Raw genomic sequence first — 144179 nt, forward strand, 5'->3', positions numbered from 1 at the left:
CCCACGCACACAAAGCACTCCACAACAAGGTACTGGAATACCTCAACCGACGCCTCAGCTTCTACGCCCCCACCTGCCTCCTCCGTTCCTCTGGCCTCGCGCTCGCTGCCGTCCCTCGCATCCACCGCTCTACGGCGGGTGGGAGGTCTTAATCCTTCCTGGCAGCCAAGACCTGGAACTCCCTCCCCACCAGCCTCAGGACCACCCAGGACCACTCCGCATTCCGGAGACTCCTAAAAACCTGGCTTTTCGAGCTGCAGTAACCCCCCCCTTTCCCCTAACGCCTTGAGACCCGCACGGGTGAGTAGCGCGCTTTATAAATGTTAATGATTTGATTTGATTTGATTTGGAAACAGGGACAATGGCTGCCATCAGGGAAGAAGGCCAGAGCCTGGATTGATCTATGTTGGGCCGCCAAGCCACTGTGAATGCCCTCCAGGAATGCATTTGTCTGTTACATTTGGGGTGCCAGCCCCTGGATGAGATTCACAATGGTTGACTGCCCAACAGAGGTGCATCACAGGAGGTCAATAGCCTCCTCACTCAGGGCAGGAAGGCTAAATGGGGCCGGGCCTGAGGTGCCTGGGGCAAAGGAGATGCCCACCCTCCTGTGTGAGCGGGCACGGAAAAGTCACTGAGGGGCTGCTGGGAGGGTGGTGCTGGTACTGGGGTGGTGGTTGTACCTGTAGCTGGGGTGGGCACAGAAGTGTCCACCACCACCAGGGAGCTCCCATCGGAGGAGGAATTTGTATCCGAAATGTCCCCTCCTGTCTCCGCCGTGGTGCTCCCCTCGCCCTCCGTCCCATTGGTGGCCTCACCGTTGGTGGAGTCGGCTTCCTGGTTCCTGTAGGATGCAGCTCCCTCCGTCGCCGGTGCCTCTGCTCCTCAGCCAGATGATGTTAATGCACATAAGGACAGGGTGACAAAACAAAAAGGTGGGGGGGGGGAGAGAGACAAAGGATACACTTGGTCAATGGCGCCAACAACACCACCATTGGCGTACACAACACACTCGCACACAGGGAACAGCCCTACGCACTAAGCAATGCACTACTAGTCACCAGGCCATGATAGGGACACCAGATGGTAATTGCGGCATACCTGAGACCCACAGACCCCTGCCCAGTAGAGGATGCCTACTAGCTTGGTTGGAGTACTTTAACATCAGAATCCTGCCCAACATGGGACCAACCCTGCAATACCAGTCCTGGCCTAGGGGCACCACAGGGCCCACACCCCCTACCCGAATCCCACCCCACCAGGCGCAAGTATATTGGGGCAATGTACTCACCCCCTTGTGGATGCTGTGATGCCCCCAATCGCCCATCCAGCTCCAGATAGGCCATCACCAGTATGTGGGCCATCGGGGGGTCAGGGTTCAACGGGCACCCCTTCCTTGTTGGGAGGCCATCCCCAGCTGGGCCTCCGTGGTCTTCCCTGCCCAGCGTTTCAGGTCCTCCCACCGTTTCCGACAGTGGGTGCTCCGCCTGCCTTAGACACCCAGGTTCTGCACGTCCTTGGCGATGGCACACCATATACCCTTCTTTGATGGGTGCTGACCTGCAGGGAAGTGGACACAGGGAAAGATATTAGTCCGACCATCCTTCCTATTACACCCATGGCCCATCATGCCCCTTCCCATCCCCATTAGCACAGACATGGCCCACCATACATGTTGCACGCTGCCCAGGGCCCATCCACCACCCACCACCGACATGAGGCCTTCACACACAGCACTCCATACATTCACGCACCATGCATCGTACTCACGGTGTACTCACCTGTTGGTTTGGAGGCCCATACAGCATTCGGTATTGGGGTAGGACCCCATCCACCAGTCGCTCCAACTCCGCTGAGGAGAAGGCAGGGGCCCTTTCCCCAGTCACACGAGCCATGGTCAGTTCCAGACAAAGGTCACAGCAGCACATGCAGTGTAGGTCCTCTCCTGTTGAAGGTCAGGTAGCTAGTGATTCAACAGATAGAAAATGGCGGCGATGTCCGCAGCGGTGCATACCGTCACCGCCAGTGTACATCACCATTGGCCACTGTACCCAATAGGGCACAATGTTAACCAATGAGGAGTTGCACAGTGGTTTTCAACCGCTTTCCGCAGCGGTGCACGTCAGAGGAATTACCTCATTTCCACCTGTACCTCCATACAGGACAGGCAGACACCATTTCGGAGGGGCAGGCCATGGATCCTAACTGCGTCACAGTACACAAATGTACCATTTGGACATCGTCAACAAAATACTGTTACAATCACAACATGTAGTGGTTGGAATTAAGAGAGAATGACCAGCTGCTCATGATTTTACCCCATAGTTTCCAACCGCTGTGGATGAATAGGAGATGGAGACATCCCCCATGTACAGACCCCTGGTGGACTTGGCAACAATGGAGGACAGGCACATTATCCTCACCTATAGACTTGACAGGGCCACAATCACGGAGCTGTGTGCCCACTTGGAGCCTGACCTAATCTCTGCTATCCGTCACCCCCCCCGGATCCCCCTCTTGTGCAAGTGCTATCAGTGCTCCATTTCCTGGCAACTGGCTCCTTCCAAGTGACTGTGGGCTTGGCAGCAGGAATGTCTCAGCCCATGTTCTCAATAATGCTGACCAGAGTGTTGTCTGCCCTGATTAAACACATGTGCAGCTACATCGTTTTCCCCCAAGTGGAGGATTTGGCCACAGTGAAAGCTGATTTCTATGCAATGGGACATATACCCAACATTATTGGGGCTATTGATGGAACAGATATTGCATTTGTCCCCCACCTCTGGCGAAATGAACAGAAACTGAAAGAGCTTTCATTCCATGAATGTGCAGATGGTGTGCCTGGAGGACCAGTACATCTCCCACATCAATGCAAAGTATCCTGGGTATTTGCATGATGCCTTTATCCTGAGAAATAGCAGCATCCCAAATGTGATGGTTCAACTCCAGAGGCACAGGGTGTGGCTAATCGGTGAGCCCTGGTTCCCAACCTGTATATGTTTGTGGATGGGTACGGTGTGGGCCCTAAGGGTTAGCGTGTGGCCAACAGTTGTCCCTCGATATTTGCAGGTGACTCTGGTTACCCCAACCTCTCATGGCTACTGACCCCTGTGAGGAATCCCAGGACAAGGGCAGAGGAACGTTATAATGAGGCACATGGGTGAACAAGAGGAATTATAGAGAGGACCTTTGGCCTCCTGAAGGCCAGGTTTCATTGCCTCCATCTAACTGGTGGATCCCTGTACTACTCACCCAAGAAGGTCTACCAGACCATCGTGGCATGCTGTATGTTGCACAACCTTGACGTATGTCGCCAGGTGCCTTTTCTGCAGGAGGATGAGACTGGAGATGGCCGTGTGGCAGCAGTGGACCCTCTGGACAGTGAAGATGAGGAGTCAGAGGATGAGGATGAGGATGAGGACAACAGAAGTGCAATAATTCGACAATACTTCCAATGACACACAGGTAAGACAGTGTAACTTCACATTTAAATGACTATTTTGTGTTTGACATTGTCACTGGCAGGCTGATTTTCCCACTTCTATGGCCATTGACTGCGCCATTTGGCATCTGCACCACTATCACTCCTGGTGTGTTGACTGCAGCAAACTACAGGTCATTCCTATGTATACATTACTGTACAGATGATTTTCAATGTTTAAATCTTGTTAAACAAATACATACTTAAGTCATTTGATATACTCCATACTTGTATTTTTTCAAAGGGTCTTATTTAAGTGCTAAGAAGTAGAGGGTAGTGGAATGGGCTCGGTTGATGATGGAGGAAAGTCCAGGACAGAGTCCAGTCTATTTGTATCACATGTTTAATTTAGTTTAGTTTATAGATTTGTAGAGCGCATGGCTACCCGGGGGCATCCCAGCGCTAAAGTACACCATGAATGTCGGAAGAGCCAGTACACCATGAATGTCGGAAGAGACATGTGCATTGTCCAATGGGGCATAGGAAGGGGAGCAATGGCAGTTCAAGATGGACAGGGTGACAAAGTGGGGCACAAGGGTGACAATCAGGAGAGTCTTATTTCCTGGTGGGGGTCTTGCAATAGTCTCTGGCTTCTGCCTGGATCGCAGGGAACATTTGCAGGGTGGTTCTCCTTCTGCAGGGGGAGGGGTGCTGGTGGCCTATTGGTCTTGTAGCGGGCCTCCTGTCCACTAATGGCAGCGGAGGTGGAGGGCTGTTCATTGGTTTGGCTAGTGTCTGGGGCCCTATGGTGTGCCACTGCCTCCCTCATAGTGTTGGCCATGTCTGCCAGCACCCTTGCAGTGGAGACCAGGGTGGTGTTGATGTCCTTCAAGTCCTCCTTGATCCCTAGGTACTGTCCCTCCTGCAGCCACATGTTTTCCTACAACTTGCCCAGTATCTGGCCCAGCCTATCCTGGGAATGTTGGTATGCACCCAGGATTACGGTGAGTGCCTCCTGGAGAGTCGGTTTCCTGGCCCTGTCCTCCCCCTGTTGCAGATTTGCCTTTGTGTGAGTTACTATTTTGTGTTGCCTGCGAGTGAGGGTAAGGGTGGGGGTATGTGATGGCTAGCAGGTGGGGGGGGTGATAGTTATAGAGATTTGACTTACCAGAGTCCAGTCCTCCTCCTACTCCTGCCAGGCCCTCAGGATGTATGATTGCCAAGACTTGTTCCTCCTATGTTGTTAGTTGTGGGGGAGGAGGTGAGGGTCCACCGCCAGTCCTCTGTACAGCTGGTTGGTGTCTTGCTGCCACCGAACGCACCTTCTCCCATAGATCGTTCCAACTCTTCCTGATGTCATCCCTTGTTCTGGGGTGCTGTCCCACAGCATTGACCCTGTCCACAATTCTCCACCATAGCTCCATCTTTCTAGCAATGGATGTCTGCTTCCACTGTGATCCAAATAGCTGTGGTTCTACCTGTATGATTTCCTCCACCATTACCCTTAGCTCCTCCTCTGAGAACCTGGGGTGTCATTGTGGTGCCATGGGTGTAGTGTGAGTGATGTGGGTGAGGGTGTGTGGGGAGATGTGTTGTGGTGTGTGATGTAAGGTGCGTGGATGGTGTATAGATGATGATGGTTTGTGGCTCTGGTTGTGTGGGTGCTCTTGCTGTATCTCTATCTTGTGGCAATGGTTTGTAGTAGTAAAGGGTTGTGGGTAATGTGGGTGGGTGTTTTATATTGGTTTAGGTATGTGGGTGTGTGGGTTTGGTGTGTTAATGTGTGTCAGGTGTGTGTAGTTTGAATTGTCCAATTTGGTGTCGTTTTGTATGTGTGTGTGTGTATTTTGAGCGTGGCGGTATGTACCGCCAATGGTTTACCACCTTTGAATATCCGCCACGGTGATTCGCGGGTCATAATGTTGTGGGCATTGTTCTGTTGGCGTAACGGTGTGGGTTTTGCTACCTCTAGTTTATCACTGACCTTTGGGCTGGCGGACTTGTATGTGTGGCTGTATAGTGGCGGATTGGTATGTGTGTGTCATAATATGGTTGGTGGTTATCTGCCGCGGTGGCGTTATATTGGCGTCAGTCGGCATGGCGATAAGTGGGATTTACCGCCAATGTCATAATGAGGGCCTAAATCTGCTCCCTTTATCTCAGGCTAGCCTGAGTGACACCAAGGGTCATTTGGCTGACCTCCTGTTATGAGCTACAGGGACACAACAAGCTCTAGAGGCATTCTTGCAACCGTCTAGTTGGCCTGCTGTAACTGGACTTGCCTGTCCCTGCAACTGGACCTGCCTAAACCCTGCTGGCCTCTGCTGGAGTGAGTCCCTAATCCCCAAGAAGTGCCTCCCCAGGTCCTAGACCCTTGCCTGGCATCAGAGTGAGCATAGCAATGACCATTAGCAAAGCTCTATATGCTCTTTGCAACCTCTTCCACCTCAAAGTGGACTCTTCACACCGGACTTTGAAAGGTAACCTTTTCAGCTTGACTAACCTGATCCCTGTATCTGTCCCACGCTCCATCGAGGTCACCCTAAACTTGTACCTTTCCCCCACAGTCTAGCATGACCAGGCGATGAAAAGCCACGCTTTGCGCTTTTATGTGCTATATCTACTTAAAATGTCTAAATTTAATTTCTCCAGTTCTACTGATTGGATGTCTCACTTATTCTTGTATCATTTTAATTTGGTAAGATTTATTATATTTTTATAAATTGGTTTGGGATTTTCTTGTGTTATGTCTTCACTTTTTTGCTGTTTGTTTGCTGCATAAGTACTTTGAGCATTATCTCCAAGTTAAGCCTGACTGCTTTGTGGTAAGCGACCAGCGGATTAAACAAAGGTTAATTTAGTGACCTTTTGTGTTTCACCCTGACAAGGATTGTGGTTTTTCCATTCCTGAAGAACACCACCCAGGGCTGGTTTGTTCCTGATTGGTTCCTGCGTGCAGTGGAACAGTGAACAAAAATAAATAATGGCTGGATGCTTTCCTGAGTAATTAACAGTGGCAGAGAGTAATTCAAGTATTCCACCTGTCACTTTTTTGTCTTTCTTAGTGGTTACAATTGTGGTCACTGCTGTTGTCCCTGCTTTGCTTTTGGTAAAAGTTATTATTATCACCCCTGATGTGGTAGCAGCTGTTGTCACAGCTGTCGTTCATGCTATTATGGTAGCATTGTTGATATTGTTATCCCTGCTGTTGTTGCATACAATACGACTTTGGGGTAGTTCTTCAAGGTTTACTTTCCTGCCCATGAGTGACACAAGTGAACTCATTTCAATGCACCAGCGCTGGTTGTTAAAGACAGGTTACTTTAGTCCTGCGAAACCCTCTTCAATAAGTTGCTGAAACAGAGCTATTGCTTTTGGGTTACTAACAATCCCTCTAAAGGGATCAGGGGCACAGTGGTAACGGAAACTAACCTATTTTATTACTCACAGTTCTAAAAAGAATAAACACTTTAAATAAAAGGCATTTATTATGAATATTAAGAATGAAGCCTTATCATTACACAGAACAACTCTCTCTTTTGCTATTAGTATGTCTATGGACAAGTAGCCAATACCAGAAGAAGCAACACACTGGCTGTAAGAGAAGAACTTCTAAAATTGACTGCCTCTTGGTAAAAATAACACAGTGGCAGTGCTTGAAAGCTCCCCGAGCAAGGAAAGAAAGTCCTTTGAATTATCTGGGACTTGGAATAATAACTCTCTTATTTTCTTCATTCTAGCTCAGTGTTAGTCCCACAATCTGCTAGTCTCTGAGTTGTGAATATTGTAGATATTTTGATTTTCTCATTGTACATGTGCTCTGTGGTTTACAGTTTCTTGAGATATGTGGTCTAACAATAATACCGATATTCATCTGTTCATAAAATTATGAGTGGTTGTGTGCATAGTAGCCACAGTGCTGTAGCTAGGTTGCCATGGGCCGTCCTACAAGGAAACTATCTGGGCCCCCTCACTAAGGTGACATTTCAGTCTGTAGCTGTGCCGACCCTCCTCAACCTCCGTCGACTTAATCTGCATCTGCCATGTCAAAACTCAGTACGATTCTCATTCACATAATATTATTCCCACTCCCTGCACTGCATTTCTTTAAGTCAAAACCATAACCCTAAAAAGCAGTACCAAAGCTAATAGGTTTGTCCCTTGTAAAGCGCACACACAGAAAAAGATAACATGCAGGGATACCAAACTGACACTGCTTCCCAAATATAAGCACATCCCTTATACTGCAATTAGACAGGCATATGCCTCACTCTGCACTCACACAGGCACAACTTTTAACCTGTGGGACACTTACCTTGCACTCACAAAAGAAAATGTTAACACGGCATTCACACATGGTGACTACCCTGCACTCACACTAGCACGCTGATCACACATAGTTAAACTTAACACTAGGAGGGAGCACATGTTGGAAAGATGGTGGCATAGAATATACAGGTTAAGAATCTGGTGCATCAGTTTTGGACTTTAGTGTAAAAGAGTTTAATCGTCAAAAAAGGTCCCACTTGCCTTCTAAATAACACACAAGGCTATGGTTTTCTTAAGGAGAAAAGAAGGAAAGAAAGAAAGAAAGAAAGAAAGAAAGAAAGAAAGAAAGAAAGAAAGAAAGAAAGAAAGAAAGAAAGAAAGAAAGGAAGAAAGAAAGAGAGAAATATGCCAATGCGGGGAGCACCTGCTTGAATAAAAAAATGACAAAGTAAAGCTTTGCAATGATGCCATCTTTGAACAATAAAAATTATAAGAGTATGCAGAATACCATTTCAATATGGTGGCATGGTTTTGAAGCTTACAGCAGTGATGCCTGAGAACCTGTATAAGAAAGTTGTGCCCAGTAACAATGGCGATAAACCTATTGGTACTCTCATTAATCAATTAGCACTAGTCTGAATTTGCAGGTAAGCTGCTGGCAGACAAATTAAAGGAATTATCTCATGAGGTTAGACTTCTCTGGATGCAGAATAACACAGAGTAAGCAGGCAAATACTGTTACTGACATCCTAAAGACTATTAGTTGTACATTTGCTGTTCTGAAGGACTGAACTAATATATGACTGGCATTCAGATGAATAATTGAATTGAGTTTACCAAAAGCCCATTTTTGCTAGAGTGAGGGTCCTTGCTTGAACAGGGGGTAACCTGACTGTCAACCAAAGTCCCCATTTTTAACATTGGTGATCAGCGGTTGGGATTTGGACTTGTATTTGTACTTGACATACAATAATTAAGTGTACACTACTGTTTTGAGTGCAGACCACTACGTGACCACATACTACTTGTTTGGTGATCTTTTGATTTTTCTCCTTGGGACTGTTTTTGTTCTACTCCATTTTTTCCCCGCTGATTCCTTGTTTGACTTTCTTTGGAACTTGATTTGGAAACTTGTTTTTCTGCCTTTGGAACTTTGCACTTGTATTTGAATCTTCATCATGTCCCAAGCTGGAGATGCATCAGTTGGAGCTGACTTTGACCTTGAGAAATTGGAGTGTTATACCAAAGCTCAGTTGAAGCAGTTCTGTAAAGGTTTTGGCTATCATATTAAGAGCTCATCCAGGAAGGAGGAGCTGCAAAAGGCGCTGAGGGCCTGGGTGACAGACAAGAGCACTGAAGGGCACACAGACGATGAGGGAGATGAGGAGGAGGAGGAAGAGTGTTCAGTACACATTGGTATTGTGGGTGGGCCTGTTATGTCCAGGGAGAAGGTCTCCAGGGTAGGTAGCAGTGTCTCATCTAAGGGTCTGACATCTGAAGAGTTACAGGACCGACAGGCAGAAAGGGAGTACCAATTGGAGCAGAGAAGGCTAGCCCTTGAGGAGAGGAAGTTAGCGATGGCTCATGAGCTTAGCTTAAAAGAGATGGATCATAGAAGCCAGTCCAGTAGAGATGGTGGCAGCAACCTTACAGTGCAGCCTGAGAGGAGGGTGCACATTCCTAAAGACCTTGTGAAAGATTACAAGAGGGAGGATGACATATACTTGTGGTTCAAAGGGTATGAGTCGGCTCTTCACATGAATCTGGTCCCTGAAGCTCATTGGGGGGCGGGTCTGTGGAAGCACTTTGAAGTAGAGGGGAGGGATACACTGACAGCCTTAGGGGATGCTCAGAATCTCACCTACTCTAACATGAAGGATGCCTTGCTTACAAGGTATGGTCTTACCCCTGAGCAGTACAAGGATAAGTTTAGGTCCTACAAGAAGAAGGAATCCCAAACATGGTTAGAATGTGTTGATTCTTATTGCAGGTCACTGGATGGTTGGGTGAAGGGCAGTAAGGTAACTATGTATGAGAGGCTTTACAATCTGATTGCTTGGGAGCACTTGTACAGTTTATGTTTTCCAGGGCTGCGCCAACACCTGATTGACAGCAAGCTGACTGACCCCAGGAAGCTTGCGCAGGAAGCGGACCGCTGGGAGAGCACCAGGGTCCAAAAGAGGTATTGGGGAGACCACGCCAAGGGCAGGCAGGTTCCCTCTCGGAAGAAAGGGAGGAGTAAAGGCAAACAGGGGGAGTTCTCTAAAGGGCCCCAAACTGATTCCCAGGGTAAGGATTCCCAATCCCCCAGTGAAAAGAAGCCATGGTTCTCCAAAGGGAAGCCAGTGGCAGGTGGTCCCCCACGTAAGTGCTATGCATGTGATCAGGTGGGTCATGTGAGGGGGGACCACAAATGCCCCAAAAGTACACCGGCACCCTCTGGTGTGCCGTCCCAGGGTATGGCCAGTGTAGCGCTTGGGGAGGAGTTGGTTTCAGGTGGGTGGGAACCAGCTGAGATGACCCTTGTCTCACTAGGGGACAGTGACATGGTCCAGAGAATCCTAGTGCCTGAAAACACTAAGAAGTACAGGCAGTGGGTGACCACTAATGGACAGAGGGTGGAGGCTCTGAGAGACACAGGAGCCAGTGTGACTACAGTGAGGAGTCAGCTAGTGTCTGAAGAGCAGATTGATCCCCGGGTACTTCACCAGGTAGTTTCAGTGGACAACTCAGAGCACCTGTGCAGAGTGGCGCAGGTTCCCTTTGAATGGGGGGGGGGGGGTCTCAGGTTCCTTGAAGGTAGCTGTGAGTCCAACCATGCCTGTTGATTGTTTGCTAGGCAATGACCTGGAGGATTCCCCTTGGAAGGAGGTGGAACACAGGTCTCACTTGGACATGTTGGGTCTGCCTGGGTAGGTATGCGTATCCACCCAGTCAATGGCAGCCCGTCAGGGTAATCAAGAGCTCCTGGAGCCTGAAACAGTGGCCCAGGGGGAACCGCCAAGAAGAGGAAGGGCAGGGGGCGCGGAAACTGACCCCAGACGTTTCCACGGTCCGGGAGGAGGCGGAGCCTGAGGGTGACGCCCCAGAGCCTACAGGAGAACAGGTGGCTGAACTGGGGGAGGTCCCTGAGCTGTCGCAGGGGCAGCAAGAAGGGGGGCCCACCTGTGCAGCACAGAAGACATGCCCTACTTTGGAAGGTTTGCGGCAGCAGGCTGCAGACCAGGCGGCTGGCAAGTAGCCACAATCACACCTGATTTATTGGGAGGATGACCTCCTGTATAGCGAGCCTAAGGTTCCTGAGCCTGGGTCAGCCCGTGTGCTGGCGTTACCCCAGTGCTTCAGGGCCTTCCTACTGGGGTTGGTTCATGATGTGCCATTAGCTGGACATTTGGGGCAAGACAAGACCTTTGAGAGGCTTGACACCCACTTTTACTGGCCCCTAATGCGCAGGCACTCAGATGCACAATGCAGGTCTTGTCAGACTTGTCAGGCAAGTGGCAAGAGTGGGAGGAAATGTAAAGTTCCCCTCCAGCCTTTGCCTGTTGTCAGTACTCCCTTTGGGAGGGTAGGCATTGACATTGTGGGGTCTCTGGATCCCAAGACAGCCATGGGCAACAGGTTTCTACTGGTCTTGGTGAACCACGCCACCCGGTACCCAGAAGCCATTCCTTTGAGATGAATCACTTCCCCTGTGGTGGGTCGTGCATTGATGGGGTCTTTTACCCGCATGGGGTTCCCCAAGGAAGTGGTATCTGATAGGGGTACCAACTTCATATCCACGTATATGAAGTCTCTGTGGAAGGAGTGTGGGGTAACCTACAAGTTCACCACCCCTTACCACCCCCAAAGTAATGGTCTGGTTGAGAGATTCAACCGCACCTTAAAAGGCATGATCATGGGCCTGTGAGAGCCCTTGAGGTGGAAGTGGGACGTCCTCTTGCCATGCCTCCTGTTCACCTACAGGGAGGTGCCTCAAAAGGGACTTGGGTTTAGTCCCTTTGAGCTGATTTATGGCCACCCTGTAAGGGGACCTTTGAGCCTGGTTAAGGGAGCTTTGGAGAAAGCTCCTAGTAAACCCCCCCAGGATGTATTCAGTTACAGGCTGGCTTTGAGAAACCAGACTGCCCGCTTTAGGAGTCTCGCTCAGGAGAACCTGGAAGCAAGCCAGGAGGATATGAAACAGTGGTATGACCAGAATGCCACTCTGGTCGAGTTTCAACCTGGTCACAAAGTGTGGGTGATGGCGCCAGTGGAGCCTAGGGCGTTCCAGGATAAGTGGACTGGGCCATTTGAGGTGGTGGAGTGCAAGAGCGAAGTCACCTACCTGGTGGACTTGCGGTCTCCAAGGAACCCTTTAAGGGTCCTGCATGTCAACCTCCTCAAACCTCACTTTGAGCGGACTGAACTGCTCTATGCTCCTTGCGACAGATGATGGGGTAGAGGAGGAGAGTGAGCCTCTTCCTGACCTCCTGTCTGCAGGAGAGAAAGATGGGTCAGTGGAGAGAGTGATCCTCTCCCCCTCCCTGACTGAGGAGCAGCAAGGTGACTGTTGCCATGTGTTGGGACAGTTTTCCTCACTGTTGTCCCTGATCCCAGGAGTCACACACTAGGGACAGTACACCTATTAAATGGAAGGTTTACAGAGTGACTGACAGGGTCAGGGCATGCATTAGGGATGAGGTATCCAAAATGCTTACCCTAGGGGTTATTGAGCACTCCAGCAGTCCTTGGGCCAGCCCAGTGGTATTGGTCCCAAAGGCTGCTGCACCGGGTGCCACTCCAGAACTCAGGTTCTGTGTGGACTACCGGGGACTCTATGAGATCAGCAAGACTGCCGCACACCCCATCCCCTGAGCTGATGAGCTCATTGACCAGTTGGGAGCTGCCAAGTACCTCAGTACGTTTGATTTAACATCTGGGTACTGGCAGATTGCCTTAAATGAGGGGGCCAAGGAGAGGTCCGCATTCTCTACACCAGATGGACACTTTCAATTCAAAGTGATGCCATTTGGGATGAAGAATGCTCCTGCCACCTTTCAGAGGTTGGTCAACCAGGTGTTGGCTGGGCTGGATGAGGTCAGTGCCGCCTACCTGGATGACATTGCTGTGTTTAGTTCCATATGGGAGGAACACCTGCAACACCTCTGGAGAGTGTCAGAGGCCCTGCAGAAGGCAGGCCTCACTATTAAGGCAAGCAAGTGCCAAATAGGACAGGGTTCTGTGGTGTACTTAGGACACCAGGTGGGGAGTGGCCAGGTGGCACCCCTACAGCCTAAGATTGACACGATTCTGGCTTGGGAGCCTCCCAAGACCCAGACTGAAGTGAGAGCCTTTTTAGGTCTCACAGGATATTACAGGACGTTTGTTAAGGGATATGGTACCATTGTTACCCCCATAACTGAGTTGACTTCTAAGAAGCAACCCAGGAAAGTGATCTGGACAGAGGCTTGCCAGAACGCTTTAGATGCCCTGAAGGCTGCCATGTGCACAGCACCTGTGCTGAAGGCACCTGACTGCTCGAAGGAGTTTGTTGTGCAAACATACGCTTCAGAGCATGGTATTGGAGCAGTACTCTCACAGCTTAATGAAGAGGGCCTAGATCAACCTGTAGCCTTCATTAGCAGGAGGTTACTACCCCATAGAACGTGAAGCATTTGCTGTGGTCTGGGCACTGAAGAAGCTAAGACCCTACTTGTTTGTGACTCACTTCCGAGTTCAGACCGACCACAGGGCCCTCAGATGGTAAATGCAGATGAGGGGTGAGAATCCAAAACTGTTGAGGTGGTCCATTTCCCTACAGGAGATGGACTTTACGGTGGAACACCGTACTGGTACAGAACACGCCAGTGCTGATGGTCTGTCCAGGTTCTTCCGCCTTAGTGATGAGAACTCCCATGAGGGTGGGTAGTTGCTCCCCACTTTCAGCTGTGGGGGACACGTGTTAGACTTTTCATCCTTGGCGTGGTCTCCCTTAACTTTTTGCCTCTGTTCCCCAGGTTGTTGATGTGTGCTGGACTCTGATTTTGCTGTTTTTGTTACTCTGGGCACTTTACCACTGCTAACCAGTGCTAAAGTGCAAATACTCCTTTACAAAATGTGTATGTGATTAGTTTATCCATGTTTGGCATATTTGATTTACTAGTAGGGCCCTAGTAAAGTTCACTAGAGGTGCCAGGGCCTGTAAATCAAATGCTACGAGTGGGCCTGCAGCACTGGTTGTGCCACCCACATAAATAGCTCTGTAATCATGACTCAGACCTGCCATTGCAGTGTCTGCAGTTTTACCTGTGAATTCGACTTAGCAAGTGTACCCACTTGCCAGGCCTAAACCTTCCCTTTTCTTACATGTGAGACACCCCTAAGGTAGGCCCTAGGTAGCCCCAAGGGCAGGTTGCAGTCTATGGTTAAGGTAGTGCATATAGTAATGTGTTTTATATGTCCTGACAGTGAAATATTGCTAAATTCGTTTTTCACTGTTGCAAGGCCTGTCCCTCTCATAGGTTAACATGGGGTCTACCTTTAAATCTGATTAAAGTGTAGATTCCCTTTGGGAGCAGATGGACATGTGGAGTTTGAGGTCTCTGAGCTCACAATTTAAAAATACATCTTGTAGTAATGTTGATTTTAAGATTGTGCATTTGAAAATGCCACTTTTTGAAAGTGAGCATTTTCTTACTTATACCATTTCTGTGACTCTCCCTGTTTGTCGATTCCCTGTCTGGGTCAGTTTGACAGTTGGGCTAGTTGCACCTCACATTAGACAGTGACACAAAGGGAGCTGGGGTGTAGCCTGCATATCCTGATGAGCCATCTGTGCTAGGAGGGAGGGGAGGAGTGGTCACTTGCACCTGAAAGGGCTGTGCCTGCCCTCACACAATTCAGTCTCCAACCCCCTGATGAGTGTCTGGGGCCTGGGCCAGGCAGGATTTCACATTCCAAAGAGACTTTACTTTGAAGTAGGCCTACTTCAAAAGAGAAACTGGGTATAAGAAGTGGCACCCAAAACCACAGATTTAGAACACTTCTGGAAACAAGAGGAACCTCTGCCTGGAGAAGAGCTGAAGAGCTGAGGAGAAGTGCTGCCCTGCCTGTGATTGTGCTTTGTGGAGCTATCCTGCAGTTGCTGCTTCTGCCAGAGTAAGAGGACAAAGACTGGACTTTGTGTACCTTCCATCTTGTGAAGAAATCTACAAGGGCTTGATTTAGAGCTTGCCACCTGTTGTTTGAAGTCTCAGGGACAGCAAAGACTTCTCTCTGCCAGCACCTGGAGTCTCTGGAGAGACTCCTGCTGACAAGTGGTGCCCCTGGGCCCTTGAAAGGAAAGCTGGTGTAAATCCAAGGAAATCGATTTCGGACGACTCCGGACCAACGCAGCTGCTGAATCAGGTGACTCCACCTGCACCCGACGCCCTGACCTTCGCTGGAATGCGACGCTCTTTGCAGGCCCGACGCACTGCAGCCGCGCTGAAGTCCGCGTTTCCGTGGAAGTCGCCGCACCACATCGTGACCAACGCCGCTTGAAGTGTGCGGATTCAACGTTTCGCACTGACCCCGCGAACCCCGACTTCGCGCATCGCCTTGTTTTCACTCTTCACCAAAGGTACTGTACTTGGGGGTCTACGCGACTCCGTGTCCGGCGCCACTGGTGTCGGCTTGTTGGGAACGACTCCATCACGACGCCGTGTTAACACCTCATAGAAGCATTTTTGTTTCTAAGCGCTATTTTTTTGTTTAATCTTTGAAAAATCATAACTTGACTTGTGTATGTCGGATTTTTGTCGTTCTGGTCTTGTTTTGTTTAGATAAATATTTCCTATTTTTCTAAATTGGTGTTGTGTCATTTTGTAGTGTTTTCATTAAGTTACTGTGTGTGGTGGTACAAATACTTTACACCTAGCACTCTGAAGTTAAGCCTACTGGTCTGCCAAGCTACCAAGGGGGTAAGCAGGGGCTAGCTGAGGGTGATTCTCTTTTAGCCTGACTAGAGTGAGGGTACTTGCTTGAACAGGGGGTAACCTGACTGTCAACCAAAGACCCCATTTCTAACACTAAGCATTTCTAAGAAAACATGACACTGATGAGACTGCTAAAACAGTCTTTTGATCAGACCTAAAACACACAGAAATAGATGAAGCACAGGGAGCAGGAGCTCTAGGGATCCCTGGCTCACACTCATTAGACATAGAGCAATGTTCAAGACCATCACAATCTTCCCTAAAATACATGGAACAAGTGTGGTACTGCAGTGCCAGCGAGTGCAAGCTTCTTTCAAAGATATGGAGCAAGTAAGCTACTGCAGGGCTAGTCACTGCAAACTTCCTTCAAAAACATGGAAATAATGTGGTAATACAGAGCTAGTGCAAGATTCCTTAAAAGACATGGAGCAAGTGTGGTACTCAGGGCCAGTTCAAGATTGCATCAAGGTCATGGAAGAAGTGTGGCTCTGCATTTGCAACAGTAGTCCAAGCCTGTGGGTAAACACGCAGGCAATATGCAGCATTTGACAGCAATGCAAGTTCCCCTTATATGCAGCACAGGTACATCATAGTCATCAGCAGTGCAAACTAAAATATCATCTCATACAAAACAGGTTATCACATTGACAGCAGCACCCAAGCTTATTTCAGGCACATAATATACAGAGTCAAATATAGAGGTAGGTGAGCCACTGAAGGCTTGAGCCAGATACTAGGCAATGGTTCAGCTCAAGGTACTCTTGAGCGCTTGCGCCCAAAATGAGCTGCGCCTTCTCATGGCTTCTGCCTGCTACCCACACCCTAACTTTATGTACCAAGAATGAAAGACAAAGCATTAAAATTCGATATCAAACAGGAGTAAGAAAGTGATACCAATCTAGGGCTGTATTACAAAATGTGAGCCCAAACATCTTGCGATCATTCACAGCTTGGTCACTTGACAAATTGTGTGATCCTAGGCAATTATTTTATTTTACCATACCTCATACTTTTTCATTATTGTGTGAGAAAACTTTGAAATATGTGACAATGTGTGCTGTACAAAATCTCTCTTGTGCTTGACCTAATATGCTGTAATGTTGATCATATATACAAGAACATAGCATACATATAGGGTGCACATGACAGGCAGTGGTGCTGGAACAAATGTCAGACTTTGGGTGATTCTCTCAATGTTACATCACTGAACTCATGGGGATTCAGAAGAATCCAAGCATCACACAAAGAAAAAGGGTCATGTTTAAGTGCCCCTAGCGCCACCTTAACACCTCCACAGCGTCATTTTTTTATGCTAAGGCGGCGCTAAAGTAGCCTTTTCCCCACACCATATTTACAAAGAGGTACAATGCATGCATTGTGCCACTTTGTAAACCCTTGTGCCACATTATGCCTGTGCCAGGCTTAATGTATGCAAGGGGGCATACCCCCATTAGGGGGCTGAAAAAATGGCACAAGTAAATCTAAGAGATTTCCTTGCGCCATTTGTTTGTCACTTTTAACACCTTCTCAGCGCAGGCATTAAAAGAGGGCATACCATTATTTAAAATGGGCCCTTATGTATTCTGCAGGAGTAGCGCCAAAATGTGCTTCCTTTAATGTTACATCACTGAATTCATTGGGATTCTGAAAAATCCAAGCATCACACAAAGAACAAGGGTCTCAAATGACCCACACCCTTTCAGCAAGCAAGTGGTAAAGGTATAGTATGTAGCTGATGATACATTCAGGAGCACACTACAATACATATATTACTAAAGTACGGTGTGGTAGCCACTGTAATTTACTGATAGCACATTTTCCATTAGAATGACTAATACATTTGCAGAGACATACAATTGCTCTGCTAAAACTACATGGAGTATGAACAGTAATGTGTTTAAATTGGATTTTAAGAAATACTTGTCGTTGGTCCATTACCAAGTAAAGAGTCTTGATTTGCTTTCACTTTATTAAAATCTTTATTTGCTTCACACTTTAGAATTTGAAGAAAACTCTACATTTGTGCTCTCTTGTCTGTACATTTTGAAATATTTGTACAGTTCATTTATAGGTGCATAATTTGTGTTATGTGTTAAAGGAAACTACTTCCTAAAGCCTTTCCTTTCACGCCAGCAAGGTATTCACACAGTTGACTTTACAAAATCATCACCCTTTGCAGCAAGGGAAACAAAACACTAGTCTCCATGTTAAAAGAATAAGCATCAATTTGTCATTAAACTACAATGACATTTTACCTTATTTTTAATTTTCGTTCACCTTCAAAACTCCAAGATTGTTATTTAAGTGCCCTCTCCGGGCACAGGAGGCTGTTGTATTTGGGGCCCCTCCTGCCTCTGGGCCCCAGTGTATTGCTCCGGCTGCAATACTGGTAGCTAGACACCTAATTACCCAGTACTATATTAGAAGGAGTATGATAAGAAATTATTTTAATTTGGTAATTGAAGGAGGCTTAATTTTTATATTCTTCCTTAATGAGCTTATATTTTCATCAGAATATTTTATGTGTATTCCACATCCTTGTAGATCTCATTCATCTACCTAGAAATGAAGTTTGCTAAGAGAAGGACAAACGTGACAAGTATTAAGCAAGCGTCAATATGGAGATCATCAACCAGGGCTTAAATCAATGTATGAGAACCCACTACCAGATTATGGGCCAGGTTTAAGAAAAGTGGTGCTGCACCCCATGCAGCACCACTTTTCTTGAGCCCCTTAGCGCCCCCAAACCGCCATCAGATGTCCGCACTATTAAAAATACAGTGCACCATGGCACAGGGTAGGGTGTAATAGCATCAAATTTTTTTACGCTTTTGATGTAATGTTCAGGGTTAGCACCAACATTTTGGCGCTAACCCTGAACAGTACATAGAGACCCATTATATATAATGGTGTGTTCACTTTTAACGCCTGCTCTGAGCAGGCATTAAAACTAGGCAAAAAATGGCGCAAAGAAATCTTTTAGATTTCTTCGCGCCATTTTTTCAGCCCCCCTAACATGGGATCACCACCCTTGAATACGTTATGCCTGGTGAAGGCATAATGTGGCGCAAAGAGTTACAAAGTGGCTCAATACATGCATTGTGCCACCTTGTAAATCTGGTGTGGCGATTTTGGCCTGGCCACATTAGCATAAAAAAATTACACTAATGTGGCGCAAGCAAGCGCTAGGCCCTCTTAAATCTGGGACTATGTATTTTTAAGATGTTTTCTTAAAGGAAAAACCAAAAGACACAAGTCATATTTCAGACTTTATGATGTAGCAGTGTTTTCTAATGGTCTAATTGCAGCGGTGTCTCCTGATATTGTCAGTGAATTTGATGGATAGTTGTCACTAGAAAGAAGAACAGAGTGGTGGACTGTTGCACTAGCGGTGCCCAGGGTCTGTAAATCAAATGCTACTAGTGGGCCAGCAGCCCTGATTGTGCAACCCACATGAGTAGCCCTGTAAACGTGTCTCAGACCTGCCACTGCAGTGTCTGTGTGTTCAGTCTTGCACAGCCAATTTGACCTGGCAAGTGTACCCACTTGCCAAGTTAAACCTTCCCTTTTTATACATGTAAGGCACCCCTAATGTAGGCCTTAGGTAGCCCCATGGGCAGGGTGCATTGTATGTTAAAGGTAGGACATGGGTTGGTGTGTTTTTACGTGTCCTGACAGTGAAATACTGGCAAACCCGTTTTTCACTGTTGCAGGGCCTGTCTCTCTCATAGGATAACACGGGGCTGCCCTTAAATAACTTTTAAGTTGAGTTTCCCTTTGAGAGGAGATAGAGAGTGGAGTTCGGTGCCTCTGAACTCACAAGTTTAAAATACTTTTAGAAAGTGGCATTTTCTTGCTTAAACCATTCTGTGACTCTGCCTATTTGTGTTTTCCCTGTCTGGGTCAGACTGACAGGTGGACTGTTTTTGAATCTCTACTAGACAGTTACACAAAGGGAGTTGGGGTGTAGCCTGCATAGCCTGATGGGTCATCTAGGCTAGAGTGGAGGGAGGAGCTGACACTTACACCTGAATGGGCTGTGCCTGCCCTCACACAATGCATTCTCCGACCCCCTGGTGTATGTCTGGGGCCAGGACTGGACAAGGCAGGATCTTGTAAACAAAAGAGACTTTCCTTTGAAGTTTGTCTACTTCAAAGGCAGAAATGGGTATTATTAGTAGTGGGCCCAAAACCCTGGATATTTAGATCACTTCCAAGAGGAACCTCTACCAAGGAGAAGAGCTGAAGAGCTGGAGGAGGAGTACTGCTCCTTTTCCTGTGAATGTGCATTGCTGGGTTGGCCTGCAGTTGCTGCTTGTGCCTGAAAGGGGACAAGAACTGAACCTTGTGGTATATTCCTACTTGTAAAGTGTCTCCAAGAGCTTGAACTGAGTTTGCCTCCTGTTTTGAATTCCCTGGGCCATTAAAGGCTTCCTCTGCCAGCACCTGGACTCTCTGCTGAGTCTCCTACCCTGCCATGGGGTACCCATTCCAGTCCCTGGGCCCTTGAAACGTGAAGCTGGTGGAACCAAGGTGGAAATCCAAGCACAGGAGCCACACAGGCAAAATTTGATGCACCACCTGTTACGTGGGTGTAAAAATGACACACTACCTGCATTGCAGCAGGGAAATCTACGCATCACCTGCATTGTGGACAGAGAAATGACACAACACTTGCTTGCGGCTGCTAAAATTGATGCAAGTCCCATGCATCACGGTTCCTCATCAACCTGTGGCTGGATTTCGCATGCATCCTCGCTGGGTGTCAAAATCGATGTGAACCTGCCCGGACCCGAGGTGCCCATCTGGAAATCAAGGCATTGCTCTCTTGCAGGAGAGAAAAACTACGCATCACCTACCCGACCGGAAAAGAAACAACGCACAGACTCACTAGCGAGTAAGGAATCGATGCATCGCTAACTTTTCTGATGCACACTTGCCTGTGCAGCTTTATTTTTGATGCAAACCAGGTACTTTGTGTAATTTAAAAATTCATACCTTTTCTTGTACATGTTGGATTTTTGTTGTTCTGGTCTTGTTTGATTTAGATAAATAATGGCTATTTTTCTAAACTGGTGTGGTGTTTTTTTTTAGTGTTTTCACCTGTATTACTGTGTGTGTGTTGGTACAAGTTCTTTACACATTGCCTCTGAGATAAGCCTGACTGCTTGTGCCAAGCTACCAAGACAATGAGCAGGGGTTATCCTAGGTGTGTATCTCCCGTACCCCGACTAGAGTAAGGGTCCCTGCTTGGACAGAGTGCCAACAAACTGCCAACCATGTTATGTCTAATGTGAACTATTATATTCAGAATGTAGTGGCAAATTGATGAACCAGTCAAGAAAAATAAAGAAACAAAAAAGGAGCAAATTAACAATACAGGTCTGTGGTCTTAACTAGATTGGGACATTGTCCTACCAGCTCTGTGAGAGCAGTCCTATCAGGAAGCAGCTGCCTGTCACAAATATAGCTTGCTCCACTCCATTACATAGGTGGACACTGGGTCACCAGCAAAATGATGACCTTTGTGATTTTTTTCCCAACACCCTTCTGCAGATCTAAGTTTCTACCTGGCATGAGACTTGGACCCAATCCTCTAGTTTGCCAACAGCTTCCGCCTGGGCCCAGGAGCTGGTGGCTAAATTACCAGTCACATCCTCTGATTCTTTGCCTCTGCGCCTTGCAGGCTCATGGGAGGGCCTAGGATATATTCGCCAACCCCACTTGTAGGCATCAAATGTAAAGCATTGTAAGTGTAACTGGTGCCACAAGGCATAGGGCTGTGGTTGTCAGGATTTTTGGAGACTGGTTTTATTCTTGGCTACTGAGATTTCTCTGACTGATGGTTTGTTCCTCTCATTGTCGGCTGATAAACGAACAGACATTTTCTTATTTTGCAAAGTACAGCCCTGAAAAGTAGATCAAAGGGAGTAGGAAAGTGAGCAGCTACATTTTCTGATGCTGCATGGGTCACCAGAAAGTGATGAGATGCAAACAGAACTCGAGGCCAAGAGAACAGACTGTTAGGCAAAATTGGTTATCATATCAACACATCTTTTACATCTTAGAGGAAGTGCTGATAGATTAAGATATACTTAAATTGACGCATTGCTCTCAAGTCCTATTGACACCAGTTGTTGGCATGGATGAAACAATACTGACCCAAAAAACAAGCAGAAGACTTAGAGAATTCCAGCTGCACACCAAAGTAAACCAGATGCGTGTCTTATGTTGTGAGGAACAAAAACAATTTGCCTTACCTTTGACCTAGTGTTTTTATTTCCCATTCCTGTTTCTTGGGCAGATTCAAATCTATTATATCCAGCATGTTTCATCCTTCATGGCATTTTTAAGGATGCATAGCATAGAAATGCTGCCTCTCCTGTGACAAATTGTGATATTATCAATGAGAAATAATAGAATACAACAAAATAAAGACCCAGACTGATCATGGCTAATGTGATAATGCTTACTATGTGTGCTGCTACAAAACTACAAAACTAGAATATGTTTGTGTCATAGATTTATCATGAAGGTAGTCAATGTCTGATGTTGCGTTAGTGTTAAGATGAAAAATTAAACAAAACAGAGCATCGCCATGCCTTTGGACAGCAGAGAAACTTTGAGGCATGGGCAAAGTGGGCAATTAGCCAGGGCAACTATCTTTAAGAGGGTCCCCTAATAAAATGATTGGGATAGTCATAAGGCTCGCTGTTTTCTATGCCTTTCTCCGTGCTTTCCTAATTCTCTTGTGACTTTCTTTCTCTCCCTACTGCCTTTTACTCTATTTCCTCACTTCTTTGACTATAGCCAACTGTGCCTCTCCCTAACTCACCACTCCCTTTCTGCACCGTTCTCTATCTTTAACTTGTGTATCTCTTGTTCTACTGACTCTCTCTCACCTGATCTTGCTCACTGCTCTTATATAGTATGTCGACTTCTCTAGTTCCTTTTAATGTACTCATACCTTCTACTGTCTTCTTTTCCTCTCTTTCTGTAGCTCTCCCCATTTGAGCTCTCTTTTCTCTACATGCATATCTCGTGCTATTTCCTTTCAATGTTGTTTCTTCTCCTACTTTTACTACGTTCACTTAGAGCCACTTTCTTTATATTTGTAAAGTTTACCTGTTTTTGGCTTACTACATCTTCTCTTATGACAATCGATATTTATTCTTCACCAAGGTTCTAAGTTTGCATTGCCACTCACTAGAGAGGTCAATTGATGTGTTAAAATTACAGCCAGCTTAAAGGCATTGCCTTATGAGATTCCTCCTGCAAGCTTCCATTTTTTAGAGTGTGAATACATAAGTAATTTTCCAGAATGTGACAATCAAACTGAGATAGCCTTTACATTCTCCAGATTTTACGGCAACTGTAACTTCACTTCACTGTCTTGACATTATTCATCCTATGGAAATTGTCCCAGGTTACAGCAAACTACCCAATAAATGAAACAAACTATGCAAACCCCTGGATGATAAACGTAGCTGAACCTTAATATGACCCTGTGATTTATAGCATGTTCCAGTACCACACTAGTAACCACTTCTAAGCCATTATGTGATAAGCCATTCTTTGGAATCTCTTCATTAGCTTCTTGTATGTGGATGCCCCAAAATATGCTCTAAAAGTGAAATTGTGAGCTAGCATAAAAGCAGTGAGTTAGAAAGTAGATTTACTAAAACAGAAATTGCACCAGTGCCATCAACTCCTTACGCCATGAATATGCTGTTTTCTGTTTCCATTTCTAACTCATTAAATGCTTGAGCTAAATATATTTGGCAACTACGCTTAGACCTTGTGTTAGAACTGGCATCATTGGCCTGGTTTCCCCTGACTTTATGCCTTCTGACCTCCTTTTTTTTCTTTCTCCATTTTGATGGCTTTAGGATTATGGGCACAGTAACACTGCTGACCATGCATGTGCTCTTTCCCTAAAACATGCTAACATTTGCTTATCCACAATATGCACATTTCATTTACTCATAAGTGCCTAGTGAAGTGCACTACCTGAGCCCAGGGTCTGTAAATTAAATGCTACTGGTGGACCTGCAGCACTGATTGTGCCACCCACTAGAGTAGCCCTTTAAACATGGCTCAGGCCTACCATTGCAGAGCATGTGCATGCAGTTCTAACCTGCCATGCCAGCCTGTCAAGTTAACCCTCTTGACAGGCCCAAACCTATCTGTTTAAAGGGCATAAGTGACCCCTAATTTAGGCCTTGGACAGCCTCTTGGCAGGGTCCAGTGTTTTTCAAACATTGGGCATGTACTTTTATGTTTTTCATGTCCAGTTAGTGAAAAACTCTTCAATTTGTTTTTCACTACTGCAAGACCTATCTCTCCCATAGGTTAACATTGGGATTATCTTATTTCATATATGTGTAATTTCAAATTGGGACCAGATAGATAGTTCAAGTTTGGTGTTTCTGGACTCACACTTTAAAATCAAAACTCATAGTAAAATCATATTTTAAATTTCAGCTCTGAAAATGACACTTTTAGAAAGTTAGAATTTTCATATTTTAACAATTCTGCGCCTCTGTCTGTCTCTGAATACACACCTGGGTGGGTGACAGCTGGGGCGTTGTGCATTCCCTCTAGACCGCCACACACAAAGGGAGCATAGGTATTCCTGATGGGGAAGCCACATCCTGATGGGTCATTACCACCTTGACGGGTCATCCTGGGCAGGACAGGAGGGAGAAGTTGACACTTGCATCTGAATAGGCTAGGTCATGAAGCCTCACAAAGGGCATAGCCTCCTGTAGTGTGCCTGGAGCCCGGGAAGTAAGGAAGGACAGGGACTTTTTGCATTTCAGAGGCCTCTCTTTGAAGTCTCCCCACTTCAAAGACGCAACTGGCAATAAGTACTGAACCCCAAAGCCCACCAAATCAGTACACGTCTGAACCTGAGGACATTCTGCCAGGAAGAAGGGCTGCTGTGTTTCTGAAAGGACTGTCACTCTGCTGGATCCTGTTAAACCTTGCTGGATTCCTGCTTTTCTGTGCCTGCCATTCTGCTCTCCTTGCCTGGGAGAGAGCAGGACTGGATCTGCATCTCTACATCCCCTGAACCAAAGTGACTCCAGGCTGCTGGCTTGCTTCCTGTTCTGCAGTCTCAGGCTCATCAAAGACTGCCTGCATCTTCCCTACAGAACCTGAACTATGCCACCAATGAGTCTTTCCCTGAAAAGTGTTGCCAATTCAGTCCTGGGCCCTTGGAAGTGGGTTCTTCTGTGCTGCAACCCTTGATGTCAATGCATTGCTGCCACTGCACCAATCAGAACTGTTGCATCTCTCCATGACACCAATGCATCTCTACTGCCGCTGAAGATGACGACTTCGCATCAATTGATAGTGTGGGTCCTTAATGATGCATCTCTATCAGCCCTGACACATCACCCTTCGCAACCACGATGTATCACCTAAATAGTAAAGGGTTTAACACCGCACCTCAAGGAGATTGCATCAATGACTGCGCGGCTCAATGAGAACGCATCCCCTGACTGAGCAGATCAGAGCCGACACATAGCATTTGCATTGCCTCCCATGCTCCTTACATCAGATACTCACTGTCGAAACAACCCTCCATCCAAGGTACTATGACAGCGGGACAAGGTTGGTCTCTGAAGCCCGCCTGTGCTCCATAATGGTGGGCCTGAACTTTAGATTTACCATGGTCTAATGCAACCAGATTGCTCCGGATGGTGTTTTAAGCTTTTAAACACTACAGTTGCAGATATATATTTTTTTTTATTCATATCTCTGCTTCTACTGTTATGGTCATGTTTTGTGCATTAAATTAAGATCCATTTTTGTAATTTGCTGTGGATTTTTCTTTGTGGTGTTATCACTGTTTTGCTGTTTCAACTTTTGAAAAATACTTACACATTGCCTTCTAATTTAAGCCTATCTGCACAGAACACTGAACAGAGGTTAAGTTAAGGTGTGTACCTGACTTACCTTTACTAGGACTTTGGTCTATACTTCAACAGGGTGCATACCTCTACCACACAGGGACCCAATTTCTAACACTTTGATTACAGGGTTGCACATATTTGGTGGAGGTATACTAGAAGCTTTAATTCTTGATTCCGGTGAGTATTCCTGCACCAAAAAACTGTGATACCAGGTTTTTTCCCTGATTGCACAGTAAACAGATCAAGAAATACTGTGTCCTCTTTGTGTGGATTTCCCCAGTCCCAGTGAAAAATGTGAGACATTTGCCACCTACTCAGTGCTTTTGGAATCTTCCAATGTGTGGCCAAGTGGGGGATAAGGGTTCTGAAGTGGTAATTTGGATGGTCAGGTCAGAGTTGAGGCAGTGCAGGGTGAGTGTTAGCTGCTTCTCACCCAATGTTTGGTCTGTTTTGGCTGGTTGTGCACGTTTGGAGGAGCCTATGAGCAGCTCTCATCTCCTGGTTCTAGGTATTGTTTTGACTAGAATAAAACAAAATCTTTAAGCACACAATATAGGATCAAAAAATACCTCAGCTGATTTTCCAGCACTGTCAGATATCCAGGTCCCCTGTTTCTCAGGGTCTAAGAAGAACATTTCATGGAAAGGTCTTGGATTAGGTTTGCTTTGCATATTATGCTCATGCACAAATAAGTACACATTAGCAGACTTTCGAGACATGACTATGAAGAGAGGAGAGGATGCACCACTAGGGAGTGAGCATTTGTTTTCTAATAAACACTTACAGTGATTGTGTTATACATTTGAGTTCAGGAATTATTAGAGAATCGCAACAGTGAGTTCTGTTAGTGCGTCTGACCTTATTTCGCTAATTGGCATTAATTTATAAGGGGAGGCGTTTGTAGGTCGATGGACCTTTTGACTGCGCTTAGAGTAGTTCCCACCATGAGACCCTGTACCAATACCAATCAATACCAATAACAATCAATAGCATCGACAATCATAAGAGTCAGTAATTTTCACACACCATGACCTCTCGGCCATGAATAACCACACCTTTATGTAAAAGTTAGAATGTTAATAACACATAACTTAGTCTCAAAATCAAATTGTAAGCATACAGAAACAACACTGGCTGCCCAAATCTCCTTAAGAATCGCAATTTAATCAAGGCTTGGACCACTACACATTCTAAGGTTACAGTACAAAATCAATAGCAAGAATAACTGTGCAAAAGAAATGGCATACATTTAGATTCAGCAAAGAATAGACATCAACTGTTATTACATGTAGCGAGCATCATCAGTGAGTACCCTAACTTACCTTCAGATTAGAATCACATGTTTGGACTTCATGCAAAACACATTTAGTCAACACAAATTTGGAAAACATCTAACTATGACTCTATCAAAATTAGCTGTCTGTACCTAGGGACGGAAGCAAATAGACATAACAGTCAATAACATCGCCTTATACCTTGCCTCAGTATGGTTCAGCAGGCTGTGACAGTCTTCATCAATTGGACATCAGTTCGCTCAGCAAGGCATCGAAATTCAGCATTAAAGTTCAGGAAAGCAAAGTTTCTTCATGCAGTTCGGAAAGAATAATTACTAAATGCTCAGGATGGTTAAGTAGAATATAGTGGAATGGCCTCTCTCCTCTCTGTGCTGTCTGGCTAAGTTAGATTTTCTAAAACTACTTCCGACATTGCTATTGGTCAAAGAATCATACATTTATGTTTAGTCCTATGAAAGTAGAACCTCAGATCTAAGAATTTACTAGTCCACTGTTCACATGTTGATGATTGGCTCCTCTTCTTCTGTTCCAATCGTTGGGCTTGTCAGGTAATACATTTGTATCAGCTTATACACCAGTCAGTGCATCTGTTGTCTGCTCCTGGGAAGGTTGTCTTTACACACTAAGTTATACAATGTATCCCTAGCTAGTACAACATATTCTAGCAAGCATTTCTCATGGGAAAGAATTGTAGCTAGTATCATTCGGTCAATGCAATGGAAAATCACAATTTAATTCTCTAAGCAGCCATTTTATAATTTTCTTAAGCAATGCATCTTGACATGAGGACGTGCAACTAGGCCCAAGAACTCGCTAAATTAAGGCCTATTATTAATAAAGCAAATACGTAATACATAACCCATAATATGACATACTACTACATTAATCCAAACACAAGCTCAACATTTTACATCAATAAGCTGTTAATAAGTACACTTTGTGAATATTGTTGATCACTCGAGTTGACACAATTTCATATGCGCGTATTATTTCTCTACGTGAATTTTCTATGCAAATTCAACACTCAGAATACATGAATATTCATTAGTAAATTCAGCATTAACAATCCATCCTTTGGTGACTAAATATGTCATCACATTTACATCTTCCCACACAAATTTTCTGCTCCAGCTAAAATTTGTCATCTCTATCCCTCTTAATATTTGTTCCCTCTTCAAATGTTTCCCAAACACATTTTCCCTTTTCATTTCTTCCCTCCTCTGATCATTTTTAAATTTCCTTGATTCATTCACCTGCTACAATTTATATATTCCCCATGCTCTAACTAGGCAAATCTCAATAATCAATATCCCTTGTATTATTTTCAATATTATCCCTTTCCCAATGTTGCTGAGCCAATTTCCCACTCAAGCAAAACCTATGCCAACTTTCTTCCAAACTCCTGGTTCCTTTAATTCTTTTAAGTCAGCACTTTCAGTAGTCAGATTAGTAAATAAGCTTCGAATTTCTTTGCTAGTATCAGGAATGTACGAGGAGCAATACTTTGAATTAAGCATTTTGTAAACTCTGCTATCTTTTGCTAAAAGAATGTCTAACACAAAGCGGTTCTGAAGAATCATAGAGCTTACCACAGCCATTTCTGTATCCATTAGAGCATGACCCATGAATATTTGTCAACATGTTATCCACAATAGTAGGCAACTTTTGAATCTTTGTGGAATTCAGAACAACTCCTATTGAAGGAATCTTTGCTCCAAATACATCTCCCACTATGCCAGAAGGAGACTCTCTCTTTTGTTTGGTGTGATGTAACTCAGCCATTTCCGGTAATCTTTTCAAGTCTTCAAGAGAAATATCTTTTGGAAAACTATCCCCAAGTAACATGTGTCATATCATCCTCTTGGAAGATGGTACTAAGCATTTGGTCCACAAAGGTAATATATACACTGGATCCTGTCCATTCAACATGAATGTCCATTTACTCTGAAACAAAAACACATGTCTACATTCACTTGTTCCCACAAACAAAGTGTCAGTACTAGATTTAGGCCAATATATACACAAAGCTTTTCTACGTGTTGGGCATCTAAAGATAATTTCCTTTGTGTTTTATTTCACTATAAGCATCATCATTTCTAAAAGTCCTTTTCTCTAAACCCTTTTCTAACTTCTCCTTCAATGACGTTCTCCTGTCGTCTGCCTGGTTTAGGAAGCTCTATTCTAATGGTGTAAGCAAGCATATCAAGGTATTCTTGTGAGCATATGCTGTGCCAAAGGTTAATGTAGGCTCAAAGAATCCTCTCACAAATTCTATATTGTTTCGCTTAGCTACTCTACTCAGGTACTTAATTGTGGGGACAAACGAAAACACAACATTGTGGTTGGAATAGAAATACTTGATGTACTTCTGGTCATAGAATCTTGTTAGTAATAGACTACAACTTATCCCATAAGTGAGGGGTGAACTATGATAGGTAACTCCTTCTTTGACTGACTTAGGAATCTGCATGCATACATAGCAATTTCTCGCATCCATCGTCTCAACATACTCACTTAAAAAGCAATAGGAAACATTAGAAGAAAGTTCCCCTTGTGCATTGTCTACGTGCAGATACTTCTCATCTAACCTGAACTTCTCTATCTCTGTTGGTACAGTACTTGTCTCTAAAGCTGATGTATGGTTGGCTTCATTTTTGTCAAGAACAGTCATTACCACAATCAATATCAAACACAATATCACGCACACAATTGCTAAACCAATACTCATGTATTTATAGCACCTATTCTTCCTACCCTGCTGGCTAAGGTTACTCATGATCTGTAAAGAATCAGAAAGTAGAAGAGAAAAATAATAACTATGCAGCAAAAATGAAAAACAAAATCTTCAATCTTATTTCAGCAATTATTTACAGCTTTCAGTCTCACTTCCGGGACCCTTTGTCAAAATCGGTAAGATTGTCAAAAATCAATTTAGCAGCTTGTCAAATCAGGTTATCTTGTCAAATCAGGTTTTCAAAAGTATTTTTTGGTTACTTTCAACAGATTCTTTTCTTTGTACTTTCCCAAATTTGTTTTAACAGTTCAGTTCATTGATTTCCTTCAAGTGCCAAAATATTGACCTGGAATGTCTCGATCAAAACAAAAAGACAAAAATTCTCTTTGCATTCACTTGTTGTTGCATATGCCTATTCAGGACCAGCGTACCTTCGACTTGAGATTCTCTTTCTTTTCAACTTTCGATCTCCATTCAATTCTACTTCACTCAGGTCTTCTCTCCTCGTCGTATCTACTTCCTCCTCAATTTTTGTCACACCAATTGCTTCCTTTATCCTTGCAAGTGACTCCGGCCACTCTCCTTTCAGTGGTTGCTTGCTCAATGCACTTTTCAGTTTTGAACTTGAAACTTCTTCTTGCTCTGTAGGATTTTCTCCTGACGGACCTCCAACTGGTTCAGGAGGAGTCAGACCACATTGGCTTTGATTCGCCTCAACTTCTTCCCCCTCGGGGTCTGGCGTTTGCTCAGTTTGTCCCTCAAAATCATCTACTTCATCGAGAGCCCTCCTCTGACTAGACTCTCCTGCTTCCTCAACTGAGATTGGCTCACTTGAACTCTCCTGTAGACCTTCTCCTTCGTCTCTCACTTGAGTGGCTGAACCGTTCTCAATTTGCTCAGATCTAGTCTCAGTTCCTCTTTCTTCTCTTTCCGGCTCTGAGGTTGGTCTGGTCGTTGTTGGTACTCTCAACAACTCCTCTTCATTATCCAGAGGACATGGCACTTTTCTCGTATGGTTTGGGTGTATCCAGTTTGGAACTCTAGCACACTTCACAGCGGTGGTAGTGATCAGAACTACCTGGAAAGGGCCTTTCCACCGAGGTTCCACACACATCTTCATCACCAGCCACCACCAGCTCTCAGGTTGTGTCCTTGATCTTAGGACGGTTTCAGTGTGGTAGCTTCCACCTGATGACAGAAAGAGCGTACCACATCAGCCAGACCTTTGCAGTAGTCAAACACCATATCATCTGTTGTGTTCACAAGAGCATTTGCAGGAACCGCTGGCAACCTCATTGCTCTGCCCAGGAGGATCTCACGTGGTGACAATCCTGTCTTCCTGTCGGGTGTGTTTCTCATTGTCATCACAACTAACAGTAGTGCGTCTGGCCATTTCAAATTTGTGGACACACACATTTTCACCATTCTTGATTTCAAGGTACCATTCATCGGCCCCACAAGTCCTGATGCTTCAGGGCGGTAACAACAATGCAACTTCTGCTCAATGTTTCAGGCTGCACATAGTAATTTAATTATCTCATTGTTGAAGTGACTTCCTCTCTCTGATTCTAAAGAGATTGAAAACCTAAAACGTGGTATCAGTTCCCTAAGCAGTAGTTTTGCTACTGTCAGGCTGTCATTTCTTCGTTTATGGTAAGCTTTAGTCCAGTGACTAAAGATGTAAACAATCACCAACATATATCTCAATCCTCCACACACAGGTATCTCAATAAAATCCATCTGCATTCTTCTGAATGGACCTCCTGCTCTTCCAATGTGGCTCAAATTGACGACTGCCCCTTTTCCTGCATTCAATTGTTGACATACGAAGCAACAATGGCAAACTGCTTCAGCAACTTGTCTAAACTTCGGATTGAACCAATTCTGAATAGTCGAATCATGGCATGCCTTCCATCATGCGCTTGACCATGATAATACCTAGCCATTTGAGTCAACAAACTGTTTGGCAAAACCAATTGACCCTCTTCTGAAACCCACAGTTCATCCTGTCGCTGTACACATTTCATTTTGCTCCATGACCATTTTTCTTCCATGTCAGCGTTATTTTACAATGTTGTTGGTTCTTCCAGTGTATCTATAACATGTAATGCATTACTTGGGCATGTCTCATCTTCTTCAGGTAACAATTCCCACTTGCCCTTGAACGATATACAGTTCAATGTGCAAAACCTTGCAACTTGATCTGCATATCCATTTCCCATTTACACAAAATCTTGAGATTTCAGATGTACACTGCATTTCACCACAGCAATCTTCTCAGGCATTTGGATAGCTTGTAACAATTCTTGAATTCTCTCACCATTTCTCATTGGTGAACCACAAGAGATCAGGAAACCTCTCTGTGACTACAATTGGCCAAAATCATGCACTATTCCAAATCCATACTGACTATCCATATAGATGGTAACTTTAAGCTACGCAGAGACATAGCATGCTCTAGTAAGGACTACCTTACTGCCGCAACTGGGTCCAAAGTAGCTGAAAAAAATGCTACGGATGGTTTACACCTCCGTGGACCTGAGTCAAGACAGACAAAGAACATGCATCACGCTCATAACAAAACAACATGACTTAGGCCCTCATTCTGACCTTGGCGGTCTTTTCGCGAGACCGCCGAGTTACCGCCGCGGTGAAGACCGCCGACCGCGGCGGTATGCCGCTGTGCGCATTCTGACCGCTGGGAGCGTTCCGCCGGAAAACCGCCAGCAGCCACACTGGCGGTCGGCGGGAAAGTGGAGACTGGTCAACCTCCACCGCCACGCCAGCAGAACACCGCCCACAGAATTACGACCCACATTTCTGTGTGGCGGTCTTCTGTTGGCGGTCTTCTGTTGGCGGTCACCTCCCCATGGCTCCTGTCACCTCCCGGAGGACCAACGCACAAGGTAAGTTGATCGTCCGTGAGGGGAGTGGGTGTGGGGGTGTTGTGTGATGTGTGCGTGCATGGGGGTGTGCGTGTGAGTGTGTAGAGGGGGTGTGTGAGTGCGTGCATGCGGGCGGGGAGTGCTGCTGTGCCTATGGGCAATGTGTGTAGTTCGGCGGGTGCGCATGTCGGCATGTATGTGTGCGGGTATGTGTCCCCGTTGTGTATGTGTGTGTGTAGGGGGTGTGTATATGTGCATGTTGGGGGTGTGTGCATGTCGGGGTGCGTGTATGTGCATGTCGGGGTGGGGTGGGGAGGGGGTTCGTACCACCTCTGGGGGGTGGCAGGGGGGTGGAGGGTGTGGGGGGAGGACTCGGGGGGGCAGTGGGGGGTGGGGGAGACCCCTATCAGTGCCAGGGAAGGAATTCCCTGGCCCCGAGAGTGACTACTGCCATGGTTCGCATGGCGGTTCCCGAACGCCAGAAACCACGGCGGTAAGCAGGGTCATGATACCGTTGGCGGTCTTGGGTCGACTGCCGGACCGGAGTGCGCAGACTCCAGCCCCTCGGTCATGACCGCCGTGGCTGTCGGAGTGGGGAAGTGGCGGTCGGTCGCGGCGGTGACCGCTGCGGTCAGAATGCCATTTTTAATACCGCCGGTCTGTTCGCGGTCCGACCGCCGCCTCTCCGCCGACCGCCAAGGTCAGAATGAGGGCCTTAGTGTACTCATGCATTCCCAAAGTCGGAGCTTTGCACAAACTCTCTCTCAATTCAGAAAATGCTTTAATACAGGCCTGGGCTAACACTAGGGGATCAGTGACTTCTTTTTGAGTCAGCTTCTGCAATGGCTTTGAAATGACTGAAAAATTAGGAATCCATTGGCGACAGTAGCCTACCATCGCTAAAAATATACTGACATTTCTCTTTGTTGCTGAAGGATTCATCTGCAATATGTCTGTGACCTTTTCTGTGGATATTTTCCTAATTCCCTTCTCAGTCTGGTGACCCAAATACTTCAGTTCTTTCTGACAGTATTGCAATTTAAGCAGAGACACAATATGACCACTCTTTCCCAAATGGTTCAGTAAGCACTCTTCCTTCGTTTTGAATGCAATCAACGAATCATCAATGTACTGTAACAATTTCGATCGGAAAGGAATTTCCAATGACTCCAGGTTCTTTTTCAAGATCTGATTGACTATGGAGGGTGATTAAGAAAACCCTTGGGGGATTCTACACCAACAGTAAACTTGATCTAAAAATTTGAAACAGAAGAGAAATTGACTATCCACATGAAGAGGCACAGAAAAGAAGGCTTGTCACAAGTCTACAATGGTGAACCATTCAGCATCACATTGAATCTGAAACAAAATCACGGTTGGATTTGGCACTATGGGACAACACTTTATCACAATGTCATTTAGTTTTCTCAAATCCTGAACAATCCAAACTTTCCCACATGGCTTTTTCAATCCCATTATCGGAGAACTACATTGACTGCTCAGTACTTCTTGCAAGACCCCTTGTTTTACAAATTCTGCAATTATGTGAACAACCTTCTCAATGATATCCTGTTGCATGTGGTATTGAGGAATCTGGGAAAAAATTGCATTCAGCTTTACCAGAACTTTAACTGGCTCAACTCCCTTTATCAGGCTAATCGCTTTCACTGTCAAATCCCACACTCTCTCTTCAACAGTTTCTTGTAAGTCAAAAGGAAGATTCCCCTACTGTGAATAAAGGAAATAAACTACTCAGGGGGTACTCCTCATTTATTACTTCACACTCTGTCTCTGGAGCTAGGTCATCCTCGTCATCACTGTTCGTCTGTATTCCATCATTTGAGCCAGTAATCAAGCATCTTGTTTACACAGCAAGTCCCTTCCCAATAGGGATACTGGACTGGAATCACAGACTACAAATTTGTGTATTCCTTTAAAGTTGCCAATTTTAACCTGAAACGGTTCTGTGATTGCATTGGTCAAATACTGGTTTCCTACTCCTACAATCTGGACTGTTTTTCCTGCAAGGGGCAGGTTTGGAACTTCTGCAGTTTTCACTATAGAGTGTATAGCTCCTGTGTCAACCAAGAAGGAAACTTTATGACACTATTACTCTTCCCTTCACATATGGACCTTTCAGATTTACTTCCAAGGAAGCTGAAAGCACACATTCCTCTTCATCTGAACTCTCACTCACCCATTCATCAGTTATTCTATTCTCACTGTGTAACAGGAATTAGTTTACTGTGTTATTACTCTGGTTAAACTTCTGACCTGTGACCTGTTGAGGAAGAATCACATGCTGCTGTTCCATTGGGGCTTGAGATATTTGGATTTGCTGTCTAGGTACTGTAGGAAAGTAGCCTCTTTCTAGCTTGGTTGCCCCCAAGTTTGGCCAGTTTGTCAGTGTGTTTGACTGTGTCTACTGGGATCCTGATAACCAGGACCCCAGTAGTTATGGTCTCTCCCTTAAAATTGGTTGTTGACTACAGTAAACACAGTATTTTACCCACAATTGGCGTACTGGTGCCCCCTTATAAGTGCCTAGTATATGATACCTAGGTACTGAGCATTAGTGTTTCAGGGTATCCCTATGGGCTGCAGCATATATTTTGCAACCCATAGGGAGCCCATGCAAAGGCTTCTGCATGACTGCCATTGAAATCTGCTTAAAAGGTGCAAGCAGCCTTTCACTGCCCTTTACACTGCACCAGGTAACATATAAGGCACCCCTATAGCAGACCTTCCATCCCTGAGATCAGGGTGCAAAGTAACTTTGTGTGAGGGCACCCCTGCACTAGCAGAGTTGCCCCCTGAAGCTCCAGAACCATTTTCTGGATTTTGTGAGTGCTGGGATGCCATTTTACGTGTGTACTGGAAATATGTCACTACCTATGCCCACCTACATAATGGTAAATCCGAACATGGGCCTGTTTGGTATCAAACATGTAGGAATCATACCCCCATGCTTTTGCCAGCATTGATTGTATGATCCCATGGCGGCTCCTTAGAGGACCTTCAGTACTGCCATAACAGTCTTCTGAGGTTTTCCCAGCTGTTGCTACCTCACAGACAAGTTTCTGCCCTCCAGTTGCTAGAACATCTTGAGCCCAGGAAGGCAGAACAAAGGATTTCCTTTGGGAGAGGGGTGTTACACACTCTCCCTTTGGAAATAGGTGTTACAGGCTTGTGCCACTGGAAATGCTTTGAAGGGCACATTTTGTGCCCTCCTTGCATAATCCAGTCTTCACCAGTTCAGGGACCCCCAGTCCCTGCTCTGGTGCAAAACTGGACAAAGAAAGGTGAGTGATCACTCCCCTGTCCATCATCACCCCAGGGGTGGTGCTCAGAGCTCCTCCAAAGGGCCTCTGGGTTTGCTATCTTGGATTCCAAGTTGGAAGTGCACTCTGGGAGCATCTGAGTGGCCAGTGTCAGCAGGGGATGTCACAGACCTCCCCTGATAGGTGCTTACCTGGTTAACTGACCAATCCCTCTTTCAGGGCTATTTAGGATATCTCTTTTGGGTGGTTCCTCAGAAGCAAGACCCCTCCTGCAACATTGTATCTCCAGTTCCTGCCAGCAACTGCAACTGTTTCTCGGTCATGCATCCTCTGAAGACAGTCCGTCTTCAGCATGCATCAGAAGAATGAAGGACTCTCCCTTGGGATGAAGGAGTCACTCCCCTACTTCAGCAGGCACCTACTGCAATGATGATCGGATGTGTGGACCACCCTCCTGCTGAGCTGCATGGATCCTGCATCATGGGTGGTGGACTGAAGTGGTTCAGATGTTCCTCTCATCCAACTGTTCAACATTGGTGGATGTAAGCCTCCCACGCAAGACAGTACCCCCTTGCACTGCATGTTTTGACGTTGCCAAGGCTTGTTGGCATCCTTCCACGATGTTTTTCATGCATTTTGCAGCTTCGGCTCAGCACTCTATCATGTGACGCACAGCTTCCTAAGTGGTTCTCTTGCGACATGGGAGCCTTTGTCGTAGTGCTACATGGGCTTCTTTTGCACTTTCCCTGTCCCCGTGTTGTGGGACTCCTGTGCATGCTTCCTGGTATTCTGTGGGCTTTCTGAGTTGCTGAGAGCCCCCTTCAACTCCCCCTCCTGGGTAGAGTCCACCTGGTCCTTCCTGGTCCTGGGCAGCGCCACTTTTCGCCAACCACAAGCTTTTTGTGTGCCAAGGCTTGTTGGCGGACTTCAGCGACGCAAACCAGACTGCAATCTTCCATCCGGCGTGGGACATAATTTGCACCAACCAGGAACTCAACTCCATATTCTTGGGGGCAGAATCAAGTGTTGTTCTTCACCAGTGGTTCTCCTTTTGCACCTTCATCCCGGTTAGCAGGGGTTCCTGTTCTTACTGGACTCTTCTGTGCTTCTTGGACTTGGTCCCTTTCTTCCATAGGTCCTCAGGCCCAGGAATCCACTGTTGGTGTCTTGCAATTTCTCCTGGTTCTTGCATAATTCTCCTTTTAATTTCTGTGTGTGTCCTGGGAAAGTGACTGTGTTTTACTCTTGCTTTCCTGGTCACTGCGGTGGGTTCTAGTGCTTACCTTTGGGTTTTTCTAGTACTCCCTGCTCCCCTCTACACACTTCACTTGCGTAGGTGGGAAACCGACATTCGCATTCCACTTTCTCAGCATATGGTTTGTGTTACCCCTAGGCCAATTTCTAACTATTGTGATTTTCACTAATTGCACTGTTTTCTAAATGTTTTTATGCCTATTTCTGCATACTAGTGTATATAATTTGTGTATTACTTACCTCCTAAGCGAGTATAGTCTCTACGGTATTTTTGGTATTTGTGTCACTAAAATAAAGTACCTTTATTTTTGTAACATTGAGTATTTTCTTTCATGTGTGAGTACTGTGTGACTACAGTGGTAATGCATGAGCTTTGCATGTCTTCTAGATAAGCCTTGGCTGCTCATCCACAGCTACCCCTAGAGGGCCTGACTTCTAGACACTGCCTACATTTCACTAATTAGGGATAACTGGACCTGCCATATGTCTAAGCACTATAAGTACCCACTAAAAACCAGGCCAGCCTATACAGGTATCATTTGCACCTGCTGTTGCACTAGCTGCAACTGTGTCATCTGTACATGTGGCATTTGCACCCACTGCATGGGGTGAATATTTTGCATCTGATTCACATTGTTTTGAACATTTGGATTATGACCTCTCTTTCTGGGTCCTCTCATATTTTGGAACTAATTGATGTCACTTGTTCGCTGAACAACACCTTCCTGTACCATCACTGGACACTCCTGCTTCCAATGTCCGACTGTCCTACAAGCGTGACAAGGCAACAATCTCTTTATTTCCTGCACATCATTCTGAATGACTACAGTGCTCAAATCAGGACTACAGTTTCCATTTCCAATTCCTCTGTGACCTCTGCGTCTCGACCTATTGTTAAATACCACATTTCCCTGCTGTTGCTGCTGCTGTAGAAATTTTTCCTGCATCCCTGTTTGTGCCACTCTAATCTGCATCACCATCTCCTTTTCGTTCAACTTTCTCTGCTTCAGTTCAATCCCGTCACTACAGTACTTTGCATACTGCAATACCTCATCAATCGGCTTTGTTTGCTAGCAAATGAAATAACTCTTAATCATCTGGCTAATTTCAGGTCTCAGTTGTTCCACAAATCTGAACACAAAATGAATCATGTCTTTTGGCTCAGTTGTCTCTGTACCACTGTAATGCAACTCATAATACGCATGTATCGATTCTTTTGCTTCCTGAGCTGTCCTGTCTATTCTCTGCCAGTCAAAATTCTAGTATTCAAAAATTCAATCACTTTGTAGTAGTATTTCATTACCACAGGAGATGGTGTACCTGTAATTGGATCTCTCTCTGGTTCTTGTATCGGCCAATGTATACTACTCTTGCACTCCATCCACAAATCAGGTGGAACAACTATCTCTAATAGAGTGTTCAAATCCTCCAACAGGCATTTTGCAAGTTTCCACAAACCTGTCTGCTGGTACAACTCTACTGGTTTCTCGCTCAACCTGGGATAATTATTTGTAAAGGACAGAATGTCACTTCTGCTCCGGGGGACATGGACAAAATTTCCTCCCAGAATCTCTCACATTGGTAAAACTTTCACTGGATCCATACCCTGCTGCACATTTGCAGTAAGATCCCCAGAATCCCTTTTTCTTTTCTCTCTCTTCTTTACCCATCCGCCTTTCCACATGTCTAATGCTCCCCATGTCTCGACACTTTGGAGTAACTCCCTAAGGTGTGCCTTCATTCCTGCAGGTCTCCTGTGTTCAAAATCTTTTGTGTCAAAATCTAACCTGTAACTCCTCTTCAAATGTTTTGTTTTCTCTATTTCTATGCCGTATTTCTCTGCCAAATTTGCTAGCTTCTGATATACCTCACTTGCCTCTCTTGTAATTTTCTGCCGCAAGTATCTCAATTCTGCTTCGGTGTAAGATACAAGTCTGTTCACATCAATAGTTCCTTCAATAAGCTCACCCGCTTCCATCCCTAGTCTCGTATAGTTTAAGTATTCCACTCTCCTAGGAGCACTCTCCGGGGTATTCAGCTAGTCTAACCATTCAGTCAATTGTTGGGCAGTCAAACCTTGCAGTAAAATGTTGTTAGGCTGAGTATTATGCAATGGTTGCACAACTACATTTGGAGACTACAGTGTCAGTCATTACAGGCTATGACTGACGTTCGAACCTGTTACAGTATCAGGAGGAACTCCGAATGGACTAAGGTCTAGCAATGATCTTGTCCCGTCAAAGGTCGGTCCCACAGGAAAGACTATTCTAGCATTCTCATTGAGTCCTCCACTCATTGAATTCTGACTCAGGGCTCCCTGTCCACTTGCACTGTTATTCTTCTGTGCAAACAGAGGTATAATTGGGACAATGGTGACAGGTACAGACACAGCATCTGGGCTTGGTCTGACATTCAGGTTTGGTGGGTGCATAATTCCTGTATTCTGGCTGATCAGTACAGACATATCTGTCTGAGTCCCTGTTATCGCAGTGTACTTTGCATTGCTTGTGACTGCACTTGGGGCAGTAAGAGTGGAGTTGGCTCTGTCTGAACCAATGCCGGTTTCATGAAAACATGTCCTGTTGGCACTATTAAGTTTGTGGCAGTTTCTACAATAGGTACATCGGGATAGATTCTCTGGACATTTCGCTGTGGCATCTGGTTTTGTGCTACTGGTGTAGTAGGTACATTAAGACTGCTCTGCATTGGGCTCTGTGTCATGCTAGGATTAATCTGCACTAGGGTTGTCGTCATGTTAACCAGTATCAGTGCAGAAGGATTTACACTAGTGTTCAGACCCCTGTCCTGGGCTGCATGTGATGGAGAACAATTTCTCAGTAACTGTAAAATAAACTCATCATCATCTGACATTTTCTCAAGTGTAAAAGATCTCCTAGACTCCTTTGATTTCTGCTCCCTACTCTCAGATGGGCTTCTGTTTGTCTTTCTGGTAGCTTTCCTTCCTTCTCTCTCGCTGTCCTGTGTAATTGCAGGAAACAATTTAATCCCAGTAAAGTCTCAGTTCTCCAAAATTTCTGATCACTGTCCCATTTAGCCTCTGCTAGTGTCTTCTCTGCCTTTCTCATTCTCCTCTCAAACTTCTATTGCTGTTACTGTCTGGCTACTAACCCCCAGATTGCTAATGCCTTGAACTGTGCTGGTCTCTAAGGAAGTTTCAAGTCATATAGCACCCTCCTCAAATTCTCTAAGCTGCTCAAATTTTATGTTCTGGTGGCAGGAAACGCTTAGCTCCCATCTTTCTCTGTCACTTTGCACCATTGTTTCAGCCAAAGACATAGTGCAGCACCCTTTTCTTCAATTACAATGTGAGCTGTTGCACCTTCCAGGGGTGCAATATCCACTATGCTCGTTGTGATGTATGTATCCCCCTCAAAGCACAATTTTAGCTCTTGAAAACGTTCATTTTTGAGACCTTTATGTTATTCTAAATCAAATCAGGAAGTGACTTTTAATCCCAGAATCCTCTTCACCAAACTCCTCAACCAATTGCGCTTCACAGTTGTCCGCCAATTTGTGCGTGACCCTTCTCACTAAATAAACTATCCCAGTGCTGCTCAAATGACGTCACACTCACAAGTACTGCGGCTGACAAAGTCTTGTGGCATGTCCTCCTAACCTCAGATTCACACAAAACTTTTGCAAAATTATTGGATGCACTAAACAAAATGAAAACCCAATTTGTCAGTTTACTACAGGTAGGGCAACACAATTGCTTTGGAAACCTTACGGATTTTTCACTGACGGCTTTCGCTCTAGCAGCTACTCCTCCTTTCTCAGTTTCCATGATTTGCAAACAAAATTCAACCCTCAAATTTTACTCTCAACTGATCAGTGGTTCTGTCCTGGTGCACATAGGACTCGCCAGATCTCAGTCAAAAACGTATTTCGCTCACTTTGACTCACACTCTGACTTGTCGACCATGCCCGATCGACCTATTAAACCAGACAAATGACAACAAAAGCCAAGTGTCTCATACACTTTTCAATATACTCCAGAGTCTTAGACCACGCATGGTCTGTATACCAACAACCACATGCAGAATGTTTGAGCACAAAGTGCCACACACATGTGAAGTTCGACGACTTCCCTATTCTCATACTTCAGAGTACACACACTCCTTCTACAACTTCATTTGGAGTACACAAACTCCCTAAACCCTCACAAACATCACAATTCACCTGCGATTTGCATGAGCTGTGCAAGCGCAAAACCTACTTCATTCACACTGTTACTAGAATGCCAGAAACATCTAAAACAATCATTTGCAAGCTCCAAGGTTCTGGGAAAGTCATTCTAAGTACTCAGGGGAACATTTTCTCTCCACTTTGTATCATTGAATCTGAAAAAATCCAAACTTTCACCAGTTTCTCATTGCAAATCTGGGAATTATTTTGCTGTTTGTAGGGGACTAATCCTTACCCCACTACCATCTCTGGGAAAACCTGCTATTTCTCGCTTACCGTCTCTGGGGCCAAATCCTCTTCTACCTATGTCTGAACTGTATGATGGGCTCTTAAAGAGACAAACTATGTACCAGGCCTTTATGATGGGCTCTTAAGGAGACTAGCCATCATAATCTACCACCATCTCTGTTAGCGCATCTGACCTTATTTTGCTAATTGGCATTAATTTATAAGGGAACACGTTTGTAGGTTGATGGACCTTTTGACTGCGCTTAGAATAGTTTCCACCATGAGACCCTGTACAAATAGAAATCAATAGCAATAACAGTCAATAGCATTGACAATCATAAGAGTCAGTAATTTCTACACACCATGACCTCTAGGCCATGAATAACCCCACCTTTATGCAAACTTTAGAATGTTTATTCCCTATATTGGAAATGCTAATATCACGTAACATAGTCTCGTAACTTAGTCTCAAAATCAAAAGGTAAGCATACAGAAACAACACTGGTTGACCAAATCTCCAAAAGAATCACAATTTAATCAAGGCTTGGACCACTACACATTCTAAGGTTACAGTACAAATCAATAGCAAGAATAACTGTGCAAAAGAAATGGCATATATTTAGATTCAGCAAAGAAAAGACATCAACTGTTATTACATGTAACGAGCATCATCACTGAGTACCCTAACTAACCTTCAGATTAGAATAGCATGTTTGGACTTCATGCAAAACCAATTCAGCCAACACAAATTTGGAAAACATCTAACTATGGCTCTATCAAAGTTAGCGGTTGGTACCTATGGACAAAAGCAAATAGACATAACAGTCAATAACATTGTCTCACACCTTGCCTCAGCATGGTTCAGCAAGCTGTGACAGTCTTCGTCAACTGGACATCAGTTCAGTCAGCAAGGCATCAAAATTCAGAATTAAAGTTCAGGAAAGCAAAGCCTCTTCATGCAGTTTGGAAAGAGTAATATCTAAGCGCTCAGGACAGTTAAGAAGAATATATCAGAATGGCCTCTCTCCTCTCGGCGCAGTCTGGCCAAGTTAGTTTTCCTAAAACTACTTTCCACGTTGCTACTGGTCAAAGAATTGTACGTTTATGTTTAGTCCAATGAAAGTAGAACCCCAAATCTAAGAATTTACTAGTCCACTGTTCACATGTCGATGATTGGCCCCTCTTCTCCTGTTCCCATTGTTAGGCTTGTCAGGTAACACATTTGTATCAGCTTATACTCCAGTAAGTGCATCCAGTGTCTGCTCCTGGGAAGGTTGTCTTTAAACACTTGGTTATACAATGTATCCATAGCTAGTACAACATATTCTAGCAAGCAGTTCTCATGGGAAAGAATTCCAGCTAACATTCGCTCAATGCAATGGAAAATCACAATTTAATTCTCTAAGCAGCCATTTTATAATTTGCTTAAGCAATGCATCTTGACATGAGGCCATGCAACTAAGCCCAAGACCTCGCTAAATTAAGGCCTATTATTAATAAAGCAAATACATAATACATAGCCTATAATATGACATTCTACATTAATCCAAACACAAGCTCAACACTTTACATTAATGAGCTGTTAATAAGTACACTTCATGAATATTAGTGATCACTCAAGTAGGCACAATTTTAGATTATTTCTCTAAGTTAACTCATTTTCTATACAAATTCAACACTCAGAATATATGAATATTCATTAGTAAGTGCAGCATTTCCTGGTCTCTTGGTTCCCCCGAGGTCGATGGATTGATTCAAACTATGTTCCCCAACTCAAAATTTAACATGAAGTTCTTCAGGTTGGGAAGTTGATAGAGAAACTCAAATTCTACCTTTTTTCTCAGACCTTTAAGGCAGTACCAATTAACTTAAACTAGATCGAAAGATCTGCATAGCACATTCCCCTGAGGAAGATTGTCTTTCTTAACATTAGTTCCTTTACACATTCATTCAGGCATACCTTCATGGTCTAGTCCAACAGCATAGGAAGTGGCTCCCGCCACTCACAGGAGTAAACTAATTCCCAATTAATTGATCTTTTTCCACCCCTCTCCCTCTCTTTATGTGTTTGAAAAGTTTAGCAAAGGCACAAGTGTACAAGCGAGTAGTTATGAGCAGCACAATGCCTGACTGATAGGTTCATATCAGTTTCCTTCCTTCAATCGGAAATATGTTCTGTGAGCCTTTCTCACAGCCATTATTCTCTCTGCCCGAGTCTCCATTTAAAGTTACACTTCATAAAAGATGTAAAAAAGTCAACTCTAAAATATTCCTTTGCGAATTACCAACCTTACATGGTCACCCATAGGTTGGGAACGTTTCTGTTCGTAACTCTCTACAACACATTTGAGCAAACATACACAAAATGATTACTATGAGCATGAGGGAAGTTTTCTTTTAATGACCAGTACTGAAAGCATTGAAATGTAAGCACATTCACTTAGAATTACAGAGAGAACTGCCTTCGTCCAAAACATACACCTGAGCTCGTATTTTCACTTATTGTCTTTCCTCCCACATTCCATGGCCTTGGCATTTCAAATGGTTAGTCACTGAAAACAGAACAGGCGATAATTGCAGTCGTCCAATGTTTAAAGCGAGGTAAATATGCACTCCGTTTTAATATTATTTTTTCAAGTTAGGGATTTTAACAGCTCACTTTCCTTGATCGCAAATTTCACGTCACACTTTACTTCGATAATTAAACGTTCTGCGGTAACCCAACTACACTGATGATTGACTACCGTTATTTAATGCGCAGCAATGCTTTAGGGATTACTGTTAAGCAGTTGTAGAATATAAGTACAAAACGCGGAAAAAAATAAGTTCTTCTGTCTCTTTTCTTGCTATCCTTGATAATTAATAGCTCTAATAAATTCTGCTTCCCAGCAACATTTTGATATGAACTCTCACGAAATAAGCCTATTAATTCACTGATCACAAGTCACAAATATCAGTCTTTTTTTTAGAGAACATTAATAAATGAAGAGGAAGTTTGCTAAGAAGGACAACTTCTTGAAACCAGCCCTGTTCCCCATCCAACAAAACCACAATAGAAACAGCAACGCCCAAACTGTCAGTCCACCTACCCTTTCAATGGGAACACGAGCAACCCCAGAGGACATGGGGCCTCATTCACAAAGTTAAACCTACACTTTTGTATAAGTTTACACTTGTATTGGTATTTACAAACATATCCGCATTCGCATTCGGGAGGGAGAACTCTGTCCTTAAAAAGATAGGATTTCCTTTTATTCACAAATGTAACTTGTATGTGAATCAGGCCCATCCTGTTTTTTAAATTCGGGTTTGGGTTCAGCCAAAATGCAAGTCACATACATCATCTGCAGGGTATCCATTGATGAAGGCACAGTTGTTCTAATAGGATATTGTGTGGCTAAAGTAAGAACGGTAACAGTTATAGAGAGAAATTGGAAGATTGTTATCTGATTAAAAGAAAAATGAAGCATATGATTTAAAACAGATAGTGCAAATCTTGGGGACAAGCTGAAGAATTAGTGGAAAGATTGGCATAATTAAAAGGAACAGTAACCAATTGTGCGTCTTCACCCTACAGAGGCAAACTTTTTTTTTCTTCAAAAAAGCAAGTTTACCTTCGTTTGTTAGATAGTCAAACATATTAAATATTTGCACATTACAAGCTGAAATGGAATTCAGAAATAGCTACTGAGTTCATGGCAAATAGATATCTAAAAATATAGGGCAAAAATTGAAAGCAACCAGCTTGTCAAAAAGAAGCGGCATACCTCCCTCTTCCTCAGCGTAGTCATTGCTTATCAAGTGAGTCCCCACTCCAAGGCAATACCTCACGTGTAGCCATGCAAAAAACAAAAGTCCAGCTACCCAATATGGGACAGATGGAATTATGGGTGCATGGAGCCTTATAAAAGCTTTTGATAAAGGGTCATTTTGCAACAGTGAGACCAGGCCTGATTAAGATATGTTCCAGGGCATGTAACATAGGGTTGCTTCTGGTATCATTCTTATTCATTATAGGAAGAAGCACTTTCTGTATGTCTGTAAGCTGCTAACCAGGCCCCATTGACAGTGCTCTCTCCCTAAATTTGATATGTGTAAATTGGTATCCCAATTGGCAAGGACTTTAACCCCTTCTAATTCCCTAGAGTATAGTATCAGTAGTACAGAGGGCATGGGTGTTAAAGGGGTCACCAGGGCCTGAAGCACTGATTGTGCCACCGTGAGTGACCCAAGTACATAGCTGACAGCAGGCCTGCAATTTCAGACAGGAGGCACAGTCTAAACTGCCCGAATTTATCTTTTCCCTCACCATGTGTGGTAGGGTCAAGGCACTGCTTTTGTTATAGACCAGTCACCCCTAACGTAGGCCTCCTGAGCCCATGACACAGGGTGTATTATATTCAAAAGTGTGGACAAAAAAGTGCATACATGTGCCTATAGTAGCTTTTTTGATTAAAGACTGCTATGAGTGAACAGTAGGCAATAGAATAACATGGGAAGGTACCCGGGCACCTCCAAGAATGCCAAATACAATATAGTCCCACTGACAAATGTCATGTTTGGTATCAAGCAACTTGTCTCGTTAAACCTGACTCGAATCTGAAGTCACTCTTAAAGTGACATGCACCTAGGTGGATACCTTAGAGGTTGCCTTCCTGGTTGTCCCAGCATTTGCTGTGCCCCAGCTGACAACCTGCAGCTGCTGCCTCAAAGAAAGGATTCTGACTCCCAGAAAGGAAGCATGAACTCTCCCAGGAGTTAGCAAAAAAAGCCTGCCTGGGTGGGAGGTGTGATCTCCCTTCCTGGCAGGAAGGCTAGTGGAATACACATCAAATTGGTGAGCTTCAAAGGGCACACCATTTCTGATATGCAAGTAAACTGTACCCTGGAGAAGGACCAAGCAGTCCCCCAAGCACACTTGACCCTGATTGATATACAAGTAAGCTGACCACCAGAGGAGGACAAAGCTGTTTTCTGCCCCCAGGCACATTGCACCAGGGCAGGATAAAAAATTAGACATTCAGGAGGCATACACCCCCAGAAGGCTAACCCCTAAGGTGGTCTACCTGGTCTATACAGCTGAGGTTGGGTTGTGCCATTTTGAAAAGTGGAAAAATAGAGGATTCTGGGTAGGAAAGGGGGCACAGACCTTGTATGTGGTCACCTCAGGGGTGGAATAACCACTAGGACTAGTCTCTTACTGGCCACTTGTCCCCACACACACAACACCCCTAAATCTAGGATTTAAGGGTCACCCCTGACAGCAGAACCTCAGATCTGCTTTGAAGTGTGACCAAGGACGAAGAACAGACCCATGTCTGCATCTCTAGGACTCTATGAAGAAAAGGAGGTGAAACATTGCACCTGTGACAGCCACCCTGAACCTCCAAGACTATGACTTGTCTAGGGCCAGAGACCAGTTCCAAGAGGATGGAAAAACCCTCTTCAACTGAAAAGCATCACCAGAACTCCCTTGGGCTAGAGGTACTAGTCCTCTGCAGCCTTCAGGTAGAAAGTGCACTCCCGGAACCAAGACATTACTGGCCATCAGGCCCACCAAGGAATCTCCCAAAAGTGAATGGTCTAGTCACTTCCAGAAAATGTAGCCCTGACCTCCAGCAAGTTTCATTTGAAAATCACTTTCCCCCTCCACTCGAGGACATTGAAGTCTGCAAGAGCTGTGTTTGCCATTGCCAAGGATTGTTGTTGGCCAGTCCGGCTATTGGCACCTTTGTTCAATTCTGCACCTCGAGAGAATGCTACTGCAACTTCAAACAACCACCTCAGAAGCTCTATCATTGAGTTTTTAGATCTGTTTCTCCTTCAGTACAATCTCAGTGGTAAACCCAGCAGCTCCTGTTCAACAGCCAAAAACCAGCATCTCCTGGATAGTGTTAAAGAACAAGTTAATTAATAAAAAATTTAAGAATTAAAGTACTAAATAAAAGAGTTAAGAGTGTGTTAAAAGTCGTTTTGAAATTAATGTGTGTTTAAAAGTGCAACATGTAAATGGCAAAAGTGGTGGAAACCATAAAAAGTAGGTGTCAGATAAGAATTAATATTGACTAATGTAGAAATGTTTCATAGTTATTCAAATTAATTAATATGAACTCTAGTGTAATTGAATGAAATGATTAGTAGGTTTAAATGTGAATTAAATGTTGTATTAAATATAGGCCTACATGAAGGGGATAAAAGCTAAATCTATGTTTTAAAAGCTTGTGCAAAGTTGTTCTGTCTCAGCAGTTTCTAGAAGCTCAATGATCATTATTCACATATTGCTGACCTCAAATAATATTTCAAATGTTTAGTGAAGGACATTTTCAATATGCTGTGTGACTTGTACACTGTGGAAAAGTTATGTTCTTATGATATAACATTTGTCTGTCTTCCTGGGACAATAGTCTTCAGTGCTCAAGTTTAACCTGCAACAATTGTATTTTACTGTGGGAACTGGTGACTGCGGTGAGAGAAGATGAGCTAACCGTAAATGCAGAAAATGAAAAAAAGATACTTCTTAGAACGTGGAATAGATCTAATTGGTTCTGACCTAAGCCACCCTATAGACTGACCAATGGCATTCTAGCTAGCTGCTTTGTAGAGATTTAATATAGTAAAGTTTAGGTGATTTAAGTTCAGATTTCCTTTCATTAAGCTAGAAAAATCATGTGTTCCTGTTTTCTTAGCTCTTTGTCTATGAATCTGTCAGTTCAGATGCATAAAGGCCAAACATTACTGAACTGTTCCCTATTATTCAATTGCTCAATGAAGAAGATCAGAAGATGCTCTACTGATGAAGACATTGCTGCTTGCTCATCCATTTAGGAGAGGAAGAACCAAATGTGCATTTGTCTTTCTTCCAGATGTTTATGTTTTCTCGCTTTAGAAAATCCAACTTGCTATTTTTGGTTAGCGCCATAGTATGATGTTTTCCAAATAAATTTTTGTCTTCTTTACTTTTTGCATACAGCCCAAACATGCTACGGAATTAGAGTAATAGGTAAGGATGTCAAAATCTGAATTCAACTGTTAGAAATATTCTGCCTAGATTAAGATTCTTTCAAAGGTTTAGTCAGCCTGTGTTATTTTTGTACTTATATCATTTGGTCTTGTGTTTGGTTTACATGATCTTAGGGGCATATTTATACTCCGTTTGCGCTGGAATTGCGTTGTTTTTTTTGACGCAATTTAGACGCAAAACTAACTCCATATTTATACTTTGGCGTTAGACGCGTCTAGCGCCAAAGTCCATGGAGTTAGCGTCATTTTTTAGCGTGGACACCTACTTTGCGTTAATTATATGCAAGGTAGGCATTCCCATCTAAAAAATCGACTCCGAGGCATGTGCGTCGGATTTATACCCCAGGGCAAAAATCACGCCCGGGAGTGGGCGGGTCAAAAAAAATGACGTACGCCCGCTTTTGAGCCGTTTTTTAGCGCCTGCAAAAGGCAGGCGTTAAGGGACCTGTGGGCTCTGAAGGAGCCCAGAGGTGCCCTCCCATGCCCCCAGGGACACCGCCTGTCACCCTTGCCCACCCCAGGAGGACACCCAAGGCTGGAGGGACCCATCCCAGGGACATTTAGGTAAGTTCAGGTAAGTGTTTTTTTTTTTTTTTTTGTGGCATAGGGGGGCCTTCTTTGTGCCCCCCTACATGCCACTATGCCCAATGACCATGCCCAGGGGACAGAAGTCCCCTGGGCATGGCCATTGGGCAAGGGGGCATGACTACTGTCTTTGCTAAGACTGGAGTCATTTCTATGGGGGTTGGGAGTGAAAAAAAATGGCGCAAATCGGGTTGAGGCGAAAAAATTGCCTCAACCTGACTTGCCCCATTTCTTGACGCCCAAGCCCCATATCCCCCTACACCGGCGCTGCCTGGTGTACGTCTTTTTTTTAACGCACACCAGACGGCGCCGGCTGCTAACGCCGGCTAACGTCATTCAATAAATACGGTGCCCGCATGGCGCTTTAGAATGGCGTTAGCCGGCGCTAATTTTTTTGACGCAAAACTGCGTTGGCGCAGTTTTGCGTCAAAAAGTATAAATATGGGCCTTAGCATTCTTAATTTCAAGAGCAATAAATGTTTGAACTTTATTAAACTGGTGTGATGATTCATGGGCACATAGGGCATGGTGCATTTAAATTAAGGACTCTAAAATTGAAATTGATGTTTATTGATTTGATATTGTCAATGCTGTTTTTTAGGATGTTATCACACTCCTATCTGAGTCTAAAGATTTGTGTCAACCTCTAAGGGTAATTGATGGTTACACTATACATGGCACATTATAAATAAAATATCAAAAGAAATATAAGGCTGGACACACCCGCAATAGCCAATCACACCTCAGCACCTGAGCTACCTGAGCTAAGTAGAGTCGTTCTCTCTGGTAAATCCTGGTCCAAGGGCCCACACTAGCTTAACCCCCCGTGGGATTCTCCAAACTCAACCTGCAAGTTACTGAGTGTCATTAGTGTGATTTTTCAGTACCCGCGGCTCCCGCATTCAGCACCAAGGACAGCGAGGACACCTCTGCACCCAGCCCCCGCTAGCCTGGTAACATTGGTCCGAATGTCGAAGCTTGGTCTTGGGACCCACATCACATTAACTTCCAGTGGATTCCTCTGAAATCACTCTACAAGTGACTGATTGCCACTAGTGTTTTTTTTTATGGTGATGTTGGTGGGAGGTCTATAAAGGCTGAAGGCTGAAGAGACGACTGTATTATACCCAAACAAAAACATTAGCTCACCCCTAAAGAAGGTAAATGCTAGTTCCCTTTTGACCTTGTTGGCAGGGGAAACAGTATCTGTATGCCTTGAGTTTAAGGCACACTTCAAACATATAGAAAGTGAAAATGAATGCTCAACAATGCTCGGGGAGATGGAGTGCCAAGTAGATTCATTTTCTTACATCCTTTTGATTGACAGTGGGCAGTGGAACTGGTAAGAAGCTCTACCATTTCTACTCTTTTTAATAAACATGATAGACTTGCATTACTAGGTCTAACAAAAGGCATCTGCTCTGAGGGTGCCATTCATAGGGATTATAGTTGTTGCAGCAAGACAATGGGGCAAGCCTGATGACTCTTAGAAACTGGGCAATGTATGATGCAACAAAGAAATTGTTTATTTGGGGAAAGAAAATAGTTGACAGAGAAAATATTTATATTAATCAAAATAGGAGGGGACAAAAAATTGTACTCAATATATAATGATCAATATAAAAACCAAACAAAACACAGCATTGGCACCTTGCCATCTTGCATGCTATAATACCAGGTAGTACATATGAATCAAAATTACTTAGTTGCCCATAGTTGAAGCACAAATCCTGGGGTTGTGCATATGATTCATCTGTGTATGCTGCTCATTTGAGACTGCACCACCATAATGGGGCAATTACTGTGATACTTTCATGGTTCATGGTTGAATCTATGCCATTGGGCTGAGATTACATAGTTTTCTTTTTGGGTCTAGAGTGATTCTTGGTTTTCCTGGGGCTATCAATCATGATAGCACTCCTATGTGACAGCTAACTTTGAGGTAATTTTTGGTGAGTTACACAGACATGTTTGTCCTCATGAGACCTGACAAAATGTTGACAATCCACACCTGCTGGCAAAAATACTTTTTGACCATTCTGAGTGAAGGAGTGTGTGCAGAGTAAACTGAATGTTCACCGCAGTCAGAAAAGACAGGGCCCTTTTGTAGCCTGCAGGTGTGCTACCTTATGTTCTCTATAGAAATCTGCATAAGTGATAGCGCTCAGCACAGGTCACAAAGATAGCAGACCTCAAGAGTGACTAGATCACATTTAAAGACAGGCATCACTGCTTTATTTGTACCAGTGTTTGCAGGTGGTTAGCACCAGCACTCAGTTACAAACACCATCACTTTATAATGACAGTCTACCACAGGTGGTGCTGTCTGCCCTTTTTCAACATCAGCAAAGTGTTTTCACAGTGCCATATTACAACTCTTGATGGCTTGGAATAGTGCAAAATCAGTGAATCAGTGTGACGATTAGTAGTAAGCAGTTGTCATTTGGTGTGAGCTCCAGTAGCTTCCCAAGAAATAAGTTGTGCTCTAGAACCTAGGCACAAATTTATGAAAAGTCGTGCATCATGTCATGATGCGCCACTTTTCTTGCGCCCTATTGTGCCCCTCTACACCACCTTGCTTATGCCATATTTATAATACAATGCACCATGGTGCACGTTAGGGAACTAGTGTCATAAATGTTGATGCTACTTTGGCGCTTTGTAGGATTAGCACCAAAAATATTGATGCTAATCCTGCAAAGTGATAGGAGGCCCATTAAAAACAATGGGAGCCTCACTTTAACACCTGCCTTAGGCAAGTCTAAAAAATGATGCTAGAAATGGCTCATTTCATAGGTTCCACTGGGCCACTTTTCTGGGCCTCCTAACGCCGGAATGCCCCTCTTGCATACATTATGCTTGGCGCAGGCATAATGTCATGCAAGGTTTTACGAAGTGGCACAATATGTGCATTGCACCACTTTGTAAATACGGCACAGCATTTTTGTCAACCTAATGCCACATTAGCATAAAAAAAATGACGCTAATGTGGTGCAAGGTGGCACTAAGGGCTTCTTAAATATAACCCTTACTTTTTTACACATAACTACTCACCAGCACCATTAGTCAGTTGTTGACTCAACGGTGCACCTGACAGGGAAGAAGAGATGTGCCGATGTGACACCAAGTACAGTCAGGGAAGGCAAGTAAAAGAGATCGGCTGCATGAATCACCCAAGTCATCCCATGACAACCAAAACAAGAGTGGGCCAGCACTATTGTTGATGCACTCCTGGCTGTGGGCATCGGTCTTGGGCATCAATGAAAAAGGGGAAATCAACTACAACCTCACATACAACCTCAACAGCATCAAGAAGTATTATGAATATATCAAATTAATGTTGACATCCACACATATAGATTTCTTGAATTAAATTTAAAATTAAACCGTGGAAACAATTTTACACTAAGATATTGCCATGTGCACCTAGAAACTGCAGTTTATTGTACAAGCAATTGAAGTGTTCAATGGTATAAAATATGTGCTAAAGAAAAACACTGGAATACACTGATGTTTAAATTAGCCAAAAAATGCCAATTGATGTCCCTGAAGATATGGCATGTGATGGCTGCAAAGTGGATTGATCATGAGACAATGGCCCTCATTATGTCCCTTGCGGTCTGAAGACTGAGAGGGCCGCGGTGACGGTCTCACCGCCGACAGCTGTCAGTGAGGACTGCCACATTATGAGTGCTCCGCTGGTACCGCCAGGGCGGTAGGACAGCTGAGCCGGAGGACAGCACCTCTGGGCCAGCTGTCCACAGAAGACCGCTGGCAGTATATTGAGTCTACTTTCTGCTAGGATTTATGCAGCAGAAGCACCTCCACGAAAACCCTGGCACAAAGGCTGCAGGTGACAGGAAATTCCTTACATGTTGGAGGAAGACGACTCCACCAACCCCCCCTGCAATTGCAATACACCCCTTTCATGACAGCACACCCAACCACCCTTCATGACAGCACCCCCTCCTTGCCCTCCCCGCATACATGCACACACACCCCACATACACTCATTCACCAACACTTACATACAAGCATTCACCAACATGCATACATACACTCATGCATACATGCACACATTCACCAACACGCATACAGACACGCATCCACACAAACATTCCAACACTCACTCACTTCAACAATCACACATGCATTCACACATGCATTCAAACACAGATATACACATACATACACACATTCACACACATACACACTTACATTCACAAATGCAGACATACACCCATGCACACACGCACACACAACACCCCCCACCCTCCCACCCCCCTCCTCTGTCAGACAATTGACTTAACTTATCCGACGAGGAGGTCATCTGCCAAGGAACAGGACTCATGCTTCCACTACCAGCAGCGACGTGCCATCAGGACACCGGCACGCCATATTATTGCTCCTAAATAGTGTGGCGTTGAGGGTGGTGGAAGAGCCTCTGTGCTGACCGCCAGCATGACTGCTGAAGGATTGCTACCCAAATTGTGGAGGGAATCCTTCAGTACTCGTAATATGATGGTGTAGGAAAGTACCCTCTTTTTGCCATGGTTGCCCCCATTTTCTGCCTGGTGTCAGTGTGCTTGACTGTGTTCACTGGGATCCTGCTAACCAGGACCCCAGTGATTATGCTCTCTCTCCTCTAAATTTTGTCACTGCATAGTAGTAACCCAGTATTTCACCCAAAATTGGCATACTGGTGCCCCCTTACAAGTCCCTAGTATATGATACCAATGTAACCAGGGCATTGGGGTACCAGGGGATCCCTATGGGCTGCAGCATTTCTTTTTGCCCCCCATGGGAAACCCATGCAAAGGCTTCAGCGGGACTGCTATTGCAGCCTGCATTAAAAGGTGCATGCACCCTTTCACTGCCATTTACACTGCACCAGATCACTTATACGTCACCCCTGTAGCAGGCCCTTTAGCCCTGAAGGCAGGGTGCAGAGTACCTGTGTTTGAGGGCACCCCTGCACTAGCGGAGATGCCCCCACAACCTCCAGGTCCATTTCCCCAGACTTCATGAGTGCGGGATGCCATTTTACACATGTACTGAACATAGGTCCCTACCTATGTCCAGCTACATAATGGTAACTCTGAACATAGGCATGTTAGGTATCAAACATGTTAGAATCATACCCCAATCCTTTTTCAAGCATTGGTTTAATGATTCCATGCACCCTGGGGGCTCCTAAGAGGAACCCCTGTATTGCCATTCCAGCCTTCTGAGGGTTTCCAGGCAGCCCCAGCTGCTGCCACCTCTCAAACAGGTTTCTGCCCTCCTGTTGCTTAAGCAGCTTAAGCCCAGGAAGGCAGAACAAAGGATTTCCTTTGGAAGAGGGGTATTACACCCTCTCCCTTTGGAAATAGGTGTGCCAGGCTTTGGAGGGGCAGCTTCCCCAAGCCTCTGGAAATGCTTTGAAGGGCACAGATGGTGCCCTCCTTGCATAATCCAGTCTACACCGGTTCAGGGACCCCCATCCCCAGCTCTGGCGTGAAACTGGACAAAGGAAAGGCGAGTGACCACTCCCCTATCCATTACCACCCCAGGGGTGGTGCTCAGAGCTCTCCTAGAGTGTCCCTGGGTTTTGCCATCTTAAATTCCAAGTTGACAGGGAACTCTGGGAGCATCTGAGTTGCCAGTGCCAGCAAGTGACATAAGAGCCCTCCCCTGATAGGTGCTTAACTGTGTAGCTGACCAATCCCCCTTTCAGGGCTATTTAGGGTCACTCTCTTGGGTGGTTCTTCAGGTTCAGATTGCAAGACTCCAGCAGGAATCCTCTGCATCCTTTACTTTACCTTCTTACAGAAGAAACTGCATCTGGACCCTCCAGAAACTCTACAAACTCCAACAAAGAAGCAGAGATGACTTCTTCAACATGGTATCTTTGGCTCCTGCCACCAACTGCAACTGTATCCCGGTCGTGCATTCTCAGAGTACAGCCTGTCTTCATCCTGCACCGGAAGAATAAAGGAATCTCCCTTGGAGTGAAGGAGTCACTTCCCTGCAACAACAACTGTTTGTATGGGACCCCTCTCCTGATAAGCTATGTGGATCCTGCATCATGGGTGGTGGACTGAAGAGGTCCTGAAGGTCCTGACGTCCAACTGTCCAACTTTGGTAGACGTAAGAGCTTGCCTCCCCACACAAGACAGTACCCCCATACACTGTGTGTTTTGCAGTTGCCAAGGCTTGTTGGCATCCTCCCACAAACGTTCTTCATGCACTGTGCAGCTCCGGCCACCAACACTCCTTTCTGTGATGCACAGCTTCCTGTGTGGTTCTACAGCTGGGTGGGACCCTTTGTTGTAGTGCTGCATGGGCCTCCCTTTGCACCTTACTTGTCCCCATGCTGTGGGACACCTGTGTGCATTGCCTGGCCTTCTAAGGACTCTCTGAGTTGCTGAGAGCCCCCTTTGTCTCCCCCTTCTGGGTAGAGCCCACCAGGTCCCTCCTGGTACCGGGCAGCACCATTTTCCGCTAACCATGAGCTTTACGCAATGCAAACCAGACGGCAATCATCCATCCAGCATGGGACATCATCTGCACCAACCAGAAACCCACATCTGTCTTCTTCCATGCAGCACTGCCTGTTGTTCTTCACCAGTGGTTCTTCTTTTGCACCTTCATCTAGTTTAGCAGGGGCTCCTATTCTTCCTGGACTCTTCAGTGCTTCTTGGACTTTGTCCCCTTCTTCCACAGGTCTTCAGGTCAAGGAATCCATTGTTGATGTCTTGCAGTCTCTTCTGGTTCTTGCAAAATCTTCTTTCTCATGTCATGTTCTTGTGTGTTCTAGGAAAGTTACTGTGATTTACTCCTGCTTTCCTGGGCTCTGGGGTGGATTCTATTACTTACCTTTGTGTTTTCTAATACTCCCAGCGCCCCTCTACACACTACACTTGCCTAGGTGGGAAGCAGACTTTCGTGTTCCACTTTCTTAGTATATGATCTGTGTTCCCCAGGCCCATTTCTAACTATTGTGATTTTCAATATTTGCTCTGTGTAGCTATTTCTGCATACTAGAGAATATAATTTGTGTATTACTTACCTCCTAAGGGAGTGTAGCCTCTACGATATTTTTTTCATTTGTGTCACCAAAATAAAATACCTTTATTTTTGTAACACTGAGTATTTTCATGTGTGTGAGTACTGTGACTACAGTGGTATTGCATGAGCTTTGCTTGTCTCCTAGTTAGGCGTTGGCTGCTCCTTCACACTACCCATAGAGATCCTGGCTTCTAGAAAACATGCAATTCACTAATAAGGGATAACTGGACCTGGTATAAGGTGTAGGTACCTTAAGTACCCACTGCAAATCAGGCCAGCCTCCTACAGAGGGTCAGAAGACCACCAGCATTGGCGGTTTTCTGTCACCCGCGGCTTCGGCGGTCTGTGTAAAAGACCACCAAATTCATAAAGAGGGTCAATATCTTGTTCCCCGGGTAAATTTGCTTTATTGTTTATTGCTATGTAGTCTTTTCTATAGAATTTGAAACATGAAGGCTGGTGGATGGACCATATATAGCTAGCTATACTTAAGGTGGAAAATAATTCCTAATCATTTCATGTTTTAAACCTGAGTTAATTGTGAGTGATTTCATGTGGTCTTTCTTCCTCTTGCTTCTTCTCTCCAGCTGTAAATGCATTATAATTTGATATCTAACAACTAACTCCATATATAATAATTTAGCTTGAGCCAGATTAAAGATATTGCTCTATGTTTTCAAATGAAGAATGGAATTTGAGCAATATAATAAATATGCATGTTCAATAACTGCATAAGAAATGGTTCTGCTAAAACATTATTTGTAATTCAAAAACTGAGTTGAACCTTAAATGGCCCTGAAATGAAATTAAGTCTATCTCATCATACATTGCTCAGATGTTCTTTTTTCTTTCACACAACAGTTACTACAAGCAACCACACTATGCCCCTCTCTACTCAAATCTACCATGGTGGAACTTATCTTCTCCTGTGCAGAGTGCCTGTGCCTACCTTAATGGCCTAAGAAGGGAGCAACCCTTCCTTGGTGGTTACTCAAAGCTAGTTCATGAGGCAGCTCCTCTCCCAGTGGGATTGGTGTGACTGGTTAGAGGGAAAATGGAAGTGGCCAGGCCCTGCTGTTAGATTCATTTGCCTGTGACAGGGTAGGACTATTTGAAGTTAATTAAGTTAATGGGCTCAGCCCACATGGTCATTCTGTCAGAGGAACAGAACATCTTTCCATAACCAAAGCCTTTATCTCTGCTCTGGAGCTAGTGCGCACCTCATTAAAGAGCTATTCAGCTCCTGGGTGACAGTTAGGATGGAAACTCATGCAGCTGGGCTTGTAGAGGCTTTAGGCAGTACTTTTCTGTAAGATTTACATGACAAATCTGACTTTACCAATTAATTGGACTTGTAAAAATATTTTTAAAAGTTCAGGAATAAACTTTATAGCTGGTTCCTAGGCAGAGAGAGCATTGTTTGAACTTAATATCAACTCCCAATGCTTTCATATAGAACATCTAACTGTGAAAATAGCCTTTGGGGCCTTGTTACTGAATGGACATGTGTTATATAAAATGTTTATAAGTCCTACCTTTAAATACAGTTCTTACTGCGATAACGCCTACTTTGGGGTGACTTACTAATATTTAAAAGGAGGGGTTAGGCCTGTCAAAAGGAATTATCTTGACAGGTCAAATTTTCCGTTCAAACCTGAAGATTCAGGTTACTAATCACAGACCTGTAGTCATGTTTTGCATTGCCACCTGAGTGACTGCATAGTATTTGCTGCAGTCCCTTAGTAACATTTAACTTACAGGCCCTAAGTGCACTTTGTTCCACGTACTTATTACTTGTAGGTAACTTTATTATGGCAACTAGGAGTTTTCAAAATGTTGATGTATTTTGGGAGCTCAGATCACATGCACCGGTGCCTGGTTAGAAAGGTCCATGTGCACAGACTCAAAATTTCCAGCAGTATAAGTCTTAAAATAAAATGGGGATGATAATGCAAAAAAAGGCACTTTCCTACACCATTCTACATTTTTCCTTTCATTTTTGATATTTGTAGTTGCATCTTTACTCATTATAAATGCAGGTCTACAAGTACCAGAATGGTAAGGGAAAATCTTAAATGTATGAACTACTCATGCCCAATAAAACTCAATCCTAGAAGAATACAATATCACTTTGAGACTGTTTGGAATGAAATTTGGGTCAAGAAGGGGATATAGCTGGGTGACACATGCATAGTTTCTAAGTGGATCCATGTCCTTTGAGTACTTTGATACAATCCTGACTTTTTAGCTGACAACACTTTGCATACTTTGGTTTTTATAAAGCTGTATTTGTTTCACTAAAAGTAGAACTGCATTAATCAAAATGCAAAGTGATGTGGCCTATAAGTTATGGGACAGAGAGATATGCTACACATGGTGTGGGGCCACATAGCTGCTCCACATGGGAATTATTTATTACCCTTAAGGTGTCCGCCCCCTTCCAGGTCATTATGGACACTGTTTCCAGTCCTTAATATTTGTTTGATAACTAAATGCATTGTGGGTGAAGCAACTGTTTTGCTACCATTGAACTTCCCTACATTTTGAAAAAAAATCAGAAAAGCTTCAGATTTCACATAGATAGGCATGTACACTACTCTACCTCAAAAGCCTATTTTCTGTATGGGTATTATTTTATTTTTTCAATTTTGTATAGCAAGTCTTCATCCCATCGAACATCAGAGTGCTTCACATGTCAGGGCTGATGTAACAAGAGAAAGGCAGTATGAACAGAAGTAAACCCCAACAATGAAATATGTTTATATGTGTGTGTGTGTGTGTGTGAATGTATACACAGTACAGGATATAAGTAATTACAACAAAACAATGCAAAACAATTTTGTAAGGGGATAAATTTAATTACACTTTTATTAGGTCAACATGTAGCTTGCATATTTCTTTAATAAAAAACAAATCAAATATTACTGAGTATATAATATTAACCAAAGATATATGATGCAAGAGAGGACTAGATCTTCCTCCTGTTTACTTTCCATGGAGCTACAGTGCTGAACAATCTTAGGGAGTGGAAAAGAAAAAGGGCAAGTTGGAGATTGATAGTCATGATGGCTTAGTAGTAGTGGATCAAAATGCATGCTGGCACGAACACACAGAGACCTGTAGATGAGCAGGCAACATTGCAATCTTACAAAACTATACATACACAAAAACACAAACACATCCTCCTGCACTCATGCTCACATACTGAGGGAAATCCACATACATAAGCCACATACATTTACAGATAAAGCAACACATTCTCACCTCATTACACACACACACACACCAACATGCATACAGGCACTAATGCTAAGAGACCAAGAGACATAGGGCCTGATTACAACTTTGGAGGAGGTGTTAATCCGTCCCAAAAGTGACGGTAAAGTGACGGATATACCACCAGCCATATTACGAGTCCATTATATCCTATGGAAATTGTAATACGGCTGGTGGTATATCCGTCACACTTGGGACGGATTAACACCTCCTCCAAAGTTGCAATCAGGCCCATAGAGTCATACAAGCACTCACCCGGGACTGTCAAATCAAATCTGCAAGTACTCTTTCACATAGTAAGCAATATGTGTACTAATACCTAAGTACATAGAAATACCACAGATATTTCTGTATTTTTTTGATGAATTTTAATCATGCTTTTTAAAAAAGGGGTATAAATAACAACCAGAAGAATATAACCATGCGGAATAAGAGAAAGCCATTTAAAAATATTATACTCACATAGTTGAATCATGAAATAATGTATAGAAAAAATGATATCTCAGCTTCAAATTGAGGTGAGGTAGCAAACCAGATAGTGCACATATCAACGGGTCTGACTCTTCATGACTTGGGTCCTGTAGAATGCCAATTCCTCCATCCCAAAGTTCAGGTGTTAAGGATCATGATATCACGTAAGCAAACAACAATTACAAAAAATTGTGAGACAAAAACATTTTGATGGTTCTGGATAGACAAAACTTTCAATATACACATAATCCAGCCATTTGAAAGACATAAGAATTGAAGCCTTGTCATCACTCACAGGTACCTGAGTGATCGAGACCATGTGGCTTAGGCTGGGAGACAGACATATGGTGTGAATGAAACCCAGGAAGATTGCCTATTGGCTTGCCTGTTCAGCAAAACCAATGGCATCTTCTCCCCATGTGGAAGGCCAACTCCTGAATGTAGAGATCCCTGGCAGGCAAGTGGAGATCTTGTGCTTTCAGTGGAACCCCCACTGACATGGCTCTATAGAAGGCCATGGACTTTGCTGAGTGGGAGCAATGGTTTTTGCAACTGAAGAGTAAAGATTTCTTATTTGCAAGAAACAGACTTGCAAAGCAGGCGGCTTTTTTTTAGAGAACAACAAAAATGCAATGGAGATCATTTATTTTTCACCCTACCTTGAAAAGCATTGAAGAGCATGACGGTCCAGGGTAGGGAAAACAAGTGACAGTTTTCCTGCCTTAGATAGGGTTGCAAATATCACTTTTGCCTGGGAGTCCTGGGCCATCAGACCATCAGGTTATAGGCTTACAATGCCAGAGCTGGTGAGGACCTGCAGTGAAAACCCAGCACTCTTCCGACTCTAAAAAGTGTGGAGGAACCTATATGTGGTGGCAAAGAACACCATTGATATATGGTGGTGCTCCCTCCCAAGCTTCAACTTAACAGCCAGGTTTTAAATTCGAACAGGCTCTTCCCCAATCATTCCCTACAACAATGTACTCAAACATAGATCGAGAAAAACAATGTCAACACAGAGGTGTGGTTGTAATAACCACCCTGCAGTGTCCAGGACACCACAATTTCATAGGTCAATCCAAAAGGAAGCCCCAGCATTCTGATGAACATGCAAAAAGAAACAAATGCAAATGTTGTTGTTTGACTATGTGGCTATCATTTTGTGCATCCAGCCAGTGTGCTTTTGCCATAGTCTTGCATGTGTTTTTTGTTCCTCATGTTTCCTTGTTCGCTGTTGTTGTTTGACCTTGTGACTGCCAGCCATTTTGTGCATTCAGCCAGTGTGCTTTCGCCATAGGCTTGTACCTCCTTGCCTCACAATAGGTTCCATACACACATCAGCAATTCTTTATTGTTTTTTAATTTAAATATTTTAATTTTTTTAAGCAATTCATTATTGTTTTGTTTTAAATATTTTGTTGTTTTATTTTATTTGTAATTTTAATATTTATTTTTTAATTTTATTTATTTTAAATTGTGTATTTAATTTTTTATTTTATTTTAGTTTGTTAAAAAAATAATGAAACGTTTAACATATATATATTTTTTTTAATTTATTTGAATTTCTTATTTTATTTCATTTTTTGTGTTTTTCTATTCTTCTTGTTTTTGTATTTTGCCTCAATCCATACACTATAGGTGCAGGGCACACAACAGCATTCATTTTTTTAGGTATAGTTCCATTTCTTCCCAGACATCCTGCCTGCCCTACAGTAGGTGCACTGCAGACACATCCACAATCAGCCTCATTCATTTTTTTTAATGATTATTCCATTTCCCCCTGGACCACATTCATTGAAACACAGGCACACAATAACCTTAATTTTTTCAAGGATTATTCCATTTACAAATAAACATCCCTGACTTTCACAGGTGTCTCCTTTAGAATAGATGCACATAAAGCAAAGAGCTATATCTGTATGCTGTGTTACTGTTATCCTGGTAGGAAAATAAATGTTATGGTATGGTGGTGTGGTTTGACTTTAAAATGGTTGGATAAATTACCTAAGTAGCCAAGCACAATGAATTATATTGCTTTTATGTTTACTAATTCAAACTGTAACAATGCCACATTTCACTAAATATTTTTCATGGGTCACGTGGAGCTCCCGTCATGCTCCGTGACTGAGTCTGTGTTCGGGTTGGAGGCAAGATGGTGGACCTGTGAGTTGAAGCGCTGCACAGTCAGGTCAATACAGTGTTTGCCCAGCAACAGGTGAGGAGGCGATGGTGGAGGCAGTCAACTAAGAGAGCCAGAATAATGCCGGGGAGCGGCAGAACAAAGCTGAACACGCTGTAGCATGACGGCAGGAATGGATCTGGCTCTCCTTCCATTTTTAAAATGCTGTGGCTGCATAGTGGTTCAGCGGCAAGCCGGTTTCCAGCAGCAGATAACAGTCAGGTGGAGGGTGCGCCGCAAAGACGAAGGCTGAAGAAGAGGTCACCTTACCACATGTGGGGGGAAAGGAATAAATATCTCTAACTATCTCAAGAGAGGCGCATCTAATTTCGATTTACAAACCCCCAACTGCCATATCGGTGCTAAAGAGTCAAACATTTTTGAGCATCAAAGGGCATCAAAGGTCATTGGTGAAAAGAAAAAAAACACTGTAGCACCTTCAGTAAAATCAGCAACAGGTTGCAGCAAGCAAAAAAATAACTAGTATCACACGTTGGTATATATTTGTCAAAAAATTGATAGGATACTAGATGCTTGCGAACTTTCAAACTAACTGCATCATTGTTTCGCTTTCAAGGGCTAAGGGAGCAAAGGCAATCTCTAGAGGGGTGCAGCCAGCGTCAGATCACAAATGTGTAACTCTGGTATATTGTCACTAAGGCTCACACCGTTCATAGTATTTTCAATAAATCAGCAAGAAAACTCTAGAGAGGCGCATCTAATGGCCAGTTTTGCCTCCCCCTCCAGTGATAGATTGCACCTCTTGACTCCGGCATAGTGGCATTGAAACAACAAGTCAGCATGTAGCCGACGATACCAGAAGCTTCTTAACCCGTAGCAATATTGCCTCCCTCCAAGGGCCAAGGGCTAAGGATCAAGGACCATATAGGGGTATAGCAGCCTCCGGTCCTGCTGTAGGCAGTTCCCGAGGTGGAGTAACAACCCTGGTCATCAGCGGAAGTGGTCTTTGTAGCACAGATGCGACCTGTTGTACCCTGGCTTCCCTCTGGCTCCCCCTTTAATACTTACTCTGGGCAGTATGAAACACATTACCCGCAATGCTTCATCTAAACCTGTGCAGTCAGTAAATCTCTCACCAAACAGAATGAAAAGTCTGACTCCTCTACTGTCAGGAAAATCCCCAGGATAAGTCAAATGCCTCTATGATGCCTATGCCATCCCCTCTAGCAAACTACTACACTACTCAACAGGAGACAGGGACGGACTGGCTACCGTTAAGTCCGGGTCCACCATCACCCTCTTCAGCTCTAATGAGGGGGGATCTCCCTGTCTTTCTCTTGACAATGGGACAAGACATTAATTTACAAATATGGAGCTCTCTGCACCTCCCTCTCCGTCTCTTGTCGACGCATAGCTTATTAGAAAGCCCTCCTATCCCCTGTTTTCGGTATCTAGTAGCAAAGAGGGCAAAAGAGAGAAGAGTTGCTCTGTGGCTGAGAAAGCACTAAATAATCAAATCACCACCAGCATAACGGCTTCAATCGCGCCAGTCTCTCACGATCCTTCCCCCTGGCATCTGAATTATCATTTGATAAGGATGATGGGAATAACAACAGGGATTGTAGCTCTTCTCTGATTTTGAATCCCCTACACTTGGCACTATCGACCACTCCGTCTAGTCCGAGGGTCGAGACCATGCTGAATCAGATTTTAAGGGAGTTGAGTGACCTAAAGGTATTGCATGAAGAGGCCCATAAGAAAACTAACAATCAACTAGCCCAACTTATTTCTAACATATCTCATTTGATGACACAGATCTCCCAAGTGGAACTGAGGGTCTCTGACCTCGAAGAAACCCACTGTGGGCATGCAACGGTGGCAAGTCAGACCCAGGCCGAGCTTGAGGAACTCCAATTTCAACTGGATGACATAGAAAATCGATCTAGGCGTTCTAATTTGAGATTCATCAAAATCCCTGCAGAACTAGAAGCTGCATCCTCAAATGCAAAAGTGATAACAGACTTAATCCAAAAGTTCATTCTTCCTGACAAGACCACAGTTTTTCCAGACCTTACCATCATGAGGGCCCATAGGGTTCCATCAGTACGGTCCCAGAATTCCAAATATCCACACACTATCTTGGCCAGATTCAGTGACTACAGGATAAAGGAACCAATTCTATCTCAATCTATTAAAATGAGAACGTTCAAAGTAGAGAGTGACTTCTCCTTCCGGGTCTTCTCTGGCATGTCCATAACTACAGCACGTCAACGCCGTGAATTTGTTAGCCTTCTTGATGACTTTAGGAAATTGGGGGCACCTGCTAGCATAGTGCAACTTGCAAAACTGAGGGTTTTCATTAGGGCCAGGCCCATATTTTTCAAAGTGTTCAACAGCAAAAGACATCCTTGCCTCTCTCAAGAAGTAATATTGGTGCTAATGAAATTTTAAGAGCAAGGCAAGATGTTACTAGGTCATTAGACAAGAGGTAGCTCCTGATATGGTTAATATTCTCATTGCAGTATTTATTTTGTATGCATTCTCACCTGCCTACACTTGCTATCTTCTCCAGACACAGACCTAATGGGTGCCATGTCAGTGTACTCATATCGGGGGTATGAGGGGTATTACACTGGGGGATTTGGGGACACTGGGAGGGCGAGGCTATGACAGGTAAGACCTGTTTTCATGGGTCGGAGAACTTGGCGGCTGGGTCCCTGCAATGGGTCTGGTGAAAAGAGCTGGTCACAATCATAAGGAAACTAGTAACGTATGGTCTAGAATGATTGTGCTGAGAAAAAATTGCATGTTGAGGATAGAAATCATCAACAATATGCTTTGTAGTCTCAAAAATAGGTTGCAAGACCAGGTCCAGGGTCAACAGGCTCTTATAAACTCTTTTCTTCTTACCAAATGAGTGATAGTCAAACCAGTATATACTCCTGTGGGTTGTTCAAAATAGCTTCATGCAATGAGAAGGGGCTGAGTAAATCATATACAATGAGAGCAATACTGCTTGGTTAAGATCCTCCCAGGCCCAGCTGATCCTATTACAGGAAACTCATTTTAAACAACAGCCAAAATGTCCTAGCATCCCAAACATCATTTCTCATTCCTTATTTGTCTCTGCTAGTGTGGCTGTCCGTGGGGTGGTAGTTCTGTTCACTTGGGACTTCCAAGGAGAATTTCTTGAGGTCCATTGTGATCCTCCAGCAAGATGTATAGTACTTAGCATCAAGGTAGGAAGGCATCTAATGCATATTCAGCTGACTATAGAGAATGGAGGTCTAGCTTTACCCCATTAAAAAAAATATTATGAGGAGACCTACATAGATTGGATTGTAAGTGCTGCTTCTACATACCCTGTTGACCTGAACTTCTATTTGAAACAGATGCTTCTTGAAAACAACATTCATCTATCTAATTTTCTTAAAATGCCATGGTTCCCGAAATGTACCAGATATAAGATCCAAACCTTCTGTGGTCCAACAGTGCACAACTCCAACAAAGCTATCATTTTATTCGCCCCCTAAAGGCTAGAGAAAATTTGGACTATTTTATTAGGAAATTGAATTTTCAGGGGATTGCAAAAAGGAACTCCCATTGTGCAAGGTCAAAATCTTTTACCGCATTGAGCATTATTTCAGCTGCTTTGATTTTATTCATAGAATAATAGTCAATTGCCTGGAACATGAAGTTTGTGTTAGTGGAGTTAAATCTTCCCAGGATAAACCCACACTGGTCATGGTGAACTTTTCTTATTTCCAGATATTTCACTTCATCCAATCAATGGGTTCTGTAGGCCAGTATTCAGCGGAATCACTGTCTTTCAGAATTACACAAGCCATGTGGGTTCAGAAACAGACAGGGGTCGGTAACTGGTAAAGTATCCTTCTAGAAGAATTGGCAGCTAAAGCTTTCACTCCTGCACTAAGTAGAACAGCAGCTGCTACAGCTTGCGTGATTGATCCCCAGACATTGAAGCACTATAATAACTATTCCTCCAAAGCTTTAAAATGCTCAAATTTTAAAAGAATGTAATTTTTCACAAAGTGGATGCTCTACAATACTCCCATGCAACTTAATAAGATGGTTCCATCGATTTCAAGCAACTGCTTCCAATGCCATTGTGAGGTTGGGGATTGGCTTTATGTCTGTTATCTGTACCCTGCTGTTACAAATTTTTGGGTCCAAATTTTCCAAACGATTCGTTTGAAACTTCAGGTAGCGCTAACACCAGAACTAATGGAGCCACTTTTTGGCATATCTAATCATCCCAGGCTGTCCAAATGTGCAAAGCAATACTTCCTTATTGCAACATTGATTGCAAAATCCATGATCTTACAATGGAAGACCCCCCAACCTCCATCATACGATCTCTGGGAAAAGAAAATGGGATCAGTCAAAGCTAAAGAACTTCTGTATGCACAAAGAATCGGGGCCACACAAGAGTATCATTCTGTATTCATCCTCAGTTTGATCCAGAATTGAATCTGAATCCAATGTACAATGAATTAACACGACTTCACAAATTACAAAGTTATAATTACTATGTAAAAGAAGCGCATCAAAACTCAGCACAAAGTACTGCACTGTATTGATCTTCATGAATATTTCGTAATCTTGATTTGTAATTTCAATGCCTTAATGTCATACCTGCTCATATATGCTCAATAAAAATACATATATTTAAAAAAAATATATATATATTTTTCATGCTTGTTTGCTTTTAGTTGCACAGGAGAAGAGGAAACATTACCCGCAGTACTGACAAACAGAATGCCTGTACAAAAAACATGTGATGTCAGTCCTCCAATCTCTTCCGCTTGTGCAGCTTACTATTAATGCCAACTGAGAGCTTTAAGGTGGCCCCAAAATAACATGCTACTAAGGAAGTAGCCAGTGAGAAGAAGAACCTTCCTGCAACTGGCGAGCTGACTGCAACCTTCTTGTGGAGGCATGTGGCTGCCACACTGACCTCCAAGGAGGAACCTGGGAGCAGCTCTCCCGCATCAAAAGCACTACACCAACCTAAGCCCAAGGCTATGGGCCTCATTTACGAGGCCTTAGCGGCACACTGCACCACCAGAGCATCATTTTTTTAACGGTCCGGTCGCTCAGTGTGCCAGCCCTTATTTACAAGGCCTTGCAAAGCCACCTTGTGTGGCTATAAGTGGCCTTGTAAATATGGACCCCTTTCACGCATAACACTGCGTGAAAGGAGCGTTCCATTTTGGTGTTACAATGCAACACCAATGAAACCCGAAGGAATCTGATGCACTCCCAGATTTACAAGTCTGGGAATGCATCTGATTCCTATGCCACCTCAGGGGTGACATAAGCGTGATGCAATGGGGAGAAATATTCTTAGTTCTCCCCATTTGGAAAGAAGAAAACACCTCTTATGATTATTTTTGTGCAGTAAGATGTCCCTTCCTGCACAAAAACAATCATCACCACAATGCAGATGTATGGCAGCAATTTATGCACCACCGCAGGGGGAGAAGACAGAAATGCACAATACCTTGTAGATAAGAGTGCATTTCTGCCCTTTCCCAGTGGTGAAGGGTGGCGCCACATGCCTTGTAAATGAAGCCCTATGTCTGTCAGTCAGGCAGCCACTGCAATCCTGGTGATGTCGGTGAGAAGTGACATTGAATTGGATTTGTCTCTTTTGCAAAGTAGTACACATATTTTTCACGAAACAAAGTAAAGTGGACTTCAGTCAGCAATATTAGATCTTCCTGAAGTTGGAAAAGAACAGGAAGTTGAACTTCCTGCCAAGCAAGAACCTCCTCTTTTAGAACAAATGGCTCCCAGATCTCCAGCAAAAAAAAGGAAGGGTACTACTCCACCATTTTCGCCAAACACCTCTTCTGATGATGATGATAGGGACATGGACTGGCCCACAGCAGAGTTTGGGAGATGCCAGGAGAGGCAAGGGAAAAGTAAAGTTCCTGAAAGCCTTAGACTCATAATATGCTATGATGAGGAGGATGACAATGACGAGCCAGTCATTGTGGAAGTTGGCACAGAGGAGTCCAACATTACTATTCATCCTGCTCCCAGGGATGTGGCACAGGTAGCACCACCAACTCCCATATTTGTATAGCCTCAGCTGAGACCTGCACCAACCCTTACCTCAGTAGAGGTATGCACAGCAGAGAGGCAATCAATGCCACACCCACCTACCTCCAGTTCTTCTTCAAGCATTAGTACTGGCCCACTAAGAAAGTACTCCTCCCCAGTTTGGGAATTTTTTGCGCTTAGCAAACAGGAGGAGAACATTGCAATATGCTCTGTTTGCCATGCAAGTGTTCGTCGAGGTAAGCCTGGATCACATTATGGTACTGGAGGCAAAACAACCCACAGGAAAAAACATCACACATTCTGCTGGGAGGAGCACCTTAAAAAAATTGCTCAATACAGTCATGGTGAAGGTGAGGAGAGCCGGGAAACATCAGCTACAAGTACAATCAGGGTGAGAGGTCATGAGGAAGAAGAGGGTGACATCTTTATATAAAGAAGCTCTTTCTCCCAGCAGTGGTCCAAAATCACCCCGCTTTTCAACCTCAAAATGGCACAAGATTCAGAATCAGAAGGAGATACCACTGCTTACATTGACTGCCCCAAGTCACGCATTGAGACTATCACCACCTACTTCTCAAAAGTCACCTGCATCAGGGGCCCTAGACAAGAAGAGAATCCAGGCTACTATTACAGGCATGTTTAGTCAGGAGGGGTCCTATGACTGCAACCACCCGACGGCACGTTTTTACAGTAGGAAGCTGGCAAAAATGTTAGCTCTGGACCTCCTCCCATTTTCTTTTGTTGAAAAAGTGGAATTTTGAGAATTTTTGCCGGCCATCTACTTGAAATGGAATGTTCAAAGACTGACCTATGTTGTCAGAGTTGCTGTTCCAGCGCTGCATCACAATGTGCTGCAATTCGTTAGACAAGCTTTGAGGCAAAGTATCACCTGATGACAGACATGTGGATCAGTTGTCAGAAAACAGATTACATGTGTGTCACAAGACACTGGATCTCTTTTGTGGGGGTAAGGCAACAGCTATCTACATCTCTTAGCGCTGAAGAATATTTTAAGAGCATTCTGTGGCATCCAACAGGAGCCATTTTCATCATAGAGAACTCACATGCAGTTGTACACATCTTGGATAAATTTAATAGCAAGGTGTCTGAATTGCTGGGACCTAGATGTCTTCAAATTGGATCTGTTGCTATGGACAATGGCAGTAATATAGTCAAGGCCATGGTGGATGGTGGCTATTTCAGGGTCCAGTGTATGGTGCATTGCATCAACTTGGTTGTGTAGGAGTTTCTCAAAAAAGAAGACATAGGGCCTGATTTGGAGTTTAGAGGAGGGCGTTCCTCTGTCACAAATGTGACAGATCTCCCATCCACTGTATTATGATCCTAATGTAGCCTATGGAGATTGTAATATGGTGGATGGGACATCCATAACATTTGTGATGAAGTATCCCATCTGCCAAACTCTAAATCAGGCCCTTAGTCATGACATTTAGGCCCATATTTATACTTTTTGACGCTAAACTGCGCTAACGCAGTTTAGCGTCAAAAAATTTAGCGCCGTCTAACGCCATTCTGAAGCGCCATGCGGGCGCCGTATTTATGGAATGGCGTTAGCCGGCGCTAGCAGACCGGCGCTGCCTGGTGTGCGTGGAAAAAAACCACGTAGACCAGGCAGCGCCGGCGTAGGGGGAAAATGGCGTTAGGGCGTCTTAAAATGGGGCAAGTCAGGTTGAGGCAAAAAAATCGCCTCAACCCGATTTGCGCCATTTTTTTCGACACCCAGACGCCATTTAAATGACTCCTGTCTTAGTAAAGACAGGAGTCATGCCCCCTTGCCCAATGGCCATGCCCAGGGGACTTATGTCCCCTGGGCATGGTCATTGGGCATAGTGGCATGTAGGGGGGCACAAATAAGGCCCCCCTATGCCACCCAAAAAAATAAAAAAATATAAAAAATTATACTTACCTGAACTTACCTGAATGTCCCTGGGGTGGGTCTTACGAATAAGCATGGTACATCCTTGGGTGTCCTCCTGGGGTGGGCAGGGGTGGCAGGGGGGGTCCCTGGGGGCAGGGGAGGGCACCTGTGGGCTCATTTTGAGCCCACAGGCCCCTTAACGCCTACCCTGACCCAGGTGTTAAATAGTGGCGCAAATGCGGGTTTTTTTGACCCGCCAACTACCGGGCGTGATTTTTGCCCGGGAGTATAAATACGACGCATTTGCGTCGCCGTAATTTTTTTAGACGGGAACGCCTTCCTTGCATCTCATTAACGCAAGGAAGGCGTTCACGCAAAAAAATGACGCTATTTGCCCATACTTTGGCGCTAGACGCGTCTAACGCCAAAGTATAAATATGGCGTTAGTTTTGCACCGAATTTGCGTCGAAAAAAACGACGCTAATTCGGCGCAAACGGAGTATAAATACGGGCCTTAATACTTTTTGGCAGTTTGTTTACTCACCTAGTTTTATTTGTTTCTGTTGCGGCTATAGGCGTCTGTCAATTGTTTGTATTAGCGCTTTGCGTTAGGGGCTGTGAGGGGCCGCTCTACACCTAATTTTTACTTAATTATTTTAACCGGGGGTCCACCAAGGTTGGTGAACCTAGCAGGAAGTTTGGGCCTGTTAGAGCCCACTTCCTGTCTATCGGCAGGGCCGCTTCCTGCTGGGCAGCGGTCTAGTTGTTTTTCTGGGGGGATTTAATGGGAGCAGCAACACGGCCGCGCCGATTAAGGTGAGCGCGTGTCGTCTACTCTCTTTCTTAAAACATTTTACCTTTTTAAATACTCTCTTTTAAAATCGAAGTGATAAATTTTAAACGCACATTACATTTAATACTTTTTGGCAGTTTGTATACTCACCTAGTTTTATTCTTTTCTGTTGCAGCTATAGGTGCGCCAAAGGCAAGCCCGTCTGCGCCCGTCCGTGCCAGGACGGACCAGAGGGCCAGGAGCCTTTCATCCTCGCCTTAAATAACTATAAGGAGGCTTGCTTCAGAGCTAAAGCAGACTACTTTATGCTAAAAATTAAGAAAGCTACCAATTGTCCTAAAGAGCTATTCAGAGTTATTAATGCCCTTACTACCCCCCTCTGTACAACTAAGCTGGAGAACTCTCAAGATCTTTGCAACAAAATAGCAAAGTTCTTTGAAAGTAAAATTTTAAATATTCACTCTTTATCTTAGATACGACTCAGGGGCACCCTCTTCTCACTGACATGTCGGTACTGCTCTCCCCCACCCCACCTAGCACTATGCTGGACAATGGCAGTTTACTCTCTAAATTCAACATGTCATCCCAAGACACAATCTGGAAGCTGCTTCAGGAAGGTAAATCTGGTTCTCCGCTAGATCCCTGCCCTCCAGCTATTTTACAACTGGTTCCGGAGTTGGTGGCAACTGCGCCGGTCCCCATATTTCAGGAGGTCCTTAGATCCAGCATTTACCCTTCTGCCTGGAAAGAAACTATCATTATTTCCCTAAAGAAGAAGGAAACGGGGAAACAAGACGATTTGACCAATCTTCGCCCCATAGCCTTGCTCCCTTTCTTGGCCAAAATGTTTGAAAAACACATCAACAGAGAATTGGTCAGCTTTTTGTCAGACTCAGATGGGTTTGATCTTTCTCAACATGGATTCTGGAAATCTCATAGTATGGAATCTGCCCTCATCTCCTCCTCTGACACTATCCGTAGGTTGGTTGATGAGGGTCAGGGGGTTTTCTTGGTCCTTTTGGACCTATCTGCAGCATTTGACACCATTGCTCACCACATTATGCTTGAACGCCTACATCAGGCAGGCATTAGGGATCTAGCCCTGAAGCTTATTGAATCCTTTCTCTCTAACAGGTGGTCCACGGTAAGCTGTGGAGATTTTAGATCCCTGGCTTACCTTCTGCCTTGTGGGATTCCTCAGGGCTCGTCGCTCAGCCCCACTTTATTTAACGTCTATGTGGCTCCTCTGGCAGAACTTTTGGTTTCATCCCTATCTCATACGCGGATGATACGCAACTCATCATCTCAATTAACAAAGACGCGGAGGTAGTTGCAGCCCGTTTTAATGCTTGTATGTTGGCGGTAAGCAGCTGGATGAAGGCTAACTGGCTAAAGTTGAACTGCAATAAGACCGAGGTTCTTTGCTTTGGGATAAGTAGGGCACTGTGGTCCCCTAACTGGTGGCCTAAAGAATGTGGCACCCTGCCTCTACCTGGCTCCACGTCAAGGAATCTAGGGTTTCTTTTTGCTGATCATCTGTCTTTTCAAGCTCAGGTTAACCAGACCATAAAATCCTGCATGTGGATTTTAAGGAAATTGAAGAAAATGTTCCCCTACCTTTTAAAAGAATGGAGAATCACTGCCACCCTGGCCCTGGTCCTGTCCAGATTGGATTACGGCAATTCTCTCTTGCTCAATCTGGATAAAGGATCATTAAAAACACTGCAACTGATGCAGAACACAGCGGCCAGACTTATTTTGAATCTGCCACAATCAGCCTCTGCTACGGAGAGCCTTAGGAATCTGCATTGGCTCCCTATAGCCCAACGGATTTCTTTTAAGGCACTCTGCATTGTACATAAAGCCACGCATGGGATCGGTTCCAAGTACTTGACTACTAATTTACAGTGGCACCGTCCTACACGCCTGATGCGCTCTGTCAGCACCTTTCAAATTCGAGTCCCCGTACCAAGAAAGTGAAGTGGGGGGACAAAGCTTTTACTATCGCCGCGGCCAGGATCTGGAATTCTCTTCTGCTGAATCTCAGAAAAGAGCACAATTATCTTACCTTCAGGAAACTGGTCAAGACCTGGCTGTTTCCCCGATAGCCGGAGCATTTCTCTCTTTAGACAGTGCACTGCCTCACCTTAGTTAGCGCTTCGATGCCCCCGGGCTGGAATGCGCTTTATAAAAAACCCATACATACATACATATATACAAATCAGGCCCTTAGTCAGCAACATATTTACCACCTGCAGACAAATTCACACTAATTTCAGCCATTCTTTTAAAGCCCAGAAGCAGTTGTGGATTATTCAGCATGCTAATAGAGTACCAGCTAATGCCCTCATAGAGAAGGTGCCAACATGTTGGAACTCAGCTTATTACATGTGGCACCATCTATTTGAGCAGTACAGACATATCAATGACAATGTCAGTGATGCGGACAAATGGGGCTTGGTCAAATACCAGATTCAGATACTACTCTCTTTTGAGGTTTTCGCACAGGAAGTTACAAAGGAGGACAGTATGGCACGACCACATACCCCTGGTAAGCTCCTCTTTTCTCTAAATGCTAACTCACAATTTATTATTTAAAAATTCATATCTCAAGTTCTACTTGCTGGATTTTTTCGTTCTTGGCTTCTTTTTTTTTCAAGTTAAGCTCTATTTTACTAACCAGGTGTGTTATCTTTTTTATGTGGTGTTTTCACTGTTTTATTGTTTGAGATACTGCACACATACTTTACACATTGCCTATTAAACTAAGCCTGACCGTTCCATGACAAGCCACCAGGTGGTGAGCACAGGCTAATTTTGGGTGTGTTTGTGACTTATCCTGAATAGGATTAACATTCCTGTTTGTGCAGGGTGCACACCTCTGCCAACCAGAAACCCAGCTTCTAACACTGGCCATTACATAAAGTAACCATAAAATATAGGTATCCTTTACCCATCCTGTTGGATCCAGTTAAAAAAGCAACACGTTTTTGAAATATGGATCTTCTGGGGACATATCATCTTGTTTTGGTATGAGTGGGAGCTAGGTGAAAGATCACATTTCAAAATGAATTTGGATTATAGAAATACCTTGTCATGTATTTATGGCCTCTGCAATGCCACGCTGTATTCCAAAACTTAATAAATGAAGTATTTAGGGAATATATATGTATTTCTTTGTATATGAGAAGACATCTTAATTTAGTACGTTCATCAAATCCATGTGATTTTGCAATGTTGTTGATCTGGGCTACGTACCCCTTCTGCACTTGATCCTCAGTGGTAACTTTGGTCGAGCAGTCTGGGCTCCCTCGTGGGGATGTAGATACAAGTGAATATGAAAAATTACTCAAAGTGCAAACAGTCTGAACAATAAATCAATGTTCAGTCAAATACCTGCTTTTATTTTAAAAAAAAACAGTATTTTATTTGTAAGTTTACACAGGCAAAGGAATGTGTCTGTGCATTCAAATTCAACAACACATTCCACGTGAGGTTGGGGGCTCTAGTAGTTGTCAGGCGAATCCTTGTCCCACCCTCCTTCTTGTAACATGTTCAGGTTTATTCCCCATTCATTGGTGGCTGCAACAGGGAATGCAAACTATTAGGGCCTACTCAAGAGTTCTCCTTCCTGACTTTTCAGTATCCTAGTCAAATGTATCTCTGTTTCTGCAGCACCATTTACAGTAAGGGCATTTACAGTGAGTGCCCCCAGAGCCCAACTGCAGTTCTCCTCTTACCCTCTTTTGCAGCACTGAAGAGTTCAGTCAAGCAGCAGGTGCCTTCAAATGTGCAACTGCAAGTCCTGCTCTGCTGGGAGAGGTTGTGATGGTTGTGGCCCACGTGGCAGCATCCAGCAGCATAGGCTCTTTCTCTTGAGCAGTGCTCAAGATGTCTCTCAGATGTAAGAGTAGTTCCTTGCTTGCCAAGAAGCAGTCATTCGACTTTGTTCTATGGGGGTACGGAATCCTTCCTTCAGCTCACGACTGGAGCCTCCGAACATGCAACTTCATCCATGACATATCCAACAGTCCTCCGCAGTGAGTCAAGGGCAGTTCTCTCACAGTGTGGGTCCAACCCACAAGTTGTAGCCTCAGTCACTCCTTTAGGTGGCATCCTTTAAGAAAGTTAGTACCCCCAGCCCCTTCTGGTTCTAGCAAATGTGGTGATACAGATGCAGGCTCTTCCAGCCACAGCCTCCCGGCCCAGAGAATCACAAGTCTTCACAATCCTTAAAATGGTACTTTACTGGTGGCCTTCTCTGGCATACAAGGTCACCTTAGTGTAGGGATACAGGTATAGCAAGACATGCAGAGCAATCAACACACAGATCAGTCACCAGCAACCCTCTCTTGGCCAACGGGGGTACTTGAAAACTACCCTGCACACATGTGATGGCCCGGTTGGTGCTCAGCAGAATCCTCATACCTTCCACATGGGAGTCCTTAGGTCAGTCTTTGCATTGGACTTGTTTCTGTTCAATGCTCTTCTCTTCCTCAGAGGACACACTGGTCTTCGCAAGCTGGCAGGTGCTGGTGCTCCATGCTCCAGGGCAGGTGGTCTTGGTTTCTTGGTTTCCCAGGCTACTGTCCCCTCATTCAACATAGAGACTATCAGGCCTTGCCCCCCTGTCCTGGTCAAAGGCAAAATTCTTGAAGAACTTCCCCTTCTCACACATCCCATCTGGCTGTTTGCCATCTGACACATTTATGAGGACTGAAACTCCCCTTCTTATTGTATTTTTAAAAGACATCAAGTGTAGTTTAGGGGCTGGGTCTTTGAAGTTTTAAATAGGGATCCTGCTTGATTTAAAGTTCACCTTCCTTCATCAAAGAGGTCTGCCACAGCAGGTAGAACTCCTAAGCTGATTGTCCACAGCATAATTCATGGGAGTGACCAGAATTTACACCTAGATATCAGCCACAGTAATATATGAATCAAATGGTTGATTCCAGACCTCCAGCCCTTCTCTTTATGATTCTCTTATCAGCCCCATCCCCCATCCTGAGATGTGTCCAGACCACTTTCTTTAGATATATCACTGGAACAAAGAGCAGTTCTTTGAGATGTAAAGAGATTCTCTTCCTTCCCTCCAGTGTGTCCCAACACTGCTGACAGGAATACAGCAAAACACTCTGGGGGTCATTACGACCCTGGCGGCCGGTGGTAAGATGGTGGTAACACCCCCAACAGGCCGGCGGTGTTCCGCCAGCTATTATGACCGTGGCGCAATAGCCACGGCCATACCGCCGTCCCCTCCAACATACTGCAAGGCTTCCGCCTGGCGGTCATAATCCCCAGGGCAGCGGTGCAAGCACCGCTGCCCTGGGGATTATGAGTCCCCGACCGCCAGCCTGTCCGTGGCGGTAAACACCGCCATGGAAAGGCTGGCGGTAAGGGGACTTGGGGTGCCCCTGGGGGCCCCTGCACTGCCCATGCAGTTGGCATGGGCAGTGCAGGGGCCCCCAGGCATAGCCCCGTCGCGCATTTCGCTGCCCGAATTTCGGGCAGTGAAATGCGCGACGGGTGCTACTGCACCCGCTGCACATCAGCATTGCCGCCGGCTCTATTACGAGCCGGCAGCAATGTTGATGTGACATTTCCACCGGGTCAGCGGACGGTAACACTGTTACTGTCTACTGGCCCAGCGGAAATGTCATAATAGGGAGCCAGCAATACCGCCGGCAATGGCGGGATTCTGTCTCCCACAGCCTCGGCGGTCTGTCTGGGGGGATTCCTCTTCTACTCATGCCTTTAACAGTCAAGACTGTGCTTCCCAAAATGGAATCTAGGTCCTCCATACAAAATGCTATTGCAGACACACTCACTCAGTGCACTTTCACAGCACGCTTACAGTTCAGCACTAATACCTCTATGCATAGTACCCTTACATGTATACATGCATTCACTACACACACAATATCTGAGTGTACTAGTCTGCAGTGAAGCTTGTCTATAACACAGGTTCTGCCAGCACACACACTTAATATGTCTGTGCTGCACAACTCTTCACCCTTCATGTATTAATGCAAGCACACATACACCCTGCACATATTGTCTCTGAACACAAACTGCACAGTATTATATCTCTGATGGAATGTATTCCTCTTAGACATACATACGCCCAGTGTATGTACTAACCACATGTACACTGCACTGTACAGCTGTCCCCTTCCCACACATGCATAACTAACACAGAATCACTATGACCGCACTATAAAGCATTCCACATATACCTGGTGTAGGCCAAGTGTGAGTTAAGCAACAGCAGCAGAACTTTTAGAAAGTTGAGTGAAGCTGTAGGCCTCACCTTGGTGACACAGTGTAAGAAGGTCCTGTTAACCTCAAGGTATGCTACCACCACTGAGCTCGTGCTCTTAACACCTGGTGAAGGTGATAGCATTCCACCACTAGGAGAGTAGCACACTGGGGTTGTCACTATGTGGTGGTTCCCACCTCTGGGGCCCCAGCGGAGTGGCCTACCATATTATGAGCATGGGGATGGAACCAATAGAACACAGCCAAGTCGCAGGCCAAAGCCCCACTGCGGATGGACCACCATGGCCAGCGGCAGGCATATCCAGGCCAGAGGTGAGGCTGCTTCCCACGACCCTATTACGAGGCTGCACACCGCAAAGATTTCGGGGGCGGTCACACCGCCACAAAAATCAAATCAAATCATCAAATCATAAACATTTATAAAGCGCGCTACTCACCCGTGCGGGTCTCAAGGCGCTAGGGGGAGGGGGTTACTGCTGTTTGGAGAGCCAGGTCTTGAGTAGTCTCCTGAAAGCGGAGTGGTCCTGGGTGGTCCTGAGGATGGTGGGGAGGGAGTTCCATGTCTTGGCCGCCATGTAGGAGAAGGACCTCCCACCCGCCGTGGTGCGGCGGATGCGATGGACGGCGGCGAGAGCGAGGTTGGTGGAGCGAAGAGGACAGGTGGGTGTGTAGAAGCTGAGGCGGCGGTTGAGGTATTCGGGTCCCTTGTTGTGGAGGGCTTTGTGTGCGTGGGTGAGGAGTCGGAAGGTGGTCATTTTGTTGACGGGAAGCCAGTGCAGGTGTCTCAGGTGGGCGGAGATGTGGCTGTTGCGGGGTATGTTGAGGATGAGGCGGGCGGAGGCGTTTTGAATTTGTTGCAGACGTTTCTGGAGTTTAGCGGTGGTTCCTGCGTATAGGGTGTTGCCGTAGTCCAGGCGGCTCGTGACGAGGGCGTGGGTCACGGTCTTTCTGGTGTCGGCGGGGATCAAACGGAAGATCTTTCGGAGCATGCGGAGGGTGAGGAAGCAGGAGGATGATACGGCGTTGACTTGTTTGGTCATGGTGAGAAGTGGGTCCAGGATGAAACCGAGGTTGCGTGCGTGGTCTGAGGGGGTCGGTGCGGTGCCAAGGGCCGTGGGCCACCAGGAGACATCCCAGGCGGTCGGGGTGTTTCCGAGGATGAGGACTTACGTTTTGTCTGAGTTCAGTTTCAGACGGCTGAGTTTCATCCAATCTGCGACGTCTTTCATTCCATCTTGCAGGTTGGTCTTGGCGCTGGTGGGGTCCTTGGTGAGGGAAAGTATCAGTTGAGTGTCATCGGCGTAGGAGGTGATGATGATGCTGTGTTTGCGTACGATGTCGGCGAGGGGGCTCATGTAGACATTGAAGAGAGCCGGGCTGAGCGAGGAGCCTTGTGGGACACCGCAGATGATCTCGGTGGGGTCTGAGCAGAAAGGTGGGAGGTAGACTCTTTGGGAGCGGTTGGAGAGGAAGGAGGTGATCCAGTCCAGGGCGTGTCCTTGGATGCCGGTGGAGCGGAGGCGGGTTATTAGGGTGCGGTGACAGAAGGTGTCGAAGGCAGCCGAGAGGTCGAGGAGGATGAGGGCGACTGTTTCTCCGTTATCCATCAAGGTTCTGATGTCGTCTGTGACTGAGATGAGGGTGGTTTCTGTACTGTGATTGGCTCGGAATCCAGACTGAGAGGGGTCGAGTAGGCTGTTGTCTTCAAGGAAGTTGGTAAGTTGCTTGTTGACGGTCTTCTCTATGACTTTGGCAGGGAAGGGGAGGAGCGAGATGGGGCGGAAGTTCTTCAGGTCGCTTGGGTCCGCCGTAGGTTTTTTCAGTAGGGCGTTGACTTCAGCGTGTTTCCAGCTCTCTGGGAAGGTAGCAGACGAAAACGAGCTGTTGATGATGGTCTGGAGGTGCGGGGCGATGATGTTGTCGGCTTTGTTGAAGATGAAGTGTGGGCAGAGGTCCGAGGGGGCAACGGAGTGGATGGAGTTCATGGTGGCTTTGGTCTCTTCCGTGTTGATGTGAGTCCAGGCGTTGAGGGTGATGGCTGGGGTTGTAGGTTCTGTGGTGGTTGGCTGGGTCTGGTGTCCGAAGCTGTCGTGTAGGTCGGTGATCTTACGATGGAAGAAGGTGGCGAGGGAGTTGCAGAGGTCTTGTGAGGGCGTGATGGCGTTGGCATTAGGGTTGGAGAGCTCTTTTACGACATTGAAGAGTTCTCTGCTGTTGTGGCTGTTTTTGTTCAGTCTGTCTGTGAAGAAATTTCTTTTGGCGGCGCGGATCAGTTGGTGGTGTTCGCGGGTAGCGTTCTTGAGGGCAGTCATGTTCTCTGCGGTGTGGTCCTTGCGCCAGGCTTTCTCGAGGGTGCGGCAGATTTTCTTTGATTCCTTAAGGGTGTCGGTGAACCAGAGAGGTTTTTTGGTGTTGGTCTGTCTTGGGAAGCGAGTGAGGGGAGCGAGGTTGTCTGCGCAGTTGGTGTTCCAATTGGTGAGGCTGAGGGCTGCGTCGTTGGGGTCGGAGGGGAAGGTGGGTTGGTTGTCGTTGAGAGTGGAGAGAAGCTGTTCCTCTGGGATTTTGTTCCACTGTCGACGTGGGATGGGTTGTGTGCGGAGGTGGCGAGTCTCGCGTCGGAAGGTGAAGTGGACACATCGGTGGTCGGTCCAGTGTATAGCGGAGGAGTGGCTGAAGGATAAAAGCGGAAAAGTGGAAAAAGCCTGGCGGAAATGAATCACTGAGAAGGGAACACTCACGTTCAGGAACACAGGCACATCTGCAGGCACCATAGCACTCGAATTGCAGGTCTTCCCAATGCTCCCGCTGGCCACTGAACTCCATGGCCAGCGATAGTGATGGAGACACCAACCTTAAGTACACCCGCCTCGCAAACACTGGAGGGAAGGACATTAGTACACACACAAAACACACACACACGGCACGGCAAGCCACTCCCACACACAGATGCAAACAAACACCCGTACCAACACACACACATACACACACTCACACATGCCAGATCGCATATTTACGACACACACATGTGGAAGGGAAGTCAGGATAAAGTTGTCACCATCAACACCAACAGTGCAGTGGTGCAGATATATTAAAAAAGTTAAAAATGTAATAAATAACTATGTACAAAAAGGCCCGTGGGCCAGTCCAAAATGTCTATAGTGCCCCTAGCACAATGGGCACAGAATAAGCCCCCAACTGGACTCCTGACTGCAAACTGCTGGCCCTTGACTGGACAGGCACCTCAGGAGTGAGGGGGGGAGGGGGTCCTTATGTTAGGGTTTGGAGGGAGAGTCCTTAGGCTTGGATGGGGGGTGGTTGGACATTGACTTGGATTTTGGGGGAGTTGGCTTGGGTCTAGGTTTGGGAGGGGTGACTGTGGACTTGGTGGGGGTAGAAGTCTTAGTTGGGAGAGGGGCATGATGATGACCAGGGGATGACTGGGAGGTGGAAGGCGAGTGTGTACGTGGAGGTGATTTAGGTGCAGGTGAATGCTTGGATGCCATGTGTGTTCTGCATGACTGTTGGGTGGGTGACTGTGGGTGTTTAGATGTAGTGGGAGGAGGGGGAGGAAATGCAGGGTAATGACAGGGGGATGTGTGAGTGAATGTTGTGGTGGTGTCTGCAGGTAGGGTGGATGGGCTACATGTGGGGGTGTTGACAGTCATGCTGAGTGCGCATGTGGTGTATGAGGGACATGTACAGTGAGTGCCCCCAGAGCCCAACTGCAGTTCGGCTCTTACCCTCTTTTGCAGCACTGAAGAATTCAGTCAAGCAGCAGGTGCCTTCAAATGTGCACCTGCAAGTCCTGCTCTGCTGGTGATCTTACGATGGAAGAAGGTGGCGAGGGAGTTGCAGAGGTCTTGTGAGGGCGTTATGGCGTTGGCGTTAGGGTTGGAGAGCTCTTTTACGACATTGAAGAGTTCTCTGCTGTTGTGGCTGTTTTTGTCCAGTCTGTCTGTGAAGAAATTTCTTTTGGCGGCGCGGATCAGTTGGTGGTGTTCGCGGGTAGCGTTCTTGAGGGCAGTCATGTTCTCTGCGGTGTGGTCCTTGCGCCAGGCTTACTCGAGGGTGCGGCAGATTTTCTTTGATTCCTTAAGGGTGTCGGTGAACCAGAGAGGTTTTTTGGTGTTGGTCTGTCTTGGGAAGCGTCTGAGGGGAGCGAGGTTGTCTGCGCAGTTGGTGATCCAATTGGTGAGGCTGAGGGCTGCGTCGTTGGGATCGGAGGGGAAGGTGGGTTGGTTGTCGTTGAGAGTGGAGAGAAGCTGTTCCTCTGGGATTTTGTTCCACTGTCGACGTGGGATGCGTTGTGTGCGGAGGTGGCGAGTCTCGCGTCGGAAGGTGAAGTGGACACATCGGCGGTCGGTCCAGTGTATAGCGGAGGAGTGGCTGAAGGATAAAAGCGGAAAAGTGGAAAAAGCCTGGCGGAAATGAATCACTGAGAAGGGAACACTCTCGTTCAGGAACACAGGCACATCTGCAGGCACCATAGCACTCGAATTGCAGGTCTTCCCAATGCTCCCGCTGGCCACTGAACTCCATGGCCAGCGATAGTGATGGAGACACCAACCTTAAGTACACCCGCCTCACAAACACTGGAGGGAAGGACATTAGTACACACACAAAACACACACACACGGCACGGCAAGCCACTCCCACACACAGATGCAAACAAACATCCGTACCAACACACACACATACACACACTCACACATGCCAGATCGCATATTTACGACACACACATGTGGAAGGGAAGTCAGGATAAAGTTGTCACCATCAACACCAACAGTGCAGTGGTGCAGATATATTAAAAAAGTTAAAAATGTAATAAATAACTATGTACAAAAAGGCCCGTGGGCCAGTCCAAAATGTCTATAGTGCCCCTAGCACAATGGGCACAGAATAAGCCCCCAACTGGACTCCTGACTGCAAACTGCTGGCCTCGACTGGGCAGGCACCTCAGGAGTGAGGGGGGGAGGGGGTCCTTATGTTAGGGTTTGGAGGGAGAGTCCTTAGGCTTGGATGGGGGGTGGTTGGACATTGACTTGGATTTTGGGGGAGTTGGCTTGGGTCTAGGTTTGGGAGGGGTGACTGTGGACTTGGTGGGGGTAGAAGTCTTAGTTGGGAGAGGGGCATGATGATGACCAGGGGATGACTGGGAGGTGGAAGGCGAGTGTGTACGTGGAGGTGATTTAGGTGCAGGTGAATGCTTGGATGCCATGTGTGTTCTGCATGACTGTTGGGTGGGTGACTGTGGGTGTTTAGATGTAGTGGGAGGAGGGGGAGGAAATGCAGGGTAATGACAGGGGGATGTGTGAGTGAATGTTGTGGTGGTGTCTGCAGGTAGGGTGGATGGGCTACATGTGGGGGTGTTGACAGTCATGCTGAGTGCGCATGTGGTGTATGAGGGACATGTACAGTGAGTGCCCCCAGAGCCCAACTGCAGTTCGGCTCTTACCCTCTTTTGCAGCACTGAAGAATTCAGTCAAGCAGCAGGTGCCTTCAAATGTGCACCTGCAAGTCCTGCTCTGCTGGTGATCTTACGATGGAAGAAGGTGGCGAGGGAGTTGCAGAGGTCTTGTGAGGGCGTTATGGCGTTGGCGTTAGGGTTGGAGAGCTCTTTTACGACATTGAAGAGTTCTCTGCTGTTGTGGCTGTTTTTGTCCAGTCTGTCTGTGAAGAAATTTCTTTTGGCGGCGCGGATCAGTTGGTGGTGTTCGCGGGTAGCGTTCTTGAGGGCAGTCATGTTCTCTGCGGTGTGGTCCTTGCGCCAGGCTTACTCGAGGGTGCGGCAGATTTTCTTTGATTCCTTAAGGGTGTCGGTGAACCAGAGAGGTTTTTTGGTGTTGGTCTGTCTTGGGAAGCGTCTGAGGGGAGCGAGGTTGTCTGCGCAGTTGGTGATCCAATTGGTGAGGCTGAGGGCTGCGTCGTTGGGATCGGAGGGGAAGGTGGGTTGGTTGTCGTTGAGAGTGGAGAGAAGCTGTTCCTCTGGGATTTTGTTCCACTGTCGACGTGGGATGCGTTGTGTGCGGAGGTGGCGAGTCTCGCGTCGGAAGGTGAAGTGGACACATCGGCGGTCGGTCCAGTGTATAGCGGAGGAGTGGCTGAAGGATAAAAGCGGAAAAGTGGAAAAAGCCTGGCGGAAATGAATCACTGAGAAGGGAACACTCACGTTCAGGAACACAGGCACATCTGCAGGCACCATAGCACTCGAATTGCAGGTCTTCCCAATGCTCCCGCTGGCCACTGAACTCCATGGCCAGCGATAGTGATGGAGACACCAACCTTAAGTACACCCGCCTCACAAACACTGGAGGGAAGGACATTAGTACACACACAAAACACACACACACGGCACGGCAAGCCACTCCCACACACAGATGCAAACAAACACCCGTACCAACACACACACATACACACACTCACACATGCCAGATCGCATATTTACGACACACACATGTGGAAGGGAAGTCAGGATAAAGTTGTCACCATCAACACCAACAGTGCAGTGGTGCAGATATATTAAAAAAGTTAAAAATGTAATAAATAACTATGTACAAAAAGGCCCGTGGGCCAGTCCAAAATGTCTATAGTGCCCCTAGCACAATGGGCACAGAATAAGCCCCCAACTGGACTCCTGACTGCAAACTGCTGGCCTCGACTGGGCAGGCACCTCAGGAGTGAGGGGGGGAGGGGGTCCTTATGTTAGGGTTTGGAGGGAGAGTCCTTAGGCTTGGATGGGGGGTGGTTGGACATTGACTTGGATTTTGGGGGAGTTGGCTTGGGTCTAGGTTTGGGAGGGGTGACTGTGGACTTGGTGGGGGTGGAAGTCTTAGTTGGGAGAGGGGCATGATGATGACCAGGGGATGACTGGGAGGTGGAAGGCGAGTGTGTACGTGGAGGTGATTTAGGTGCAGGTGAATGCTTGGATGCCATGTGTGTTCTGCATGACTGTTGGGTGGGTGACTGTGGGTGTTTAGATGTAGTGGGAGGGGGGGAGGAAATGCAGGGTAATGACAGGGGGATGTGTGAGTGAATGTTGTGGTGGTGTCTGCAGGTAGGGTGGGTGGGCTACATGTGGGGGTGTTGACAGTCATGCTGAGTGCGCATGTGGTGTATGAGGGACATGTACAGTGAGTGCCCCCAGAGCCCAACTGCAGTTCGCCTCTTACCCTCTTTTGCAGCACTGAAGAATTCAGTCAAGCAGCAAGTGCCTTCAAATGTGCACCTGCAAGTCCTGCTCTGCTGGGAGAGGTTGCGATGGTTGTGGCCCACGTGGCAGCATCCAGCGGCATAGGCTCTTTCTCTTGAGCAGTGCTCCAGATGTCTCTCAGATGTAAGAGTAGTTCCTTGCTCGCCAAGAAGCAGTCATTCGACTTTGTTCTATGGGGGTACAGAATCATTTCTTCAGCTCACAACTGGAGCCTCCGAACATGCAACTTCATCCATGACATATCCAGCAGTCCTCTGCAGTGAGTCAGGGGCAGTTCTCTCACAGCGTGGGTTCAACCCTCAAGTTGTAGCCTCAGTCACTCCTTTAGGTGGCATCCTTTAAGAAAGTTAGTATCCCCAGCCCCTCCTGATTCTAGCGAATGTGGTGATACAGATGCAGGCTCTTCCAGCCACAGCCCCCCGGCCCAGAGAATCACAAGTCTTAACAATCCTTAAAATGGTACTTTACTGGTGGCCTTCTCTGGCATACAAGGTCACCTTAGCGTAGGGATACAGGTATAGCAAGACATGCAGAGCAATCAACACACAGATCAGTCACCAGCAACCCTCTCTTGGCCAACGGGGGTCATTGAAAACTACCCTGCACACAGGTGATGGCCCGTTCGGTGCTCAGCAGAATCCTCATACCTTCCACATGGGAGTCCTCTGGTCAGTCTCTGCATTGGACTTGTTTCCCTTCAATGCTCTTCTCTTCCTCAGAGGACACACTGGCCTTTGCAAGGTGGCAGGTGCTGGTGCTCCATGCTCCAGGGCAGGTGGTCTTGGTTTCTTGGTTTTCCAGGCTACTGTCCCCTCATTTAACATAGAGACTATCAGGCCTTGCCCCCTGTCCTGGTCAAAGGCAAAAGTCTTGAAGAACTTCCCCTTCTCACACATCCCATCAGGCTGTTTGCCATCTGACACATTTATGAGGACTCAAACTCCCCTTCTTATAGTATTTTTAAAAGACATCAAGTGTAGTTTAGGGGCTGGGTCTTTGAAGTTTTAAATAGGGATTCTGCTTGATTTAAAGGTCATCTTCCTTCATCAAAGAGGTCTGCCACAGCAGGCAGAACTGCTAAGCTGATTGTCCACAGCATAATTCATGGCAGTGACCAGACCTTACACCTAGATGTCAGCCATAGTAATATATGAATCAAATGGTTGATTCCTGACCTCCAGCCCTACTCTTTATGATTCTCTTATCAGCCCCATCCCCCATCCTGAGATGTGCCCAGACCACTTACTTAAGATATATCACTGGATCAAAGAGCAGTTCTTTGAGATGCAAAGGGATTCTTTCCTTCCCTCCAGTGTGTCCCAACACTGCTGACAGGAATACAGCAAAACACACTGTCTGGGGGGATTCCTCTCCTACTCATGCCTTTAACAGGCAAGACTGTGCTTCCCAAAATGGAATCTAGGTCCTCCATACAAAATGCTATTGCAGACACACTCACTCAGTGCACTTTCACAGCACGCTTACAGTTCAGCACTAATACCTCTATGCATAGTACCCTTACATGTATACATGCATTCACTACACACACAACATCTGAGTGCACTGGTCAGCACTGAAACTTGTCTATAACACAGGTACTGCCAGGACACACGCTTAATATGTCTGTGCTGCACAACTCTTCACCCTTCATGTATTAATGCAAGCACACATACACCCTGCACATATTGTCTCTGAACACAAACTGCACAGTATTATATCTTTGATGGAATGTATTCCTCTTTGGCATACATACGCCCAGTGTATGTACTAACCACACGTACACTGCACTGAACAGCTGCCCCCTTCCCACACATGCATAACTAACGCAGAATCACTATGACTGCACTATAAAGCATTCCACATATACCTGATGTAGGCCAAGTGTGAGTTAATCAACAACAGCAGAACTTTTAGTAAGAAGGTCCTGTTAACCTCAAGGTATGCTACCACCACTGCGCTCGTGCTCTTAACACCTTGTGAAGGTGATAACATTCCACCACTATGAGAGTAGCACACTGGGGTTGTCACTATGTGGTGGTTCCCACCTCCGGGGCCCTGGCGGAGTGGCCTACCATATTATGAGCACGGGGATGGAACCAATAGAACACAGCCAAATCGCATACCAAACAACAACTGCGGATGAACCACTGCGGCCAGCGGCAGGCATATGCAGGCGAGAGGTGAGGCTGCTTCCCACAACCCTATTACAAGGCTGCACACCGCCAAGATTTCGGGGGCGGTCACACCGCCACAAAAAGCCTGGCGGAAATGAATCACTGAGAAGGGAACACTCACCTTCAGGAACATAGCACATCTGCAGGCACCATAGCACTCGAATTGCAAGTCTTCCCAATGCTCCCGCTGGCCATTGAACTCCATAGCCAGCGATAGCGATGGAGACACAAACCTTAAATACAACCGCCTCGCATACACTGGAGGGAAGGACATTAGTACACACACAAAACACACACATACGGCACGGCAAGCCACTCCCACACACAGATGCAAACAAACACCTGTACCAACACACATACACACACTCACACATGCCAGATTGCATATTTACGACACATACATGTGGAAGGGAAGTCAGGATAAAGTTGTTACCATCAACACCAACAGTGCAGTGGTGCAGATATACTAAAAAAGTTAAAAATTTAATAAATAACTATGAACAAAAAAGGCCCATGGGCCAGTCCAAAATGTCTATAGTGCCCCTAGCACAATGGGCACACAATAAGCCCCCAACTTGACTCCTGACTGCAAACTGCTGGCCTCGACTGGGCAGGCACCTCAGGAGTGAGGGGGTCCTCATGTTTGGGTTTGGAGAGAGAGTCCTTAGGCTTGGATGGGGGGTGGTTGGGCTTTGACTTGGGTTTCGGGGGAGTTGGCTTGGGTCTAGGTTTGGGAGGGGGGACTGTAGACTTGGTGGGGGTGGAAGTCTTAGTTGGGGAGGGGCATGATGATGACCAGGGGCGGACTGGGAGGTGGAAGGCGAGTGTGTACGTGTAGGTGATTTAGGTGCAGGTGAATGCTTGGATACCATGTGCGTTCTGCATGACTTTTGGGTGGGTGACTGTGGGTGTTTAGATGTAGTGGGAGGAGGGGGAGGAAATGCAGGGTAATGGCAGGGAGATGTGTGAGTGAATGTTGTGGTGGTGTCTGCAGGTAGGGTGGGTGGGCTACATGTGGGGGTGTTGACAGTCATGCTGAGTGCGCATGTGGTGTATGAGGGACATGTATGCAGGTCTGATATTGTGGTGACGGTGGCAGTGAGGGCACTTTTGGCAAGATCTGGGACTGATGAGCTGGTGACTGCTGGTGTGAGTGGTGTAGTGCCTATGAGGAGGGAGGTGGTGGGAGAGGCGGTATAGGGAGTGGATATTGTCATGTCTGCATCTGAATATTGTGTGTTTGCACGATGGTGGTGGCATTTGTGATGCTTATGTTTGTCCTTGAGTACCATGTATATTGATGTGGATGCATGTGGGTCCGAAAATGTGCCTTGGATGGGTGAAGGGAGAGGGATGTGGGATTGGGAACAGGTAGCTGGAGGGGGGACGGAAGAAGAAGGGACACTGGCTGCTGTCAATGAGGAAGCCAGAGCCTGAAACGATCTCTGCTGGCCAGCCAGGGCACCGTGAATGCCTTCCAGGAGTGCATTGGTCTGCTGCACCTGTGATGCCAGTCCCTGGATGGCATTCACGATGGTTGAATGTCCACAGAGATGGACATCAGGAGGTCAATAGCCTCCTCAATGAGGGCAGCAGGAGTAACTGGGGCATGGGCTGAGGTGCCTGCGGCGAAGGAGATGCCCAACCTCCTGGGTGAGGGGGCATGGGCAACTGGGTGGGGAGCTACAGGGAGGGTGGTGCTGGAAAGGGGGGTGGTGGACAAGGATGTTACTGTAGTGGTTCCAGATGGGTCCGCCATGGCTAAGGAGCTGCCATTGGAGAAGGAATCTGAAGATGGTGTGGTCGATCCTGTCTCCTGCATGGCACTCCCCTCACCCTCCGTTCCACTAGTCCTCTCAGCTCTGCTGGAATCAGCCTCCTGGATCCCTTGGGCTACATCTTCCCCACTTGCCAGGGCCCCTTCTCCTTTGCCAGATGATGATGATGTACACAAAGACAGAGGAGGAGAGGGAGGGAGGAAAGAGAGAGACAGGGTGCAATGGGTCAATGTCAGCATAACAGTCACACAGTGTAACAACATAATTATCTGCTGTCATGCCATGGCACGCCATGCCCTCACCTATACATGCTACAAAAGTGGGACACCATGGAGGGAACTGCTAATGGTGGTACAATTGCACCCATGTACTTGATGTGAGTCACACTAGTTATACTTGCCCAGTACTTGGCAACTCCACATGGCTGTTTGGTGAAATATGTCCTGTACTCTTGAATCAACAGAATCCTTCATGGGTAGATATAATGCTTACGAAGCCATTGACAATTAGCATAGTGACATCTTGCACCACTCTGCCTCACTACACATACAGTACATGGCAGCAGATTGAGGACTCACTTATCTCCTCTGGCACAGTAGTGGGCGAATACAGATAACAATGCCCTGACACATTAGGTGAACTGATGATGTTGGCAGGAGCTGGGTTCCCAAACCTGGTTGAGGGTGACCACACAAATTACACTTTGGAAGTAATTACTCTCATAAGTCACTGTCTGCATGGTATGGGCACACATATGTGATACCAATCCTGCCAGGGTGGCTGATACCCAAAGTGGACAGGCATTTTCCTAGTACCTATACTACAGCTTCCCACTAGTTCTCAACCGAAACACACCTAAGCAACACATTCAAGAGGTGCGAGTGTGTACTTACCCCCTTGTGGCTGCTGTGTTGCCCTCAGATGCCCATCCACCTCAGGGTAGGCCACCGCCAAAATGCAGACCATTGGCATCCCTCCCTCATTGGCAAGACATCCACAGTTGGGCCTCCACGGTCTTCCGGGCCCAGCATCTCAGGTCCTCCTATCTCTTACTGCAGTGGGTGCTCAGCTGGACATAGACCCTCAGGGTCTGCACTTGCTTGCCGATGGCCCGCCAAATCCCCTTCTCGTGATGGCCGCTGACCTGCATGGGTGACACAGACAGAAGGACAAAGTCATGTAGAGTGGCATCACAGGGACAGCAGTGGACAGCACATATCTCACACATCTCATTCCCACATGTCTTCACAACACTCATGCTCAGACTCCTCACCCACCTCTATGCATCCACTCTATCTGCCTTGTCCCAAAGCCTTTTATCCACATACACATCACTATCAGACAGGACAGAGACATCAGACTCACCTGCTGCTCTGGTGCCCCATACAACTGTCCATACAGGGGTAGGACCTCGTCCACAAGCTTTTCGAGTTCTTCCTGGGAGAAGGCTAAGGCCCTATCACCTGCAGAACGTGGCATCTTGGCTACTAGAGTCAGAGCAGAGGAGCACAGGCAGTGGAGGTTTTGTATGCAGGAGAGTCAGGAGTCAAGTGAGCATTGCCATATGAAATGGTGGTCATGTCCACTGCAGACATCACCATCACCACCGGCAGTGATCACCATTGGCTCCAAGCTCCCATAGACAACCATGTTATCCAATGAGGAGTTGCACTGACATTGCAACCACCTACAGCCATGAAGACTAACGCCGGCAGTATGAGGTCACTTCCATCTGTCCTGTGCATGCAGGACAGGTGGCTGCCATTTTACATGTAGTCAGTTAACAGTGGCTGAATGTTAGGTACGTCATGGGTGACATTTGGTGACTATTGCACAGCTTTACTCTGTCCACACTGTCAATGCAGCTTCTTGTGACTTCTCCCTCTCCTATTCCCAGATACGGTGCAATGTTGAGGATGAGACATGCTCCTGTGTACCTGCCCTAGTTTACCTTGCCACCCTGGAAGAGCAACATAGCATTCAGATGTATCGTCTGAACCATCTGACCATCATGGAGCTGGTGATCCAGCTGGAGCCTGATCTGTTGCCTGCCGTCCGTCATCCCAATGCCATCCCTCCCACAGTAAAAGTGTTGACAGTCCTCCTCTTTCTTGCCACAGGGTCTTTCCAGATGACAGTGGGCTTGGCTGCAGGGCTGTCACAGCTGATGTTCAGTAACGTTTTGAGGGATGTAATGTGTGCCCTGCTAAGACATCTGCCCTGCTACATCAGGTTCCCCCCAAGTGCTGATTTAGCCACTGTCAAAGCTGCATTCTATGATTTGGCACATATCCCTCATGTGATAGGGGCCGTAGATGGCACACACATTGCCTTCATGCCACCCAGGAGAAATGAACAAGTGTTTAGGAACCAAAAAAAACTTTCATTCTATCAATGTGCTGGTGGTGTGTCTCACTGACCAAAAGTATCTCCTAAGGGACGGCCAAGTTCTCTGGTTCTGTGCATGACTCCTTCATTCAGCAGAACAGCAACGTCCCACACATGATGGCACCACTACAGACCTGGCCGGGCTCATCAGTATGTATACATTCGTCAATGTGCTCCTGTACACTCAACTCTCTTCACACTCTGCCCTATCTCCCTCCCTGTCTTCACAGGGGTCCTACCTGTGTGCAAACAGGTGCCTCTGGCTCTCCCAACCTTCCCTGGCTACTGACACCTGTGAGAGATCCGACTACAGATGATGAAAACTATTTCAATGAGGCCCACAGGAGGACAAGGCATGTGACTGAGAGAACCTTTGGGCTACTGAAGTCCAGATTCCAGTGTCTACATATCTCCAGAGGTGCCCTAATCTACAAACCACTCAAAGTATGCCAGATCATTGTTGCCTGCTACATGCTACACAATCTGGCCTGGATACGTCACATCCTATTGCTGGATGCAGAGGAGGTGGCAGCTGGACCAGTGGCTGATGAAGGGGACCGGGGAGTAATGAGGAAGAAGATGATGAGGATGCAGCTGACTCCAGAGCAGAGTTGATACGACAGTACTTCCACTGAGCTACAGGTATGCATCAGATGTCTGCTATGTGACCTGTACTCCTGGCTGCCTTGTGACATAGATCCTCCTGGTGACTGTTAGCACTGGTGGAATTGGGTGCAGCTCTGGGTGCGGTTGAGGGGGGGGTCACATTTGCCCATCAGTGAAGTTGTTACTGTGCACATTTCAGTGCAATTATCACTGTGCTGTTTTGTTGCTTCACTTATAACAAGTTTGTGCATTTCCATTGTTCCCTGAACTGCCATTTGAACTGCAATATGTCTGCTAAACATTGCGTTGTCAACAGTATTGCTACCTACCACTTTGGGAGGCAGTGCGACATTACTGTTTCTGACTGTGGTACATGCCTTAAGTTTAGCTTTTCCTGCTGTGAGGGAAGGATCACTGGGGAGTGTCTTGGGAATTTGGGTCTGAAATGGGCATATGACACTTGCCATCTCACCCTTGGGACTTTGTAATTGTAGTGCATGTGTGTTGTGTGGGCATATTTGACTCCTTTAGTGAATGCTGTCCCTGTCTTGTCCTACTTGCAGGGCACTTGTGTGGTGCACTCTGGTTTCTGCATCACATGTTGCCTCCCTTGGCACGTGTCCCCAGCCTCTGTCTGCTCCACCTTTATCCTTGTTACATATTGCTCCCCCTTCTGTCACTCTCACAAACTTTGGCTGGACAATGGGTTGACATCTAAACATGTGATGTTGCAGTAAATGGTACTTCTTACAACAAAGCATATAGACAGTAGCTGTGCTCAATAGTGTTTATTTGTGGCTGACACATGCAAGGGGTGATGAGTGGGGTTGTGGCGGGGGAAATCATCTATGTAGTTAACCCAGCTGTGATTAGTCCGGGTTCAGTATAGGGGGCCATGGGAGAATGGAGAGATGACAGTGGACAGTCAACAGGGTGTCTCTGTAGCACATAAGGGAGAATGGTCAGGAGAGGGTCACTTCCTGGCGGTGGTGTTGGTCTTGGCATCAGTTCCTACAGGATGTCTGGTTTGACGTCCTCGCTTGTGTGGGGATCCCTCAGCTACAGGGGTAGGGGTGCTGGTGGTCTGCGGGTCCTCTGGCAGGGCCTCCATTCCACTAGCTGCCTCTGTAGAGGAAGACTCTGTTAGGATGTGGCTAGTGGAGGGGGCCTGCTGGTTGTTGGAGGACTCACAAAGGATGCTGGTCAGTTCCTTCAGCACCCCTGCAATGGAGGCCATGGTGGCATTGTGTGCCTGCCACTGCTGCATGGGCTCCTAATGGTAATCCCTCTGCAGCCTCTGGTTCTCCTGCACGGTCATGAGGATGTGGCCTATTGTGTCCTGGGTTTGGAGGTATGCACCCAGAAAATGGTAGAGGGCCACCTGGCCAGTCTCTTGTTGTGGCTGCCCTGTCCCTTGTATCACAGGACCCCTCCCACTACCCCTGTCCCCCTGTGCCTGTGCCCCTGGCACAGTGTGCCCACTCCCAGTAGCACCAGGACCTTCATTGTCTTGGGTGTCTACCATTGACTCTGGAACTGTACTGTGGGGCACAGTTCTGATTGACTCCTCCCTGGGGCATTGGTTTGGGGATGAAAGGCTGGCTGCAGTGTAGTTGTCACATGTGAGGGGGAGTCTGGTGTGTCCAGTGTGGGGCTGCTGGGACCCTGATGGGCAAGGCAAGTCATCACTGTCCAGACATCCACTGGGGCCTTCATCCTGGGGAGGGCAGTCTGACGCTGACATCCGCTGGCAGTTGGCAGCGCGACCTGTGAATGGAAAGGGAGTGAGTTCCATTTTGGAGATGTACTTGTTGACCACATTGTGTGGTGCATGGTATAGCCTGCATTGCTTCCCAGTGATTGCAATGGCAGCTGCAGTACTGCAGACATTGTTTGGGGGATGCAGCTTGTGCCATTGTTTCCATGTGCAATTGAGGGTTGAGGATAGTGGATAACATTGCTGTCATTGCCATTTGTTGGAACGCAGTCGAGGCAACCATTTGGTGTGGCATGTGGTATGGTTTTCCAGGCAGGTGTTGCATTGTGAAGTGGGACTGTGATCCTCTGATGTGTAGGCAGTGTTGCATTGTGGGAATTGTGGTGCTTGGCATTGTACTTGGTATCCGTGCATTAGGGGGCGACTGTGTGGGGATGGTGGCAGTGGTGTCATGTGCATGCAGGTGAGGGGCGTGGGGTACTGGAGGGGTGCAAAAGTGTTGGATGGAGTGGATTGGGGAGTGATGGGCGGTATGGACGCATGCTGGGCAAGAGTGGTTGTGCCGGGGGTGTTGTTGACTTACCAGAGTCAAGCCCTCTGATGATCACAGTCAGGCCCTCAGGATGTATGATGTCCAAGACCTTCTCCTCCCAGGATGTTAACTCAAGGGGTGGAGGTGGTGGCCCACCGCTAGCCTTGTTCAGAGTGATCTGATGCCTGGATGCCATGGAATGCATCTTCCCCCGTAGGTCGTGCCACCTCTTCCTAGTGTCCTCCCTTGTGTGTGGATGATTGCCCACTGAGTTGACCCTGTCAACATCCCTCTGCCTTAATTCTGTTTTCCCTGCCAATGAGATTTGCTGGAGCTGGGCTCCGAACAGGTGTGGCTCTACCCTGAGTATTTCATCTACTATGACCCTCAACTCATTGTCTGTGAAACGTGGGTGGGGGGTCTAGTGGGTGTAGGGTGCAGTGTGAGATGGTTGGTGGGGGTGTTTGGCTGGTGGTGCAGGTGGGTTGTGGTGTTGGTGCATGAGTGTGATGGGTGCCTAGGGAAATACCTGCAGTTGTGTGGTATGTGCTGAGTATGCAGTGTCAAGGTACCTGTGGTGCATGGGATCTGTGTGAATGGGTCATCACTATTTGTACTGTTCGTAGGAATCTTAGGTGTGTGGGGAGGATGTTTCATAGTGCCATGAGCAGGTGTGTGTGGTTTGTGTATGTGTCTCAGGTGTGGGGAATTCAAACTTCCCAATGTGGTGTTGCCTACAATTAGCGGTACCTTTTTGAACCGCAGCGGTGTGCACGCCAATCATGTTCTGCTGTGCATAGACCACTGGGCAGGAACTGACATGTAATAGGGCAGACGGAATGGTGTTGGCGTGGCGGGGATGGTGGTCGGACAGTCAGTCTTTCGCCATCAGTCGGCCTGGCGGTGTTGAATTTGTGGCTGTATGTGGGCGGTTTTAACTTTGTGACTAGTAATACAGCACTGGCGGTATTCTGCGCTGTGGTCTTGAACGGAAACCACCAAAGTTGTAATGAGGCCCTGGTTGTCCCGCCTGGTCCAACAAGACTACAGTCCCTGAGACACGACTAGGTCATTGTGTTCACACGAAATATGTGTTTGCCTATGACACTAAGATCAGCATCCAGACTACAGTACAGTAGGGCAAGGGGACACAACTCTTACCATGCAAAGGGCTTTTCCATCCCAATAAGGAGTCTTAATTAGAATTGTATTTCTGCATCATTTTTGAAACACACAGATCCATCACAGGCATTCCTTTTAGAAACAAATGCTCCTCAAGTGGCCTTTGGGGGAATACACTCTTAACAGAACACCACTACTGGTCAACCCTGTAGCCTATTTCTCACAAAGATTCACTTATGCTAAGCAAAGCTATACTATTGCAGATTGTGAATAAAATTGCATTTGACAGATGGAGACATTATCTCCTTGGAACTAGTCACACTGTAAACGTCCTTAAAGACCACCCAAACTTAAGATATCTAAAGCATTGTCCTTTAGAAAACTATGTTGGTTTCAACTTTTTAGTAAGTATGACTTCCGTATACAATTTCACCCAAGGATTAAGAACTGAAAGGCAGGTACTCTATTAAGTTATGGTTATGAAGAGGAAGAACAAGTTGACAAGCCTGGACCTGCCATAATTGATATAGGTGGGATTGTCAAAGCTCTACTGAATATACCCAAGAAGTGTCTAAGGATCATGCTCAAAAGGAAGTGCATGAGTTCTTAAAAAAGGTGGTGAGATTATTCAAGATTTATGTTATTTTCAGAATGCGTTATATTTACCCACTAAAAGGTTACACTATAAAGCTTTGGATTGGTGACATAACTCAGCTTTAGCTGGTCATGCAGGGCAAAATAAGACATTACAAATGGTTCGGTGATATTACTTGGTGGCATAAAATGTATCAGGATGTGAAAACCCTTAATAGCTACTTGTGGAATTTTAGGACAAGTGAAAAGTTCACGTCAGCCCCCCGCAGGATTGTTATTACCAATAGTGGAAACTCTAAGCCCTTGACACAGTGTCATTTGAGTTCATTGAGGCACTACCCAGGACTTCCAAAGGCTATACGACTATCCTAGTAATAACAGATTATTTAACTAAGATGGCATATTTCATATCACTTACAGCAGAACACAACCGCAAAAGAACTGGCACATGTTTTTTGCAATATATTTTACGTTTGCACGGTATTACCTCAATACTCATTACCGTTCATGGTGCAAAATTTGTGTCAGACGTTTGGCAAGCCAGGTGTAGAAACATGGGTGTTAGAAATGAGGTCTTTGGTTGACAGTCAGGTTACCCCCTGTTCAAGCAAGGACCCTCACTCTAGTCAGGGTGAAAGAGAATCACCCTCAGCTAACCCCTGCTTACCCGCTTGGTAGCTTGGCAGAGCAGTAGGCTTAACTTCAGAGTGCTAGGTGTAAAGTATTTGTACCAACACACACAGTAACTTAATGAAAACACTACAAAATGACACAACACCAGTTTACAAAAATAGGAAATATTTATCTAAACCAAATAAGAACAAAACAACAAATATCCGACATACACAAGTCAAGTTATGAATTTTTAAAGATTAAACTCAAAAATGGCGCTTAGAAGCAAAAAATGCTTCAATGAGGTGGTAACACAGCGTCGTGACGGAGTCGTTCCCAACAAGTCAACACCAGCGGCGCCAGACACGGAGTCGCGTAGATCCCCAAGTACAGTACCTTTGGTGAAGAGTGAAAACAAGTCGATGCGCGAAGTTGGGAAACGCGGCGTCTGTGCAAAACGTTGAATCTGCGCACTTCGAGCGTCATCGGTCACGACGTGGTACGGTGACTACCAGGGAGTCGTGGACTTCAGCGGCGTCGGGCCTGCGAAGATTGTCACGTTTCAGTGAAGGTCACAGCGTCGGGTGCAGGCGGCATCACCGGATTCAGCAGCGGTGTTGGTCCGAAGTCGATTTCCTTGGATTTCCACCAGCTTTCCTTTCAAGGGCCCAGGGACTGGATGGGGCACCACTTGTCAAATCAGGAGTCTCTCCAGAGACTCCAGGTGCTGGCAGAGAGAAGTCTTTGCTGTCCCTGAGACTTCAAACAACAGGAGGCAAGCTCTAAATCAAGCCCTTGGAGATTTCTTCACAAGATGGAAAGCACACAAAGTCCAGTCTTTGCCCTCTTACTCTGGCAGAAGCAGCAACTGCAGGATAGCTCCACAAAGCACAGTCACAGGCAGAGCAGCACTTCTCCTCAGCTCTTCTCCAGGCAGAGGTTCCTCTTTTTTCCAGAAGTGTTATGAAGTCTGTGGTTTTGGGTGCCCTTCTTATACCCAACTTCTCCTTTGAAGTAGGCCTACTTCAAAGTAAAGTCTCTTTTGAATGTGAAATCCTGCCCTTCCCAGGCCAGGCCCCAGACACTCACCAGGGGGTCGGAGATGGCATTGTGTGAGGACAGGCACAGCCCTTTCAGGTGTAAGTGACCACTCCTCCCCTCCCTCCTAGCACAGATGGCTCATCAGGAAATGCAGACTACATCCCAGCATCTTTTGTGTCACTGTCTAGTGTGAGGTGCAACCAGCCCAACTGTCAAACTGACCCAGACAGGGAATCGACAAACAGGGAGAGTCACAGAAATGGTATAAGTAAGAAAATGCTCACTTTCAAAAAGTGGCATTTTCAAATGCACAATCTTAAAATCAACTTTACTAAAAGATGTATTTTTAAATTGTGAGCTCAGAGACCCCAAACTCCACATGTCCATCCGCTCCCAAAGGGAATCTACACTTTAATCAGATTTAAAGGTAGCCCCCATGTTAACCTATGAGAGGGACAGGCCTTGCAACAGTGAAAAACGAATTTAGCAATATTTCACTGTCAGGACATATAAAACACATTACTATATATCCTACCTTAACCATACACTACACCCTGCCCTTGGGGCTACCTAGGGCCTACCTTAGGGGTGCCTTGCATGTAAGAAAAGGGAAGGTTTATGCCTGGCAAGTGGATACACTTGCCAAGTCGAATTTACAGTTAACACTGCACACACAGACACTGCAATGGCAGGTCTGAGACATGATTACAGAGCTACTTATGTGGGTGGCACAACCAGTGCTGCAGGCCCACTAGTAGCATTTGATTTACAGGCCCTGGCACCTCTAGTGCACCTTACTAGGGACTTACTAGTAAATCAATCAATCAATCAAACAATTTATAAAGCGCGCTACTCACCCGTTAGGGTCTCAAGGAGCTGGGGGGAAGCTAATGGTCGAAAAGCCATGTCTTGAGGCGTTTTCTGAAGGCCAGGAGGTCTTGGGTCTGGCGTAGTTGAAGCAGTAGAGAGTTCCAGGTATTGGCGGCGAGGTAAGAGAAGGATCTTCCTCTGGTGGTGGAGCAGTGAATGCGGGGGACGGAGGCGAGGGCAAGGCTGGCGGAGCAGAGCTGGCGGGCGGGGGTGTGGAAGGTGAGTCCGTCGTTGAGATAGGCCGGACCTGTGTTGTGGAGGGCTTTGTGTGCGTGGGTGAGTAGTTTGAAGGTGATCCTCTTCGATACGGGTAGCCAGTGTAGTTCTCTGAGATGGGCTGAGATGTGGTTGCGGCGTGGGATGCCAAGGATGAGCCAGGCGGAGGCGTTTTGGATGCATTGCATTTTCTTTTGTAGTTTAGCCGTGGTTCCTGCAATAGAGCACGTTGCCGAAGTCCAGTCGGCTGCTGACTAGGGCGTGGGTGACTGTTTTTCTGGTTTCAACAGGAATTCACTTGAAAATCATGCGGAGCATGTGGAGGGTGTTGTAGCAGGAAGAGGAGACTGCGTTGACCTGTTGAGTCATGCTGAGTCATGCTCAGTGCTGAGTCAAGGATGATGCCCAGGTTCCGTACTTGGGTAGTGGGGGCGGCTCCGAGGGATGTAGTCCACCAGGAGTCGTTCCAGACGGAGAGGTTGCTGCCGAGGATGAGAACCTCTGTTTTGTCTGTGTTTAGCTTGAGGCGGCTTGATTTCATCCAGTTGGCGATGGCGTGAAGTCCCTTGTGTAGGTTGTTTCTTGCTGTTGTGGGGTCTTTCGTGAGGGAGATGATCATCTGGGTGTCGTCTGCATAGGATACTATGTTGATGTTGTGGGATCGTGCAATGTTGGCGAGGGGAGCCATGTAAACGTTGAAAAGTGTTGGGCTGAGGGAGGATCCTTGAGGGATGCTACAGACGGTTTCAGAGGATTCGGACAGGTAGGGCGGAAGGCGGACTCTCTGGTTTCTGCTGGAGAGGAAAGAGGAGATCCAGTTGAGGGCCTTGCCATGGATCCCAGTGTTGTGGAGGCGTGTTCGAAGGGTATGGTGACAGACGTGTCGAAAGCTGCGGAAAGGTCCAAAAGGATGAGGGCTGCGGTTTTGACTTTGTCGAGCATGGTCCTGATGTTATCTGTGGCAGCAACGAGTGCGGTCTCCGTGGTGTGGTTTTTGCGAAATCCGGATTGGGAGGCATTGATCGCTTTGCTGTCTTCCAGGTAGCAGGAAAGTTGGCTGTTCACACTTTTTTCGATGACTTTCGCTGGGAAGGGGAGGAGGGAGATAGGTCGGTAGTTAATGGGGTTATCTGGATCTGCTTTGGGTTTCTTTAACAGGGCGTTGACGTTGGCGTGTTTCCATCTCTCCGGGAAGGTGGCTGTCTCGAAGGAGCTGTTGATGATTGCGCAGAGGTGGGGTGCGATGATGTTGCAGGCTTTGTTGAAGATCTGGTGCGGGCAGGGGTATGAGGGGGAGCCGGAGTGGATGGAGGCCATGGTGTTGATGGTGTCTTCATTGTTGACGTGAGTCCAGTAGCATAGAGGGTTGGTGTTGTTTGATGCGTCGTGTTCTTGGTTGTCTGTGGTTGGCTGATGGGTCTGCGGTTTAAAGCTGTTGTGGATGTCTTCGATCTTTTGATGGAAGTGAGTGGTGAGGGAGTTGCAGAGTTCCTGTGATGGTGAGGGTTCGTGGGCGCAGGTCCTGGGGTTGGAGAGTTCTTTGATGATGCCGAAGAGCTCTTTGTTGTTGTGGGCGTTGGTGTCTATTCGGCTTTTGTAGTTAGTTCTTTTGGTCGTGTGGATCAGCTTGTGATGTTTGTGGATGGCAGTTTTGAGGGCGGTGTGGTTGGATTCGGTGGGTGCAAGGCGCCAGGTCTTCTCCATTCTTCGACATTCCCGTTTGGAGGCCTGCAGGTCGGGGGTAAACCAGCTGGCCTTGGGTCTGTGGTGGAAGTCTGAGGGTTGTTTGAGTGGTGCGAGGGTGTTGGCGCAGTCTTCTAGCCATTTGTACAGGTAGGTGGCGGCTGTGCTGAGGTCCCGGGTCTTGGGGGGGTGCCTGGGGAGGGTGGAGATCACCTGTTCTGTTGAGATTCTGTTCCAGTAGCTTCAGAGGGGTTTAGTGATGAGGGGGTGAGTGACCGGCTTCCGAAAGGAGAAATGGATGCAGCGATGGTCAATAAATCAAATATGCCAATCATGGATAAACCAATTACATACAATTTACACAGAGAGTATATTCACTTTAGCACTGGTGAGCAGTGATAAAGTGCTCAGAGTTCAAAAGCCAACAGCAACAGTTCAGAAAGAATAGGAGGCAGGAGGCAAAAAGATTGGGGATGACCCTGCATAAGCTAAAAAGTCCAACAATGGGCATACATCCATGATTGTTATATAGCTATCATCAATTGACAGATGCTCAGGCTGAAAGAGTGAAATAGTGTCTGGAGCAATATTTGCATTGTTATGCCTTACATAGAGGCAAATTGGTTGTTAGCTGAATTTGGCAATAAAGCAACTGAATTGTACGTCAATCCCCCTTTTACTTAATACATTGATTCCATCCTAGAATGATTGACTGGAAAATACCAGTTATGCTGACTAATCTATCAGCAGTGGAACATTTACATAAGAAATTACATCAGATCCAACAACACAGTCAAGAGCATTTAGAACAAGATACAACACAATGCAGATCAACACCATTAGGAATTGCCTGAATACCATGTTGGTGAAAACGTAAAGTATCTACTAATTATTTACGTTTGAATGGAAAAAATAAGTTTCACCTCAAATTAATAGGAGCGTTTCACCTTACAAAGGTAGTGCACCTAGACACACGTAGGCCCATATTTATACTTGTTTTGCGCTGCATTTGCGTCACTTTTTGAGGCAAAAGCGGTTCAAATTTACAAAATACAATTATATTTTGTTAGTTTGTGCCGCTTTTGTGTCACACAATGACGCAAATGCGGTACAACAAAAGTATAAATATGGACCTTAGAATATATTTGCCATCAAATTTACCCATACACCCAATTTTTCATATTTCTTTACTAAAACCAGTGGTACTAGAAATGTAACATGATCTAATTGTATTTCAGTAGATGGTCAATTGGAATTTGAGGTCAGGCCATATTACATCCCATAAGAATCAGGACAAATTGCATTCTTTGGTAGACTGGAAAAAACATGTCCCAAAAAGCTGAATTGGGAATCTATCTCGCATTAACGTGCATTTCCAGCAACCATTTTGGGCATATCTTTGTCTTCAGGCGTCTTTCAGATGCGATCAGGATGCTGGCAGTGCTCATCCATTCCGTTCTTTGAGTAAGCCGAACCTCCCGTCTGCACTTGGTCTATATATCGCCTGCATACTTACCTGAAATCTTTACATTTAGAGTAGATGTTGAAGGACTCACAGTCTGTCATCCTCCAGAGCAGTGACAGGGCAAGAGAATTCAGAAAATAAGGAGGAATTCCTACTCCATTACCCAGCCTTAACCAAGGTAAGGATCAGGTGCCTATATTTTAATTAATGAAGTAATCACTTGCAGTTTCCTATGCATATTCACATGAAATACCGAGAAACATAGAAAAGGAGAAAGGACAATTGTAAAAACTTCACATGTTCACAGAAAAGGTATTGCTAACACCGATTATTTACAAGAGGATATAGCTAAAAAAGAAAACAGAAACAGTAGTTTGCTTAAGGAGGATAATGCTGTAAGAAGAAAGCATGTTGGGCCAGATGTATCAAACTTTTTTGCATTTGCAAATGGTGCAAATTGCAAAAATCGGTCGTTTTCGAATGCACAAAAGCCTCCCTCGATGTATGAAAGGCATTCGCAGTGTGAAAATAAGGAATCGCCAAATTTTTGCAAATATTACATGGTTTTGCATGTCACAAACAACGTATCGCAATTTGCGACATGATTTACCGAATCGCTATTTGCGAGATACAAACTGCGACAAAGCTTTGCGATTCACAGATAAAGATCCGCAAAATCCTGGCACAATTTGCGATACGCTGACTGTGACATTCAAAACCATGTCGCAATGCGAGGCATAAAAAAATCGCAAATTGCGAATATTCGCAGAATGGCCTTTTGCACATGCAATTTACCACAAATTGAAATCAGGTGGTAACCAGGTGCAACCTATATAAAGAGGCCCAGAATGACTCAGTCTCTTTTCCGCAATGGCTGCACTCTATGTGATGGCGAGGAATATGAGGATCTTGGCAGGTTTGAGGAGAGGGCGGAGGGGACAGGAGCATATTTTCAGAGTGTGCATAACCCTATTTGACCAGGAGGAGGAGGAAATCTATGATAAGTACAGGTTAAGCTCAGCCATGATACTTGACCTAATAGCTGATCTACAACCTCTACTGCAGCACACCACACACAGGACCAATAGTATTCCCACTCATGTGCAGGTATTATGCTCCCTGCACCTATTAGCCTCAGGGAGTTATCAAGGGGTCATAGCAGCAGCTGGAGGGGTCTCACAGAGTGCCCTGTCATGTTTCTTCAATACATTTCTGAATGCCATGCTTAGCAAAATACAAGAGCACATTAGATTCCCCAACACCCCACAGGAATTACAACAAACGAAAATCAATTTCTATCAGATTGCACAATTTCCACCTGTCATGGGTGCCATTGATGGGACACATGTAGCAATCTGTCCACCATTGGCCACCGAGTATGTGTATCGCAACCGTAAGAACCAACATTCACTGAACATACAGGTGATTAGCAATGCCTCTAGCATCATTACCGATCTCGTGGCCAGATACCCAGGTAGCACACATGACTCGTACATCTTTCGCCACAGCAGGATTCACGCAAGACTGCTAGCTGGGGAGTTTGCCAAAGGATACCTACTGGGTAAAGTAATAGTTGACAATGTTGCATTGATGTTATAGTGACTGCAGATTTCAACAGTACTCATTTTGCCCTCTGTTCATTCCAGGAGACAGTGCCTACGCAGTGCACACCTATATACTGACACCCTACCTGAGCCCTGCAATGCCAGCAGAGAGGAGGTACAATGCTGCACACAGGGCAACCCGCTGTGAGGTGGAGCGGCCTTCGGACTGCTGAAGAGCCTCTTCAGGTGCATCCATAAGAGTGGAGGTGCACTACAGTGCAGCCCAGAGAGAAACTGCAAAATTGTGTGGCTACATGTGCAATGTTTGCACAACATTGCAACTAGAAGTGGCATACCAGTTGAACCAATGGAGCCTGACTCAGATGAAGATGGAGATCCCTTGCAACCCCATCACCCCGTAGACAGAACCAGTGCAGCAGAAGGCAGACAAAGATGTGCTGACATCGCACACAACCATTTCTGATGTAAGTAATGACAACACCACTGCAATACTATGTATTTCTGTAGTTAGCAACTTTATTACCTTGACTTCAGGTAACGTATGTGTCAATGGGACATAGCCATGAACCATAAGCTAACATGTGCGAATAACAGTGTCACACTATTAGCATCATAGTACAACTGTACAGCTACATGTTACGGTAGTCCCCTGTAGGCCTTAACATTGCTTCCTATGTCCACGCACTCCAGTTGAGTGCTCAGTGGCCCAACTGGCACCTTTGTAGCGGGTTCACTGGCAGTACTGTGTCTGATACTGCGACGTCTAGGATCCATCACAGGGGAGGTGAGACTGCTAAGCCTAGAGAACTCCTCACTATCCCAACCACCAAGTTCGCTGTTTGTAGCACGGTGTGCTGTCTGCTTTGCATCCAGGACATTGGTTATTTGCACTAATCCCTGTGCAACGTCCCGACTGCAGTGTGCCATCTCCACCTGTATGCCCACAGCACGTCGTGAAATCAAGGCAGTTGAGCTAACAAGCCAATTGACCGATCTGCAGACCCCATCAAACCTTCCCATAAATTGGTGATGGCGCCTACAGTGGCTCCTGCTGAATCTCTGTGCAGAGGTCCTTAATGGCATTTGTCAACTCCTTTGTGTTTTTGGCTGCTGTTTGCTGCCCCTCATTCAGAGACTCCAACTGCTTGTTCATTGATCCAATGTTTTGTTGAGTGCATCCATCTGCCTGTGCAGTACTCCCATATTGTCATTGTGAGACTCAAACTGCCTGTGCATTGTGCCCACGTTCTGATCGATTGACACCAACTGCCTGTGCATTGACCGCATGTGTTTGCATTGCAGGCACTGCACTTTCAGCATGGAAGCTTCAAGGCCGCCGAACATTGATGGGCCCTCTCCTTCCTCTGTGCACTGTCTGCCTGCATTGTGACTCCTCCATAGGTAAGTTGACTGACGCTGGGGCAGGGACTGCTGTCTTCCTGTGGATCTAGCCTCTAGGGGTGGTGTGGGGACTTCATCCGGCATCTCATCTGAGTCCTGGTTATACTCTGGGAGAGGTAACACCATTGACCTGCATCTAGTTGATGCAATACTGAAAGACTCACTTGTGTTGGAGTAGGACTGTGGCTGTGTTTCAACATCCCCCACATTTCTACCTTCTGGTGCAGCAGGGCTGGGACATCTGCAACGACAATGTGCAGCATGTCAATTATGTATATATCACAATGCGTTGCACAATAGTAAAAACTGTACTCTGACATTGTGACACTGTGAGTTGCGTGTGTTGTTTCTCTATGTGGCTGAACACCAACTTGCTTTTTATGTGGTATTTAGACTTTAGGGTTGTGGACTGCCACTCCCATAAGACATAGTTGGGTTGTATGTAAGATATGGCATGGACTATTTATCACAACGCATTTAAGTAATAGCTATTTCTTAGGGGGCATTTGTACATGTACATATGGGGATGCGCATCATTGGTGGCCTTATCTTTGCTGGTGCTGGGTGTCCCTGAGGTGTCAATGTCAGTGACACCACTGACAGCTTCAGGAAGCATTGTGGACTCCACCATGTCTTCCATTGGTGTGGATGGTGTCTAGGTGGATGGTCCTCCTCCGGTGCTCCTTGTCTCCTTTAGCCTGCTGGCAACCCTTTCTTTGGCATGGGAATGCAAGTCATACCACCTCTTGCGTATCTCCTCCACAGAGCGCTGCGCAACACCCACTGTGCATATTTTGGTCTGGATTTCTGACCACAATTTCCTTTTTTCACTTTCAGGTACCTGGAGTGAGTTGTTGCCAAACAGTTTGTCATGGTTCCTGACCACCTCCTCAGTGAGCACCTCCAATTCCTGCTCACTGAATTTGAGCTTGTGCTTCCTGTCTCCCATGTCCTTCACCTTCCCATCATTGGCCATGTTGCAGTTTGGTCCTGGAAGACTCACGAAGCTGACTCCATGGTGCTGGGCTGTGTCTCCCTGCCTGCACCTGTGGGTGTGGCTCCTGGAAACAGCATGGGCTGACTCACTTCTTGGTTGTGATGTCATCAGCCTGTTCCGGTTGTCCGTTTTCGCTATTTGCGATATTCAATTACCGAATCGCTGTCGATTTGGTATTTGCTACTCACAAATTGTGTTCGCAAATTTTATGAAATTGCAATTACTGACTCACAATTTTGATACATCCCATTCTGCATTTCTAAAATAGCTATTTTTTTCAAATGTGCTATTTAAGAAATGCAAACCGGAAGCTTGATACATCTGGCCCGTTATTTGTTAATACAAGGACCATCAGGTTGCTGAAGGAAGTTATTGTTGAAGGTATACATCATGGGTTTAGTGGCAAAAACATTATGCCTGCAAATATTTAAACTCTAGTGCAATTACTTATAGTTGTTAGTAACCTGTCAGAGTAGATGCTTTGGTTTAGCACCTAAAGTGTATGCATCAGATTATTTGGCGTATAATGAGTGACGTAAACTCAAGGTGTGATAGGATACTCTTAATTTTGACACTGAAGGGAGGCAAGTAACAAAAGTTAGTTATACATTGAAAAGGTTACATAATAAGTTTTTGCAGTCCCTCATTAATACTGTCATTATTTAAAATTCTGCAGATGTAATGTTATCGTCACTTGTTATAGCGCAGCAACTATCACCCAAATGTGTATATTGGCTCTTCAGTAACATAGAGCAAGCCAACTGATTAAAGCAACCACTCTTCAAGAGTTTTTTAGACTTGGCAAAGTAAGAACAAGTGTCAATATAAGTGAAAAACAAAAATAGGGGCTCCCCACCAATGGTCTGATATTAGAGTGGGCAGAGAAAACACAACAAAACAATCAAAGAAGCACCCATCTCCAAATCGGTGCTCTTTTAAGGGCTTTCTCTTACAAGAGTGCCTGTTTGGAGGCTTGTAATTGTTTGATTGTTTTGTCAAGAGCATATATAATACAGAAATTTGTTTCAGGCAGAAGGTGCTAGGGTTGAAAAGAATCTGCCACCAAATCTGAACGTACAAATGCGTGGCCCATTAAGTAAAGCTTTGTCCAGCGTAAAATGAACTCAATATTTATATTTTGATGTCAGACCTGTCTAACGCCAAAATATTGGAGTTTGCACCATTTTTTAGATGTACGAACCTACCTTGCGGCAATGAGATGCAAGGTAGGTGTTCCCATCTAAACAATGGTGCTAACCCCATAGCCCCATATTTGCCCCCTGTGCTAAAATGACTCACGGGTGGGAGGAACGGCTAAATAATGGTGCAAAGCTTGCTTTGCACCATTGTTTATCGCCTGGGCCAAACCAGGCGTTAAGGGACCTGTGGACCATTTCCATGGTTAAAACACCATGGAATGGGTCCACAGGTACCCTACTCAAGCCCCAGGAACCCCCCTCTTACACCAGAGGGGCACCGGAGGAAGGGTGACCCCATCTCAGGTAAATAGGGTAAGTACAGTTTTTTTTTTTTATTAAAGTGCCATTGGGGGCCCAACTTGGGGCCCCCTGCATGACACAGAGTGCAATGGCCATGCACAGGTGACAGTGGTCCCCTGTGCTGGTCATTGGGGTGGTGGGCATCACTCCTGTCTTTTCTAAGACAGGAGTCATGTGGTATTGATGGTTTTGCATCAGAAAATGACCCTAGGCTGGTTAGAGTCATCTTTGTTACTCTAACCAGCCTAACGTGATTTTTTGGTGCAAAACCCCTTTCTCCCATACTGCCAGCCCCATTCGGCTAAGGTAATTTTCTTTTGTTAACGCTAGCCCACCTTTTGCACCGGCTTGCGCCATTCCATAAATGTGGTTCCCAGCGGGTGCTCAGGATTGGTGCAAACTAGTGCTAAACCTTTTGGTGCAAAACTGCATTAGTGCAGTTTTGCACTAACAAAAATAAATATGTCTCTAAGCTTCCTAGCCAGACAGTAGTAGCTAAATGTTTTCTATAAGTAGATGGGACCTTTACCCATCAAAGACTTGTGAGCGATACAACATAACTTGAAGACAGAACCCTTCCTGACCGGCAGCCAATGCCAGTCTCTCAACATAGGAGCCAAAGAAAAGCCTGAAGAAAAATTGTAAATCAAGTGTGCAGCAGTGTTCTGTACCCCCTCCAGCTTGGACAGCAGTAAGTTATTGGCTGCTACTAGTAGAATGTTACCATAGTCCAGACGACTCATGATTAGGGCGTGGCCAAGAGTCTTCCTTGCAGAATATGGAAGCCAAGGGAATACTTTCCTCAGTACATGCATTGTAGCGAAACAGAAGTCAGAGACAGATGTAACATGATCTTTCATGGACAGAGCCTCATCAGGCCTGATATCAGGATTTTTCACTGTCTGCCAAGGTGACTGGCCTGTACCACATTCCAGGAACCCCCAGTCTGCTGATCAGAGCTATTGAGCTGTATCTCTGTATTGTCACCATTCAATTACAGACAAATATTTATCATCCAGGCAGCAATCCTTCTCATACAATCTGTAAATTTATATTTTACCCCATCAAGGTCCTGACCAAGTAAGACACTAATTGGGTGTCTTCAGCATATGGCATTACATCGAAACCACATTTTGACAAACTGAACAAGGGGGGATCCACTTCTATGTTGAATAACGTGGGCTTCAAAGACAAGCCCTGAGGGATACCCTTGTTGATAGGCATAGTACGTGACATTAAAGAGCCTAACAAGACTGTCCAGAAAGGCCACTTGCCAGAGTAAGGCTTATTATAAATACCTAACTCATAAAGCCTGCAAATCAGTATTGTATGAGGGACAATGTCAAAAGCTGCTGACAAATCTAGCCACTCCAATATGGCAGGGGTGCGAGAAGCGAGAGACAGTCGGATGGAATCAGAAACTAACACCAGCGTGTTCTCAGCGCTATGAAAGGCTCTGAATCCTGCTTGAGGTGGATCAAGGGCATCACGATCTTCTAAGTACATTGTAAACTGTTTATTTATCAAACTTTCCAAGAATAAAAAAAAAAAAACAGTGGAAGAAGCAAGATAGGGTGATATTTGGAAAGGTTTGTTTAATAATGGAGAAACCAGTGCGGCTTTCCAAATCAATAGAAATGTGGTCGCATTCAGGAATAGATTGAAAAAAGACAGAATGGAAGGAGTAATCAAGCTCAATAGACTAACAGTAATTCTAGGAGGACACAGGTCAGACGGAGAATCTGAGTTAACATTCTCAAGCAGCCCCTGAATTTGGTCTAAATTAGAAGATATAAACCTATCCAAATAGAATATGGTGTCAGGAGGTCGAATTAAAGCTAGCTTGGTTATCTAACAGCCTAGAAATATTTAAAAAGTTTTGCTATATAACATTTATTTTCTCCTCGAAGAAGTCTGCCAGGGAGTCACATAACTCTTGTGATGCTGGAATGGTTAGGGGGTGAGGGAGCATGCTCGAGGTTTAATAAAATCATCAACAATTTTATAAAGTTTTTTTGCCAAGTTACCAGCTTACTCAATTTTATTATTAATCTATATGGAATATCACAGTGCATTAGGTCTGCAGGAATCTGATGCTGCCTGTTTGAGAAGAGCAATTCTGTCATGTGCTAGGGAAAGAGTGTTGTGGTAATCAGACAGTGGTGCATTAAAATCAGAGTCCTGTATAACCTCTAATGGGTAAAATGTCTTGGAGAAAGAGTTCGTCAAGACTGTCTTCCAGTGTCTCAAGGCTCGTTCATTGACTCTGGAAGACTTCTCGGTCACAACAGCCTGAAGACTATGAAATCTGATTACATGATGGTCGGTCTGAGTGAGGGGAAGTGGAAATTCACTCTCCAGGTACAGAAAGATAGTACAAATTAGGTCTAATGCATGACCAGCCTCTTTAGTTGGGCTGACCGGTGTCTGATGAAGCCCTAACATTTCCATATCAGTTACGAGTTATCCTACCTCTGGTTTTAAAAGGTCTTCCCCTTAAAAAAATTCAATATCTTAAAAGGAGGAAATTATTAGACACCAATACATTCTTCTAACAAACATCTGAACTCTTTTTTTGGACCCAGATGGGCAATAGATAAGAACATCTTTGCAGTGGTCTTCTGCAGAGAGATCAATTTTGAAACTACACAGCTCCACTCAATGCTTTAAAAATGAGTTGATGAAGTGGACTGTTACTGAGTCCTGAAAAGCAATGGCAACACCACCTCCCTTTCTGGTTTCTCTATCCAGTCTAACCAATTTGTAATTACTTGGAAGTGCTAAGAGGATACAAGGTAGAGCTGTAAAATACAGCCAGGTTTTGACAAAAGAGCTTAAGTCTGGTGAGAGAGAGAGAGTAGAAGGACTCCTATTTATGTAGAATGTTTAGGCATAGACCGAATATTACTGTAAAGGTCTTTAAGCTTCTGGGGGGGGGGGCAGAAGAACTGAGGCCTGGTAACGCTTGTGGCTTCATAGGGATGCAAAATGGATGGTCAATATGCCACCGTACAAGAGGATCCCTCCCTCTCTTGGGCCTGGGGCCTCATAGATGTATAGAAACAGGAGAACCTACAGGCCCTACAGGAAACTGGGACTTCCAAACCAGATGGAAGGAAAAAGGTTCATCATGTTACCTGTCCACCTAGACTAACAAAGCTATCTTTAATTTGGCAAAGTACTGTAGAAGAGTTACACACTCTCAGTAAGGCTCACCTTGCTATCAGAAGAGGCAGGGGTCCTTGCTCCTGGTTTGTTCAGGCAAAACAAATGGATAGGTAGTGATATTAACTGTTGTACTATATATTATGAAGTGTAGAAACCGTTGTGCTATTTAATATGTGATGGATTATAATCTAGTAGGGAAACAGGGACAAATCGGTAAGTGAGAAATACCAGTGATGTCTCAAATATTTACCAGCAAATGTTTAATTCATTTAACTACAACATTAAAAAACATGCTCTTTTCTTTTATAGCATATGCCACAGGAAACACCAACCCACCTGAAGAGGCAACCCAGACATCTTTTCGTTTTCATCCAATCTTTATTTCCCCTGTTTTCCTGGTCCTCATCTTTGCAAAAATGTGTGGAGCTGGGTCAGGGAGAGAGAAGAGCTAGGGATCAGCTTCATGTCATCTCCTCAGGAGACAAGCACCACGTTAGTGCTTTAGTTAGTAAAGACAGAGGGGCATGTGTTGATCACAAAAGGGCAAATTTGAAATTGTCAATGCATTCTACCCACTATAAAACTGAGAAACGTTAGATGAGATATTGCAATGAGGATATGATAATTTGAATCGTGCAGGTTTATTGACATTAGACAACCCCTTTTCAATTCTGGATGAATTGACTCTTGTACGATGTTCATGAAATGGATTGTGGTGAGAAGAAAGGACTTGAGGTCATGCATTGGAAAATGCCCAATGGCTACCTTACAAGAAACATTACTGAAGACTTTCAAAAAATCCTTTCATGAATGGGTTTGGACTGATTGCCTTCTTCTGAACCAAGCTATGAAATCCTCTTACAATGCTCTGTTCTTGTTGAAGTTGTAAGGACAAGGGTTTGAAAAGTACCCTTAATCTGGAGGAATCACTTAAAAGTTCATAAAGTACTTTTGAGAAACTACCTTTGTCCTTTGCATATTTTTCCACACATCCTGAAACAGAGCCAATAAAACTCTCACATTAATTGGAATGTTCTGTGTCCCAGAATAGCCCAGAAAGCTGACATTTAATACCCTTAGATTACTGAGCATTTCTTGAGGTTGAGCTGCCTTGTATTCTATGATGGCTCAAGTTTCTCTCAAAATATTTTTCTTGATGCCAAACTGACTGGCTATGTTTTAGAAGTTTAAATGATTTCTGAATTGCTGATTCGATCTCTTTACCAATAGTAAACAAGATGTCTGTGCTCTTTCTACTTTCCATCCTCTTAAATAAAGTTGTCTTTGAGCTACAACTAAACCACCACAAACCATTGCAGAGGTTTTAGGATTACCAAATATCACATTAAAAAGAACTGTTTTGAGTTCCCATATGTACCAATAGAAGTGACATATATACAAAAGTCCACAGTGCAAAGGCTAAAAATAGGAAGTCTTTACCTTGAGATTGTAAAGCTCAGACAGCATAAACCTCGGCTCCAATTACCAAGCTCAGACCAGCATAAGCCTTTCATTTTCTACTGCATCACTTAGTCAAAAATGATGTTTGATAAATCTATGTTGCGGATAAAGAATAATATACAATGAATGCACAAAGGAAATCTATATCGCCCTTTGCAACATGGTACTGCTTACCCATATACCTTACAATGAAGCTCTTTGAGCACCCCCTTCCCTTTTAAGTGACCCTGGACTGCAGTATTAATCAGATGTGTATGTGCAGAAGATCTCTGAAATTGTCTAAACTATTCCCCACTGGTACTAGGCTGCTCTTCATCAGGAGGAGGGTGGAGGTTTGAAGGCAGACAAGATATAACTGATTCAAACTGTACCATTAGATCTGTTCATCCCTGTAGTTTAAACGTTTTCTTCTGCATGATTTTAAAAGGTCCATGAAAACAGCACATACAAGTGAGAAGAAAATGACTTCTGTGAAGATCTGAATCTAACAGTAGAGGTAACTAATAGATTTTGATATCGCTGATGGTTAGTAAGTAGCATGGAGATCAAAATGTATTAGATCTTACCAGCATACGTAGTTGTTTCTCATACATACTTAAAGACAAGACCTTATCTCTTGATGTATGTTGTCTTCCGCCAGAAGGCATGTGCTCTCTAGCATGAAAAGAGGGAGATTGATGGTGCTTTTCTTGAAAGTGCTTACCATGTCACACAAAATGAAGACACAATTTGGGAAGTCTGGACTCTTAAGACCTTCTAAGGCTTGAGACAATCTGACATAAATAAATATAAATTTGTTAAAAGAGAAATAATCTCCCAACAATGTTTTCTCTCTTTCACCTACAAATATTAGATTCTGTAAAGGCATTGTAATACAATATAAACTTAAACTTGTAATGACTTCATAAAGATAAAAACATGCAGACAATATCAATATCAAACTTTTTTTACCTGGAGTGCTGTCACATCGACGAAGAGATGAACATGATCCCCTTTCATATCCCCCTCCTGACATCCTTAATCTAATTGTCTTCAGTGTATGGATCTTTGTTTCAGGGTAAAGGTGAGGGTTCCCATATATGTTTGTTAACTAGAGTAGACAAGGGTGTTGTGTCTTGCAGAGCCGTATATATAGCTTTGAATTCTTGGAGGTAGAGTTGTCAGTTTTGAAAAAATGACTGATGTATTAGGAATGATGAGTATCACATATGGCCTTTTCCATCAAGACCCCTTCTTTCTCCAACAATGTTCAGGAGGCAGTCATAGTTCACTGGGTCTAAGGCTGGAGAGACATCCAAGAGGGTAGGCAGATAAGAGTCCTTTCTCTACAATGTGGAAGGCATTATTTATTAATTTTAGCATTTCTGTTTCAGCACTGCATCCTCTTCAGAAGCCCCACTGCAGATAACCTAAGCTCATTTTCATCAAGGAAGTGCTTGAGATATCAAAACAACCACTGAGCAACCAAAATAATATTAATCATATCTAAGTGTTCATAATTTCAAAGATGAGTATTTTATTATATCAATCTTCGTATTCTTCAAGAACTTCAAATGCACAAAGAGCCGTATTCTAAATAAGTAAACACATGTTTTGTTGTCCAGGTGTAATGACCTACGACTTCGTCAGTGCTACAAGCAAAAGATATAACCTAATTTAGTCATAGATAATATGTGCCCAATTGTCTAGTACCATCACCTTAACCACATTGGTGAAAGTGTGGAATTTTCATAACTGTGTATGAAAAACTTCTCAATTAAGTGCTCGTAGTATGAGTAAAAGAAACCAGAAAATCCCTCCAGTCAAAAGTCCAAAGTGGTTTGTGAAATCATGGAGTACAAGGGATCAGGTAAAGAATCAATATTTAAAAAACACATCAAATAAAAATCATGACTCGATCCAGATAGTAAGAGCCATAAAACTTAGCTACACATCAAACCACCAAGAGTGTTTGTGTCGTGTGGACATTCCAGAACCTTATATATTCCTAAACCACTCTTTAAAACCCTAAGTCAAGTAACTCCTACGTTCTTCCTAGATCAGTATTCCTTAATTCATCAATCTCGAAAACAAAGTCAGTGTTCCTTAATACGTCAATCTCTTTAACTGGGTCATTACTTTATCAGTTTCTAAAACTTCATATTTATTAAACCAACATGTCAGAAATGTCACAAATCCAGCAACCAAGTTGTTATTAATCCAACAATCAAGTACTTTAATTTAATATAAAATCGCCCAATTGAGGCATGGATGATAATTATATCCAAAGTGCATTACATTGTAATCCTGAATCACATCTACAAACTAAAACAAGTTATCAAATGTACACAATTAAATAGGATGGTGTCAGCTCTAACTCATCCACCAACCAAATAGATCAACGGTAATGATGTGCATTCTCACCTGTTCAGTAACCTAATAGACCAATAATATTAGATCATAGTTAGTGGGTAATCCCTGCATCTACTCTGCAGGTCCAACAACGAACCCTGATCGTTATCCCGAATCGCAATCCATTGAAGCAGGCGTGCACAGCAATTACATTCTATGTTCTATATGAACATCAACAGTTTATGACATACACAGAATAGCTCAACCAACAATAGTAATCTGTGATGCTGTACTTGCAATAATAAAAGGGCCAGATCTCTAAGCGGGTCCTAAAAATATATAATGGGCATGTAACAAGCAAAGACAATTATAAAACTCGGCTCCAATTTCCAGTACTATTGTAAAATCTCAAAAGAGAAATCCAGTGCTTATTTGTCTATTGTATAAACCTTCTAAGGCACTTGAGAGTAATCCAAAAGCTTATTGTGTAACTTTGGCAACTAACCTGGGCGCCAATGGTTGATGTACCGTATATATACCTGTAATGGCTACCATGAGCCAGAATGAGGCAGTTCATCTTCCTTTAGTGGACATTAATACCGTCCCGATAACAACTATCCTTAATCTGCTCACAAGAATGGCGGCCATCTTACAACAGAGTAATCAAGCCATCGTCCAAACTTCACTCGACTATGTCCACTGCAATACAGTGTACCCCATTATGTACAAATTATTATGTATGAATCATCAATCACATATTTGCCTTCACAAATATATAGCTACCTGCTTATTCTCTCACAGAAATGGCGGCTTTGTTAAGCTAGGGTTATCACACTTTATGTTTAAACCTCACCTAAAAATACCCACTTCATGCATGAATTATCAACCACTTACGTATTAGATTTCACGTATAAATTATTCTGCATTCCAGTGTCAAACCGACCTACGTATCCATTACATGAATAAATAGTCTGGGTTCCGGCTTCAGACAGACCTGCATATTCTTCAAGCCATCAGTAAAGTAATTCCAGATCACAGCTGTATTCTATTGACTAACACTGGCTTACCATATTACATATAATAGGTGATAACTTGGGATTGGGAACAGTTAGAAGCATACAGTTGAAACTCAAAGGAACTGTAATTTAAAATCATCTTTAATGGTAATATCAGATGTTAAATCATAATTCTGAAAATGTCTCTTTTGGAAAGTTACCATTATCTTGTCCTATCCATTTTTGTCTTCTGCAGTATCCTGGCTCACATGAGTGTTAATGGCTCTGCTGCTATGCTTTGTGTATTGCTTCCAGACAGTAATACAAAGGGGGCTTAGGTGTGCATAGGATGGGCCATCCTGTTAGGATGACTAGAGGGGGCTGTACCAAGCCTAGTTGCATTTCAAGGGACTGTGTTTCCTGAACACACAAAATAATCTGATCCTGTCCCTGCCCAGTCTTTTGCCACCCCAGACAGTTAGGAGCTTTGAAAGGGGAATGGAAAGAAATTTCATGAACCAGATGTGAGTGTAGGAGAAATGCTGGCCCAAGGTATAATTATTGATTCTCCAGAACTACCCTTTAGAACACTCCTGGACCTGTGGAAGTTACAGAAGAAGTAGTCTCCTGCTGCCTTGCGATCTGAGAAGAAAGACCAACCTGCTTACCTTCACACCAGCCTAACCTGAGTGACTGCAAGGGTCAGTGGGCTAAGTTCCTGTCTGAGCTACAGGGACACAGCTAGCTCCAGAGGCCTCTCCACAGCTGACAAGCTGCACAAGACCTGCCTATTCCTGCAACTAGATCCACCTGAACCTTGCTGGCTTTTGCTGGCCTGAGTTCCTGATCCCCAAGATGTGATTCCCCATACCCTGGACTATTGGCTAGCATCCGTTGAGTCCTTCCCAGGACAAAAGGTTAAAACCTGAAGGTTTGAGTTCCTCTGAACCACAAACAGGCCCATTTGTGCTGAGCGTTTGCCTCCTGTTTTGACCACCGGCATGAATCTCTGATTAACCTGACTCTTCACGCTACACCAACTGCCAGCGATGACGGGCAATGCAAAATCTGCACTTTGTGCTACAGAAATGACTGCCCTTGATAAATTCCAATGCAAAGCTCCAGCAAGGACTATCCATGATGCCAGATGGCTGTGGTGCTACCGTGATGACAGACTATGACACCCAGCCTGCTCTTCACACTAGTGTGACAACCATCCACAACACTCTCCCTGTTCCTCGCAGCCTTCTCCACTATGAATGGAAAAGGTAACCTTTTCAGTAGGACTTATCTGGTCCCTGTATCGGGCCTACACCTCATGAAGGTTGGCCTGAACTTGTAACTTTACTCAGTTTGCAAATGGCCCTTTGTGCTTTTAGGCACTATATTTAATGAAAACTTTGAAACTGCACACCTCCTGTTCTACTGATTGGATTTTTGTCATTCCAATATCATTTTATTTATTAAAATTCACTCTTTTTTTAAATTGATGTGTGATTTTTCTTGTTGTGTTTTCACTTTATTACTGATTGTGTGCTGCATAAATACTTTATGCTTTGTCTCTAAGTTAAGCCTTACTGCTTTGTGGCAAGCTACCAGAGAGTTAAGCAGAGATTAATTTAGAGGATTTTGTGGGTCTCCCTGACAAGGATTGTGGTTGTTGTCTGAGTGGGGCTTCCACACCGCTTAACTATTAACCCAATATTCTACATACTTGCTTTATCTAAGATGTAAAAGACGGTAGTGAATGCCCTGTATAGTAATAGCAAGGATTATCTATACAAATAATCTGCCAAACGGAAGCCAGCTGACACTCTGTCCTGGTGTTGCAAAACATCCCTACATAGCATAGGATCAGGATGTACCATATTGAAACTACTAGGGAAGTTAGGAGAAACATACAAGCTAATATTCAATCAGTACACTGAAACTAAAATTGTAGATATGCCTGCAATTGCTCCAGGCAGTTAGCACACCACTACGATATACTAGTGGCATTTACACAGTGTAAAAGATAACTTCACATAACATAGGAACAGAGTTATATTTTGACAGGCGAGGTTCCCCATCACAAATTTGATAGGGTAACCTGTCCACCAACATGATGGTCAGACTGCCCTATTCAGGTTCGGTTGTACATCCAGATGTCCGTCCACGATGGAGTAAGGGGCATTGTTAGACCTGACAGCTGTAAGGTGGTCAGCACTAACCTTATGCCTGCCTCCCTCCACTTTTTGGATACTGTTTTTGCTGGTTTAGGACTCTGCACACTTTACCACTGCTAACCAGTGCTAAAGTGCATATGCTCTTTCCCTTAAAACATGGTGACATTGGTTACTACCCAATTGGCTTATTTAATCTACATGTAAGACCCCAGTAAAGTGCACTACATGTGCCCAGGACCTGTAGATTAAATGCTACTAGTGGGCCTGCAGCACTGATTGTGCCACCCACATAAGTAGCCTCTTAACCATGCTGCAGGCCTACCATTGCAAGTCCTGTGTGTGCAGTTTCACTGCCACTTCGACTTTGTACTTCTCAAGCCTCAAACTCCTATTTCTCTACATAAATGTCACCCCTAAGGTAGGCCCTAGGTATCCCATAGGGCAGGGTGCTATGTAGATAAAAGGCAGGACATGTACCTGTGTAGTTTATATGTTGCGGTAGTGTAAACTTCCAAATTAGTTTTTACATTACTGTGTGGCCTGCTCCTTTCATAGGCTTCCTTTAGGGCTACCCTCATATACTGTTTGAGTGGTAGATTCTGATCTGAAAGGAGTAACACGGTCATATTTAGTATGGCCAGAATGGTAACACAAAGTCCTGCTGAATGGTGAAGTTGGATTTTACTATTTTAGAAATGCCACTTTTAGAACGTGAGCATTTCTCTGCACTTAAATGCTTCTGAGCCTTACAATCCAGGTCTGGCTAGGTTTAATTGACAGCTCCCTTGTGTATTCACTCAAACAACCCCAAACACAGGATGCTCAGTCACACTTGCACACATCCGCATATTGAAATGGTCTTCTTGGGCTGGGAGGGTGGAGGGCCTGACACTTACATGTCAAAGGACAGTAGCCTGCCCTCACACAAAGGACTGCAACACCCCCTACTGGGACCCTGGTAGACAGGATGGAACTGAAAGGGGACCTTGTGCACTTCTAATCCACTCTTTGAAGTATCCCCCGCTTCAAAGGCACATTTGGGTATTTAAGCAGGAACTCTGACCCTACCTACTCAGACACTTCTGGACACGATACTACAGGAGAAGAATCCCTGAACCAGAATCTTGAACTTGCCAAGAGGAACTGCCTGTCTACCCAAAGGACTCACCTGACTGCTTTTCTGCAAAGGACTGCTTCCCTGCTGTTGCCCTGCTGCCGTGCTGTCCTCTGGCTCTGCTGAGAAGTGCTCTCCAAGGGCTTGGATAGAGCATGCCTCCTGTTCCATGAAGTCTCAGGACCAAAAAGACTTCATTCCTGCAAAAGAACTTGTGCGGTGGAAATCGATTCACAGCCTGCAAGAAATGACACACAGCCATCACCGAAAGCCGAACCGGATCGATGCAGACCAATTTCCTGAAAAAGGAGAAAGAGGCAATACCAGCGGTGTGACCGGAACGACGCAGCCCAACTTCCCGAGAGGAATCGATGCAGCGCCTGCTGTACGGCAGAAATTTCCGCTGCCCTGTGACTTCCTCCTGCACGCCCAGGATTTCAATGCATTGCCCTGTGGGGTCCAAAAACCGGCAACCCGAAGAGGATCTCAGCTTACGGGCCAGAAAAATCGACGCACGCCTCCCCGTTTTCCACACAACTACTCCTTTGCGGTCCCTTGCAGAGAATTTGAACTCAAACCAGGTACTTTGTGCTTGCAAAAGACACTTGTTGCTTTTTAAAGACTAAATACACTTTATATCATTTTTACAGTGATATCTCAACGTATACTTATTGAATCTTGATCGTTTTGACCTGCATCTTATCAGATAAATATTATATACTTTTCTAAACACTGTGTGGTGTGTTTTTGTGGTGTTCTACTGTGTTATTGCATGATTTCTTGCACAAATACTTTACACATTGGCTTCTAAGTTAAGCCTGACTGCTCAGAGTCAAGCTACCTGAGGGTGGGCACAGGATAATTTGGATTGTGCAAGACTTACACTGACTAGAGTGAGGGTTCTTGCTTGGGCAGGGGGTAAACTGACTGCCAACCAAAGACCCCATTTATAACAGGCATCAAAGGAAAACCTTTACATTTCTTGCCCTGTTTAGGTTGCACAATGTGATGTCCTTGTTTTCCTCTCCATCACCATTAGGTAAAACTGAGCAGTGAGGTACAGAACAAAATTAACCATGACTTCCATGCCCAAGGAAAAACCTTGTGGATTGGGAGACACTAGTTATTTCTTTTTTAATATCAAGCTCACAATTTTGGATGATAAGGAAGTGAGTTGTGTGACTAGTAGTGAAGGAGTGCAACAATCTGAAGACAAAGAAGACGATGGAAAGGCAACATTTGTGACAAATGAGAAGCACAGGTGGTTTCCCATGAACCACTACTAGAAATTTTAATACACAAGACTATGGCCAGAAGATGGGCTCTGGACAGAAAAGTGATGGGGATTGAGTTCTGGATTTGGGCAGTAGGTGATAGGAGAAGGAATATTTGAATCTCTATCAATCAATCAATCAATCAATCAATCAATTATTTAGTATTTGTACAGTGTGGCTTGTCACATAGGCAGGTATCCAGGGAGTTTCTACTGGTGTTATTCGGAGAGCCAAGTCTTCAGCTCTTTTCTGAAGTGGTTTAGTGATGTTGTGGTGCAGAGCTGCAGGGGGGAGCATTCTAGACCTTGGCGATGAGGTGGGAGAAGGAGCGTCCTCCTGTTCGGTAGTGTTGTATTCAAATAATTTTTGTGAGAGCAGGGTGTGCGTTGCAGAGGTTGCATTAAGGCTGGTGGAGATGCAGGCGGTGGTTGAAGTAGGTGGGTCCTAGGCTTTGGAGGGCTTTGTGGGCATGGGCTAGGAGCTTGAAAAGGTATATCTTGTGGATCGGGAGCCAGTGGAGGTCCTTCAGGTGTTGGGTGATGTGAGTTCTCTTCAGTAGGTTGAGAGATCAGTCTGGCCACTGTGTTCTCAATTGTTTGGAGTTGCTGCAGGAGTTCAGTGGTGGTGCTAGCGTAGAGTGTGTTACCATAGTAAAGGCGGCTGGTGATGAGGGCTTGCATCACTGTCTTCCTTGTTTTGAGGTGGAGTCATTTGAAGACCTTGCTGAGTATGTGGAGTGTGTGGAAACAGGTGGAGGAGACAGCATTGACTTGTCCCATAGAGAGTTCACTGTCTAGGATTATGCTGAGGTTCTGGGTGTGGTCCTTAAGGGTCAGGGGCCGATTGTACTTCCCTTGGCCACCAGGAGTCGTTCAAGAGAGTTGAGGCTCTATCAAAGATCAGCACCTTTGTTTTGTCCGTGTTTAGCTTCAGGCAGGTGTCCTGCATCCAAGTGGAGACGCTTTTCATACAGTTGTGGAAGTTTGTTTTGTTTTTTTAATTAATGTTAGAAGCTGGTGGTAGTGAGAGGATATCTTATATTTCTTAATTTTTTTTCTTGCATTTGTATTCTTTTTAAGAAGGTCTTCAATATTTTGAATGAACGACAACATAGAGATAATAAGGAAACTGAAAGGCACACAATAATGATGAAGGAAGAGAGATTCCTTATTAGTCAGTAAACAATTTCTTATTGGGATTGAAAGCATTTATATAGCCTTGGGTGAATGATGAAAACATTCAATGCCTTAAACATTTTAGGACACAAGATATTAATAGAAATGGATGGGAAAGTGCGGACACTTAAATGTAATTTATCAGGGTATGGAACATTTCGTGTTGGGAGTCTGTAACTATAGAATTAACACAAAATGGAATGCCTTGGAATAGAAAAATGTAAAAATATAAGATTCTCTGAGAACATATCTACTGACTTCTAAATTGCACATATAAGGACAGTAAAATCTTTTGCCAATTCCAACTTAACGCAGTTGTGATTTCACTCTACCTTGTCCAATAAAAGGCTTGACCAAACTTCAAATTCAAAATAATACTGGCTTAGAGTTATAATGTCTACCTCAATCTTAGATCCAATGTTACTGGTAAAAGTTGTGGTGTGTTAGGGAACAGCAGCCAATGATTACTGAAAATATTTTTCTGTCTTCTCTAGTTCCACTGTCCAGCTGCGTTCCTATAATTATATTCGAAATAGAGCTTGGAGGATTCGCTTTTGTAGATATACTACGCCTGTGGCTTGAGTATGAAGAACACCAAGTTATGTTTGGAAGTTTAACTGCAGGAGCACATCCTTCAATACCTCTCTAGGATCTGAAGACCACCATGCTCAGAAGGGACACACTAGGGCCCTCATTACAACATTGGAGGTAAAAGCCGCTTACCGCCGTGCAGAAGACCGCCAACACACCGCCACAGCCGCGGAATTCCGCCACAGCTATTATGACCCACAGCACGGAATCCGCCAAAATTCAGACACCCACACAAGTCCGCCACACCAAAGGTCAGTGATAAACTGGCGAAAACAAAACCTCCACCGTCACGCCAACAGAAATATGCCCACACTATCATGACACACGAATCCACGCACCGGTCTTTCAACTGCGGTATTCCATTGGCGGTGCACACCGCCGCGCCCAAAATACACACACATCTACAAAACACAGCCACATTGGACAATTCCAAATACACACACCTGATACACACACCACTCCCACACACCCGTAACAATATAAAACACACACCCACATCACCCACAAACCCCTATGACCACAATTAACGAGAAAAGGCCAGAGAGAGACACCACAAACAACTACCAAGCATCCACAGGCACACAGTACCATCACCCACAGAACTTCCACGCACCTCACACAACACACCACTAAATATTACCCCACTTATCACTAGACACACCACCCCACACATCACCCAAACCACCCCATGGCACGGCAAAGACACCCCAGGTTCTCGGAGGAGGAGCTCAGGGTCATGGTGGAGGAAATCGTCCGGGTAGAGCCACAGCTATTTGGATCACAGGTGCAGCACACCTCCATAGCTAGGAAGATGGAGCTATGGCGAAGAATAGTGGACAGGGTTGACGCAGTGGGACAGCACCCAAGAAATCGGGATGACATCAGGAAGAGGTGGAACGACCTACAGGGGAAGGTGCGTTCCATGGTCTCAAGTCACCACCTTGCGGTTCAGCGGACTGGCGGCGGACCCCCACCTCCTCCCTCACAACTAACAACATGGGAGGAGCAGGTCTTGGCGATTCTGCATCCTGAGGGCCTCACAGGAGTAGATGGAGGAATGGACTCTGGTAAGTCAAATCTTAACTATTACATCCCCCACCCTACCTGCATGCTATCACATACCCCTACCCTCACCCTCATCCTATCACCAAAGCATGGCCACTGCACATTTCCATACACCCCCCTAAGCCACCATCACACAAGGTCCCTCACAAGAATGCAAGCAATGGGGTACACGGTCACCCACCTATTGCACACCATGGCACACACAGATGTAATAAACATCCTTTTATACCCCTTCAAGACCCCTACCCAACGTCACCGGACAGTAGGGTCCACACATGTCCACACCACCAACAGAAGAGGCCCGCAGTGATGACAGCAGCTCTGTCCAACTGGATCTAGATGACCAGCCCGGCCCATCGGGGACCTCGGGACAGTCGGTTCCCCTCACACTGTCACAGGCCACTACAGAGCTTCCCTCTCTGGAAACACCAGCACAGCACCCACCCAGTGGGCCCCTACCTCTGTCCCCAGGACATGTCAATCAGCAGTGTGTCCACCACTACAGGGAACCCAGGCTAACCCACCACCCCAACAACACCAGGGACCTGGGGGCAGTGGTAGTGGGCACACGGTCCAGGGGATGGAGGCCCAGGAACACAGGGGAACTGGGAGGGCTGCTGTGTGACAGGGGGAGGACCGGCCAAGGGAACCCACTCTCCACGAGGCCCTCTACAACATCATGGGAGCTTACCACCACTCCCAGGATACAATGGCAACAGTACTGGCCAAGTTTCAGGAGACCCAGCGCCTGCAGGAGGAACAGTATTTGGGCTTCAGGGAGGAACTCAGGGCCATCAATTCCACCCTGGGCACCATCGTAGGGGTGCTGAAGCAAGTACTCAACACCAGGAGGGACACTGTGGCACAACAATGGGCCTCTGACACTAGCCTGGACGATGAACTGCCCACCACCTCCACCAGCGCTAGTGGGCAGGAGGCACCGCCACAGGACCACCACACCAGCACCCCACCCCCTGCAGATGGAGAACCACCCGCAAACGGTCCCTGAAATCCATGACAAAGACAGAGGACGATGCGAAGACCCCCGCCAAGAAATGAGACCACCCTGAATGTCAACCTTCTGTCCCACTTTGTCACCCTGTCCATCCTCAAACTGCCCCAGCTCCACTTCCTATGCCCATTTGGGCAATGCACCTGTGAGACTAATAGGCTGGACTCTGCCATGGACATTCCTCCACCATCACCCCTCACCATTTTACAACCCCCTCCAATATTGAGCACTTAAATAAACACCCTTGAAGCACAAAACAATCTGGAGTCAGTCTGTGATTTTGAAATACTGTATTAGCAATTACAGTGGCAAAATGCTCTTTCAATTGTAATGCCAACATGCCTATGTCACACAGCTGTAGTCCATGAGGAAACAAAGCAGATGTCACACTGTGGGACACACATCTGTGAAATCGTAAGGGAAAGTGACAACTCAGTGACCATACACAGGGTGAAAACGACAGACAGTCGAGAGGTAGTAGTGTTAAAGTACATGTAGTAGGCAGGTTTGTATTCTTACCTGTGTCCCACTGGAAATATTGCAGGATCACCGAGTTTCTGTTGTCCATGTCCTCTTCTTCTGCTTCCTCGTCTTCACTGTCCACAGGCTCCACAGCTGCAACAACACTGCCATTTGGACCATCCTCTTGCAGAAAAGGCACCTGTTTTCGCAAAGCTAAGTTGTGAACCATACAGCAAGCCACGATGATCTGGCACACCTTCTTTGGTGACTAGAATAGGGATCCACCTGTCACATGGAGGCACCTGAACCTGGCCTTCAGGAGGCCGAAGGTCCGCTCTATTATCCGCCGAGTTCGCCCATGTGCCTCATTGTATCGTTCCTCTGCCCTTTTCCTGGGATTCCTCACTGGGGTCAGTAGCCATGACAGGTTGGGGTAACCAGAGTCACCTGCAAATGGCAAGGGACAACTGTTATACACACACTAACCTGCAGGGATATCCCCAGACCCAGACAACCATTCCCACTGACTTGCTTCCAGGTGCTCACCTAATAGCCACACACGGTGCCTCTGGAGTTGACCCATCACATAAGGGATGCTGCTATTCCGCAGGATGTAAGCGTCATGCACTGACCCAGGGAATTTGGCATTCACATGGGAGATGTACTGGTCTGCCAAACACACCATCTGCACACTCATGGAATGATAACTCTTCTGGTTTCTGTACACCTGTTCACTCCTGCGGGGGGTACCAAAGCCACATGTGTCCCATCAATGGCACCTATGATGTTGGGGATATGTCCCAGGGCATAGAAGTCTCCTTTCACTGTAGGCAAATCCTCCACCTGAGGGAAAACGATGTAGCTCCGCATGTGTTTCAGCAGGGCAGACAACACTCTGGACAACACGGTGGAAAACATAGGCTGGGACATCCCTGAAGCCATGGCTACTGTTGTTTGAAATGACCCACTGGCAAGGAAATGGAGTACTGATAGCACCTGCACTTGAGGGGGGATTCATGTGGGATGGCGGATAGCTGACATCAGGTCTGGCTCCAGCTGGGCACACAGTTCTTGGATTGTGGCACGGTCAAGCCTGTAGGTGAAGATCACATGTCTTTCCTCCATTGTCGACAGGTCCACCAGCGGTCTGTACACCGGAAGATGCCGCCATCTCCTCACATGTCCCAGCGGAGGGTGCCTATGAAGGACAACAGTGAGCACAGAGTCAACCAACTCAGAGGTACGTACCCACAGCTTACGCCGAACACTAATCATAATCCGAAAATTGGCCTGTATGAGTGTTGAGGCAAGTGTTGTACACCGTTGCAGTAGGCGGTCGAAGACCGTGGCGCAATGCTGCATTGGTTAACATTGGATCCTATGGGTCCCAGGAGCCAATGACGATGTACGCCAGCGGTGACGGTACGCACCGCCGTGGACGTGACTGCCATTTTCTATCTGTTCAATCACTCGATACCTGATCTTTGACAGGAGAGGACCTACACTGCAAGTGCTGTGTGCCTGTGTGGAGTGGGGTGGATGAAAGATGGGGGGGGAGATTGAGGCGTGCATGAAACAACGGTGAGTGCATGTGCATCATGGCAAGGGTAGGGATGGGGGCCAATGACTATGCATTTGGCAATAACTTTTCTTTTCCCCCTGTACAATTCATGTAGGTTAGCGCCCACCAAAAAAAATATATTTGGCGTGCCATCGCCAAAGACGTCTGGACCCTGGGGGTCCACCACAGACAGAGCTCCCACTGCCGTAAGAGATGGGAGGACATTCGCTGCTGGAGCAAGAAGACGGTGGAGGCCCAGATGGGGATGGCCCCCCAGCTGGGGGTGCCCGTCGCACCATGAGCCCCCTGATGTTCAGGATCCAGGCGGTGGCGTACCTGGAGTTGGATGGGCGCTTGGGGGCATCACAGCAGCCACAAGGGGGTGAGTACACTCTCATTCTGCTGATTTTGCGCGCAGCTGAGGTGTCTGGGTGGGGGAGGTGGGCTGTGGCTTTCCTTAGGCCAGGGCAAGTGTGCTAGTTAGGTCCCCTTGTTCTGACAGACCCTGTGGCACCCCACCCCACCTGTGTACAGTGCCAAATACACCTAGTCAGGCTCCTGTGTCATCCATGTGTGCAGATGTCATCCATAGCCTTGTAGGCCATGTCCCAGGGAGTGAACAGTGGAGCCCAAGTGCGCGGCGTAGTGCAGGGGGCTTCTGTGTCTGTCGTTTCCGCCAATGGTAGCGATAATGCATGCTCTCAACATGTCTTTCTTCTGTCGCCCCCCCCCCCCCCCTTTTTGTGGTCTCCCTATTCTTGTGTGCATTAGCATCATCAGGTGGAGGAGCAGTGGCACCGGAGCAGGCGGGAGCTGTATCCCAAATGGCCCTGGAGGGCGAGACAACGGACTTGGAGTTCACTAGTGGGACGGAGGGAGAGGGGAGCTCCAAGGCGGGGACAGGAGCTGACACCAGTGACACAGACTTGTCCTCTGATGGGAGCTCCCTTGTGGTGGCGGCAACATCTGTGCCCCCCACATCTACAGGTACAGCTGCCACCCCCCCTACCAGCACTGCCCTCCCAGCAGACCCTCAGCCTTTGCCCCATGCCCGCTCACCCAGGAGAGTGGGCATCACCTTCGCCCCAGGCACCTCAGGCCCTGCCCCAGTCACCCCTGCTGCCCTCAGTGAGGAGGCCATTGACCTCCTCAGGTCCCTCACTGTTGGGCAGTCTACCATTTTGAATGCCATCCAGGGTGTAGAAAGGCAGTTGCAACAAACAAATGCATTCCTGGAGGGCATTCATTCTGGTCAGGCGGCCCTTCAGTGAGCCTTTTAGACTCTGGCCTCAGCACTGATGGCAGCCATTGTCCCTGTGTCTAGCCTCCCCCCTCCAACTTCCTCCACCCAGAACCAATCCCCTCTACTTCAAGCCTATCCCAAGCACACCTTCAGACCAGCATGCACACACGTCAACACACAAGGGAAGCTCTGCCAAACATAAGCACCACACATCCCACAGGCACTCACGCAAGAATCACACACATGCAGACACACCAACATCCACTGCCTCCACTGTGTCCCCCTCCTCCTCATCTCCCTCCTCCCTCCCAGTCTCGTCTCCACTCACACCTGCATGCACTACATCTACAGCCACTACTGCCATCAACAGCACACGCACCACCATACCCCGCTCACGTGCAGTCACCACCCCCACTGCCATTCACACGTCCCCTGTGTTCTCTCCCAGTGTGTCTGTGACGCCACCTCCCAAGATACACAAACGCAGGCACACACCCACCCAACAGCCATCCACCTCACGACAGCCTCCAGCACATGCACCTTCACCCAAAGTCACCAAACGAGTACCTCCTACAACCACAACCTCTTCCTCCACTCCCAAACCCTCTCTAGCTACCCATCCCAGTGTTTCCAAAAAACTTTTCCTGTCCATCCTTGACCTCCTTCCCATACCTCCCCCACCCCGTCCGTCTCCTAGGGCCCGGCTCTCCAGGTCCCAACCAAACACCTCAGCCACAACATCTCCGGGACCAGTGCTGCCTGTATTCACCGGAATCTGGAGTGCACCGGCCACCTGGGCAGCCAGTGTGGTACGGAGCCACAGCACGGACAGTCCCCCACCTGTCAAGCATCAAAAGTTGCCCAGTGCCCGGCGGGAGAGGGGGAAGACTCCAGCCACTAAAGCCGCTCCCAGGGGTACAGGTGGCAGTGTGGAGTCAGCTGCGACATCTTCCAAGGTGGGGAAGGGCCACAAGAAAGTCAGCAAGTCTGGGAAGAGCAGCACGGCGGAGAAGACCCCCATCATCCCCGCTGCCCAGGAGGTCACCGCCAGCACCTGCCCTGCTGCCCTGGAGGCCACAGCCATCATCCTCGCTGCCCAGGAGGCCACCGCCAGCACCTGCCCTGCTGCCCAGGACGCCACCGCCATCATCCCCGCTGCCCAGGAGGCCACCGCCCTCATCCCCGCTGGGCCAGAGAGGACCACCAGCACCAGCCCCACTGGGCCAGAGAGGACCGCCAGCACCAGCCCCGCTGGGCCAGAGAGGACTGCCAGCACCAGCCCTGCCGGGCCAGACAGGACCACCAGCACCAGCCCCGCTGGGCCAGAGAGGACCGCCAGCACCAGCCCCGCCGAGCCAGACAGGACCGCCAGCACCAGCCTCGCTGGGCCAGACAGGACCGCCAGCACCAGCCCCACCGGGCCAGACAGGACCGCCAGCACCAGCCCCGCTGGGCCAGAGAGGACCGCCAGCACCAGCCCCGCTGGGCCATGAAGGACTGCCCATTGAACAGGGCACCGCCGCCACAAGCACCGCTGAACAGGGCACCGCCGCCACAAGCACTGCTGAACAGGGCACCGCCGTAACAAGCACTGCCACCACAAGCACCGCTCAACAGGGCACCGCTGCCACAAGCACCGCTGAACAGGGCACCACCGCAACAAGCACAGCTGAACAGGGCACTGCCGCCACAAGCACCGCTGGCCCATGAGCGCCAAGGGCATTGACGCTACTGAGTCCGTCACAAGCAGGATAAAGCACTCTGGGCACCAAGACCCCTCCAGAAACATGGGTGACAGACATCCACTACCTCAGTCATTGGCAGGATGAAGCACTCTGGGCACAAAGCCCCCTCCAGAACCAGTGGAGAAAGACATCCACTACCTCAGTCCTTGGCAGGATGAAGCACTCTGGGCACAAAGCCCCCTCCAGAACCAGTGGTGACAGACATCCACTACCTCAGTCCTTGGCAGGATGAAGCACTCTGGGCACAAAGCCCACTCCAGAACCAGTGGAGAAAGACATCCACTACCTCAGTCCTTGGCAGGATGAAGCACTCTGGGCACAAAGTCCCCTCCAGAACCAGTGGAGAAAGACATCCACTACCTCAGTCCTTGGCAGGATGTAGCACTCTGGGCACAAAGCCCCCTCCAGAACCAGTGGAGACAGACATCCACTACCTCAGTCCTTGGCAGGATGAAGCACTCTGGGCACAATGCCCCCTCCAGAACCAGTGGAGATTGACATCCACTTGAGAGACTGTGGCTTTGCACTCCCCAGGATAAAGCAGTGGGCAAACCACCCCCTGGAGAGACTTGAGAGACTGTGGCTTTGCACTCCTCAGGATAAAGCAGTGGGCAAACCACCCACTGGAGAGACTTGAGAGCCTGTGGCTTTGCACTCCACAGGATGAAGCAGTGGGCAACCCACCCACTGTAGAGACTTGAGAGACTGTGGCTTTGCACTCCCCAGGATGAAGCAGTGGGCAAACCACCCACTGTAGAGACTGTGGCTTTGCACTCCCCAGGATGTAGCAGTGGGCAACCCACCCACTGTAGAGACTTGAGAGACTGTGGCTTTGCACTCCCCAGGATAAAGCAGTGGGCAACCCACCCACTGTAGAGACTTGAGAGACTGTGGAGTTGCACTCCCCAGGATAAAGCAGTGGGAAAACCACCCACTGTAGAGACTTGAGAGACTGTGGCTTTGCACTCCCCAGGATTGGACAGTGGGCATGTGGCCCCCTCATGGATTTGGCATTGTGCACTCAACCGGCTGAGGTGCCCCCCCTATCCCTCCCCCTGAGGTGCCTGTTTTAATGCTATCTGATGCCCCTGCAGTGTTCTCTCCATCATGGTCGGGGATCTTGTGTGGGCCTCGCCCATACCGTGTGGGCCCAGTGTTCCACGGACTTCAATGGAGCACTACCTGGACTACTATTCTTGGTGTATATTTTGTTTAATGTGTATATATGTATATTTTTTGCGTACTGGATTTTTATATATTACAATGGTTACACTCATTTTCTTTGGTCTTTGCATTCTTCCCAGGGGGGTGCGGGGTGTAACTGTAATGTTTCATACTGTATTAGTGTGTGTGTTGTAGTGGCTGAGGGTGGGGGTGTTGCATGTGTGTCCCCCTGTTTTTTCCCTCCCCTGTGTCATAGGTGCAGTAATCACTGTGGTCTTTGCCGCCGGCGTTCGTGCTCCTGGAAGAGGAGCAAGAAGATAAGGGCTGGCAGGATGTGCAGCTCTGGTTCCATGGCATCCTGATTCCTCGTGGGGTGTGTAGAGGTGAGCGTTTTCTCTTCGAAGTCCTGTTTCCGCTGTGTTTTTGTCCGCGGTGAAACCGCCCCGGAAAAGGTGGCGGATTGGTAGGTTGTGATACTGTGGGCGGTACTTTGTCCTCCGCCTGTCTGTTGGCGGTTACCACTGCGCTGTTTGTTTGTACTGCCATGGCGGTCTGAGTGCTAAAGTGGCTGTCTTTGTTGGCGGTTTCCGCCACGGTCGTAATTCCATTTTTTTTACCGCCGGCCTGTTGGCGGTGTTACCGCGGCTTTAACACCATCCGCCAGGGTTGTGATGACCACCTAAATGTTTTGTATGTGTTATTACACGCTTGGAGGTGCAATACAAACCAGTAAAACAGCGTGGAACGGCTGTATGATTTCAGTAAAGCACAAAACTCAGACACTTACCTTTACCTCCTGTACACAATTTGAAACTTATATTGCAGTACCATGCTAGATGTTCTGCCCTAAGACTTCTAGAGACAGGCCTTAGGTTAAAGTAAAGTGGATAGAAAAACGAATTTATTTTCTGTAAGAAATGCTATATTTGAAGGAGCATCCACTGGTGCCTTCAATAAAATTCCTATGGTATAGACAATTAAGCCAGCAGATTCCCCTTGCCACATTTTCCATTACTATCAAACTCTAAATCAGGGCTTTTTGTTACCTTCTGCATTCCTTTCAAAGCCTGCCTTGATAGCGCAGCTGTCTGTAAGACGTTATCTTACATTTCCTAGAATATATATATATAGGGTGGGCTGTGGATCCACCCAGAGAAATAGTACTTTCTCACCTCATGCTATTGGGGATTTGATGTTTTGCTCTACCTTCCGGTAAGTGTTTCTATTGCAATGCACGAAGGACTATTTTATATCAGTAAATAACAATCCATCAACATGATGTTTGTCACATAAAACATTTACCTCATATATAGATTCAGTACAGAATGCCATCATGTTCTGATATAATTTTTCCAGCATTGGCAAAGCCAATAGGGCAGTCTTTATTATAATCAATTCGATCTCTGCATGAAATGCTTGTAAACAGCAGTTGTGAATGTGTTTTTTTTCCTGCACTGGGACATTAGAGCCAGAACGATTGGCTTTGCTATTTTCATATAGTGGTCCACACTACATTCCACATGCATATACAACTGTCTACTTACAATGAGATACAAAACATAACATAAGCATTGCGAATGCTGATGGCAAGGAAATCTGATAATCTTCACAATAAACCAATAGTTGAAAATTATGCATTCAGATGTGATTCTGGAATTTCTCACTCCAAATGAGGATGCAAAATTGTTGGGCGGGAATTTATTAGGTGTGCCAAAACAAAGTTCTTTTGACAGCTAAATATGTGATGGCTGAAGTGTAATTTCAGAGTGTTTGAAATACTACTGAAATAAATAACGAAGTAGAATTGCCATTGAAGATGTATTTGTTTTAGTGTCTTATCTATTGTTTGAGACATGAATATTATGATACTGTAGTGCTCACCATTCACAGAATATCCTCATGATTAAGTTCAACATTATTATGTGGTCTGGTATGAATTCTACTAGTGTTTATACAGAAAACGACAAGTCGCTCATGCTGTGTATACTGGCAGTGATGGTGTCAAAGTTAATCAGCCTCAGGCCCGTGAATCTCTTGGATCTTTACTAATGACTGATGAGGTGCTCTTTCAGAGCTGTTGCCCAGGCTTGCAAACAATTTACACAATGTAGAGCAGCACGTGAAGTGGCTGTGCTGTGTGTTGTATGAAAGGGAGAGAGCACAAAGGCTGACTCCTCGTGGCCAGGATAGATTTTGTGCAGGAATGGGTATCTTCCTGCAAATAAAACGCCTTGGAAGCTTTTTCCTCTTTCCTGCTGAATGCAGCACACATGCAAAGAGGCAATACCGAGGGGAAATAAAGACATTTCTCTTACTTAACCAAGTTTCTGGCAGGCACACAACCCATGTCTATAACTCTTTGTAAATATGGGCTTGCGTCAACATCAATGGGTGGATTCACACGAATACCCACGTGACACCCATGCAACGACTCCCTGACTCCAAGTCGTGGAAGGTGGTGCAATGTGCTGCATTGAGTTTTTTTTTACAAAACAACGGAAATCAACATTTGTTTTCCTTTGTAAATACCAAAATGCATTTTGTATAGTGTCTGTGTCAAAAAAGTGATACAAACCCAGCACAAAATCTTTGTAAATCAGGATCCTTGTATTTAGCTTTTTAGGCCTTTAGCTCAGCAGGCTTTAGGGTACAAACTTTACATTTCGTTGTTACTAAAATGTCACACAGTGCAGAGCTGCATTGCATGAGAGGAAGAGAGGAGGAAAGCATGATATATGCTGACATATGGCACTATCCTGCTGTCTCCACAGCGCTGCTGCACAATCAAGCTGCCGAGTGCCATGTACACATCTTTGCACCAAAGTCTGATTGAGTCTAGCATAGGTTTTGTACTGGAAGAGCATTCTTCTAGTACAAAATACTATGCTTAGTCTATCTTTAAAGCTTTCCCATGTCAGATGTGTGTTGTAAATTGCAGAACACATCCAAAGTGGGAAACATTTAAATAAATACAAGCTTTTCTCCTTTTTAACACTTGCTTCAAAGTGTAGTTAATTTTTGATGGAAAGCCTGTCTACTATCTTTAGTAGGTAGGGTTTATGCCAAAAGCCTTGAATGGTTGCATGGGAACACCCATGTACCACCCGTGGAACGCCCCCTTGATGGAAAATAATGCAAAACAGAGTAATGCAAACGAGCAGCCAGTAACATTCCTGAGCAATACAAGTTTTGTGCTGGAAAGGATATCCAAAAAATAAACATTTTGCATAGATTTGTATCAGTTTTGTGTAGCAAGCCCAGTGCAAAAAGTTTGTAAATCTAGGCCTACCTGTTTTGTCATCATTGTATTAATGGGAATTGTCCTCCTATGGTGACTCTGTTGTGTAAGCATTGGTGTCCCTGCTCTATGGACATTGTGTGTGTTCCTTTGGGGCAGTTGTTCTAGAGGCTCAAATTGGTTCATCTGGTGTTAGTTTGGCAAGTGTTTAGCAAAGCTGCCCTCTAGTGTGCCTCTTGTGCTTGCCTGGCATACGATTGTGCCCTGCCCTCATGTGATGACTTGGTATTGACCCCTGGGTGAGTTTTGACCTAGGGGCTTCCTAATAATTTTTTTAAGCATTTTAACTGATGTCAGTGTTACTACGGAAATAAATATGTAATGTGAACCATGAAAACAGTGTCAAAGTTCTTTCTTTTTAAATGGTCTGTCTTCTGGGCACAGTCCCTATAAACAGCAACACAGTGTAAAGGGTGTTCACTGCAAACCAATGTAATTCGGTCTCTGGAAACTGACTGATGATAAATAATTAGGGCCAGATTTTAGAAAAGTGGTGCTACATTGCATGTATCGCCACATTTCTTTCGGCCCCTTGTGGCCCCCTCCTGCCACCATAGATTTGCCGTATTTCAAAATGGCGCAACATGACACAGGGTAGGGGGCATTAGGCTCAGAATTTCTAACGCTACTGATTTGCTGTTCAGGGTTAGCGCCAAACTGTTGATGCTAACCCTGAACAGTACATAGGGGCCCACTGAAAACAACAGCATGCCCGCTTCTAATGCCTGCTCTGAGCAGTTGCTAAAAAATGCCTTTACGGGGGAACGGCCCTCTTGCATACATTATGCCTGGCACATGTATGGGCCACTTTGTGAATTTGAAGCAGCGATTGTGGCCTTGTTGAGCCACATTACTGTAAACAAAATGACGCTAATGTGGTGCAAGGAGGCGCTAGGGGCTCTTAAATATGCCCCAATTAATATTGTGTCCGAACTCATCACTTTAAGACTCCAGAAAATGTAATATATTACTGGTCTATTTTATAGACTTAATGCATAATAAATGTCATTAACCTCTGTAAATGTGTGTGCGCAGCCAATTAAATCAACAGCTGTGCTTTGACAGGTATTTAGTGTTTCGGATTTCAAGTTATATTTGAGGTTACGCAATTTTCAAATATCTGACAGCTGTAATGAGTGATAATTATCTCTTATACTTTTTCCGTCTCTTGTACTTTCCTCCCCTTCTCTCTTTCAAATACGTTCTCTCTCTTTTGCTCTGCCTGACTCTCTTTGTTCTGTCTACTTGTCGGCCTGTTGGTTTGATCGCCCCACTTCATTTATTCATTCATCCATCCATCTTCCATGTGCTCCCATTTAGCTTCATGGAAATGTGTATCAACTCTAAATTTTTCCCACGTCTGTGCCATACAAAGGAAATCCGTGTGTACATCAAACTGAGTTTTTCTCAAAAGAGAGGAAGGGCCAGAAATGACATGCAACTTTCGTGAGGAGGGCACTGCAAACTGTGTATGCGTTTGCATGGAGTTCGTCAGAAGGCTGCACCATCCTCTCTGGAACTATTACACCACTTCACTCAACTATCATAGCAAACCTTCATTACTGCCAAACGTTCACATGCAAATATGGCATTTGCAGAATATATCAGAAATAGTCCATTTAGTAAACAAATTATATATGTACTCAACTTAAAATAAATACACAGTGCACAAGGACATTCGAGAGAGCCCGAGCAAAAAGGTTGTATGGTATTTAGGTTTACCTACAGCTTTGATAGTGATACACAGAAAACTCTAGCACACACATTTTATTGTAATGTTTGAATGATTGCAGTGCATGCATGTGATTCCGATTTTTATGGTATTAACTATATGTTTGAAATAAGTGTGTACAATGAGATTTATGAATGCTGGAGCTGATGGAACAAGATGTGTCTGAAAGATATCAAATGTAATGTAATTTGTCATGAAAAAGTGAACTTTTTACCGCGGTTTTGCATTGTATTTCAACAACCCCAACTTGTACCAATCTCCACTGAACCACATAGAGAAGCCTAGTTACAAATTTGCATTTTATAGTAATACTACTATAGTACAACTAAAGTACTAAAAAATTATATTCTCAAATCTAGGCTCTGTCTCTGCCTCTCATTTTTCTGTGCAGAAAGCTCTACATTGACTACTGTGTCTCTGCACTTGTAAGTATACCGTTTGGTAATAAATGTTCGAGGGACAGACAGGAGTGGCTTTAAAATGGGAAATACTTACCACAAAATGGAATGGGGGAAAGAGAGAGTGAAGCAGGATTAGGGAGGCAAGTGCACTCATTCACAAAATAGTAAGCCCATTCCTATTCACAAACTGCACTTCTAAAGTTACAGCAGGAAAAAAAAATTCACTGCAGCTCAGAACTTGAGTAAGGACAGAATCCCACAAGGCCATCCACTGGTACTACACCTTTCTCCAATAGAGAATATTGGAGGTAGGAAATTCAAATAAACCCCTGTAGGAAACATGGTTAAATGAAATTAAATATATAAACTATTTAAACATATGTAATGAGAAATCATACTTTAAAATTGCACAATATAAATCAGATTTTATTTAATTGTAACATAGTTTAATAACCTTCTTACATTTGAAAATTATTGTACCCTGGGTTTGTGTTAAAATGTGATTATAATAATTTAAATTAATTGTATACTTCGCTTGGAATCATTTTTAATACATAACAATATACATTTTCCTTTAGTTGAGATTGTTTCTATAATATGAGCTTCAGATATAGTTTTTATTGAATATATTCAGGAAAAAAAACATTTTAAATGTAAATTAAATCATTTATGTTTTAATATTTTTGCCTTCAGTAAATGAAAGGATTTTTAATTTTCTAGCTGAGTGGCACTGCTGTACACAAATTCTGAACCCTAGAGCCGAACACCAATATGAGAAAGTGGGTATTAGTTAAAGTGGATGGTAGTCCTCTTCAAATAAAATTAGGGGTGGGTGAAATTGACAGAGTTTCATTCTGCAGAATTCTACATAATTACATTGAAATTCTGTATTAACCCACATAATTCTGCAAAGGGGCTGCAAGGGTACCATAGTGTACAATGCATAGCCCTCTGTGCCATTACATAAGTTTGTCATGGCACCAAGGTGTATGCAGTGCAATAAAGTGCAGTGCATACCCCATGGTGCAACAGAGGGGTCTACTGTGCACTGTAATGCAATGCATACCCCTCGGCCTTCTTCCATTTTTATGTAAGAGCACTGAGGCTTATCCACTCCAGTGCAGACCCCATGGCACCCTTACATTCTTACATAAGGGCACCAAGGGGTATGCACTGAACTACAATGCAGTGAGCACAAACCCTCTGATGCCCTTACATAAGTATGTAAGAGCACCAAGGGGTGTCCACTCCAGTGCATACCCCGAGGAGCCCTTACAGAAGTATGTAGGGGCATTGAGGGGTATTCACTCGAGTGCATTACTCTAAGTGCCCTCACATACTTATGTAAGGTTGCTGAAGGGTATACACTGCACTGCCCTACAGAGGTTTAAACAGTGCAGTCCCTCCATGTTTCAAAAACACTGGAGATTAAAGTTTAAACATAGAAGGGCTGCTCCTTCTTCCAGCCCTGTTTAAAACCAAACGGTGCTGATTTACTTCTGGCGGCAGAACAATGGAATTAATTAGCAACTCTGTATTATACGAACAATGTGGCATTACTAAATCACTCCAATTTAGTAATTAATAAAACATTCTGCCCACCCCTAGTAACAATGGCACCCTTCCTAACTAGGTCTAGTTAGTTCACAATAATTTAAACCGGAGCAGAACACTTGATGGCTGTAGCACAGAACAAGCAGGCTTAATTTTGTAAAATGTGGTTAAAGTTTCCAGAGGTATTCCTACCCACTTTTGCAGCACTTCCTGTGTGTTTTACTGTAAACTATCCCACAGTGCCACTCCTACCTAAACAAAAACAATTATGTAACAACCTTTCTTCCCCACTGGAGATCCCTGGACACACCTATGAGATGTCTAGGAAAATGGGAGAGCTCAGTTCTGGACCAGCCTCTCCCCACTAGTATTGGGGCTTGCACAATGGCAGGTGTACATTTAAGTGTCTGTGACAGGTGATGCCCCTTTGAAACTTGTGCAGTTTGTGGGCACTCCTTCTAGTCCATTCTGTCAGAAGGAGGGTACACAGCCTCCTAGCCATTTTGTTCTCTTTTGTGGGCGCCTTCACATCCCCTTGCAAGGGATGAGCAGGCTGCCAGGTGATAGCTGGAGATTAACTCTGAGAAGGCTTTAGTTAGGAAAATGTCACATTTCTAAAAGTGGAATTTTCTAAATAGTAATTTAAAATCCTACTTGACCATTAGATTGGATTTTAAATTACAATGTATTTTAGTCCTTCAATCATGGTTCTAACTATTCAAAAACTCAAACTGAAGTTATGCATTATAAGGTGCCAAAATGTGACCCAGTGCTTTTCTATGGGACAGCCGCAGGGAACAAGGACTCTGCAGATTTTTCACTGCCAGGACATGTAAAACTTTAGTACATATGTCCTACATTTTAAATACCATCCACACTGCCTAGTGTTCATTTAGACCCTACATTAGGAGTGAGTTATAATTATTATAAAAAGAGGTCTAGGCCTGGCAGATGGTTTAGTTTGCTGGTCGAATTGTCAGTTCATAAACTGCACATTCTTGCTGCAGGGGCAAGTCAGAAGACATGCTTTGTCTTATTAATTTAGTGGTAGCACAGTAGGTGCTGCAATAAACTTTTGACATTTAACTCACGGGCCTTGAGTACACTAGGTACCATATTCTAGGGACTTATAGGTACGTCAAATGTACCAATTTTGGTTTTACCAGCTTGACCAGGTTTTATGGCTCAGAGCACATGCACTGGGGCCTGGTAAACAGGGTCTCAGTGCACAGAGTGCAAAAACCAACAGCATCTGTTAAAACACAGTCAGGGTTATCCAGGAAAATTAGACATTTTATTACAACAAATTAATACATTCCATCCATTTAATCCATTCATAAATGTCTATCTGATCAAAAGCAGCACTTCCCATGAATTACAACATTTGCTCTCTTGCCATAGTGTGGCAGTAGAAATTTCCCCACAGCTCACCAAAATACATCTATTACTACTTAGCTCCAGGGTTTTCATATATAAATTAAATTATAGAACTCTGTGCTAGATTTTGTGTAAGAGATTTGGTTACATTTCTTTTAGTGCTCCAGCTGATTCTGGTCCAGTGGATGACAATGACTCCACTATTAGCTAAATGGATGGGCACACTTATAGTTGGTACCTTCTACAAGATAACATGCTGTTCCATTCTCATCCCAGCAGGAATGCAGGAGAATCATCCAAGTCTGCCCAAGGGTGCCTATATTCACATCATGTGAGCAAACAGAATATGTATCGTTAGTTGGGGACATGAGAGATCCAAACAAGGAGGTTACAGTTAAGAAGTCAGTTCAGAGTGGCCTGTGCACCAGACTTCCTTTGACTGGCTTGTAATACAGCTGCTCCAGTGAGGCGGGGTGTTCACCAGTACATTTCTTAAGACTATGGTGCATAGTGTTCGTTACATACTTCTGAAGTTCCTGAGCTCATAACACAATGGCATAATCCTGGCACATGCATTAACCAACACTATATTTATAATATGGCTGAAGATGGAGAGTTTATCAGACATAACGAAGGTTGGCCTCAGACTAATCCGTAGCTTGATTATCTCTAATGCCCTTTCAGTGGCTCTTGTCTTCCCACTGCTTAATTCTTGTTGTCTGGAGTCCTCATCACCACGGTACAATGCTACTAAACCAAATTAATCCTCAACTAAACATTACTGTAAATTGGGATTGATATCCTTGCAATTTAAACTGCCACATTGTATGCACACGAATCACAGACTCTATTTTATTAACAGAAATTGGAGTTAGGATTATTTTGCCATTTGAAGCATGCAACGTAGTTTCAGAACAAAGTTAAAAATTGCTTTCCAAGCAGTAGCAAAGTGTAGAAGTAGTGAAACATACAAACCTGAAAATCTCGCTTTTTTGGCTAGAACTATTTCTCAAATATTCTGGATATAAAACCGACTCGAATAAATCAGTCTTTTGAGCAATAATGTAATGGTGCTCTGGGGCTCTCTTTAACCTTTGGAAGCAGTTTTGATTTAAAAGGCTTCGTTCTGGTGTATTTCATCTAAAAAGTAAAGACTTGATGTCCTGCCATTAATCCAATCTCATGTACAATATTTCCGAAAGATTTTGGCAGATGAACACACTCATACTAATAATAAAGAGGTTATTTCATAGAATTAAGGTCAATATAGCAAATAATTGCCACAACATAGCCTTCTCTTCTAATCAGTGAAATTTGAGATCCACACTAAAAAATTGCTGTAAATCGATTAACAGCTGAACAAAAATACCATATCAGCTCATATTTCTGTTTACAGGTGTCAGTTGTATTTTAGCTACATATCCGCTAAACATTTAGAGATTTAGAAAACAATCTATATTGCTCAGATAGTTGCAAATACACCCGAGAAAGCTACTCTTTTATGTAAGAAAAAGTTATATTTGCAGTACTGGTTCAGGACTATATAGGTTGCACCAGCGCTGATGCAATATAGCACTGGCAATTTTAGATACGTTTGAGGGGCAGACTTACAAAGAAATAGAACAACACAGTGCAGCAGCCATACATGACTCACTGCGTTGACCTAGAAAGAAAGAACAGTCCAGGGCCGCATTTAATAAAATATGGCCTGTTGCTTCTATCTTCTCCTGTGCTGGTCATTCTTTAAGGCTAACTACAGCTACACACACATCTTTGCAGCGTAGCGCAAAGTTGTACATTTGTGTGTGTGTGTGTGTGCTACCTTGCATCGTTTTTGTACTGGAACAATCTTCTTCCAGTACAAATGTATATGCTTAGACAATTTATTTGTTTCATCATTCCCCCCACTGGATGGGCGCTGCATGGTGCAGAATGCATGTAATGTTTGAAATGCTACAAAAAACTAAAACATTTCTCCGATTTTGCACCTGCCTCAAGGAGACATTATTTTTTAACACAAAGCCAGGTCTGACACTCTTTGTAGATCTGGCTTTCCATCAAACACCACACGTCCAGGAATCACCCATGAAGTGGCCACTTGATACAACATAATGCAAAATAGTGCAAATTGCTATTTGCACTAAAAAAGAAGCATCTATGCACTAAAGATTTATGTGCTGGAAAGTAAACATTATATCAAGAGTTTCCGCCACTTTGTACCACATTGCATGACACTGAGGTGTCGCAAAGTCTTGATATATCTACCCCAGTCTCTCTCCGTACTAAGAATTCACTGACACCTGACTTGACTGAATGATGTAAATATTTTGTTGCACTTGTCAGTTGGTGCAACATTGCACCTTCACCAATTGCAGGCATGCAATAAACAAGGGATGGTGTAATCTATGAAATCTCTCTGAACCGGGGAGAGGGTCTGAGCACGGGTCACATATGAAAGGAAATACCTCAAAAGGATGGGTTGTAAAGTATTGGTGTATGACCGAAAACTAATTGCAAACTTCTTTGAAAATAAAAGAAAACACTATTTGCATTTACAAAATATAATTTGGTTTGACCTATTAGTGAAGGCAATAAACAGTCATACAAGAGTCATACCACATGAGCATAGAAACTAGAAGACAAACTCTTCTCATGGTAAATGGCCTTCCCAAAAGGGGAACATTGCAGCTGGCTAGCACGCCATTCAGGAGCTTCACCAAGACTGGACAACCTCCCCAGAAGAAAATTAGGGATACCTAACACCTACCCTCATAACATGTAGATAATCCAAATGGTGAGCCTCATAAAGATCTTGGAGAGGGGCAGATGAAGGTGGCAGCTAATACTGTGAAAAGCTTCCTGCCTGGGAGGGCATATGCAGCACAGTAGTTAAGGTGTGATTGCGAGGCAGCCCGAAGGCTTGGCTGAAGAAGTCACATAGGAGGCATGCTTGGTAGAATCATCACCAGTGTCTCTTGGTGCTGCACTGCAGAGGCAGTGAGTGCGGATGATTTCACCTATTTCCCCATATTGTTTAAGGGAAACAAACCTACAGAACCCAGTGATAGAGGGGATAGCAAAATGACAAACATAGCCTCCCCCGTACCCAGGGGACTACATTACACAAATAAAGCCAAGGGTTAATGTAAGAATCAAAAAAGAAGCAGGTAGGGAAAGAAGAAAAGAGAGAATAAAGGGGAATGGAAGAAGCATCTGTGGGGGAGCAAGACTGCAGCATCACCCCCGAATATACTGCAAAGAAGGTAAGAAGTTCCAAGTACCTCTTAAGTTCAAATAAATGAGAGGAAGTGAGGACAGCCATATGGAAACAATTTGGTAACAGGTGCAAGAGGATCACCCCATGCCAGTAGGCCTTGCTTCAACATACCTAAGAACAAAGTCTACTCTTCACCCATACCTACATCTAATACATCACAGTCACTTACCAAGGAAGTGTACATTAATAATCTAAGCAAGGTGAAAAGCTACCTGAGAAATTGGGAACTGATGGAAGGTTAGAAAAGTTAGACAGAGGGCAACCCCACTACTTCATCACCTAGATCATACATCGGTGTGACTGGGAGTGAGATATTGGAAAGGAAGGAGGAAAGTGTATCAATATGCAATAGGACAGAGAGTAAGAGTAACATGGAAACAACACCCAGCACTGAACCCCAAAAACGAAGACACTAACAGCCAGATACAAGCACCATATGAACCCATACAAGATGCAAGTAAAAGGTTGCTAGGTAATGGTTCAGGCAGCGCTCAAATACAGGCAGTGTGCTGTAAAGGAGAGTACAAGGTGGCCCCAGAGATCTGTTTGAGTAATAAATATGAGACACCGTCTCTCAATTGTCAAAGATATTAGCGACCAAAGTGTTTGGACACCCTCTGATTATGAACTGTGGTCTGCAAGCACTAATGCAAATTTATCTGGTATGGTTGAAATCACAGATAGACCCAATCAACGCCCTCCTCAAAAAACCCAAGGCGGACCCAAAGGACCTCAAGAACTTCCAGCCTATCTCCCTGCTCCCCTTTTCTGCCAAAAAGTCATAGAGAAGGCTGTCAACAGGCAACTAACCTGCTTCCTCAAGAAGAACCGCACCCTGGACCCTTCCCAATCCAGATTCCGCAGCAACCACAACACCGAAACTGCCCTCATCGCCGCCACCGACGACATCAGAACTATACTGGACAGTGGTGAAACTGCAGCCCTCATCCTCCTGGACCTCTCGGCAGCATTCAACACCGTCTGCCACTACACCCTACGCTCAAGCCTCAGCAATGTTGGAATCGGTGACAGAGCCCTGGACTGGGTCACCTCCTTTCTCACTGGCAGAACCCAGAGAGTCTGCCTCCCCCCATTCTGCTCGGAGGCCACCGAAATCATCTGCAGCATACCCCAGGTTTCGTCCCTCAGCCCGACCCTCTTCAACGTCTACATGGCCCCGCTCGCTAACATCGCCCGATCCCAGAACCTCAACATCATCTCATACACTGACAACTTCCAGCTGATCCTCTCCCTCACCAAGGACTCCGCCAAGACCAACCTCCACGAAGGAATGAAGGTGATCGTTAAATGGATGAAGAGCAGCGGCCTCAAACTCAATTCCGACTAGACGGAACTCCTCATCTTCGGCTCCACCCCCTCCACATGGGATGATTCCTGGTGGCCTGCCAATCTCGGAACCGCTTCGACTCCCATTGACTACGCATGCAACCTAGGATTTATCTTGGACCCCTCACTATCTATGACCCAGCAAGAGAACGCCATCTCCTCCTCCTGCTTCAACACCCTCCACATGTTCCCGAAAGATCTACAAATGGATACCCACCGAAACTAGAAGAACAGTCACCCAAGCCCTCGTAAGCAGCAAACTGGACTACGGCAATGTCCTATACGCAGGAACCACGACCAAACTCCAGAACAGGCTGCAACGCATCCAGAACACCTTTGCACGCCTCATCCTGGGCATCCCCCGCCACTTCCACATCACAGACCACCTGAAAAACCTGCACTGGCTCCCAGTCAACAAGAGAATCACATTCAAACTCCTCACCCATGCTCACAAAGCACTGCACAACACCGGACCAGAATACCTCAACAGATGACTCTCCCTCTACACCATGACCGGTCATCTACGTTCCGCCGCCCTCACAACCGTCCCACGCGTCCACAGAACTACAACCGGTGGTAGGTCATTCTCGCACCTCACCGCCAAAATGTGCCACACTCTTCCCACCCACCTGCGCCATACCAAAGACCTCCTTACCTTCAGGAAACTTCTCAAGACCTGGCTGTTCGAGCAGTAGCAGCACCAACCCCCCTCTTCTCCCACCTCCCCTCCTCAGTGCCTTGAGACACTCACAGGTGAGTAGTGTGCTTTACAAATACCTGATTTATTGATTGATTGAATCTACATTAGGATTGATGACCAACAACAGTCCTGGAGGCCATTCCGTTAAATTTAACAGACGTTAGGAAAAGTTTTAAAACATCTGGAGGAATTCAGAGCAAAATACTGAATGTGTGCTCCATGCTTGTGAGGAAAATAGATGAACTAGAAAGCAAAACTGCTTCTCTTAAAAAGCAATGCACGGAACCAAGATGTCGGCAGAAATACCAACTAGTCTTTGAAACACAGGAGCTCAGTTCAGAGCTCATTTTGGAGAAGAATGAAAGAATTGAGAACAATCCTACAAGGAACACATGTGGACTATTAAAAATGCCGCAGGCTTTGTATTATACCTTCTAAATGGGGTGATCTTTAAAAACAATCAAACAGTGGACCTTGGCAAGAAGATTCAGAACACATGCATAGATCTTTTTAGGCAAAATCTCAGTGGAAAGAAATGCTAGGAGTGTAGGAGGCTTACTCAGTCAATGGGTAAATAATGGGCATATCATTAAAGGAGAAATGATAAAAAATTACTAGTCATGTCTTCTAGGAAAGAGGACTGAGGAATCCAGCAAGTTGTAGTGGTAGCACAGATGAGATTCCCTGCCACTCTAAGAGTAATGTGGAATAATAAAATGTAAACGTTTTGGAATGTAGAAGAAGTTGACTCACTGAGTAGAGAGATAAAGTGAGCTAAAACATCAGGGACTGATTGAGGGGAACATTGGATATTTACAACAAATCACAATGATCATATGAATGTTTCCTTATCTCAATTATATTTTTAGGTTGGCTGATGGTTCGATTGGCACACGTCTGATGCCAATAAAATGTAAGAAGGGGTTGTAAGTGAGGATGGGAGTCACACAGTGTGGGGAGCATATGGGCAGAAAATTAATAAAAAATGTAATTGCACCAAATACATGCACATGTAAAGGTTTGAGTGAATTATACAGTTAAACAACAATAGATATACTGAGTTATCATCTCGACCAATGAATATTAATGACATGAGATTTAGAAGGAAATAAAGACTTGTCTTGGAATACTAGAAAATATAATTCCCATATTATGATCCCACAAGAGACACCCCTTACTAGTAGTGAGCAAAAGGCATTGTTTAAAGGGAGAAGATAGATACAAGACAAAGGGCACCATTATGAGTCTGGCGGTCACTAGACTGCAAGACTCGCGGTGGTGGTTGGACCCCACCACTGCAGCAGTCTGAGTGCCATATTATGACCACGGTGGTCATGCTGCAGTCAGACCGCCAGCATCGCCTGGATCAGAGATACTCACAGTCTGGCAGTTGTGGCGGTTCTAATCCGCAGCACTTCCCCGGGTATACCAACCTCGTTTTCCACCAGCGATTTCATGGC

This window comes from Pleurodeles waltl, chromosome 1_2 (assembly GCF_031143425.1).
Source record: "Pleurodeles waltl isolate 20211129_DDA chromosome 1_2, aPleWal1.hap1.20221129, whole genome shotgun sequence".
Classification (NCBI taxonomy): domain Eukaryota; kingdom Metazoa; phylum Chordata; class Amphibia; order Caudata; family Salamandridae; genus Pleurodeles; species Pleurodeles waltl.